We start from the raw sequence: 107,665 nt of genomic DNA on the forward strand, positions 1-107,665 counted from the left end.
CAACAGTTTAATTTCCCACTGAGCAAACAATTCCTGTATTTACAGAATTCTCATCAATGCATAATTATAATTATTATTATAATATATATATTTTTTGTGACTTGTCAATAAAACTCATCAACGCAAATGTTTATGTCAAATTGTTTTGTGTTCTACTTGTCGCCCTGGCTAAATATAGTTCATTCGAAAACTATTCGGACCCTTTGACATTTTATTACGTTACAGCCTTATTCTAAAATGGGCTAAATAAAAACTTTTCCCCATCAATCTACACACAATAGCTTTCTTCCAAACAGGCAGCAAAATGAATTCAGACCTGTTGACCTTTTCCACATTTTGTTTACAGCCTATTCTAAAAATGGATTAAAGAAAATGTACTCATGTGCATCCTGTTTCCATTGACCATCCTTGAGATGTTTCTACAACTTGACTGGACCTGTGGTAAATTCAATTGATTGGGCATGATTTGGAAAGGCACATACAATTGAAGTCGAAAGTTTACATACACCTTAGCCAAAAACATTTCAACTCAGTTTTTCACAATTCCTGACATTTAATCATAGTAAAGATTCCCTGTCTTAGGTCAGTTAGGATCACCACTTTATTTTAAGAATGTGAAATGTCAGAATAATAGTAGAGAAAATGATTTATTTCAGCTTTAATTTCTTTCATCACATTCCCAGTGGGTCAAATGTTTACATACACTCAATTAGTATTTGGTAGCATTGCCTTTAAATTGTTTAACTTCGGTCAAACGTTTCAGGCAGCCTTCCACAAGTTTCCCACAATAATTGATTGGGAGAAATTTGGCCCATTCCTCCTGACAGAGCTGCTGTAACTGAGTCAGGTTAGTAGGCCTCCTTGCTCGCACACGCTTTTTCTGTTCTGCCCACATATTTTCTATAGGATTAAGACAGAACGCGTCTCCTTCCTGAGTGGTAGGCCTTGAAATACATCCACAGGTACACCTCCAATTGACTCAAATTATGTCAATTAGCCTATCAGAATCTTCTAAAGCCATTACATAATTTCCTGGAATTTCCAAGCTGTTTAATAGCAGTCAACTTAGTGTATGTGAACTTCTGACCCACTGGAATTGTGATACAGTGAATTATAAGTGAAATAATCTGTCTGTAAACAATTGTTGGAAAAATTACTTGTGTCATGCACAAACTAGATGTCCTAACCGACTTGCCAAAACTATAGTTTGTTAACAAGAAAGTTGTGGAGTGGTTGAAAAACTAGTTTTAATGACTCCAACCTAAGTGTATGAAAATGTCCAACTTCAACTTGTACCTTTCTATATAAGGTCCCACAGTTGACAGTGCATGTCAGAATAAAAACCAAGACATGTGGTCGAAGGAATTGTTCATAGAGCTCTGAGACAGGATTGTGTTGAGGCACAGATGATGGCCTCCATCATTCTTAAATGGAAGAAGTTTGGAACCACCAAGACTCTTCCTAGAGCTGGCCATCGGGCCAAACTGAGCAATCGGGGGAGAAGGTGCCTTGGTCATGGAGGTGAACAAGAACCCATTGGTTACTCTGACAGAGCTCTAGAGTTCCTCTGTGGAGATGTGAGAACCTTCCAGAAGGACAACCATCTCTGCAGCACTCCACCAATTAATACTTTATGGTAGGGTGGCCAGATGGAAGACACTCGACAGCCCGCTTGGAATTTGCCAAAAGGCACCTAAAGGACTCTCAGACCATGTGAAACAAGATTCTCTGGTCTGATGAAACCAAGATTGAACTATTTGGCCTGAATGCCAAGCGTCATGTTTGGAGGAAACCTGGCACCATCCCTACGGTGAAGCATGGTGGCGGCAGCATGTGGGCATGTTTTTCAGTGAATGAGACTGGGAGACTAGTCAGGATCAAGGGAATGATAAGCAGAGCAAAGTACAAAGAGATCCTTAATGACACATGGTCCAGAGCGCTCAGGACCTCAGACTGGGGGCGAAGGTTCCTCTCCGAATAGGACAATGACCCTAAGCCCACAGCCAACAGAACGCAGGAGTGGCTTTGGGATAAGTCTCTGAATGTCCTTGAGTGGCCCAGCCAAAGCCCAGACATGAACCCTGTGCAGCAACGCTACCCATCCAACCTGACAGAGCTTGAGAGGATCTGCAGAGAAAAATGTGAGAAACTCCCCAAATACAGAAGTCCCGAGCGTGTAGCGTCATACCAAAGAAGACTCGAGGCTGTAATCGCAGCCAAAGGTGCGTCAACAAAGTACTGAGTAAAGGGTCTGAATACTTATGTAAATGTGATATTTGTTTTTAATTTTTAATACATTTGCAAATATGTCTAAAAACCTGTATTTGCTTTGTCATTATGGGGTATTGTGTGCAGGTTGATGAGGGGGAAAAAACTATTTAATACATTTTAGAATAAGGTTGTAACATAACAAAATGTGGAAAAAGTCAAGGGGTCTGAATACTTTCAGAATACACTGTATGTGGGCAGAGTAAGCAGATGAACGAAAGTAGTGCATTTAAACTTTTTCACTGTGGTATTTCCTGGGCTTGTTATTCACTTAATGAAAAGTCCATTTGGCTACATTCCCTGTTGTTGGGATATTTTGAATGCATAGATGTTGTAGGATATATTTGAGTAGCAAATTTACGTTTTATTTATGAAATAGCAACAGTAAAATTAATCTCATTAATCACAATACCCAGATATAGACCTAGCTAGGAAACAGTCCTTCTCGTTTGAACAGTACAATTAATTTAGTCAGCATAAGCCAAACGTAAATGGAGAATAAGATGAGGCCTACACACAAGTGGAATACAAGTGGAATACATAAAACTGATCCAGAATACATAAAACAAATCCAGAATTGAAGGAAAAACAAATTCATATGATTATTCCAATGTATCCTGAACCTTGTTTATTGTGGTTTTCTCCTCAGTTTATGCATTTTTATTTGATTTAACTAGGCAAGTCAGTTAAGAACAAATTCGTATTTATAATGACGAACTAGGAACAGTGGGTTGACTGCCTTATTCAGTGACAGAAGGACAGATATGTACCTTGTCAGCTCGACGAGGATCGATCTCGCAACTTTTCGGTAACTGGCCCCAACGCTCTAACCACTCGGCTACCTGCCTGTCGGGTAAGTAAAGTTCCATGGTAAAGAGAAGAGAAGAAATATTTTTTTTTTAAACGGTATAATAATGAAGATGTTAATGAGGGCAGATGCAGTTCATTTGACGGGTGCAGTGCAATGATTTAAATATACAGTGGTCTATATACGTAATTGGTGCAGTGAGAGCAGTAGGTTGTATCAATGATAACCCGACTGGCTTAGGGGCCTGGGAGGCTCCCATGATGTCCTGCGGCTGGGGCTTTGTCGCTTAGCAACATTATCAAACTTTCTCCAGCTGAGCTTCCAGCAAAAACAAACGTGGTCTTCCAAGCCATGTAGCTAGCTAACACTGTCACTTATTTCAGCTAATAGTTAAGGTGAGCCAACGTCCACGACAGAGCCGGAATGTCAAAAGCTCCACCAAAGAAAAAGGAGTTGTCCTCCAGCCGAGTCACTTCATCACAAGGACAGACACCAAATAAAGAGTAAGATTGGTTTGATGGTCAAGCTGGTTTGATGGCCAAGCTTGCTCTAGTATCTATGCCCTACTATTCCTTATTTATCATGTCAAGCAACACTGAAATACTCTGATTTCAAATTATATTTGCTATGTTGTTACATGTTATGTGTTGTTATCACTGTCATAGGTAGCTATTCAAGCTAATTGCAAAGTACACAGCAACGTTAGCTAGCTAATGTGTGAACTTGTTGGTAAGGTATGACAGGTGTCAATCAATCATACTACCCCCCCATTATTTTTTGCTGGGGCTTTCTATAGTATATTTAAGCTGTAAGGCCTGAGGGGGTGTGTTATATGGTCATTATACCACGGCTAAGGGCTGTTCTTATGCACTACGCAACACGGAGTGCCTGGCAATAGCCCCTAGCCGTGGTAAATTGGCCATATACCACCAACCCCCGATGTGCCTTATTGCTATTATTAACTGGTTACCAACGTAATTAGAGCAGTAAAAATACTTGATTTGTCATACCCTGGTTATATACGGTCTGATATATCATGGCTGTCAGCCAAACAGCATTCAGGGCTCGACCACCCAGTTTATAATTTAGCAATAAGGACCGGGGAGGTGTTAGTATATGGCCAATATACCACGGCTAAGGGCTGTTCTTAGGCACTATGCTATATTACGTATTTTAATGGGCTTCTTCAAACCATATTTTCTTCAGATTGAAATACTGTCAAAAATACTGTCAGACTGATTTGTAATAGACTGTCATAGCCCCAATTAAATATATATATATGTTGGGGTCGTGCAAAGAAATTGATATCAAAATGGGGTCGCATCTTAAGGAAATGACCTCGACAACAGCATTTTATTTTCGGCAGTTAAATGCAACAACAAAACAGTATTTATTAAAATTGCAATCTATTAATATGTTTTTTTTAGCACTATAATTTATTTGCAAGCCTAATAGCTTTATCTTTAGTTTAGGGTTGACTCCGCTCGTTGGCACTTAGCCAAGTTCAAAGCATACGATTTAATCAACTGGTATTTACCACCTTCCCACTTGGTTTTGAACAAAGTATTATGTCTTCTGACAGGGGCTAGGCAGCCGACTGCGTTACGTGATTTGTCACGTCTGTCTACTATGATTGAGCCCACGAAATTTGAACCTCAGCCAGAAAAAAAGTAGCTAAGGTCTCCTAATTTTAAACACTTCAGGATTTAAACGCCCATTTTCACCATCCTACTCGCTAGCTAGTTATATGAGCCCTGCTTCTTGTTATTGTGGGCGTTTCTGTAGCTAGCCTACACGCGGGCATTAATTATCTATAGCTTCAGGGCTCTTGTTCTGCTCTCGCTTTACAAAAGCGCACAACCACTGTGTTTCACGAACAAGCTGTACACGGGGCAACTTGCCAGGGTTCCAGCTTTGAAATCCTTGGCCCGCGGCTCTCCCAATCCAAGTTACTGACAGTATGAGGAAGGGAGTCAGTACATGATTGTATCGGTAGTAATAATACTGTATAGCCTAAACAGTGCTGTGACTAGAGGTCTATGCCCTGCTGCTACAAATCACTTTAGCGACGAGAGGAGTTACTTGAACAGGATTGATACATTTGGACATCAATTTTATATCATCTTGGGTTTATGGATACCACAGCACCTGTTTATTGGTGTCAAACCTGAATCATGCTTGTTTGTGGTTACACCCCAGAGCATCGTCCCTGGTGGCTAGTGCCTCAGAGGGCCCAGGAGAGCTGAGGAGATGCCGCTACCCCATCTGGCCGGAGTGGAGTGAGGCAGAGGTCAACACAGAGAAATGGGATGGGGCCAAGGGCGCTAAGGATGGAAAGATGGGGAAGAGTCCATTTTTGGTGAGTATTGATGGATTGGGCCTAGTGAAATTCCTACAGGATCAAGGCTATCCATCTATGGATTGATTTCATAGATACTGTAGCCTGCAGTGCCTCATGTTTCTTTGGCAGGTTAGCATTTTTTTTGGCATGAATCTTGTTCTGGAGGCAGCTCTGCAGATTGGGTACAAGCTGGTACAGCCTCAAAGTCATAAAATCAGATTTAAAACCTTAACCGTTAACCACGCTGCTTACCCTAATGCCTAACCCTAACCTTAAATTAAGACCAACAAGCTCATTTTTGTTTGAGTTTTTACAATATAGCCAATGTTGACTTTGCAGCTGGCCTATCTAAGAAAAATCGCTCCAGGACAAGACTCATGATAATAAACATCAACCTGAGTTTCTTTGGCTCTTTTTCTTTTTGGGGGTAACTGCATATAAATTGTAGCTTTCATCAATGTACATTTCTGAATTTCCAATACCCCATATTTTTTGGGGTAAATATAATACACATACACAGTACATTCAGAAAGTATTCAGACCCCTTGACTTTTTCCACATTGTTACATTACAGCCGTATTCTAAAATGTATTAAATAGTTTTTCCCCTCATCAATCTACATACAATACCCCATAATGACATAGCAAAAACAGGTTTTTAGAAATGTTTGCAAATGTATTAAAAGTTAACAGAAATATCACATTTATGCAAGTATTTAGACCCTTTAATCAGTACTTTGTTGAAGCACCTTTGGCAGCGATTACAGCCTAGAGTCTTCTTGGGTATAACGCTACAAGCTTGGCACACCTGTATTTGGGGAGTTTCTCACATTCTTCTCTGCAGATCCTCTCAAGGTCTGTCAGGTTGGATGGAGAGCGTTGCTGCACAGCTATTTTCAGGTCTCTCCAGAGATGTTCGACCGGGTTCCTGTCTGGGCCCTGGATGTGCAACTCAAGGAAATTCAGAGACTTGTCCTGAGGCCACTCCTGCGTTGTCTTGGCTGTGTGCTTAGTGTCATTGTCCTGTTGGTAGGTGAACCTTCGCCCCAGTCTGAGGTAGTGAGTGCTCTGGAGAAAGTTTTCATCAAGGATCTCTGTACTTTGCTCCATTCATCCTTGCCTCGATAATGACTAGTATCCCAGTCCCTGCCGCTGAAAAACATCCCCACAGCATGATGCTGCCACCACCATGCTTCACCGTAGGGGTGGTGGCAGGTTTCCTCCAGACGTGACACTTGACATTGAGGCCAAATAGTTCAATCTTGGTTTCATCAGACCAGAGAATGTTGTCTCCCATGGTCTAATAGTCTTTAGGTACTTTTTGGCAAACTGCAAGCGGGCTGTCATGTGCCTTTTACTGAGGAGTGGCTTCCGTCTGGCCACTACCATAAAGGCCAGATTGGTGGAGTGATACAGAGATGGCTGTACTTCTGGAAGGTTCTCCCATATCCTTCTCCAGATCTGTGCCTCGACAAAATCCTGTCTTGGCGCTCTACGGGCAATTCCTTCGACATCAGGGCTTGGTTTTTGCTCTGACATGCACTGTTAACTGTGGGACCTTATATAGACAGTTATGTGCCTTTCCATGTCATGTCCAATCAGTAGAATTTACCACAGGTGGACTCCAATCAAGTTGTAGTTTTCTTCAATTTTAGAATAAGGCGTTAACGTAACAAAATGTGGAAAAATTCAAGGGGTCTGAATACTTTCCGAAGGCACTGTATATACAGTACCAGTCAAAAGTTTAGACACACCTACTCATTCAAGGGTTTTTCTTTATTTTTACTACATTGTAGAATAATATTGAAGACATTAAGACTATGAAGTAACACATGGAATCATAGGCTGTGCAAAGCTATCATCAGGGAAAAGGGTGGCTATTTGAAGAATCTCAAATACAGAATATATTTTGATTTGTTTACCACTTTTTTTTCGGTTACTACATGATTCCATATGTATTATTTCATAGTTTTGATGTCTTCACTGTTATTCAAAAAATGTATACAATAGTAAAAATAAAGAAAAACCCTTGAATGAGTAGGTGTTCCTAAACTTTTGACCGGTAGTGTACAGTTGAAGTAGGAAGTTTACATACACTTAGGTTGGAGTCATAAAAACTCCTTTTTCAACCACTCAACAAATGTCTTGTTAACAAGTCGGTTAGGACATCTACTTTGTGCATGAAACAAGTAATTTTTCCAACAATTGTTTACAGACAGATTATTTCACTTATAATTCACTGTATCACAATTCCAGTGGGTTCCAGTTTACATACACTAAGTTGACTGTGCTTGGAAAATTCCCGAAAATGATATCATGGCTTTAGAAACATCTGATAGGCTAATTGACATAATTTGAGTTAGTTGGAGGTGTACTTGTGGATGTATTTCAAGGCCTACCTTCAAACTCAGTGCCTCTTTGCTTGACATCATGGGAAAATCAAAAGAAATCAGCCAAGGGGAGCAATTTCCAAACGTCTGAAGGTACCATGTTCATCTGTGCAAACAATAGTAGACAATATGAACATCATGGGACCACACAGCCGTCATACCGCTCAGGAAGGAAACACGTTCTGTCTCCTAGAGATGAATGTACTTTGGTGCGAAAAGTGCAAATCAACCCCAGAACAACAGCAATGGAACTTGTGACGATGCTGGAGGAAACAGGTACAAAAATATCTATATCCACAGTAAAATTAGTCCTATAGCGACATAACCTGACAGGCCGCTCAGCAAGGAAGAAGCAACTGCTCCAAAACCATCATTAAAATGCCAGACTACGGTTTGCAACTGCACATGGGGACAAAGATCGTAGTTTTTGGAGAAATGTCCTCTGGTCTGATGAAACAAAAATAGAACTGTTTGGCCATAATGACCATCGTTATGTTTGGAAGAAAAATGGGGATGCTTGCAAGCCGAAGAACACTATCCCAACCGTGAAGCAGGGGGGTGGCAGCATCATGTTGTGGGGGTGCTTTGCTGCAGGAGAGACTGGTGCACTTCACAAAATAGATGGCATCATGAGGAGTACAATTATGTGGAGATATTGAAGCAACATCTCAAGACATCAGTCAGGAAGTTAAAGCTTGGTCGCAAATGGGTCTTCCAAATGGACAATGACCCCAAGCATACTTCCAAAGTTATGGCAAAATGGCTTAAGGACAACAAAGTCAAGGTATTGAAGTGGCCATCACAAATCCCTGACCTCAATCCAATAGAAGATTTGTGGGCAGAACTGAAAAAGCGTGTGTGAGCAAGGAGGCCTACAAACCTGACTCAGTTACACCAACTCTGTCAGGAGGAATGTGCCAAAATTCACCAAACTTATTGTGGGAAGCTTGTGGAAGGTTACCCGTAACGTTGACCCAAGTTAAACAATTTAAAAGCAATGCTACCAAATACTAATTGAGTGTATGTAAACTTCTGACCCACTGGAAATGTGGTGAAATAAATCAAATCTGAAATAAATAATTCATTCTACTATTATTCTGACGTTTCACATTCTTAAAATAAAGTGGTTATCCTAACTGACCTAAAACAGGGCATTTTTACTTGGAATAAATGTCAGGAATTGTGAAAAACTGAGTTTAATTGTATTTGGCTAAGGTGTATTTAAACTTCCGACTTCAACTCTACATAACATTATATTGGTTGCAAGAATTTTGTATAGTAACGTTTTGAATCCGACGTTTAGCGTATCAGTTAATAAACAATGTGCCATGGTATCGGTACATCGCAAAATCTCTTCCCAACTATTTCGGAGTCTATAGGCACAGTTGTCAGTTTTTTGGTCCTTCAATGAAACTGGTATACTTTTTTATTTATCACTCTTTGTCCACAGCCATTCTTTGAGGATCCAGAGGGAAAGGTCGAGCTGCCTCTGTTGCTGAAAGTGCACTCATGGAAGCGCCCTTCAGAGCACATACTCACCAAGGTAAGGGTACTTCTTCAGGACATGGTCTTGGATGGTGTGTCACACAGTCTGCATCCAACATAGAGGACACAGAGGATGCACAGTACTAGATATACTCAGGGCCAGTGGTGTAAAGTACTTCAGTAAAAATACTTTAAAGTACCTCTTAAGTAGTTTTTTGGGGTATGTGTACTTTACTATTTATATTTTTGACAACTGTTATATTTATTCCACTACATTCCTAAATACAATAATGTACATTTTACTTCATACATTTTCTGTGACACGCAAAAGTTCTCGTTACATTTTGAGTGCTTCGCACAGTTATCAAGAGAAATCCCTGGTCATCCGTACTGCCTCTGATCTGGCCGACTCACTGAACACAAATTCTTTGTTTGTAAATGATTGTCAAATGATTGCAGTGTGTCCTTGGCAATACATACATTTAGAAAAAATAATTGACGCCTGGTTTGCTTGATTTAAGCTATAAGAAGTTATTTATACTTAAGTATATTTTAGGAATTACATTTACTATTGATACTTAAGTATATTTAAAACCAAATACTTAGACTTTCACTCAAGTAGCATTTTATTGGGTGTCTTTTACTTGAGTCATTTTCTATGAAGGTATCTTTACTTTTACTTAAGTATGACAGTTGGGTACTTTTTTCCACCACTGCTCAGGGCCTTCAGTATATCCTTTTCATCATACAGACTTCCGCCTTAAAGTCGACACTGCAAAGAGACTGCACAAGAACAGAATGTTCCACTATACTAAGCTACATGTACAGTGTATGACAAATTTCAGCCGAGTGCCATATATAGCCAGACCACTCAGGGCCATCTTATCAGGTAGTGTGCCGAAATGTATGGCTGTTAACAAAAAGTAACTCTGTTTGTCTGTGCAACACTGAGTAATTAAGCTTGCTGTGTCTTCTGCTCAACAATGTGAAGAACGTTTCATTCATTCTGTATAAAAGGAAACACACAGGAATACCCAATTAAGCACAGCTGTTCTGTTTCTTCCTTCCACTCTCCACCATCCTATTCTAGAACCCCCTAATTGACGGAAAAAGTTGAGGTGTGGGTTGTTATGTACGGTTTCCATGACAATGGAAGGGCTCTCCATGGATGGAGGGAGAGAGTGAGAGAGAAGAAAAAAATACAATCTCCCTTGAAGGCTCTCTCTTCACGATCGGTGGTCTTTTAATTCGTATTTGATTAGTGTTCTGTTGGAGTCTCTTATCTTTACTCCCTAATCCAATATTCATTGCAAACATGTCCTCTTGGGGAATCCTGGATAAACTATGGTGGAGTCTTTTTGCAAAGCATATTTGAAAAGTAAAATGATTGAGTTTCATGAATATTTAAATTTAACGTGGGTAACCTGCTTTTCAGAGGGTAATCTAGTAAACTTCCCAACGCCGCTTTACAAAATGTGTCTGTGTAATGTTTAATTTTGCAGTTCAGTAACTTTCAGAACATTGTTGACTGCACAGAGCCCAGGCGTCCATCACTTTAGAAGTGGGAAAAGTGGATGTTTGATGCATCATAGATATGCACTGTTTCCATTGTTTTGTTCCCATGTTAAAAACATCTCATGCATTTAAACTAGCCTCCGGTAATAGTGGAGAACGAATCATCATTTGACCTGACCGCAGCCAATGAACATCTGCTCTGCAGTGAGGTAAGCGCTCTCCCACACACTTTACTTTACTTACCTTTTCATAAAGGCTTATCATACTGTTGTCATCTAACAGTGATTTCTGATGGACAGTAATGGAGGGACCCTAGATTATGTGATTGATTTGGTTAATTTAAAGTCACTTAGTCATTGATCAATTGATTGTTTTGTTTTTTCCATCATGTCCCTCTTCCCAGCTCTTCAGGTGGATAGTGAGTGAAATCTACATAGTGTGGAAGATCTATAATGGGACGTCAGTAGAGCAGGGGTCTGACGTCTGGAAGCCTTGGGAACACATCTACTCCCTGTGTAAGGTGGTCAAGGGCCACATGCCTCTCTATAACGTCTATGGGAAGTACGTGGTCAAACTCTACTGGATGGTGAGTGATAGGGGTATTCAAAACAGATTATAGGCATAGTTTCTCCGACCCAGTTTACCCCTGCAGTACCCCTGGACTCAGTCTTCATTGAGGGCACTTTTTAGTCCAGGCTTAATCTGGGTCCGTTAATCTGGGACTGTGAAACTGCTCCTGTGAACCTGCTCCGTCCTATAGGGTATCGAGTTATTAGCATGGAATGTTTTCCACTTTGCGAGATACAGTAAATTCGACTCTTTGTAGCTTCCAAATGTTTTCATTCACCTTCATGTTCTTACCATGTTAAATCATGTCTGAACGTCTCTCATACCCTGAGGTTGCTCAGACACAAACATTGTCAGCTCATTTCCACCGGTGCACCTAGGAGATAAAGACAATCCATAATTCATTTCAGAGGGCTGCACAGAGAATGGAGGACACAGAAGCAGTCCAGCCACATCCACTCAGGCAGGAATCAATCAGTCTCGCTGCTGTGTTAATATGAGGAGGCTTTGCAAATCGTCCGATGAATTGATAAGGTTTAACAGGAGTCATCTGCCTCAGGATATCATTGTGGGATACCTTTATGACAGCAAGGCGGTGGCACTCAGTCATGATATGGGTCTTGCTGTATGGTGGGGTAATTCCAAAGCAATGTCAGTCGTCGGTATGAAGTATGATGATACATAGATTGCAGTGGAGGCTGGTGGGAGGAGCTATAGGAGGATTGTAGTGGCTGGAATGGAAGAACGGAACAGAGTCAAAGATGTGGTTTCCATATGTTTGATGTGTTTGATACCGTTGAATTGATTCCATTCCAGCCATTACAATTAGACCATCCTCCTATAGCTCCTCCCACTAGCCTCCACTGATACAGTGCCCGCAGAAAGTATTCAAACTCCTTGACTCTTTCCACATTTTGTTGTGTTACAGCTTGAATTTTAAAGGGATTAAATCGCAAATTTTTTGGTCATTCGCCTACACACAATACCCCATAATGTCAAAGTATTATTATTATTATTTTTATTTATTTTTTACAAATTAATAAAAAATGAAAATATGAAATGTCTTGAGTCAATAATAAATCCTTTTTTATGGCAAGCATAAATAAGTTCAGGACTAACAATGTTCACAACAGGTCCCATAATAAGTTGGACTCACTCTGTGTGCAATAATGACTACATCATCTCTCATCTCATCTGTACCCCACATATACAGTGCAATGATCTGTAAGGTCCCTCAGACGAGCAGTGAATTTCAAACACAGATTCAACCACGAAGACCAGGGAAGTTTTCCAATGCCTTGCAAATTTGGGCACCTATTGGTAGATGGGTAAAAAAAAAAAGCAGACATCGAATATCCCTTTGAGCGTGGGGAAGTTATTAATTACACTTTGGATGGTATATCAATTACACCCAGTCACTACAAAGATGCAGGCGTCTTCCCTAACTCAGTTACCGGAGAGGAACGAAACAGGTTAGGGATTTCACATTGAGGCCAATGGTGACATTAAAACTGTTTGAGTTTAATGGCTGTTATAGGAGAGAACTGAGGATGGATCAACAACATTTTGTACCTAGTCCACAATACTAACCTAAATGACAGTGAAAAGAAGGAAGCCTGTACAGAATAAAAGGCACTAAAGCAGGGGTGGACAACTCTAGTCCTCGAGGGCCTGATTGGCGGCACACTTTTTCTCCATCCCTAGCAAACACAGCTGATTAATCACATTGAATTCTAAACTGAAGATCATGATTAGGTGATTATTGGAGTCAGGTGTGTTAGCTGGGGCTGGGGGAAAACTATTTCACCAATCAGGCCCTCGAGGACTGGAATTGCCCACCCCTGCACTAAAGTAATATTACAAGAAATGTGGCAAAGCAATTCACTTTTGTCCTGACTACAAAGTGTTATGTTTTGGGGCAAATCAAACACATTACTGAGTACCACTTTCCATATTTTTCAAGCACAGTGCAGTGGTGGTTGCATCATGTTATGGTTATGCTTGTAGTCATTGAGGGCTGGGGAGTTTTTCAGTATAAAAAAGAAACAGATCGGAGCTACTGTAAGCACAGGCAAAACCCTAGAGAAAAATTGGGTTCAGTGTGCTTTCCACCAGACACCTGGGAAATTAATTCACCTTTTAGCAGGGCAATAACCTAAAACACAAGGCCAAATCTAAACTGGAGTTGCTTACCAAGAAGACGGTGAATGTTCCTAAGTGGTCAAGTTACAGTTTTGACTTAACTTCTTGAAAAACTATTGCAATACCTGAAAATGGGTGTCTAGCAATGATCAATAACCAATTTGACAGAGCTTGAATAATTTAGAAAATAATAATTGGCAAATGTTGTACAATCCAGGTGTGCAAAGCTCTTGACACTTACTCAGAAATGTTCCTCTACAAAGTAATAACTCAGGGGTGTGTGAACTTATGTAAATGAGATATTTCTGTACTTCATTTTCAATACATTTGCAAAATGTTTTAAAAATATGTTTTCACTGTCTCGTTATGGGGCATTGTGTGTAGAATGTATCCATTTTGAATTCACAACAAAATGTGGAATAAGTCAAGGGATATGAATACTTTCTGAAGGCACTGTAAGTCTACCACACTTTGTTTTCTCCGTGTTAGCTCTGTGATGATGCTCACAGTTATGAGACTGTATTTGCAAATAGTCTTCAGGAGTATTTCCTCAACTTGTATTCTGTTTGTCTACAGTTCTCGGCTGGTGAAGATAGGCATATTCAATTTTTTTAAATCAAATCGTTTGATTTTCGATGTTCGAAAATAGATGTTTTGGAACATAAGCGTATCAATCACAACAATAACAAAGAGATTGTGAGGTAAAGAAGCATAGGAGGACGAGAGAATGTAACAGTTAAACTCACTGGGCAGGTTGACAAGATTGGAGGCAGCAGCTCCCATGCCAAAACTAGCATGCTAACAGATGGATAAGGAGACATTATACGCCATACCCTCTCTTTCGTTCTCTATTCCCGTCTCTTTCTCGCTCTCTCTTTCTCTTGTCCCCTCTCACTCTTTCGCTCTTCTCCCCTCTCTCTCCTTGTTTATCTCTGTCTTTTTCCCCCCTTTCTCCCGCCCTTTCTTTCACATACTCCTCTGCCCTCTCTCCCTCTCTCTTAATGAAGTTAGCTCCTTCACACCCTGTCCAGTCTCATCTGCAGAAAGGTTGAGCAGCTCCTGAGGGCGATGATTAGGATGGGGGGGGGGGGCAGTGAGACAGAGAGAGAGAGCGGCACAGCTGTGATCAGTCAGTCAGATTACACTGTGCGTCTAAAGACTGAAGCTGTCTGTCACTGTATAACACTGTGACTCCCACAGACAGCCAGTGGACATAGAGAACACTGAGGGGCTGCCTGTCTGCCACTGGGTTGAAGAGAGCATATGGATTCCTAGAAGGCGAGAGGCAGGGTAAATGGAATGGTGGGAATAGGAATGTCCATCTTCAATCGCTAAATAGGTTAGCTATATGAATGAAAAATTACATGGGGTTCCTAGGAAGATTTTCACTTGGCATTTATGCTGAGTGAGTCCCAGCTCACCACTTTTTCATCTCTTCCCGTCTGTATTTAATAACTGTTGTAATGCTCTCTGGTGTGTGTGAATCATACTCAAGGGTGCTACTATCAAATACAGTACCTACATGACAAATGGACAATAGATGCCTACAGCGCTAGTACAGACCAGTCGTTCTTGTTTTAAACAGCAAATCGATTGAAGTCAACACTCACATATTCTGCCGTTGTCTCAACATTGACTGCCTGGTCAGTGGAAATTAGATTATATCCAGCCTATTAATCAAATCTAAAGAATAAAGAACGATACACGGAAAGTATTGTTACTGTAATGGGCTGGTAAATTAAACTCACTGTGCTCTGTCAATTTCCAATTTCTGTCGCTCTCTCTTTCTTGCCTTCTTTCTCCCCTCCTCTCGCTCTATTGTTCCCTCATCTGTTCGCTTTTTTTTCCTTCCCCTTCTGTCAGGGTTGCTGGAGGAAGATCATGGTGGACGACGCGTTGCCGTTTGATGAGGACAACAACCTGCTGCTTCCTGCCACCACCAACCAATCAGAGCTGTGGCCCATGCTGCTGGCCAAGGCCATCATTAAACTGGCCAACACAGAGTGAGTTCAACCGTAGTTAAATCCTACTGAAACCTCTCAACCACCCTAGAGGGGACACAAACCAACAATCAACTTCAATACTGGGGGGGGGGGGCACAAACCAATGACTGTATATATGAATTGACAAAGCCATCGATCAAGTGACACCACCCATATGAGAAAATACTATAGTATACTCTGGTATAAATACTATAGTATTCACTTGTGTTTTTGCCGACTTTAATGTTGTATTGGCTGTAGTTTTGGCGGACCAAATTCTGCAGAAACACTACAGTAAATACTGTAGCATTTACTTTAGTAAACTGTAGAATATTGTAGTATTTACAGTTAAAGTTGCACTATGCAGAAATTGCTCCACCATTTCAGTTTATGTGATGAGAATCATTGTACTATCTAAACCACTGTGAAATATATTTTCCATAACCAAAAATATTGTTGCAGAGGCTTGAAGCTGGTGTACAAAACCGAAAGTAAAAGACACAAAAACAAAACTTAAGAATGGGAAGCATATAAATAGTGGACATAGAAAAGCGACGATATATCTATACTTCTATGTGAATTGGGTCTCACAAAAAGTCACATATTGCCACTAGCTATAATATGAATACTGTTGTAAAACAAACTGTAGTCCATATTATTGTAACTAATGTAGTATTTTTGCGGGTTGGAGTATTTATTGTAGTGTTTTTGTGGACTGTAATATACTGTTGTGTTTTTTTCAGATATTTCTGATATCACTGTAGTATTTACTATAGTGTATTTATTGTATTATCTTTGACATAGAAGTAGAAGCTTTCTTGTTGTGGAAACCACCTACTGGAGAAATGGGCAAATGAAATACTGTTGTATTTACCATAGTTAAAAAAGTGTTTTTTTGCAGAAATTACTGTAGTGTTTACTACAGTGTTTTTTTGTGGATTATACTGTCTATTACTATTCTACAGTATACTACAAAATGCTATAGTAAGTACTACATGTGATCGAAGGATACTAGAGTGTAGTATAGTATTCTACAGAATTCTATGGTAAGTACTGTAGTATTCTATAGTAAACTGTAGTATTTCTTTCATTCCTATGTGAAGACTCAATACCGCATTGAAGTCGGTTAAGACGGCGTCTCATGGAGACATAACATGCGCAGTTTGAGCTACTCCAGGAAGTGACGTTGCAGGCTCTCTGTTGCCCTCTCTCATTGAGTATCTCAAGTTGAAGGCCAAACTGGGTACAGCAGGCTGCCATCAGCAACTAAATTATCCTTAACTTCTTCTGTGTGCAATTTATTTTTTATTTTTTTTATCAATCAGTTCAAGGACATACATCTGGTGTATTAGAAGCAATTATTGGCACCATGATTGTGCCCCCCCCAAAAAATATGTACACAAAGATTGACCACAAAGATTACTATTTTTCCATCTTGAAACAATGTCTGCAGTACCAAAGTCGGCATTGAACTTCCGTAGCTTCAATGAGAGGTGGTAGCCGTTCTCCCCTGGCACACACCCTATTATCAGTCCATAGTACTACGACAGAGCTTAGAAAGCACAACTCACATTCATTTTTATTTTCATTTTTTTCCTTCTCTTTTAATTATTGGATAGGACAGAAGTAGAGTGGGAAGATGGAGAGTGTGCTGAATTTCCAGTAGTCCGGAATCGAACCCATGCTGCAGCTGCTGCTAAATCGTTGCAGACAAAATACTGTACTGCAGCGCCAGCTGTGCCACCAGAGACTCTGGGTTTGCGCCCAGGCTCTGTTGTAACCGGCCGCGACCGGGAGGTCCGTGGGGTGACGCACAGTTGGCCTAGCGTCGTCCGGGTTAGGGAGGGTTTGGCCGGTAGGGATATACTTGTCTCATCGCGCAGCAGCGACTCGCGTGGCGGGCCGGGTGCAGTGCTCGCTAACCAAGGTTGCCAGGTGCACGGTGTTTCCTCTGACACATTGGTGCGGCTTGTTTCCGAGTTGGATTCGTGCTGTGGGTTGGATGCAAGCAGTGCGGCTTGGTTGGGTTGTGTATCGGAGGACGCATGACTCTCAACCTTCGTCTCTCCCGAGCCCGTACGGGAGTTGTAGCGATGAGACACGATAGTAGCTACTAAACAATTGGATACCACCAAATTGGGGAGAAAAAGGGGTAAAATTCAACAAAAAAAACTAACAAAAAAAATTGAATTATTTTTATTTATTTCTATATATATTTATGCGATTGGCAATTAAGCACTTTTTCTAGTTACAGAGTCAAATGAACTCATGGATACCATTTTTATGTCTCTATGTGCAGTTTAAAGAAAGTTTCTAACTTGCGTTGGCGCAATTACGAACTAGCATTAGCACATTGATTAAAGTCTACACATTCCCATTGTCTTCCAGTCATTGTGCTAATGCTAGTTAGCAGTGTCTCGCAAAACTACCTTCAACTTCCTTCAAACTGCACACAGAGACATAAATCATGGTATCCATTAGTTAATCTGCCTGGGTAAGTAGAAAAATGGCTTAATTACCAAAATCTTGCACTAAACCATTTAAGATCAATGACAAGTTTTAACATGCAGTACCAGTGAAAAGTTTGGACACACCTACTCATTCAAGGGTTTTTCTTTATTTTTACTATTTTGTACATTGTAGAATAATAGTGAAGACATCAAAACTATGAAATAACACATGGAATAATGTAAACTCAGCAAAAAAAGAAACGTCCTCTCACTGTCAACTGTGTTTACTTTCAGCAAACTTGACGTGTAAATATTTGTATGAACATAACAATATTCAACAACTGAGACATAAACTGAACAAGTTCCACAGACATGTGACCAACAGAACTGGAATAATGTGTCCCTGAACAAAGCGGGGGTTAAAATCCAAAGTAACAGTCAGTATCTGGAGTGGCCACCAGCTGCATTAAATGCTGCAGTGCATCTCTTCCTCATGTACTGCACCAGATTTGACAGTTCTTGCTGTGAGATGTTACCCCACTCGTCAACCAAGGCACCTGCAAGTTCCTGGACATTTCTGGTGGGAATGGCCCTACCCCTCACCCTCCGATCCAACAGGTCCTAGACCTGCTCAATTGGATTGAGATCCGGACTCTTCGCTGGCCATGGCAGAACACTGACATTCATTTCTTGCAGGAAATCACGTACAGAACGAGCAGTATGGCTGTTGGCATTGTCATGCTGGAGGGTCATGTCAGGATGGGCCTGCAGGACGGGTACCTTATGAGGAAGGAGGATGTCTTCCCTGTAACGCACAGCGTTGAGATTGCCTGCAATGACGACAAGCTCAGTCCGATGATGCTGTGACACACCGCCCCAGACCATGACGGACACTCCACTTCCAAAGCGTTCCACCAGAGTACAGGCCTCGGTGGAACGCTGATTCCTTCGATAATAAACGTGAATCCGACCATCACCCCTGGTGATACAAAACCGCTACTCGTCAGTGAAGAGCACTTTTTGCCAGTCCTGTCTGACCAGCGACGGTGGGTTTGTGCCCATAGGCGACATTGTTGCTGGTGATGTCTGGTGAGGACCTGCCTTACAACAGGTCTACAAGCCCTCAGTCCAGCCTTTCTCAGCCTATTTCGGACAGTCTGAGCACTGATTGAGGGATTGTGCATTCCTGGTGTAACTCGGCAGTTGTTGTTGCCATCCTGTACCTGTCAACCAGCTGTGATGTTCGGATGTACCGATCCTGTGCAGGTGTTACATGTGGTCTGCCACTGCGAGGACAACCAACTGTCCGTCCTGTAGCTCTGTCTTAGGCGTCTCACAGTATGGACATTGCAATTTATTACCCTGGCAACATCTGCATGCCTCCTTGCAGAATGCCTAAGGCACATTCATGCAGATGAGCAGGGACCCTGGGCATCTTTCTTTTGGTGTTTTTCAGTCCGTAGAAAGGCCTCTTTAAGTGTCCTACGTTTTCATAACTGTGACCTTAATTGCCTACCGTCTGTCAGCTGTTAGTGTCTTAATGACCGTTCCACAGGTGCATGTTCATTATTTGTTTATGATTCATTGAAGAAGCATGGGAAATGGTGTTTAAACCCTTTACAATGAAGATTTGTGAAGTTATTTGGATTTTTACAAATTATCTTTGGAAGACAGGGTCCTGAAAAGGGGACGTTTCTTTTTTTGCTGAGTTTAGTAACCAAAAAAGTGTTAAACAAATCAAAATATATTTAAAATTTTTTTTTTTTAACTAGACAAGTCAGTTAAGAACACATTCTTATTTTCGATGATGGCCTAGGAACAGTGGGTTAACTGCGTTGTTCAGGGGGAGAACGGCAGATTTGACCTTGTCAGCTCGGGGATTCGATCTTGCAACCTTTCGGTTACAAGTCCAACGCTCTCACCACTAGGCTACCACCCTTTGCCTTGATGACAGCTTTGCTCACTCTTGGCAGTCTCTCAACCAGCTTCAGGAGGTAGTCACTACAAATGCATTTCAGGTGTGCCTTGTTAAAAGTTCATTTGCAGAATTTCTTTCCTCTATGTGTTAGAAGATAGCCCTAATTGGTAAAATACCAAGTCCATATTATGGCAAGAACAGCTTAAATAAGCAAAGAGAAATGACAGTCCATTACTTTAAGACATGAAGGTCAGTCAATGCGGAACATTTCAAGAAGTTTGAACGTTTCTTCAAATGCAGTCGCAAAAACCATCAAGCGCTATGATGAAACTGAGGACCGCCACAGGAAAGGAAGACCCAAAGTTACCTCTGCTGCAGAGGATAAGTTTATTAGAGTTACCAGAGTTCAAGTAACAGACACATCTCAACGTCAACTGTTCAGAGACTGCGTGAATCAGGCCTTCATGGTCGAATTGCTGCAAAGAAACCACTACTAAAGGATAACAATAATAAGAAGAGACTTGCTTGAGCAAAGAAACACGAGCAATAGACATTAGACCGGTGGAAATCTGTCCTTTGGTCTGATGAGTCCAACTGCCTAGGATGATCTCTGCATGTGTGAAGCTTTGAGGAGAAGGTGTGATGGTGTTAGGGTGCTTTACATTCCCCAGGAAGCTGATTGAGAGAATGCCAAGAGTGTGCAAAGCTGTCATCAAGGCAAAGGGTGGCCATTTGAAGAATCTCAAATATAAAATATATTTTGATTTGTTTAACACTTTTTTGGTTTCTACATGATACCATATGTGTTATTTCATAGTTTTGATGTCTTCACTATTATTCTACATAATACAAATAAATAAAAACCCTTGAATGAGTAGGTGTGTTCAAACTTTTGACTGGTACTGTTTATTTGTGGAAAAAACGAATGAGCAGTGGCGGAAAATGAGAGCCACGAGCACACAACCAACACTTGCCCCTCACCTCCCTACAAGGCAGGTGGTCTCATCTTTTGCAGTATTTTTCTGATGGTGTCAACATAATGACATTTTCATGCATTTTGGAGTAGATTGTCCTATTAAAAAGTCACCGGAAGTGACCTTCATACAGTCGTTCTAACCCCAACAAATATTACCTTTGCCACCGCTTCTGAAGAAACATGCTTGGGGAAACACTGGCACCAGGGGAGGTGGCTTAGACTGCTAGATCACCTTAGGCCATTCATTTCAGCCCCAGTACACCTCCCCATATGTTTACAGAGGACTTTATTACTGTACATGATGGGGAAGGGAAGGTAAGTAAACAAAGCACTACAGCTGCACACACAAACACACACACACACACACACTGCTGGGCTATTTTGTTGGCATTGTAGAAACCGACACAGTGGGTCAATTCCCTGGTCTGTCACTCTACAATTTGGTGGCTTGTGCGTGCATGTAATTGTCAGATTTACTGTATGTTGTAGTTTTATGGTTGTCAAAGGTTGGGACATAAATGTTTCATCTCATCCAGGAAATCGGGTTTCTCTCTGCTTGTGAATCTTTTATAACCCCCAGTGAAAGTTCAAAGAAGATAAAGCTCTGAAAAAACGTTTACCATGTGTCTGTCATAAAAAGCGTAGTCTTAATCGTGAATCTTCCATATCCATTTTTGTTGGTGTGCTTTTTATAGAAAGCACAGTATGGAGCTCAGTAACAATTTTAGGATGGTTTATAGTTTTTCAGTGTCAGATAGTGAGTAAGGCCAAACAGTAAACATTGATCAACTTTCATTTTGCTATTCATTACTGTCTACTGAACAGGTTGGGCACAGTGTCCCATGAGGTGCAATTAGACACACAAACATCTGTTTCAGTTCAAAAACACTAGCAGGACACCTGTACGCCCACACACACACACACACACCCCAACAATCAGACACACACACACACACACACAGATCATATAATGGAATTCCCAGGGTTTCTCTGAAATCAACTTCTGTGTTTGTGTATTTCATAAACAATCAAGCATGAAATTACTTTTCCTCTGTAAGCCTGAGAAGCCACTGTCTGTCTCTGACTATCCCATCCAATTGCTGCTAGGTCAAATCTCCCTACTGTGAATATCTGTGTGTGTGTGTGTGTGTGTGTGTGTGTGTTAGCCGGAACTATAGTAGTCAATTTAGCAGTGGTTTCCTAATGTGTGTTTTGTACATTGTGGTGGAATGTGTATGTACAGTATATGTGTGTTTGTGTTGCAGTGTGGTGTCGGGACAGAGGAAGGAGCTGGGAGAGTTCACTGTCATCCATGCTCTGACCGGATGGATCCCTGAACTCATCCCTCTACAGTAGGGTCATCATCCACTTATCTCTTCTCTTCTCATCTATTCTTCCTGTTCTCTTTCTGTTAATTGAAGTAGGGTTATCCTCATCTTGTAGCTTTAGTTTTTCACATCCACACTTTATTAGACCATTGATTTATACAATAGAATATTCTCTGATGTTGTTAAAAACCAAGCAGTCCATTTTGACCTATAATGCCTGGTACCTGCAGCCTAAAGTGGATGCAGTGAGGGACTGCAGTGCAGGGTCTTGCCTCCTCTTGATTAAACTGTGTACAGGGAAGCAGGAGAGTGTTGTTCTCTCCACCTCAGCAGGTTAGCTGTTGTTAGTGGACCCCCTGGGAAACCTATCAGCCAACACAGTCAGGGTGCTGAGGCACACACAGACATACAGACACCCACCAGGCTAGTGTTAGTGTGACTGTTCTACAGGGGTCGAGGGGCTGTGGGAGGTCCCATTGTAATTTTCTCCATATTAAACCTGGATGGGGCTGGGAACACACATCCAATATGCTATGAAGGAGGACACATTTTGTTTTTTCAATTACAGCATATTGGATGACTGTTATTCATATTCAATTCCCCCAGCTCAATGTAACATTGATAGGTTTAGGCTATTACATGATACTCTAATTTCCCCTATACCCATAATGAGGTTGTTACAACCTAGCCTACAAATTAAAGTTTTTAATGTAGGTGCACAGGTCAAGAGACAAATTGGAGTAATCAAGGTGACAGACTGCGACACATTCAATACCGCCTTGCACACTCTTGCCTGCATCTAGCTGATCTTGGGTGTCATTAGTCTAAACAGTTCCAAAACATTGTGTTTTGTGACTTTATGAGTTTCTCTTGGACAAATTCAGGTAGGTCCATCCCTGTTTCATTCCATTTGCTTCAGTTTAAAAAAGTTTTGCAACAGAATCGGCGGAATGAATACACCCCTGATCACCTGCACACACAGTTCACTTACATAGCAGCCATGTACAGAATCATCACTTTGCTCGTTGTATAATTACATTTTGCATCCAAGCGCTCTCCTCTCACCTTTTTCCTTCGGTAGTGGACTTCAGTACACAACACAACAGCTGTCTGTGACCAGGTTTAAAAACCTCTCCAAGCTAAAGCTAAATACAATTAACACATTTTTGTCACCATATTAGCTAACGTGTTAGTAAACCCACAATCCAATCCATGTGTACAATCACACAGTATAGTGTACAGTCGTGGCCAAAAGTTATGAGAATGACAGAAGTATTAATTCTGCTGCCTCAGTTTGTATGATGGCAATTTGCATATACTCCAGAGTGTTACGATGAGTGATCAGATGAATTGCAATTAATTGCAAAGTCTCTCTTTGCCATGCAAATGAACTGTATCCCCAAAAAACATTTCCACTGCATTTCAGCCCTGCCACAATGACAAGCTGACATCATGTCAGTGATTCTCTCATTAACAAAGGTGTGAGTGTTGACAAGGACAAGGCTGGAGATCACTCTGTCATGCTGATTGAGTTCAAATAACAGGGTGGTGCTTGGAATCATTGTTCTTCCTCTGTCAACCATGGTTACCTGGAAGGAAACGCGTGCCGTCATCATTGCTTTGCACAAAAAAGGCTTCACAGGCAAGGATATTGCTGCCAGTAAGATTGCACCTAAGTCAACCATTTATCGGATGATAAAGAATTTCAAGAAGAGCGGTTCAATTGTTGTGAAGAAGGCTTCAGGGTGCCCAAGAAAGTCCAGCGAGCGCCAGGACCGTCTCCTAAAGTTGATTCAGATGCGAGATCGGGGCACCACCAGTACTGAGCTTACTCAGGAATGGCAGCAGGCAGGTGTGAGTGCATCTGCACGCACAGTGAGGCGAGGACTTTTGGAGGATGGCCTGGTTTCAAGAAGGGCAGCAAAAAAGCCACTTCTCTCCAGGAAAAACATCAGGGACAGACTGATATTCTGCAAAAGGTACAGGGATTGGACTGCTCAGGACTGGGGTAAAGTCATTTTCTCTGATGAATCCCCTTTCCGATTGTTTGGGGCATCCAGAAAAAGCTTGTCCGGAGAAGACAAGGTGAGCGCTACCATCAGTCCTGTGTCATGCCGACAGTAAAGCATCCTGAGACCATTCATGTGTGGGGTTGCTTCTCAGCCAAGGGAGTGGGCTCACTCACAATATTTCCTAAGAACACAGCGATGAATAAAAAATGGTACCAACACATCCTCCGAGAGCAACTTCTCCCAACCATCCAGGAACAGTTTGGTGATGAACAATGCCTTTTCCAGCATGATGGAGCACCTTGCCATAAGGCAAGTGGCTCGGGGAACAAAACATCGATATTTTTGGTCCATGGCCAGGAATCTCCCCAGACCTTAATCCTATTGAGAACTTGTGGTCAATCCTCAAGAGGTGGGTGGACAAACAAAACCCCACAAATTCTGACAAACTCCAAGCATGAATTATGCAAGAATGGGCTGCCATCAGTCAGGCCCAGAAGTTAATTGACAGCATGCCAGGGCGGATTGCAGAGGTCTTAAAAAGAAGGGTCAACACTGCAAATATTGACTCTTTGCATCAACTTCATGTAATTGTCAATAAGACTTTGACACTTGTGAAATGCTTGTAATCATACTTCAGTATTCCATAGTAACATCTGACAAAAATACCTAAAGACACTGAAACTGCAAACTTTGTGAAAATGAATATGTGTGTCATTCTCAAAACTTTTGGCCACGACTGAACAGCTAGCAGTTACACTGGCGGGCCCGGTGACAACACATTAATGAATCCGAAAGCTTATCTTGACATGGAAGAGATGCAGTGTTGGATAGCCTCAGCCTGCTAGTTATCATGAATAACTTCCTCTCTGTTTGAGTCAGGTTGCTGAGTAGGCTAAATTACCTGCATTAGCTAAGTAATTGAAAGGTAAACTGAGAAGAAAAATAAATAAATGAAAGCTAGCACTCTCTTTCTTTCTCTCTGCTGCTTCTCCATAATTTTTGAAGAAATTCATTTGTTCAAAACTGTTCAACTATTGTGTCTCTCTCTTTGAGTCAACTTCTTAGCACACTTTATTCACTGCAGTGGTAGCTAGTTGTAGCTTATGTTTTCAGTGCTTGATTCATTCTCTGATACTTTGATTTGATGGACAAAATGTTAGTTCATACTGCAAGAGCTCTGATAAGTTGGAGGATGTCCTCTGGAGGTTGACATAATTATTGTCAGTGGAAGGAGGTGAGAACCATCAGCCTCCTAGGTTTTGTATTGAATTAAAACCATTTTTATTTATGAACCCCTTTTTACATCAGCAGATGTCACAAAGTGCTATACAGAAACCCAGCCTAAAACCCCAAACAGCAAGAAATGTAGATGAAGAAGCACGGTAGTTAGGAAAAACTCCTTAGAAAGGTAGGAACCTAGGAAGAATTGAGTGGTGGCCAGTCCTCTTCTGACTGTGCCGGATGGAGATTATAAGAGTACATGGCCATTAAGGCCAGATTGTTCTTTAAGACGTTCATAGATAACCAGCAGGGTTTAATAATAATCACATTGGTTGTATGGGGTGCAACAGATTAGTACCTCAGGAGTAAAAGTCAGTTGGCTTTTCATAACCAAGCATTCAGAGGTCGAGACAGCATGTGCGGTAGAAAGAGAGTCGAAAACAGCAGGTCTGGGACAAGGTAACACGTCCGGTGAACAGGTCAGAGTTCCATAGCTATAGGCAGAACAGTTTAAACTGGAGCAACAAACGACCAGGTGGACTGGGGAAAGCCAGGAATCATCAGGCCAGGTAGTCCTGAGGCATGGTCCTAGGGCTCATGTCCTCTGGGAGGAGGGAGAGGGAGAGAGAGAGAATTAGAGGGAGCATACTTAACTGTACACAGGACACCAGATAAGACCAGAGAATTACACCAGATATAACAGACTGACCCTAGCCCCCCGGCACAAAAACTATTGCATCATAGATACTGGATGCTGAGACGGGGGGGGGGGGTCATTGGACACTGTGGCCTCGCCCGACAATACCCCGGGACAGTGCCAACCAGGCAGGATATAACCCCACCCACTTTGCCAAAGCACAGCCCCCATACCACTAGAGGGGTATTAACATACCACCAACTTACTACCCTGAGACAAGGCTGAGTGTAGCCCACAAAGGTCTCCTCCACTGCATGAGGGGGCGCAAAACCGGACAGGAAGATCATGTCCGGTCATGTTGGGGCGGCAGTGTAGCCTAGTGGTTAGAGCATTGGACTAGTAAGCGGAAGGTTGCGAGTTCAAACCCCCAAGCTGACAAGGTACAAATCTGTCGTTCTGCCCCTGAACAGTTAACCCACTGTTCCCAGGCCGTCATTGAAAATAAGAATGTGTTCTTAACTGACTTGCCTGGTTAAATAAAGGTAAAATTAAATTTAAACCCACTAAAGTGACAGCATGGAAGAGCAGTAGTAAAGGCAGATAAAGCCAGTGACTCAGCCCCCGCAATAGAATCAGAGGCAGATAATCTCAGTGGAGAGAGGGGAGCCCATCAGACAGCATCGGCGGTTCATCCCTTCCAGTGCATTACCGTTCACCTTGGCACCCCAGGTTCAGACCGCACTCAATCATATTACCTACTGAAGAGATAAGTCTTCAGTAAAGACTTAAAGGTTGAGACCGAGTCTGCATAACTCATTCCATAAAAATGTAGCTCTATAGGAGAAACCACTGCTTCCAGCTGTTTGCTTAGAATTTCTAATGACGACAAGTAGGCCAGTGTCTTGTGACTGTAGCTTATGTGTAGGTATGGACTGCAGGACCAAATTGTAGAGATAGGTAGGAGCAAGCCCATGTAATGCTTTATAGGGCAGCAGTAAAACTTTAATCAGCCCTAGCCTTAAACCCTCTTGAAACTAAGTAAACCGCCTATTTCTCAGGACCTGATACTAGAATATGCATATAATTGACAGCGTAGCATAGAAAACACTCTAAAGTTTCCAAAACTGTAAAAAATATAGTCTGTGAGTATAACAGAACTGATATTGCAGGCGAAATCCTGAGAAAAATCCAATCGGGAAGTGACTCTTATTTTGAAACCCCTGTCTTTCTATGCATCCCTATTGCCCATTGAAAGGAATATAAACCAGATTCCTTTTTCTGTGGCTTCCCTAAGGTGTCTACAGCCTTTAGATGTAGTTTCAGGCCTTTATTTTGAAGAATGAGCGTAAACGACTACATTTCGTCAGTGGCTAGCTGAGGGCTCTGAGTGATTCTTGCGTAAAAGACAGAGGTAGTCATTTTTCCTCTCGCTCCTACTGAAAAGCCAATTGTCCCAGTTGATATATTATCTAATAGATATTTGAAAAACACCTTGAGGATTGATTATAAAAAACGTTTGCCATGTTTCTGTCGATTATTATGGACATCATTTGGAATTTTTTCAGCGTTGTCGTGACTGATTTCTCAACACAACGTGACCAACAAAAGGAGGTATTTTGAGTATAAAAATAACCTTTATGGAACAAAAGGAACATTTGCTGTCTAACTGGGAGTCTCGTCAGTGAAAACATCCGAAGATCATCAAAGGTAAACGGTTAATTTGATTGCTTTTCTGATTTTTGTGACCAAGTTTCCTGCTGCTAGCTGGACATAATGCTATGCTAGCGATAAACTTACACAAACGCTTGTCTTGCTTTGGCTGTAAAGCATAATTTCAAAATCTGAGATGACAGGGTGATTAACAAAAGGCTAAGCTGTGTTTCACTATATTTCACTTGTGATTTCATGAATATAAATATTTTCTAGGGATATTTTTTGACCGCTATTTTTTTATGCTAATTAGTGTATTTGATGACAATTCTCGTGGATCCGGGATGGGTAGTTCCAAGTTAAAAGAAGGCAAGCACTTGAGTAATATGATCAGAAAGTAAAATTGATGACCTACTATGAAGATTATCCTACCAACAGGAAATGAAAAACTGTAACATCTTCTGTTTCACCGAGACGTGGCTGAACGAAGATCGGACAATATATGGGGATGTGTGTCTTTTTGTCAATAACAGCTGGTGCGCAATGTCTAATATAAAAGTAGTCTCGAGGTATTGCTCGCCTGAGGTGTAGAGTACCTTATGCTAAGCTGTAGACCACACTATCTACAAAGAGAGTTCTCATCTGTATTATTCCGTCTATTTACCACCACAAAGCAAAGCTGGCACTAGGACTGCTCTCAACCAACTCTATAAGGCCTTAAGCAAAGATGCCCACCCAGAAGCGGCGCTCCTGGTGGCCGGGGATTTTAATGCAGGCAAACTTGAATCAATTTTACCATATTTTTACCAGCATGTCACATGTGCAACCTTGGAAAAAAAAAATCCTACACCACCTTTACTCCACACACAGAGATGCATACAAAGCTCTCCCCCGCCCTCCATTTGTCAGATCTGACTATAGATCTGTCCTCCTGATTCCTGCTTACAAGCAAAAACTAAAGCAGGAAGTACCAGTGACTCGCTCAATACAGAAGTGGTCCGATGACGCGGATGCGACACTACAGGACTGTTTTGCTAGCACAGACTGGAATATGTTCCGAGATTCATCCAATGACATTGAGGAATACACCACCTCAGTCATCGGCTTCATCAATAAGTGTAATGATGACGTCGTCCCCACAGTGACTGTACGTACATATCCCAACCAGAAGCCATGGATTACAGGCAACATCCACATCGAGCTAAAGGCTAGAGCTGCCGCTTTCAAGGAGCGGGAGACTAATACGGATGCTTATAATAAATCCCGCTATGCCCTCAGACGAACCATCAAACAAGCAAAGAGTCAATACAGGATTAATATTGAATCTTACTACACTGGCTCTGATGCTCATAGGATGTGGCAAGGCTTGAAAACTATTCCGGACTACAAAGGGAAACCCAGACACGAGCTGCCCAGTGAAGCGAGCCTACCAGACGAGCTAAATGCCTTTTATGCTCGCTTCGAGGTAAGTAACACTGAAGCATGCACGAGACAACCAGCTGTTCTGGATGACTGTGTGATAACGCTCTCTGTAGCTGATGTGAACAAAACCTTTAAACAGGTCAACATTCACAAAGCTGCTGGGCCAGATGGATTACCAGGACATGTACTCAAAGCATGCGCGGACCAACTGTCAAGTGTCTGAAATTACATTTTTAACCTCTCCCTGACTGAGTCTGTAATACCTACATGTTTCAAGCAGACCACCATAGTCCCTGTGCCCAAGGAAGCGAAGGTAGCCTGCCTAAATGATTACCACCCCATGGCACTCATGTCAGTAGCCATGAAGTGCTTTGACAGGCTGGTCATGGCTCACATCAACAGTATCCTTCCCGGACACCCTAGACCCACTCCAATTCGCATACCGCCCCAACAGATCCACAGATGACGCAATCTCAATCGCGCTTCACACTGCCTTTTCTCACCTAGACAAAAGGAACACCTACGTATGTGAGAATGCTGTTCATTGACTACAGCTCAGCGTTCAACACCATAGTGCCCATGAAGCTCATCACTAAGCAAAGGACTCTGGGACTAAACACCTCCCTCTGCAACTGGATCCTAGACTTCCTTACGGGGCGCCCCCAGGTGGTAAGAGTAGGCAACAACACATCTGCAACGCTGATCTTTAACACTGGGGCCCCTCAGGGGTGTGTGCTTAGTCATCTCCTGTATTCCCTGTTCACCCACAACTGCGTGGTTAAACACAACTCCAACACCATCATTAAGTTTGCTGACAACACAACAGTGTTCATCGACAACAATGAGGCGGCCTATAGGGAGGAGGTCAGAGAACTGGCAGTGTGGTGCCAGGACAACAACCTCTCCCTCAATGTGAGCAAGACAAAGGAGCTGATCGTGGACTACAGGAAAGGGTGGGCCGAACAGGCCCCCATTTACATTGACGTTGCTGTAGTGGAGCGGGTTGAGAGTTTCAAGTTCCTTCGTGTCCAAATCACCAACAAACTATCATGGTTCATACATACCAAGACAGTCGTGAAGAGGGCACGACAAAACCTTTTCCCTCTCAGGAGACTGAAAGGATTCAGCATGGGTCCCCAGATCCTCAAAAGGTTCTACAGCTGCACCATCAAGCGTATCCTGACCGGTTGCATCACCGCCTGGTATGGTAACTGCTCGGCATCTGACCGTAAGGCGCTGCAGAGGGTAGTGTGAATGGCCCAGTACATCACTGGGGCCAAACTTCCTGCCATCCAGGACCTATGTAATTTTTGGTGTCAGAGGAAAGCCCATAAAATTGTCAGAAACTCCAGTCATCCAAGTTATAGACTGTTTTCTCTGCTTCCGCACGGCAAGCCTAGGACCAAAAGTCTCCTCAACAGCTTCTACCCTCAAGCCATACGACTGCTGAAGAATTCATGAAATCGCCACCGGACAATTTACATTGACCTCCCTTTTGTACACTGCTGCTACTTGCTGTTTTGTTTGTTACCTGTGCATAGTCACTTCGCCCCCCCCCCACGTACATGTACAGATTACCTCAACTAGCCTTTACCCCCTCACACTGAGGGGTGTGCCCTGTTTACCGGTGCCCTGTTTATAGCCTCGTTATTGTAATTCTTATTGTGTTACTTTTTATTATAACTTTATTTTAGTATACTTGGTAAATATGTTCTTCTTGAACTGCACTGTTGGTTAAGGGCTTGTAAATAAGCGTTTCATGGTAAAGTCTACACCTGTTGTATTCGGCGCATGTGACAAATAAAGTTTGATTTGATCACATTATGGGATTCTAGCAAAGACTCTAGCAGCCGTGTTTAGCACTAACTGAAGTTTATTTAGTCCTTTCCGGGTAGCCGGAGAGTAGAGCATTGTAGTAGTCTAATTTAGAAGTGACAAAATCATGGATTAGCTTTTCTGTATCAATTTTGGACAAAATATATCTGATTTTTGCAATGTTACGAAGATGGAAAAATCCTGTTCTTGAAATATTCTTGATATGTTCATCATAGAAATCAAGGTCCAGAGTAACGCCGAGGTCCCTCAGTTTTATTTGAGACGACTGTTCAACCATCAAGATTAATTGTCATATCGCTTTGTTTCTTGGGGCCTAAAACTAGCATCTCTGTTTAGTCAGAGTTTAAAAGTAAAACATTTGCTGCCATGCACTTCCTTATGTCTGAAACACAGGCTTCCAGGGTAGGCAATTTTGGGTCATCATGTTTCATCGCAATATACAGCTGTGTCGTCCGCATAGCAGTGAAAGTTGACATAGTGTTTTTGAATGATATCACCAAGCTGTAGAATACATAGTGAAAACAATACGGGTCCTAAAATTGAACCTTGAAGAACACCGAAACTTACACTTGATTTGTCAGAGGACAAACCATCGACAGAGATGATATCTTTCAGACAGATAAGATCTAAACCAGGCAAGAACATGTCAGTGTAGACCAATTAGGGGTTTCAATCTCACCAAATGAATGTGGTGATCGATGGTGTCAAAAGCAGCAGTTAAGGTCTCGGAGCATGAGGACAGATACAGAACCTTGGTCTGACGCCTTGAAAAGGTAATTTACCACCTTCACAAGTGCAGTCTCCGTGCTATGAAAACCAGACTGGTTTCATATACATTTATTTGTCTTCAGGAAGGCCGTGAGTTGCTGCGCAACAACTTTTTCAAAAATGTTTAGAAGAATGGGATATTCGATATACAGTACCGGTTAACAGTTTGGACACACCTACTCATTCGTGTTTTTCTATTACTGTTTTCTACATTGTAGACATCAAAACTATGAAATAACATATGGAATAGTAACCAAATAAGTTTTAAACAAATATATATTTCAAAATATATAGTAGCCATCCTTTGCCTTGATGGCAGCTTTGCACACTCTTCGCTTTCTCTCAAACAACTTAATGAGGTAGTCTCCTGGAATGCATTTCAATTAACAGGTGTGTGGAATTTCTTTCCTTAATGCGTTTGAGCCAGTTGTGTTGTGACAAGGTAGGGGTGGAATACAGAAGATAGCCCTATTTGGTAAAATACCAAGTCCATATTATGGCAAGAGCAGCTCAAATCTGCAAAGAGAAATGACAGTCCATCATTACTTTAAGACATGAAGGTCAGTCAATGTGGAAAATGTCATGAACTTTGAAGTTTCTTCAAGTGCCTTTGCAAAAACCATCAAGCGCTATGATGAAACTGGCTGACGGTCTCATGAGGACCATCACAGGAAAGGAAGAGTTACCTCTGCTGCAGAGGACAAGATCATTAGAGTTACCAGCCTCAGAAATTGAAGCCCAAATAAATGCTTCACAGAGTTCAAGTAACACACACATCTCAACATCAACTGTTCAGAGAAGAATATGTGAATTAGGCCTTCATGGGCGAGTTGCTGCAAAGAAACCACCTCTAAAGGACACCAATAAGAAGAGAAGACTCGCTTGAGTCAAGAAACACGAGCAATGGACATTAGACCGGTGTAAATCTGTCCTTTGGTCTGATAAGTCCAAATGTAAGATTTTTGGTTCCAACCGCCATGTCTTTGTGAGATGCAGAGTAGGTGAAAGGATGATCTCCACGTGTGGTGCCCACTGTGAAGCATGGAGGTGTGATGGTGCTGGGGTGCTTTGCTGGTGACACTTTATGTGATTTATTTCAAATTCAAGGCACATTTAACCAGCATGGCTACCACAGCATTCTGCAGCGATATGCCATCCCATCTGGTTTTTCAACAATACAATGACCGAACACACCTCCAGGCTGTGTAACGGCTGTTTGACCAAGTAGAAGAGTGATTGAGTGCTGAATCAGATGACCAGGCCTCCACAATCACCCGACCTCAACCCAATTGAGATGGTTTGGGATGAGTTGGACCGCAGAGTGAAGGAAACGCAGCCAACAAGTGATCAGCATATGTGGGAACTCCATCAAGACTGTTGGAAAAGCATTCCAGGTTGAGAGAATGCCAAGAGTGCAAAGTTGTCATCAAGGCGAAGGGTGGCTACTTTGAAGAATATAAAATACAATATATTTTGATTTGTTTAATACCTTTTTGGTTACTACATGATTCAATATTTGTTTTTTCATAGTTTTGATGTCTTCACTATTATTCTGCAATGTAGAAAAGAGTGCAATTAATGAAAAACCCTTGAATGAGTAGGTGTGTCCAAACTTTTGACTGGTACTGTAGGCCGATAGTTTATTAAAAACATTTTCAGGGTCAAGGTTTGGCTTTTTCGATCGGCTTTATTATTGCCACTTTTAGTGAGTTTTTATACATATCCAGAGGATAGGGAGCCATTTGTTATTCTCAACATTGGTGGGCCAAGCACAGGAAGTCGTTTTTTCAGTAGTTGGAATAGGGTCCAGTAATGCAGCTTGAAGGTATAGAGGCCATGATTATTTTCATGAATGTGTCTAAAACTTTCAGTGTCTCCATTTATCCTAGAGATTTGGAGAAATACGCAGATTTCTGCAGTCTGTATTTTGCTTTCTGGTGATCATGATCTTTTCGTCAAAGAAGTTCATGAATTCATCACTGCTGAAGTGAAAGCCATCCTCTCTTGGGGAATGCTGCTTTTTAGTTAGCTTTGCGGCAGTATCAAGAATACATTAGGATTGTTCTCATTCCCCTCAATTAGGTTGGAAAAATAGGATGATCGTACAGCAGTGAGGGCTCAGCCCCATCTTGTCGGTGCAGCGCATATCCTGCTAGCTGAATATCCATGTCATCATTCAGCCACGATTCGATGAAACATAAGATATTACAGTTTTTGGTGTCCCATTGGTAGGATGTTTGTGATCGTACCTCGTCTAATTTATTGTCCAATGATTGCACGTTGGCGAGTAATATTGATCCTGCAGATCCTTACGTAATATTGATCCTGCAAATCCTTGCGAGGCACCCCGCTCTGTGTCCTCTGTTCCTCTTGCAATAACTAGGATGTTGGCCTTGTCGGGTGTTTGGAGTATGTCCTGTTGAAGACAAATCTTTGTCTGATCCGAGGTGAGTGATCGCTGTCCTGATATCAAATCAAATCAAATATCCAGAAGGTATTTTTTGCCGTAAGATAATCAGTTATTTGGTTTAATAAAAAATTTGCTATTTGTATTTTTCTGAAATTCACTGAGTCGGATGGTCCACCCCCTCCTCCTTTAAGGAGCCTCCACTGACACACACACACACTGCCAGCAGCTAACATGACTATTTAAACTCCAGCCACAACTTCACAGGCACTCCAGAGCAGGCAGCTGTCAATGAGTCATCGTAAGAATAAGCATAATGACAACCCTCTACAAACATTTCGCTACACCCGCAATAACATCTGCTAAACGTGTGTGTGTGTCAAATCAAATTTGATTTGATCGTTCAGTTATCCTTGTTTTGGAATCACTGGCAGGAAATCTTTCAATAAAGCCTGAAATGAATGGATATGGAACATGCCCGGAGCTAAATGAACGCCACTCATAACAACACTCATCTGTTTTGACATATATTATGTATCATGGTGGCCAATCGACAGGACTGAAATCAGATACCAGACACAAATAACATTTTAAATAGTTAAGTGCTTTATTTAGAGCACCAACCTTCCAGTTTTATTTTTTTGCCCAGCACTAACACATCTCATTCTACTTGGTTAGTTGTTAGTAAGTTATGTAACCATTACATATCCAGTCATGTGGGATCATTGATAAACAACTGGGTAGATAGTTTTACAGTGTGATGTGTCCAATCTCTCAGGTTCCGGTACCTGGGCAAGGTTTGGGACTTCCTGAAGGACACCGTTCCCAAATTCCAGTATGTGGAGGAGAGCTCGGAGGAGAAGCCCCTGACCACGGAAACCTCCGGAGTGAGGGAGTCCAGACTCAACGAGTGCAAGGGCGAGTCTCCCACAGCAACCAGAACCCCGGAGAAAAGCAAAGGTGCTGCTCTGTCTGTCTCTCTCTCCCTCTGTCTGTCTGTCTGTCTCACTAAACCTGACACGGGTAGCAATTTACACACGCGCTGATTAAACTGCTTTAATTAAGAGAGTCAATTAAATCATTGATTAGATTAGGATCACGTGTGTGTGGGCTGTTTTATCTAATCGAGTGTTTGAGTTAATCAACGGATTGACTGAACTGTCTGTGGGAGAAAGTATACCACTGCCTTTTCCGTCTTCTTACTCACTCCTGTATTTGTTTTCCTACTGACTTGTTATGTTGCTGTCAGATTCAGCCAAGAAGAAAGGGAAAGATGTGGATAAAGACAGAAAGTCATCTCAGCCCACTGCTGTCCAGCCCAACACTACCAATCAGCCCACTACAGACAGTAAGTTACACACAGATCAAATTTTTTTTAAATATTTTTTTTCTTCTGCTTATCACATCCTTCTTTCGATGCCAAACCCACCACTGGTGTGCATGGCCAAAGAGCTCTATTTTAATGTCATCCAACAAATGTAAACACCTGAAGTATGATTAACGGCATTTGCACTTGGATTTGAACTGGTGCTGTGGTCAGATGACATGAAAATAGAAACAGTGGTGAGTTTGGCGTCGAAGGAAGGATAGGAAACGGTAAAGAACTCCATACCTACTTTAAAATATGGTGGTGAATATTTGATGTTTTGGGTCTATCTTGTTTCCACTGTTCCTGGGGCCCTTGTTAAGGTCATCGGCATTATGAACTTTACCCAGACATTTTAGCCAAAAACCTGTTTTGCCAACGTGGCCACAACTGGTTATTCCAGCAAGATGATAGACAAGGACAGTAAACACACATTTAAAATAAAATGATATACAAACAATACAACAACAAAATATGTGTGTTAGTGTACTTGTTTGTGTACCCTCACAGTTGTTGGGTTGTTGTTGAATCTGTTTTTTAAAGGTGATTTTGTTGTTTGCTTGAGTAATTGGAGATGGGATTTCCATGTGATCATGGCTTTGTATAGAATTGTGCGTTGCTGTAAATTTGTTTTGGACTTGGGGACAGTAAAGAGACTCCTGGTATGTCTTGTGGGGTATGTATGGGTGTCTGAGCTGAATGCTATTTGATTATGCAGACAATCTGGAATTTTCTTAACAGCAATATTGTGTGTATTTAAAACACTGCTGTACTGAGTGATTTTGTTTAAACTGTTCTTTCTGCACGGGTTCTCTTTAGCTCATGCCCCCTCCCTCTTTCTCTGTCTGTCTTGGGGTGCGTTCGTAAATTGCCTCCAGTCTGTCAGAGTGCGCTCTGGGCCTTTCATAAATGTTGTTGTCCGTTCGTAAATTCTGATCGTTTCGCTCTCGTAGTGTGGCTGAGGAGTAGGGTTGATCCGAGCGTTCTGACCTCACAAGCATTTCGCTACACCCGCAATAACACCTGCTAAACACGTGTATGTGTCCAATAAAATTGTATTTGTCAATGGCAGTCAAGCTCCAAACTAACTGGCTAAAGTTGGCTAGCTTGCTAGCTACTTCCAGACACAAATGAGAGAACACCCCACTCTGACCAATTTACTCACCCTAGCAGAGCTAGTTAGGCTGTTTTCATATTAGCTAGTGTTAGTGACTAACTTTTTTGCCAACCTTTACTGTCACCTGTAATTTCTAATGGGTGTTGCGCATTCGTAAATTCATCAACTATTCTGCGTTGTGGCACACTCAAACAAGTGCTCTGTAGATAGCCAAAATGAATATATAAATGCACCCTTATTTTCTCATCCATTCTCGCTAGAGGTTGACTGATTATGATTTTTCAACGCCGATACCAATTATTGGAGGACCAAAAAAGCCGATACCGATTAATCGGCCGATTTGTATTTATTTATTTGTAATAATGACAATTACAACAATACTGAATGAAAACTTATTTTAACTTAATATAATACATTAATAAAATCAATTTAGCCTCAAGTAAATAATGAAACATGTTCAATTTGGTTTTAAATAATGCAAAAACAAAGTGTTGGAGAAGAAAGTAAAAGTGCAATATGTGCTATGTAAGAAAGCTAACGTTTAAGTTCCTTGCTCAGAACTTGGTTCCTTTTAACATGAGTCTTCGATATTCCCAGGTAAGAAGTTTTAGGTTGTAGTTATTATAGGAATTATAGGACTTTTTCCCTCTATACCATTTGTATTTCATTAACCTTTGACTATTGGATGTTCTTATAGGCACTTTAGTATTGCCAGTGTCACAGTATAGCTTCCGTCCCTCTCCTCGCTCCTCCCTGGACTCGAACCAGGAACACAACGACAACAGCCACCCTCGAAGCAGCGTTACTCATGCAGAGCAAGGGAAACAACCACTGTTAGCGCGCTAACTAGCTAGCCATTTCACTTCGGTTACACCAGCCTCATCTCGGGAGTTGATAAGCTTGAAGTCATAAACAGCGCAATGCTTGACGCACAACGTGCGTTTTGCCAGCAGCTCTTCGAAAGTGCTGTTTGAATGAATGTTTACGCGCCTGCTTCTTCTGCCTACCACCACTCAGTCAGATACTTAGATACTTGTATGCTTGTATGCTCAGTCAGATTATATGCAAAGCAGGACACGCTAGATAATATCTAGTAATATCATCAACCATGTGTAGTTAACTAGTGATTATGATTTATAGTTTTTTATAAGATAAGTTTCGCATAACATTCGCGTAACAGGCAGTCTCCTTGTGGAGTGCAACGAGAGAGAGAGGCCGGTTGTTATTGCGTTGGACTAGTTAACTGTAAGGTTGCAAGAATGGATCCCCGAGATGACAAGGTGAAAATCTGTCGTTCTGCCACTGAACGAGGCAGTTAACCCACCGTCATTGGAAATAAGAATGTGTCCTTAACTGACTTGCCTAGTTAAATAAAGGTATACAAATAAATAAATAAAATAAAATAAAAATTGGCAAATCGGTGCCCAAAAATACAGATTTCCGATTGTTATTGAAAACTTGATATCGACCCTAATTAATCGGCCATTCCGATTAATCGGTCGACCTCTAATTCTCGTGCACGCATACACACACTTTTTCAAACTCCCTCTTTAAAAAATGTATCTCTCTCCCATTCCCTCTCTCTCTCAATGATAATTAACATGTGGGAGATTAACATGCAGTGATTTGGCACCAATCCCTAAATCTTTTGTGCCTGAGGTACACACACCACACACACTAAACATTGTATTTATATCATAGATAAGTTTGCCTTGCATTTTCATTTAGATTCGCTTGTATTATTAACCTTGCATAGATTCAGCACAACTAATTCCTTCTCCATGAATGCAGCTTCTATATCATTCCCTCACAGATCCAGTAATTACTCAAATAGATTTTCCATGTCTCCTGGCCTACACGCTCATGTGATGCATAGTGAGATTGTCAGTGGAAGGGTCAAAAATGGTGCCTCAGATAGCAAAGCATCTCCTTTCTCTGCACCACACAATGACTTCTGTCTCCAAGACCTCCGATGGGGGTTAACGCCCCATAATCTCTGTGAAAGTGACTTTGAATTCAAGAATCTCTGTCAAGATTCTCAGTATCTTTTTACTTGTTTAAACTCTCTGCGACGCCTCATTATAGGAGCCATGTCCTCAGCTGACCCATGAAATGTGAAATGTCATGAAGCTAATTGTACATGCCATTTCACAATTTCTCTCTCTCTCTCTCTACACAGTATATATCTCTCTCTCTCGCAAGCTCCCTCTCACACTCTCTGTCTCTCACTCCCACTTTCCCCCCTCCCATTGTTGGTGTCATGCCCCTCTATTAGACCTGTTAATGAAAAGCATGGCCCCTGAGCACTGTGTGTGTGTGTGTGTGTGTGTGTGTGTCCTGCCCTGGTCAGGTATTTCACCCCCTCCTGCTCCAGAGATGGTGGTGTGTGCCAGCTACCAGCCACTACACCTCCTGGAGAAGAAGACCTCTGTATTGGGACAGATGGTACGGTCCAACATTCTTCATAGAAATACCATAAGCACCACCAACTATCCAGCTGTGGTGATAAGTACATTTCTCGTTGTAAATTAGCCTAGGTCAGTTTAAATATTCTACACTTTAAAGCAAATCCAGGCACTGACTACATCTGAAACAAGCTTAACGCTTATTTACAAAATGTGCACTGAAACTGATCTCTTTCCATGTAACTTACAACCTGTAATAGCCTATACGAATGTGCCCAGGCCTCAGAACCAGCGGGGGGACGGAGGAGATGAAACGTGCCAATGGAGTCTTCAGTTCTGAGGCCATGTTCTGCCCAATATGGATCGTTAGACTTACCACTCGTCTTCCATAATTCATACACCATTATAATTCCAAGATTCATCCCTGGTTTCTTAACTCTATATACTGTAGAACCCCCCCCCCCCCCCTAAACCACAGACCCATCCTCAATCCTAACGTTAGCCATTAGGACCATGAAGAAGATCTGACACTGTATCAGTGCTTGGCAGCTACAGTCTTTCTATCTCCTGTGGTGTTCCAGGCGGATTCGTCGGAGCGGCTGAGGCACTACGGTCTGTCTCGCCTCTACAGCCACCCAGTCCTGGTGACCCGTACCCGCGCCTGCCCTCTGGTGGCGCCCCCTAAACCACCCGCCGTGCCCCGCTGGAAACTCATCCGACCCCGAAAGGAGACCACAATTACAGACGAGCCCCGGGGTGAGAGAGAGAGAGAGAGAGGGAGGGGTGAAATTTGGTTAGGATGGAGGATAAGGGGGTGACACAGGGGAGGGGGGGAGGAAGTGCTGCGCAACGGTGGGGTGAGGGGGTGAGATGGGGCTGAGGGTGGACATGTTGGGAGAGGAGGAAAGGATGGTGAGAGGGAAGAAGGAGATTTAGTTGAGGTTGTGGGGGGCCTTTGACATCAGTACACTGTGATGAAAATAATTTAAATCTTAGAAAACTATAAACGGCAGTAGAAAAATAAAAAGTTGTACATCACAACACGCGTCGTTTCTCTGCACAGAGCCTGCGGTGGTGAAACCAGAGCAGTTCATCGAGATATCCAGCCCCTTCCTCAACTACAGGCTGTTGACCATGCCTGCTGAGATGTATGTACTCTACCATACACATTGGATTTATTCTGAATGGACAAATTGAAGCAGTCAGTGGAGTCTAACCAGACCAGTGTGCATGTGTGTGTGCAGCATAACCCATAGAGTGAGAGCATCTTGGCTCGGCTCTTTAGCAATGTGGGATGCCTCAGGCACAGACAGTTGCTGGACATAGTTATCTGTATGTCTCAGATATAGTGCCTTTTAAAAAGTATTCACACCCCTTGACTTTTTCCACATGTTGTTGTGTTAAAGCTTGAGATTGTGTGTCACTGGCCTACACACAATACCCCCATAATGTCAAAGTGGAATTATGTTTTAAAAGTATTCAACCTCTTTGTTATGGCAAGCCTAAATAAGTTCAGGAGTAAAAATGTGCTTAATAAGTCATATAATAAGTGGCATAGAATCTGTGTCCAATAATAATGTTTAACATGATTTTTGAATGACTGTCTAACCTCATCATGAAAATAATTTTGCCGCAACCAGGAAATTGGATTCATTATTTGGATTATAATGAAGTGAAAATTACTAACTTTAGAAGCATTTCAGTTTCAAAATAATATGTTTATTTTAAAACTAATAATAATACGTTTTAAAATAATCCTGCAACAGGGTGATCAAATTATGATTCTACGCCTGTATGCTAAATGTTGTGCTGGTTTGTAACAGGTTCATTGACCTATCACTGTGGTTACAGTGCCATATAATGTAGTCTGTCATTGTATGTTTTGACAGTGTGAATAACTGTGTTATACATGGTGCGTGATGTGTATAGATCTACGATGCGTGTATTTGATATGACCTGTGTCTGTCTGTGTGTGTGAGTCATGTAGGTGATATGATATATGCGTGATGTTCCCATATGTGAATGATGTGTGTGTATATGATGCTTGAACATGATATGATGTGTATGACATGTGTTCCAAGGGAGGCCCATCAGAGCAGTCACAGGAAGCGTGTATGCAGCGCCACGCTGGCGTCCTTCGCCGAGACAGAGGAGAGCGAGAGCCGAGGGGCCCCGGAGCCCAGTACTGCACAACACAGCATCAACTCACTGTACGAAGTGGACACAGCTGAGGTAGAATGGACACCACAGCCACAGAGCCACACCTGACCTGGTCCATGAGAGGGGGTCTAGAACATATATTTTCCCCTAAACACCATCAGAGATGTGTACAGTACTAGACTTCCTGCTAGATCTCTTGCTGTTAGTAAACACAAACTCATACACTGACCAAAAACATTAAGCCTTTAGTGGGTCATAGATCTCTCTCTGCTCTAGTCTCTCCCTCCCTCCCTCCCTCCCTCCCTCCCTCCCTCCCTCCCTCCCTCCCTCCCTCCCTCCCTCCCTCCCTCCCTCCCTCCCTCCCTCCCTCCCTCCCTCCCTCCCTCCCTCCCTCCCTCCCTCCCTCCATCCATCCATCCATCCATCCATCCATCCATCCCTCTCTCCCTCTCTCTCTATCATTCTGCTAGTCTGTTTAGGGTTCATCAGGGCAACTTCAGTTTCAGCGACAACGCGATACTCACGTGCCCCCGTCCCAATGTCACTTCTGCTGTCTCCCAGGCGACCGGTGACCAGGGGGAGATCTGTACTAAAGACGGAAAAAACAGATAGAGAGAAAGTCATATAAAGGGAGAGGTCGTATGTTCTGGCGATAAAAACGCAGCTCAATTAGATGGTAAGCCATCAGTGTCTATGTCTCCTAGGGGGTTCATTACACTTCACTCCTAGCTGCTGCCTGCTGCCACCACAAAAAATGCATTAATAATAAATCGCCCTCTTGCATAACGATAGCCAGTTATAGAGGGGTTAGCACTGTTTCGGCAGGGTCATTTGGTGCGTGTGTGTGCGTCTGTGTGCTCAGGGCCATATGTATTGTGAGGGTGTATTTCTATAATAAACCACCCAGCTTATCCTTAGTCCAACAGGCTGAAGTGAACCTTTGTATCTCCCAAAGGTGACAATAACATGATCTCCCTCATAAGATGATCTCCATAATGCTCTGGACTACTGGGCACTCTCAGCTATTTTAAAGGAGAGCTGAAGTAGACTTTCCTATCAAAGAGCTGTTTTTACCCCAGGAATGCTAAGAATGTGGTTCACCACCTAAGCCCACTACAGTGACACAGCTTCAGCTTTACTACATGTCCACATATCCCAGAATGCAACAGGCCCCATAATGCTGCAGTTTCGTCCATGTCACTGACCCCATTGAGCTATGAGCAATTCATGAATAAACTACTACAATGAACTTCTACATTTCACACAGTTCAGCTAGAGTTGTCTTGAATTTTCCATGTCTTTCATTGCCGACACTTAGGGTAGGAAGTAGCTTAATAAAGGTTGAAAAGTGTGTCTTAAGACAACAGGCCAACTCTGGCTGACACTTGCTGCTGACAATTAAAGTCACTTCACGGTTGGATTGGAGTCGGCCCCATGAAGGATGTGATTGAAAGACCATACCCGTGCAGGGTTCTCTGAAATCTAGAGCAAAAAAAATACCCTGGCCTTAAATTATAAAATTGTTGTATTTATTACATAGTGGCGCAGCCAGTGGACAACGTGGCGCAGTGCCACTCTTACATTCTTTGGGGAGAACTGTACCATGCCAACTGTAGGCCTACAGCTGGAGGGAAATAACATACTGTAGTTGCGTCTGTTCACGGTACCAAGGTTAATGTCATTTTGTGATTATTGTATATTCGTTTCTATTTTTATTTTTTTAAGTTTAGTTTCAGTTATTTTTCAGATCTGATTTACTGGTTTTTATTTACTAAAGAATAAACGTTATTTCGTATTATATTTAGTTTCAATTAGAATTTTAGTGTTAGGGGCAGGAAGTAGCATATGCATGGGAGGTTGGGGGGCATTTATGTGTTTCATAGTTTGTGCTTTTTGGGGATGTCAGTTTTTTCCACTGTGGAGCAGTAATGCATAAGGTGACGGTCCGGGCATAGGTTAGGTTAGGTTTAAAGGTAGAATCAGTGAGATAACAGTGCCTTCAGAAAGTATTCAGAATCATTCAATTTTATCACATTTTGTTATTTTACAGCTGTTGTTCTAAAATGGATTTAAATAAAACAAATCCTCAGCTATCTACACACAGTACCCCATCATGAAAAAGTGAAACACATGTTTTTTATACATTTGCAAACATTTATAAAAATAAGTATTCAGACCCTTTTCTATGAGACTCGAAATTGAATTTGGGTACATCCTGTTTCCATTGATCATCCTTGAGATGTTTCTACAACTTGATTGGAGTCCACCTGTGGTAAATTGTATTGATTAGACATGATTTGTCTGAATCCTGGATTAGGAAGGCCACCAAAAATTCAGACATTTCCATCCCCAACTACAACACTTTCCACCAAGATCGAACTGCCAACGGGGGTGGAGTTAGCCTGCAGAGTTCTGTCATGCTATCCAGGTCTGAACCCAAATAGTTTGAGCTTCTACTTTTAAAATTTCACCTTTCCAGATATGTCTCTCACTGTTGCCGCTTGTTATAAACCCCCCTCAGCCCCCAGCTGTGAATTAATTGTCCCCCATTTATCTTCAGAGTTTGTACTGTTAGGTGACCTAAACCGGCCGTCCTGAAATCTAAACTAGATGCCCTCAATCTCACATTAATGATCAGGTACAACCCTAAATCCATAAACACAGGCACCCTCATAGATATCATCCTGACCAACCTGCCCTATAAATACACCTCTGCTTTTTCAACCAGGATCTCAGCGATCACTGCCTCATTATCTGCATCCGTAATGGGTCCGCCGTCAAACGACCACCCCTCATCACTGTCAAACGCTCCCTAAAACACTTCAGCAGCCAGGCCTTTCTAATCAACCTGACCCGGGTATCCTGGAAGAGTATTGACCTCATTCCGTCAGTAGAGGATGCCTGGTTATTCTTTAAAAGTGCTTTCCACACCATCTTAAATAAGCATGCCCCATTCAAAAAAAAAATAACTAAAGACAGACATAGCCCTTGGTTCAGTCCAGACCTGACTGCTCTTGACCAGCACAAAACATCCTGTGGCGTACTGTATTAGCATGGAATAGCCCCTGCGATATGCAACTTTTCAGGGAAGTTAGGAACCAATCAACACAGGCAGTTGGGAAAGCAAAGGCTAGCTTTCTCAAACAGAAATTTGCATCCTGTAGCACAAACTCCAAACAGTTCTGGGACACTAATGTCCATGGAGAATAAGAGCAGCTGCCCACTGCACTGCGGCTAGGAAACACTGTCACCACCGATAAAAAATCTGGACCCCTACAAATAGCTGGGCTAGACAATCTGGACCCTCTTTCTAAAATGATCCGCCGCAATTGTTGCAACCCCTATTGCTAGCCTGTTCAACCTCTCTTTCGCATCGTCTGAGATCCCTAAAGATTGGAAAGCTGCCGCGGTCATCCCCCTCTTCAAAAGGTGTGACACTCTAGACCCAAACTGTTAGAGACCTATATCTATCCTACCCTGCCTTTCTAAAGTCTTTGAAAGCCAAGTTAACAAACAGATCAACGACCATTTCGAATCCCACCGTACCTTTTCCGCTATGCAATCTGGTTTCCGAGCTGGTTTCCAAGCTGGTTTCCAAGCTGGTGCACCTCAGCCACACTCAAGGTCCTAAACGATATCATAACCACCATCGATAAAAGACAATACTGTGCAGCCGTCTTCATCGACCTGGCCAAGGCTTTCGACTCCGTCAATCACCGGATTTTTATCGCCATACTCAACAGCCTTGGTTCCTCTAATGACTGCCTCGCCTGGTTCACCAACTACTTCTCAGATAGAGTTCAGTGTGTCAAATTGGAGGGCCTGTTGTCCGGACCTCTGGCAGTCTCTATGGGGGTGCCACAGGGTTCAATTATCGGGCCGATTATTTTCTCTGTACACATCAATGATGTCGCTCTTGCTGCTGGTGATTCTGTGATCCACCTCTACGCAGATGACACCATTCTCTATACTTCTGGCCCTTCTTTGGACACTGTGTTAACAAACCTCCAGACAAGCTTCAATGCCATACAACACTCCTTCCGGGGTTTCCAACTGCTCTTAAGTGCAAGCAAGACGAAATGCATGCTCTTCAACCGATTGCTGCCCACACCTGCCCGCCCGTCTGCTATCACTACTCTGGACGGTTCTGACTTAGGTATTTGTAGTTGTCCACATATTCTATGTGTCTGGTTAGACTGTAAACTCTCCTTTCAGACTCGCATTAACTTCTTATGGCTGCAGGGGCAGTATTGAGTAGCTTGGATGAAAGGTGCCCAGAGTAAACGGCCTGCTCCTCAGTCTCAGTTGCTAATATATGCATATTATTATAACTATTGGATAGAAAACACTCTGACGTTTCTAAAACTGTTTGAACGATGTCTGTGAGTATAACAGAACTCATATGGCAGGCAAAAACTTGAGAAGAAATCCAAACAGGAAGTGAGAAATCTGAGGTTGGTCGTTTTTAAACCCAGGCCTTATTTAATCCACAGTGGGATATGGATGAAGTTGCACTTCCTAGGGCTTCCACTAGATGTCAACCGTCTTTAGAAACTTGAATGAGGCTTCTACTGTGTTGTGGGCCTGAATAAGAGCTGAATGAGTCAGGTTACTGGCAGAGAGCCATTTCCTGGTCACGCGCATTCCACATGATATCGACCTGCGTTCCATTGCTTCTCTAGACACAAAGGAATTCTCCTGTTGGAACTTTATTGAAGATTTATGATAACAACACCCTAAAGATTGATTCTATACTTAGTTTGAAATGTTTCTTCGACCTGTAATATAACTTTCGTCCGAAGTTATGCGGGGCCTGCACGAGCGTTTGGATATGCGTACCTAACGCGCTAACAAATGTAGCTACTTGGACATAAATAATGGCCATTATCGAAAAAATCAAGCATTTATTGTGGAACTAGGATTCCTGGGAGTGCATTATGATGAAGATCATCAAAGGTAAGGGAATATTTATATATTTATAATGTGGTTTCTGTTGACTACAACATGGCGGAAACTTTTATTATTATCATTATTATTATTATTATGTTTCAAGCAATGGTTGCATGTCACGTCATTGACTGTGCAGTCAGCACCAGACTGCTATATCGTGATGTGGTTAGATGATACATGTAATACCTATATAGACGTTGTTTTGGAGTCAAAGATGCAATTATTTTGAGAAACTAAAACTATTAATGGAAAAACAATTTAGTAAACTGAAATAAAATTGTTTTGAGAAACAAATTATATTTCAGTTTACTAAATCGTTTTTTCATGAATAGTTTTAGTTTCAGTTTACTGTAATAACCTCGCTGACCACTACTAGCAAATAGTCACTGGTATGGACCCTGTGGTCAGTGAGTGGATGGAGTTTTCTACTCTGTTGAAGAGGATATGCTAAGTGTGACTTGTTACATGGCTGCTATCAGTCGGAGGAGGAAAGGAGGTGGTCAAATGTGTCTCCCCCATCACAAAACCAAGTTCTTCATCTTGTTCCCTCGCATGCGCACGTGGACACACACACACCTCTGTGACTCATAGCAGGCCATGGTCTGAAGTCGCATCAAAAGACCCCAAATTGTCATTTACGCATATACTGTATGTCAGTCAGACATTTTAAGCAATAAGTCATGAAAACCCAGGGATTGTCGTGTGATAACTCCCGACTAAGGGCTGTTCTTAGGCCCGAGGCGAAGCCGAAATATGTTGGCAACCTTTGTTTTGCATACTTGAAATATTTACCTGAATTCCTTACCCACCCTACTAAATGTTTCACGACTGAAACATCGTGAACAAGTCAAAGTAAAGGGAGGTTCATGCACAGTACTGATCCATTTGATTAACCTTGTATTTGCATACCAAATTAACAAAATATTAAGAAAACAATCCTGATTTTTTTTCAGAACTGTAAAATGCTCAATGTTGATTGTATGAATCTGAAATGTGTTAATTGATTGAATTACTTATGCATCTTACTCATTTGTGTTAGATGTTTAAATAATCACTTTACCTTTCTGTATTTTGGCAAAATAACAGGCGTTTTGGTGTCAAGTGCCAGCCTTGATGCATATAACTTGTTTTAGGATAGACATTGTCATTGAAAGCTTCCACCATTTAATAAAAGTAGCGAACCTTGGTGGGGATTCCTGTGGGTTGGGAGGGATCAGTACAATGATTAGAGAGCGTTGTCTCCTTCAAATTGGGTTGCCTATGGTTTGTAAACCAAAGACTAAGGTAGTATCCAGGAGCCCATACCAAGCTTTATACTAGGACATTGGTCCCAAGATCCAGACCAAGACCCAGTGAGTTGAGAACATGACAAGCTAAAGACTGAATTAATGTGGTCTTGAGTGGTCTCAAGATCAAGAGTCCATGGGCCCTTTCTTCAAGTAGAGTAAACTTGAGTACAGTTCGGTTATGAACGTTTCCGTTTGGACAATCTTGTCTTATTTTGGACTTGAAAGTATCCCCATAGCTAACATATGGCTGGTTATCATTCATTTGGACAGCAAACACATATTTTAGTCCCAAAATCGTACTTCACATATTTATTGAAATATTAGATGTTTGGTAGAGACACTTCTGGGGAAAAAAAGAAGAAAAAAAATACATGAAGATTTACTGACTTTCTCACAAATTTTCTCCAAAATGTAAGCAGACAGGTAACTCACCATGTGGCCATGCTGGAGAAGTGTGCATTCCCCATCACCTGGTGATATGTGCAGGGGTGTGGCTTATATCACATTCATTCTACAGTATTTTAATGTATCTGTTTCAGTAGTGAGATCAATATCTTCCAAGGTAATAATAGAACAACTCACAATGTTCTATTGAAATAATTGTATAAAATAAAATAAAATGAATTGCTTTATTTTTAGGAGTCAGTATTTGGGACAGGTACCTCTCAATAGAAATAGGTTTATAAACAATGACTTAGTACAATATTTCATTTAACAAATGATTTGTTATTGCTTTAGATTGAATTAGAACGTATCATGATGTAAATAAATATCCTTAGTTTGGAGACTTAACAGTTTTTTTTAAATAGCTTTTTTGGGGTGGGACTTTAAATTTGCACCACTTCTATAGAATCATCCAGTGCCCTATCGGCCCTGGTCAAAGGTAGTGCTCTATGTAGTGAATAGGGTGCCATTTCTGATTCAGCCCCTCTACAGTATGTCTTAATTAGCTTGTTGAGAGGAACACGACATGTAAGTGTTTTCATAATCCCTGGAACAGTTTCATAATCCCTGGAACTGAGAAACATGCTCTGGTACACAACACAATGCCTGCCCTCTACATCTGTTAACAAGCTAAGTAACATGATTACAGTCCACATGCAGTGTTCATCTAGCTGGGGATGAAGGAGTCCCCTTGCCTTGTCACATTAAGGTATGTCTGCCTGGTGTTCCAGTGCCAGCTAGCTCTCTGTCTCTCACGCTCTCTCTCTCACGCACTCTCTCTCTCTGTCTGCAGTTCAGTTGGGATAGGAGGATTACTACAGGCATCTACTATATAGACCCTCTGCTGCTCAACTGTGACATGCCTTTCTGCTTCTCTCTGTTTCTCTCGCTCTCTCTCTCCCTCTCCCTCTCCTTGCCTCTTACTCTCCCCCAATGTTTAACTGGTTCTTTCTCCCCGCATCTCTCTATCCCTTTAGGTTATAGCAGATGACAAGAAGAAGGATGACAATACAACCACTGGTAAAGGCTATCTCAATTTCTACCCAACCACACCACACAGTACATACATCACATAATACTACAGTGCTATACACTGACCAATCGGATTCATTGCTATCACTGAAAGTGACAATAACATATTGTGAAAACCAACCTATATTTCATTAATGGTACTGTAAGAAGTGCATCCATTTATTTGATTGTGGTTTGTCACTATTAGTGTAATGTACAGATGTGTTTAGGAGCCGTGTCCCCCCCTTCCTCTCCTCCTTCCCTCCCATCCTCTTCCCCCCTTTACCCTCCCTCCTTGGCTGAGACTCTTTGAAGATGCTTCTGGAGTTATGCTTTATCACAACCGTCCAATTATCCAGCCTCCCTCTTCCCCTCTTTTCGTTGCTTGGTAACATCTGCCATTGGAGTAACAGGATGACCATTGCTCAGTACGGCGCTTTGCCTATATTCCTATGTAGCACCACAGGGATCATCTTCTCTTTGAGTGGAACTTCACTGATATATGATCACTGATATGTATGTTTACATGGAAGCATTATGTGGGAGTGAGCAGTGTTGATCTGAGTCTCCTGAATATATGTTAATGTATGGGCCCCAGATGCCACATGGCCTACTGTAGATCAGCACAGACCGATTTCCCTATGAGTCACTAGAAAAACACTGCTATTTATATTTAATAGCAACACTTTATCTCTAAGCCATAAAATGTGTAATAAAAAATTTCAGCTGATACTTATTAATTTCCTTAGTTGTGGGGTTTAATTTGTAAAGGCTTCAAATGTTGCTATAGGCATTGATTATGTTTGATCTACTGTATAGTTCATGAATAACTCTTATAGGCATTGATTATGTTTGATGTACTGTACAGTTCATGATTAGTTATCATGCACTTTGATTGTTGGATCTACTGTACAGTTCATGAATAGCTTGCATGTACATTGATTATGTTTGATATACTGTACAGTTCATGAATAGCTCTCATGCACTTTGATTGTTTGATCTACTGTACAGTTCATGAATAGCTCGCATTTGCTTTGATTACAGTTGAAGTCGGAAGTTTACATACACCTTAGCCAAATACATTTAAACTCAGTTTTTCATCATTCCTGACATTTAATCCTAGTAAAAATTCCCTGTCTTAGGTTAGTTGGGATCACCACTTTATTTTAAGAATGTGAAATGTCAGAATAATAGTAGAGAATGATTTAGTTCATCTTTTATTTATTTCATCACATTCCCAATAGGTCAGAAGTTTACATATACTCAATTAGTATTTGGTAGCATTGCCTTTAAATTGTTTAACTTGGGTCAAAGGCTTCGGGTATCCTTCCACAAGCTTCCCACAATATGTCGGGTGAATTTTGGCCCATTCCTCCTGACAGAGCCGGTGTAACTGAGTCAGGTTTGTAGGCCTCCTTGCTCGCACACGCTTTTTCATTTCTGTCCACAAATTGTCTCTAGGATTGAGGTCAGGGCTTTGTGATGGCCACTCCAATACCTTGACTTTGTTGTCCTTAAGCCATTTTGCCACAGCTTTGGAAGTATGCTCAGGTCATTGTCCATTTGGAAGACCCATTTGTGACCAAGCTTTAACTTTCTGACTGATGTCTTGAGATGTTGCTTCAATATATCCACATAATTTTCTTCCTCAAGATGTCATCTATTTTGTGAAGTGCACTAGTCCTTCCTGCAGCAAAGCACCACCACAACATGATGCTGTCACCCCAGTGCTTCATGTTTGGGATGGTGTTCTTCAGCTTGCAAGCCTCCCCCTTTTTCCCTCCAAACATAACGATGGTTATTATGGCCAAACAGTTCTATTTTTGTTTCATCAGACCAGAGGACATTTCTCAAAACTACGATCTTTGTCCCCATGTGCAGTTGCAAACCGTAGTCTGGATTTTTTATGGCGGTTTTGGAGCAGTGACTTCTTCCTTGCTGAACGGCCTTTCAGGTTATGTCGATATAGGACTCATTTTCCTGTGGATATAGATAATTGTGTACCTGTTTACTCCAGCATCTTCACAAGGTCCTTTGCTGTTGTTCTGGGATTGATTTGCACTTTTTGCACAAAAGTATGTTCATCTCTAGGAGACAGAGCGCGTCTCCTTTCTGAGCGGTATGATGGCTGCGTGGTCCCATGGTGTTTATACTTGCGTACTGTTGTTTGTACAGATGAACGTGGTACCTTCAGGCATTTGGAAATTGCCCCCAAGGATGAACCAGTCTTGTGGAGGTCTCCAATTTTTTTTTCAGTGGTCTTGGCTGATTTCTTTTGATTTTCCCATGATGTCAAGCAAAGAGCCACTGAGTTTGAAGGTAGGCCTTGAAATACATCCATAGGTACACCCCCAATTGACTCAAATGGTGTCAATTAGCCTATTTGTGTCATGCACAAAGTAGATGTCCTAATCGACTTGCCAAAACTATAGTTTGTTAACAAGAAATTTGTGGTGTGGTTGAAAAACAAGTTTAAATGACTCCAACCTAAGTGTATGTAAACTTCCGAATTCAACTGTATGTTTGATCTACTGTACAGTTCATGAATAACTCTCATATACTTTGATCATGTTTGCTCTACTGTATAGTTCATGAATAACTCTCATACTTTGTAGCTCACAATAATATAGATCAAAAGCAGCTAACCAATCAATTCTATAGCTTTTACACAAAGCTTTCTCATCATGATCTGTGTCAGTTTGAGATGCTCTCTAACATTTCAGCGATAGTCACTTTGTGACCTGTCCTCTCTGCAGATCAGGAGCTGTGTGAGACTGTCCCAGCCACAGAGCGGTCCAAACAGGCTAAGGAGCCCAACCCGGCGCTGCTGAAGTCTCAGGATTTGTTCGTTTCTGAGAAGCCGATGTTACAGGAGTCCTGGGTAGACCTGGATGACTTCTCCAAGTGCTTCCAGTAAGACCCATTGGTTTATAGCTATGTAGTACTGTATTTCTATGGCTCTGAAGACCACTGCTCTTTGTCTTACAGTCCAAGGGGTTTATTCAAAATACTGGTTTGTTTTTTCAGGACACTTGTGGTTTTCCACAAGCCAAACACGTATCCAAACCATTTCCAGAAATCCCATTTCAAGGTAAATGTATTCCTAAGTAAGGTCTAAGCTTTTTTTCAATGATATCAACTAACCTAACATATGGAATTGTTTTAGGATATTAATAAAATAGATGTTGTATTTTAGGACCCCTGTAGGTGTACAAAATATTTATACAACAGGTGGGTCTATTCCTGAATGCTGATTGGTTAAAACCGCATTCCAGCCAGTGTCTATTCCACAAGTTGCCACCGGCAAAATCTATGGCGTTAAAATGCCTATTTACTCTGTTCCATCTGACTGCGCAATCCACTGTCTCATCAGCCCAACCAGGCAATTTATAAACTTGACCTCCACTATAAAAAGCATCTAGACGTTATCTCACATTTCTTTTAGACTAACATTTCGTTTTCCACAGCGGAAATTTATATAAACCTTGCTGTCTGTCTCTCTGACATTTGCAACATTGTTTCAATATTGAAATTCGATCTCCTGCTATCCCATAGTAATGAACGTGTTGGGACGAGGCAGGCAGGCTGTGTTTCTCAACCAGTCATGAATCATGAAATCATGAATCAAGCTGACATTTATTTTTATGGATATATATATTTTTTTAAGTAAAAATATATATATTTAAATGAAACGCACTCTTTCCAGCCTTCCAGTTTGATGTGATTGTGTTACTGTAGCTGTGTTGTTGGCTAGTTCCTCTGAACAACAGTGTTCTGACGAGTGAGCACATTTTCTATGCCAAGTGAAATCGCGCCTCATGTCACTAGAAAACAGCTTAAACAAATGCAAATGCTGTTACTGTTGTTATTCTGGCTGCACTTTTTGATGTGACTGTAAATTAGCTGTAGCTGGTTAACTAGCAAGCAAGGGATGAGAACGTTGACGGCCAGTATAGTAATGGCACATTTAGGACGAGTTACTGGGTCGCTCGCGTCCATAGATACAGAACAAAAAAGACTGAACAACTGGGTCACGTCTCTAGAAACCCTAGATTTGTGTCGGGACATCTTGTGGAAGGATGAAATAGTATGAATAAATTAATCAAAATAACGTTTTTAAATGTCAATTATTTTATTCAACATAACACGTTGTATAAAAGTGATAATGCCCTCGAAGCCGGTGTTTGGAGGATATATTGGCACGGTTTGCCTGCCCTCGACGAACACCTGTGCCAAACACCGGCTTCTCGGGCATTATCACTTAAGTGGAAACATTATTTTATGAAACATTGAATTCGCCTTAACTGCTATGAGCCCATAGAAACAGATTGAATAACACAGAAATACATGGCAAAAAAGAAGGTTTGACGGAAAAAATCTATAAATGTGTATTATATTCTATGTAGAAAAATAACATTCACTTCCAGTCATTTTTACTGCACAGTCATTTTGTAGGGTGTTGGGACGGTGGCTTCTTTGCTTCCCATGCGGCTTCTGAACGTCGTAAAACAGACAGCGCGTACATGTTCGTGACAGCCTAAGCTTTTCAGAATGGGATCGTAATAGTTCGCAGCTCAAACCGTTCAAAGTTTACAGACTTTTGTTTTCCTGAGCGAAAGCATTCTGAAGATCCTCTCTCGTCTCACAAAAACCGCTCTACCGCTGCTCCCAGCCATCCCACAGGCTAATGGCTGACATCGGCGGGCTCAGTTGATTGAGAGACACACCCAATGCAAAAAATGCCCAAAATTATTATTATCTCTTATTGGTAAGAGATTTAAGGGCATCCATACAATACATGGAGTGAAAACGGTGTGATAGTGTTGAGAAATGGAATGACCTCCCTGATTTTGTCATCAGAGCACCATCTCCTCCAAAGTGTCATCCGTGGCTCTGAACTGCCCTGTAGGCTCCACCCACTCTGCTGCTACACCTGTACGCCACCCGGGCTCCTCTGCTGCTGCACATATTCAGGTACAATACAAGCCTGTACAGCTACACCTGTACAGCTACACCTGTACAGCTACACCTGTACAACTACACCTGTACAGCTACACCTGTACAGCTACACCTGTACAGCTACACCTGTACAGCTACACCTGTACGCCACCCAGGCTCCTCTGCTGCTGCACATATTCAGGTACAATACAAGCCTGTACAGCTACACCTGTACAGCTACACCTGTACGCCACCCAGGCTCCTCTGCTGCTGCACACATTAGGGTACAATACAAGCCTGTACAGCTACACCTTACTGTAACATCCATTCTATTCAGGCACAATAACCATCCATGCCCCTTTAACTTCACTGTGTCTGCCGCGCTAAATACTAAATACAGGGGGCAAAAATACCATGCTGCATCCTGTATCCAGTAATATCTTATTTCTACCTCTATCATTGGCATGTGTACTGTGTCAAACTCAAAGCTTCTTTAAATTGTACGGAGCTATCTCTCCTTCCACTATACATGCATGCTTTGACACACTCCCGCCTGCCCAATCTGCCTTCCCTGTCGCACAGCCACACCTCACAGCGCCCTCTGCTGTTGTGCTTCCACAGGTACACCTTCTCTACTGATGGACTCTACTGTCCAGCGCACTGCACTGCATCTGAGATTTCTATCAGCCCACAGTGTTAGGACTGCAGCCACCCTCTCTGGTGGCCTGTGTGTGTGTGCATGTGGGATTGAGAAGGAGTGTTTGACTCCTTTCATCCCAGGCACATCTGTATCGCTCACTCTTTATCTGTCTCTAGCTCTGTGGCTCTCTGTCCTTTCTTATTCCTTATGTTGCCGCCTTGCATGCTTTCTCTCTCTCTCTCTCTCTCTCTCTCTCTCTCTCTCTCTCTCTCTCTCTCTCTCTCTCTCTTATATTTATATATATATATACTGCTCAAAAATAAATAAAGGGAACACTAAAATAACACATCCTAGATCTGAATGAATGAAATATTCTTAATAAATAATTTTTTCTTTACATAGTTGAATGTGCTGACAACAAAATCACACAAAAATTATCATTGGAAATCAAATTTATCAACCCATGGAGGTCTAGATTCAGGTCTGGGGAATGGGCGGGCCAGTCCCTAGCATCAATGCCTTCCTCTTGCAGGAACTGCTGACACACTCCAGCCACATGAGGTCTAGCATTGTCTTGCATTAGGAGGAACCCAGGGCCAACCACACCAGCATGTGGTCTCACAAGGGGTCTGAGTATCTCATCTCGGTACCTAATGGCAGTCAGGCTATCTCTGGCGAGCACATGGAGGGCTGTGCGGCCCCCCAAAGAAATGCCACCCCACACCATGACTGACCCACCGCCAAACCGGTCATGCTGGAGGATGTTGCAGGCAGCCGAACGTTCTCCACGGCGTCTCCAGACTGTCACGTCTGTCACGTGCTCAGTGTGAACCTGCTTTCATCTGTGAAGAGCACAGAACGCCAGTGGCGAATTTGCCAAACTTGGTGTTCTCTGGCAAATTGTGTTGTTTAAGTGTTCCCTTTATTTTTTCTCTCTCTCCTCCTCTTTTCCTTCTCCTCCCCTCCATACTGATGAGTGTAGCTTGGTGCTGTCTATCTGTGTGTTTCTCCAGTCTCCAGATGAGAAGGGCTCTCACTACCTGTTGGTGGACAGCTTGCAGCCTTCCAACATCCTCATCAGCTTCTCTGCTTTGGTACACTGGGGAGAGACAGCCGATGAGAGTAAGGGCATAACATACAAAAACACCCACATGCATGGGCGTACACACACACTCACCATATGCTCATGCGCGCACACACATGTATGCAGCATACACACACACACACACACACTGGGACATGCATACACCATGTGCATACCACAGACACATGTTTATATCTCACTCAAACATCATGTACAGACAAACCACTTACAAACACGCACATGGTGTGCACGTTTCATAATACAATGAACACCGCACCCATCTACACACACTCATACTTATCCACTCAATTACACACACACAGTGGGACAAAAAAGTATTTAGTCAGCCACTAATTGTGCAAGTTCTCCCACTTAAAAAGATGAGAGAGGCCTGTAATTGTCATCATAGGTACACTTCAACTATGACAGACAAAATGAGAGAAAAAATCCAGAAAATCACATTGTAGGATTTTTAATGAATGTATTTGCAAATTATGGTGGAAAATACGTATTTGGTCACCTACAAACAAGCAAGATTTCTGGCTCTCGCAGACCTGTAACTTCTTCTTTAAGAGGCTCCTCTGTCCTCCACTCGTTACCTGTATTAATGGCACCAGTTTGAACTTGTTATCAGTATAAAAGACACCTGTCTACAACCTCAAACAGTCACACTCCAAACTCCACTATGGCCAAGACCAAAGAGCTGTCAAAGGACACCAGAAACAAAATTGTAGACCTGCACCGGGCAGGGAAGACTGAATCTGCAATAGGTAAGCGGCTTGGTTTGAAGAAATCAACTGTGGGAGCAATTATTAGGAAGTGGAAGACCTACAAGACCACTGATAATCTCCCTCGATCTGGGGCTCCACGCAAGATCTCACCCCGTGGGGTCAAAATGATGACAAGAACGCTGAGCAAAAATCCCAGAACCACACGGGGGGACCTAGTGAATGACCTGCAGAGAGCTGAGACCAAAGTAACAAAGCCTACCATCAGTAACACACTATGCCGCCAGGGACTCAAATCCTGCAGTGCCAGACGTGTCCCTCTGCTTAAGCAAGTACATGTCCAGGCCCGTCTGAAGTTTGCTAGAGACCATTTGGATGATCCAGAAGAAGATTGGGAGAATGTCATATGGTCAGATGAAACCAAAATATAACTTTTTGGTAAAAACCCAACTCGTCGTGCTTGGAGGACAAAGAATGCTGAGTTGCATCCAAAGAACACCATACCTACTGTGAAGCATGGGGGTGGAAACATCATGCTTTGGGGCTGTTTTTCTGCAAAGGGACCAGGACGACTGATCCGTGTAAAGAAGAATGAAAGAATGAATGGGGCCATGTATCGTGAGATTTTGAGTGAAAACCTCCTTCCATCAACAAGGGCATTGAAGATGAAACGTGGCTGGGTCTTTCAGCATGACAATGATCCCAAACACACCGCCCGGGCAACGAAGGTGTGGCTTCGTAAGAAGCATTTCAAGGTCCTGGAGTGGCCTAGCCAGTCTCCAGATCTCAACCCCATAGAAAATCTTTGGAGGGAGTTGAAAGTCCGTGTTGCCCAGCAACAGCCCCAAAACATCACTGCTCTAGAGGAGATCTGCATGGAGGAATGGGCCAAAATACCAGCAACAGTGTGTGAAAACCTTGTGAAGACTTACAGAAAACGTTTTGTGAAGACTTACAGAAAATGTTTGACCTCTGTCATTGCCAACAAAGGGTATATAACAAAGTATTGAGAAACTTGTTATTGACCAAATACTTATTTTCCACGAAAATTTGCTAATTAAATTAATAAAAAATCCTACAATGTGATTTTCTGTATTTTTTTTCTCATTTTGTCTGTCATAGTTTAAGTGTACCAATGATGAAGATTACAGGCTTCTCTCATCTTTTTAAGTGGGAGAACTTGCACAATTGGTGGCTGACGAAATACTTTTTTGCCATCAGGAGATGTGGAGATGTGTGTTTATATATATATATATATATATATACTGCTCAAAAAAATAAAGGGAACACTAAAATAACACATCTTAAGTAAGTGTAAGTATATTGATGAGGAAACAACAAATTTAATCCATTTTGGAATAAGGCTGTTACGTAACAAAATAAATGTCAAGGGGTCTGAATGCAATGTGTGTATATATACACTGCTCAAAAAAATAAAGGGAACACTAAAATAACACATCCTAGATCTGAATGAATGAAATATTCTTATTAAATACTTTTTTCTTTACATAGTTGAATGTGCTGACAACAAAATCACACAAAAATTATCAATGGAAATCAAATTTATCAACCCATGGAGGTCTGGATTTGGAGTCACACTCAAAATTAGTGGAAAACCACACTACAGGCTGATCCAACGTTGATGTAATGTCCTTAAAACAAGTCAAAATGAGGCTCAGTAGTGTGTGTGGCCTCCACGTGCCTGTATGACCTCCCTACAACGCCTGGTCATGCTACTGATGAGGTGGCAGATGGTCTCCTGAGGGATCTCCTCTCAGACCTGGACTAAAGCATCCGCCAACTCCTGGACAGTCTGTGGTGCAACGTGGCATTGGTGGATGGAGCGAGATATGATGTCCCAGATGTGCTCAATTGGATTCAGGACTGGGGAACGGGTGGGCCAGTCCCTAGTATCAATGCCTTCCTCTTGCAGGAACTGCTGACACACTCCAGCCACATGAGGTCTAGCATTGTCTTGCATTAGGAGGAACCCAGGGCCAACCGCACCAGCATATGGTCTCACAAGGGGTCTGAGTATCTCATCTCGGTACCTAATGGCAGTCTGGCTATCTCTGGCGAGCACATGGAGGGCTGTGCGGCCCCCCAAAGAAATGCCACCCCACACCATGACTGACCCACCGCCAAACCGGTCATGCTGGAGGATGTTGCAGGCAGCAGAACTTTCTCCACGGCGTCTCCAGACTCTGTCACGTCTGTCACATGTGTTCAGTGTGAATCTGCTTTCATCTGTGAAGAGCACAGGGCGTCAGTGGCGAATTTGCCAATCTTGGTGTTCTCTGGCAAATGCCAAATGTCCTGCACGGTGTTGGGCTGTAAGCACAACACCCACCTGTGGACGTCGGGCTCTCATACCACCCTCATGGAGTCTGTTTCTGACCGTTTGAGCAGACACATGCACATTTGTGGCCTGCTGGAGATCATTTTGCAGGGCTCTGGCAGTGCTCCTCCTGCTCCTCCTTGCACAAAGGCGGAGGTAGTGGTCCTGCTGCTGGGTTGTTGCCCTCCTACGGCCTCCTCCACGTCTCCTGATGTACTGGCCTGTCTCCTGGTAGCGCTTCCATGCTCTGGACAAACCTTCTTGCCACAGCTCGCATTGATGTGCCCTCCTGGATGAGCTGCACTACCTGAGCCACTTGTGTGGGTTGTAGACTCCGTCTCATGCTACCACTAGAGTGAAAGCACCGCCAACATTCAAAAGTGACCAAAACATCAGCCAGGTAGCATAGGAACTGAGAAGTGGTCTGTGGTCACCACCTTCAGAACCCCTTTTTTTATTGGGGGTGTCTTGCTAATTGCTATAATTTCCACCTGTTGTCTATTCCATTTGCACAACAGCATGTGAAATTTATTGTCAATCAGTGTTGCTTCCTAAGTGGACAGTTTGATTTCACAGAAGTGTGATTGACTTGGAGTTACATTGTGTTAAGTGTTCCCTTTATTTTTTTGAGCAGTGTGTATACACAAAAGTATGTAGACACCCTTTCAAATGAGTGGATTCAGCTTTTTCAGCAACACCCATTGCTGACAGGTGTATAAAATTGAACACACAGCCATGCAATCTCCATAGACAAACATTGGCAGTAAAAATGGCCTTGCTGAAGAGCTCAATTACTTTTAACGTGGCACTGTCATACGATGCCACCTTTCCAAGGTCAGTTTGTCAAATTTCAGTTTGACCCAGTTCCAGTCAACTGTAAGTGCTGTTATTGTGAAGTGGAAATGTCTAGGAGCAACAACGGCTGAACCTCGAAGTGGTAGGCCACACAAGCTCACAGAATGGGACCGCCAAGAGCTGTAGTGCGTAGCTCTTAATAATCTTCTGTCCTCAGTTCTAACACTCACTACCGAGTTCCAAACTGCCTCTGGAAGAAACATCAGCACAGGAACTGTTCTTCGGGAGCCTAAGATCACCATGCGCAATGCCAAGCGTCGGCTGGAGTGGTGTAAAGCTCGCCGAGCAGTGGAAACGGTTTTTCTGGCGTGATGAATCACACTTCACCCTGTAGCAGTCCGACGGACTAATCTGGGTTTGGCGGATGCAATGAGAACACTACAATGCCTGCCCAAATGTATAGTGCCAACTGTAACGTTTGGTGGTGGAGGAATAATGTTCTGGGGCTGTTTTTCATGTTTTGGCCTAGGCCCCGTTGTTCCAGTAAAGGGAAATCTAGACGATTTTTGTGCTTCTAACTTTGTGGCAACAGTGTGGGGAATGCCCGTTCCTGTTTCAGCATGAGAATGCCCCTGTGCACAAAGCGAGGTCCATACAGAAATGGCTTTTTGAGATCGGAGAGAAAGAACTTGACTGGCCTTCACAGAGCCCTGACCTCAACCCCATCAAACACCTTTGGGATGAATTGGAACACAGACTGCGAGACAGGCCCAACATCGGTGCCCGACCTCCCTAATGCTCTTGTGGAAGGAAGTCCCCGCAGCAATGTTCCAATGGGTAGTGGAAAGCCTTCCCAGAAGAGTGGAGGCTGTTATAGCAGCAAAGGGGGGGGGGGGGGGGGGGGGGCAACTACATTTTAATGCCCATGATTTTGGAATGAGATGTTCGACGAGCAGGTGTCCACATAATTTTGGTCATGTAGTGTACCATTATAACCCATCAACAGCACTTGTGTGCCTTTGTGTTCGGTCATCTGTTTATATCTTCTGTCTTCTTGTAGAGAAGGAGAGTCCTGTGGGCAGGTCTGGAGTTCTCATAGCAGAGCCCTACTCCTGGAAGAGTCTGCTGCGTCAGCTCCCTGTCCTCCACATCCAGACCACTTCCTGCAAGGCTGCCCTGCTAGTCCTCCCCCCTGGGTAAGACCTGGCTCAACCTGGCCTGACCACCCTCACCACCAGCCATACATATACAAGCTGTTGTTGGCACCAGACATTTCATGACACTGAAGCAGTACCATGGTGCCCATGTTCCAAAGTTGGCCATCATCAGGGTGCATAAAAGCCTCAGCACACCCTCCTGATGTTGAACTTTTGCCCTTATGAGACCAGTATTTTACATGGTTTTATTGATGAAAATAACCCAACGTAACCTTTACACTATTAACTTCACTGCTGATTTTCAAAGCTACAGCTGAAACCTCACACCATCGATATATCTTTTACAGTTAGATATGACGCTCTGAGAAAAAAACTTGCCCTAGTCTCTATTAATGGCTTCTGGTTGGCCTAGAAGCAGGGGGCCTAGTTTCTGGGGTCAGGCGGAGGGACGCGGAGCTACAATTACCACTGTGCCGTGGTGTAAACGTAACACTTAGCACACCACTCGTCCCTGAGTGTTTGAAGTGGGGGGGCTGTTTCCGCCAAATGATAATGAACTCAATCTCAACCTCTCACTCTTCTTTGCGCTCTCTCTTTTCAATCCTTTTCTATCTCTCAATCTGTCCCTCGGTCTCTGTTTCACATATGCAATCAATTTACAGTATCTCTCTCTCTTTTATATTTCTCTCACTTCATTTTCTCTCTCAACCACTTCCCTCTCCTCCCTCTATCCATTATTCTATTATCTTGAACCCAACACCAATCAGGTCTATTGTCATTGATCATGTTTGGCTGTGATGGCTGTATTATGCCAAGCTTATGGGATGGAGGAGTCTGTCAGGCTGGCAGTGTTCTAGTAGGGCTGTGAGCTGCTGTGGGCTCACGGTGCATTAGCACGTCTGCTCTATGAGTGGACCACACTTGACCCAGGCAGCCAGGAAGACATTACTGCCGGACAGAGATATGGCTTTGTAATTTGGTCTGAGGGGAAGGGATTATTAACCTACTGTATATGGAAATGAGTCTGGTACTATCATTGGGTTTTTATCAATCCAGTTTCATGGTTTGTTATTTGGTGAGGGGTTGGTTTCACATAATTTTAGGGATAATCTGATCCCTCTCTCTTTCCTCTCACTCACCCCCTCTCTATCCCTCCATTCTCTACTCTCGCCCTCACCCCCTCTCCTCCCCTGCCCTAGGCGTCATGTCCTGTGCATCCACACGAGGGCGCCTCTGGGCTACCACGTCCACCTGTACAGCATGGCACCCTTCGTTTTCGGAGACGAGGAGACCGTCATGCCTCACCTTGACAAGGTAAGGTGGAGGACACCACCATCACCATGGAAACGCCAGCAGACAGCCATTCCGTAATAGCCGCTTGGTTTCTCCTCACCTTCTGTTTATATGCCCATTCAGGCATGGGGATACCTCCTCATCCTCCTCTTATTACCTCTCCTCTCACTCTCGGATGCGCGTCTGATGTTAAGGATAATATCCCTTCTGCACTCAGGCCACAATGGGTCAGAGGTCTCTCTCTGTCTCTCTCTGTCTCTTTCTGTCTCTCTCTGTCTCTGTCTGTCTGTCTGTGCCTATCACGGAAAGCTGATGCTGGTCATAATACACCAACAGCTGGAGGAGGAGGTGAAGAGAAGAGGGGAGGAGAGGCAGGCAGTGTACTGTGGCTGCTCAGGCTACAGGGACTTTCTCTTATAAAGCCAAGACTGTGAACATGTTGGCTTATTCATGCCATATGCAGACTCAAGCAGCTGGAAAATGACTAGTCAGGCAGTATTTGCACAAGAAGTGTGTTTGATAACTCTTTTCTCCATGGTGAATAAGCAGACGGAATGGACAGAAACAAGGAGCATTTTCTCTGACAGTTCACTTTCACCTCCCGTGTCCTTACCCCCACCCCCTCGTCTCCTCTCCTCCCCACCTCCAGGAGAGTGTGCGTTTTTGTGAGCAGGCCCTGTCTATTCTGAGGCCACTGGGCAGAGTGGTCAGCTCCTTCTCAGATGAGCTAGAGCTCCCAGCAGCCACCAGGGCTCTGGGGGACGCCCACAGTCCCGCTCAGCTCAGCACTGTCGGAGGGCTCCGAGACCACCAGAGGGTAGGACACACACACACACACACACACACACACACACTGACACTGACAGTGGACACACACTGACACACTCGACACTAACACTGGACCACACACACACTGACACTGGACACACACTGACACTAACGCTGGACACACACACACACACACACGCACTGTATACACACACACACAGGGCCGGACTACCACATTTGGGGCCCCGGGCACCTGCCTCCAAAGGGGGTTTTAGGTAAATAGCTACCTTCCTGCAGTTTTTACAGATTTTGCCATGGGGCAGAGAAAAATGTGCAGTTTTATAATGCTTTTCTACACATTTTATCATGAGAGAGACATTTTCTATTTTAAAGTTAAAGCTATTCAACACATTTTGCCTGGCAACACCACGGTTGTAGGCCTGATAACCAAAAACAACAAGTCAGCCTATAGGGGGGAGGTAAGTGAACTTGCATTGTGCCAGGATAACAACGTCTTCCTCAACATCAGCAAAACAAAGGAGTTGATTGTTGACTTCAGGAAGCAGAGGAGTTAACATGCCCCGATCCACATCAACGGGACTGCAGTAGAGCGAGTCAGCAGTTTTAAGTTCCTCCGCGTCTAACAAAAACAACACCACCACTCTTGACGAGGGCACAAGAGTGTCTATACTTCCTGAGACGGGTGAAACAATTCTGCATACCGCCCCAGGTCCTCTCCAAATACTACCACTACACCATCGAGAGAGTCCTAACCAGTTACATCACATCCTGTTACGGGAATTGCTCCGTCCACAACCGCAAAGCCCTCCAGCGGATGGTGAAGATGGCCCAGTACATCACTGGGACTGTGCTCCCACCCATCCAGGTCATCTACTCGAAACGGTGCCTGCAGCATCATCAAGGACCCCACATTTATTTTTTTATTTTTTTATTTTACCTTTATTTAAGTCAGTTAAGAACAAATTCTTATTTTCAATAACGGCCTAGGAACAGTGGGTTAACTGCGTGTTCAGGGGCAGAACAACAGATTTGTACCTTGTCAGCTCGGGGATTCGAACTTGCAACCTTTCGGTTACTAGTCCAACACTCTAACCACTAGGCTACCCTGCCGCCACATAACCCAGGCATGAGCTGTTCACTCTGTTACGGTCGGGCAGACGATATCGGAGCATGATGTCTGACACCAACAGGCTCAGAAATTGTTTCTGAACACTTGAACTGGACTGACCACCTGCTCTGATTTTCCGCACCTTACCCACACAGACACACAATATATTGAGCCATTGACTTTGTTCGTATTATTATCTGAGAAGAAACCTACGAGTAAGTATTTCATTGGAAGGTGTATACCATCTGTATCCTGAAAATACGACCAATATAACTTATTTATGTTTTTACATTTTATTTCACCTTTATTTAAACCAGGTAGGTAACTGCGACCTAGCCAAGATAAAGCAAAGCAGTGCGACACAAACAACAACACAGAGTTACACATGGAATAAACAAATGTATAGTCAGTAACACAATAGAAAAAGTCTATATACAGTGTGTGCAAATGGCGTAAGGAGGTAAGGCAATAAATAGGCCATAGTAATAAAGTAATTACAATTTAGCAAATTAACACTGGAGTGATAGATGTGCAGATGATGATGTGAAAATAGAAATACTGGTGTGCAAAAGTGCAAAAAAAAAGTCAATAAAAACAATATGGGGATGAGGTAGGTAGTTGGATGGGCTATATACAGATGGGCTGTGTACAGCTGCAGTGATCAGTAAGCTGCTCAGATAGCTGATGCCTAAAGTTAGTGAGGGAGATATAAGTCTCCAACTTCAGCGATTTTTGCAATTTGTTCCAGTCATTGGCAGCAGAGAACTGGAAGGAGAGGCGGCCAAAGGAGGTGTTGGCTCTTGGGATGATCAGTGAGATGTACCTGCTGGAGCGCGTGCTACGGGTGGGTGTTGTTATGGTGACCAGTGAGCTGAGATAAGGCAGAGCTTTACCTAGCAAAGACTTATAGATGACCTGGAGCCAGTAGGTCTGGCGACGAATATGTAGCGAGGGCCAGCCGACAAGAGCATACAGGTCACAGTGGTGGGTAGTATATGGGGCTTTGGTGACAAAACGGATGGCACTGTGATAGACTACATCCAGTTTGCTGAATGGAGTGTTGGAGGCTTTTTTTGTAAATTACATCGCCAAAGTCGAGGATCGGTAGGATAGTCAGTTATACGAGTGTATGTTTGGCAGAGTGAGTGAAGGAGGCTTTGTTGCGAAATAGGAAGCCGATTCTAGGTTTAATTTTGGATTGGAGATGCTTGATGTGCGTCTGGAAGGAGAGTTTACATTCTAACCAGACACCTAGGTATTTGTAGTTGTCCACATATTCTAGGTCAGAACCGTCCAGAGTAGTGATGCTAGTCGTGCGGGCGGGAGCGGGCAGCGATTGGTTGAAGAGCATGCATTTCGTTTTACTAGAATTTAAGAGCAGTTGGAGGTCACGGAAGGAGTGTTGTATTGCATTGAAGCTCGTTTGGAGGTTTGTTAACACAGTGTCCAAAGAATGGCCAGATGTATAGAGAATGGCGTCGTCTGCATCGAGGTGGATCAAGAAATCACCAGCAGCAAGAGCGACATCGTTGATATATACAGAGAAAAGAGTCTGCCCGATAATTTAACCCTAGAGACTGCCCGAGGTCTGGACAACAGGCCCTTCGATTTGACACACTGAACTCTATCTGAGAAGTAGTTGGTGAACCAGGCGAGGCAGTCATTTGAGAAACCAAGGCTGTTGAGTCTGCCGATAAGAATACAGTGATTGACGGAGTTGAAAGCCTTGACCAGGTCGATGAAGACTGCTGCACAGTACTGTCTTTTATTGATGGTGGTTATGATATCGTTTAGGACCTTGAGCGTGGCTGAGGTGCACCTGTGACCAACTCTGTAACCAGATTGCACAGCGGAGAAGGTACGGTGGGATTCAAAATGGTCAGTGATCTGTTTGTTATCTTGGCTTTCAAAGTTATTTGCTGGATGGATATAGGTCTGTAATAGTTTGGGTCTCGAGTGTCACCCCCTTTGAAGAGGGGGATGACGGCGGCAGTTTTCCAATATTTAGGAATCTCGGACGATACGAAAGAGAAATTGAAACTTCATATGCTCTCTGGGGTCGGGGACCCTGGGGGAATGTGCCCTGAGTGTTCGGTCAGTAAGCCGGCCCTACACACAACCACGCACACACACATGCACTCTCTCTCTCTATCTCTATCTCTATCTCTCTCTTGGTGCACGCACTGACCTCCCCACTCCTGTCTGTGCAGGTGTTTAATGAAGCAGTGTATCACATGATCTGCGTTGCTCTGGACAGGAAGCTGTCAGCAGAGGAGCTGTTTGCTGTCCAGGCCCTTACCAACGACCCCTCGCTCTCCACCAGCGAGACAAGGGGACCGTCCCTCACAGGTTCAGGTGTGTGTGTGTGGAGTGTTTTTTTTCTCTGCAAGAATGTAAGTGTATGTGTAACTATTGTGTGTATCATTGTGTGTTGTACAGATTGTGAGGCACCAGAGGGTTGGGGCAGCAGGAAGCCCACCGAGCAGGAAATCCAGGCAGTCAGGATCCTCCAGGCCGGCTTCAAGGGACATCTAGTCCGCGAGATCCTCAATTCTACTAAACCAGGTAATAATGGGTTAATGGTGTCCTCATCCTCAATTCTACTAAACCAGGTAATAATCGGTTAATGCTGTCCTCATCCTCAACGCTACTAAACCAGGTAATAATGGGTTAATGGTGTCCTCATCCTCAATTCTACTAAACCAGGTAATAATCGGTTAATGCTGTCAAGATGTTCAAATGTTCATAAATGACCAGCATGGTCAAATAATAATAATCACAGTAGTTGTCTAGGGTGTAAATGTCAGTTGGCTTTTCATAGCCTCATCCTCATCCTCAATGCTAGTAAACCAGGTAATAATGGGTTAATACTAACCTCATCCTCAGCGCTACTGCACCAGGTAATAATGGGTTAATACTGTCCTCACCCTCAATGTTGCTAAACCAGGTAATAATGGGTTAATACTGTCCTCACCCTCAATGTTGCTAAACCAGGTAATAATGGGTTAATACGGCCTCACACTCACAATCAAACTTCTCAATGTTATTCAATTAAATTTTCCAATGACCTCAGGGACAATTTTACAAGGTACAATCAGAGCACAATTAGATACATTCTTTGCTATAGATAGATCTGCTCATTGAGTTGAAGAGAGGAAGAATGGATTCTCATTTAGAAAGAGAGGGATGTTATCCAGACCTTTTAATTGGTTTGTAACAGTTTGACTGTTGCTTGTCTAATGACTGAAAGATTAATTAAAGGCATGTGATTGTTGGTAAGAGCGATGTTGATCTGGCAGTTTGTATCTTTGCCAGATAAACATCTCTACCCTCATTGCTCTCTCTCTCCCTCTCTCTCCCCCTCTCTCTTTTTCTCCCTCTCTCTCTTTTTCTGGCTGTTCCAGCTCACTCCCTCTGCTTCTGGCCGATCACCCCTCCCTCCTCTCCTGGCAGCCCTGCCCACTCCATCACTGCCACAGGGCTCAGGCTGGCATTGCCTTTCTCCCTCTCTCTCCCATCCTCTTATTTTATTTTTCTCTGTTTCTCCGTATCTGTCAAAAAAATTAAAACATTATTTGTCACATGCACCGAATATAACAGGAGTAGACTTTACCGTGAGGTGCTTTCTTAAGAGCCCTTTCTCAACAATGTAGTTAGAAATTAAGAAAATTAGCCAATAAAAATAGTAACAATAAATACCAATAACGAGTCTATATACAAGGAGTTCCGGTGCCGAGTCAGTGTGCTGGGGGGTACGAGGTATCTGAGGTAATATGTACATGTAGGTAGGAGTAAAACTGACAGCAATCAGTATAGATAATAAACAGACTAGCAGCAGGTTCTGTTGAGAGTGTGAAAGTGTGTGTGTGTGACGTCAATATGTGTGTGTGTTTTGTGTGTGTGTGTGAGCGTATATGTAGTGTGTGTGTGTTGGAGTGTAAGTGAGTGTGTGTGTGTGTGTGTGTGTGTGAGTCAAATAAATGTGCATAGAGTCAGTGTAAGAGAGTCAGTGGAAAAGAGGGTAAAGTTAATAGTCTGGGTAGCTATTTGATTAACTGTTCAGTAATCATATGGCTTGGGGGTATGAAGTTGTTCAGGTGCCTTTTGGCCCCAGGTTGGCGCTCCGGTACCACTTGCCGTGCCGTAGCAGAGTGAACAGTCTATAGCTTTGGTGGCTAGGGTCTTTGACAATTTACAGGCCCTTCCTCTAACACCGCCTGGTATAGAGGACCTGGATGGCAGGGAGCTCGGCTCCAGTGATGTACTGTGTCATCTCCACCGCCCTCTGTAGCGCCTTGGGATCAAGGGCGGTGCAGTTGCCATACCAAACAGTGATGCAGCCAGTCAAGATGCTCTCAATGGTGCAGCTGTATAACTTTTTCAGTGCCATTCCAAATCTTGTCAGCCTCCTTCACAACTGTGCTGGTGTGAGAGAAACATATTAAGTCAAGGAACTTGAAGCTGTCAACCCGCTCCACTATATCCTTGTCAATGTGGATGGGGTATCCTCGCTCCTCTGTTTCCTGTAGTCCACGATCAGCTCCTTTGTCTTGCTGACTTTGAGGCAGAGGTTGTTGTCCTGGCACTGCACTGCCAGGTCTCTGACCTCATCCCTGTAGGCTCTCTCATCGTCGTCGGTGATCAGGCCTACCACCACTGTGTAGTCGGCAAACTAGATGAATGTGTTAAAGTGATGCATAGCCATACAGTCTTGGGTGAACAGGGAGTACAGAAGGGGACTAAACACACACCCCTGAGGGGCCGCAGTGTTGAGGGTCAGCGTGGCAGATATGTTGTTACCTACCCTTATCACCAGGGTCCCGAGCTTGGTGATGAGCTTTGAGGCTGAGCTGTAGTCAATGCACAGCATTCTCACATAGGTATTTCTCCAGGTGGGAGAGAGCAGTGTGGAGTGCTATAGAAATTGCATCATCTGTGGATCTGTTGGGGCGGTATGAGAATTCAAATCAAAGTTTATTTGTCACGTGTGCCAAATACAACAGGTGTAGAACCTTACAGTGAAATGCTTACTTACAGGCTCTAACCAACAGTGCAAAAAAAGTATTAGGTGAACAATAGGTATGTAAATAAATTAAAACAACCAGTAAAAAGACAGTGAAAAATAACAGTAGCAAAATTGGAGTGGTGTCTGGGATGATGGTGTTGATGTTACAGCATTTCTTGGTTACAGATGTGAGTGCTACGGGGACGATAGTCGTTTAGGCTGGTTACCTTCTAGTTCTTAGGAACAGACACATTGGTGGTCTGCTTGAAACATGTTGGGATTACAGACTGGGACAATGAGATGTTGGAAAGTATGTGAAGATACTTGACAGCTGGCCTGAGCATACTCAGTCTGGCACAGTGGCCTTGCGAGTGTTAACTTCTTTGGGAACCGGAGGCAGTATTGAGTAGCTTGGATGAATAAGGTGCCCAGAGTAAACTGCCTGTTACTCAGGCCCAGAAGCTAGGATATGCATATAATTAGTAGATTTGGATGGAACACTCTGAAGTTTCTAAAACTGTTAAAATAATGTCTGTGAGTAACAACTCATATGGCAGGCAAAAATGTGCGAAACGTGGGAAATCTGAGGTTTGTAGTTTTTTTAAAGTGATTGCCTATCCAATATCCTGTCTCTGTGGGGTCAGATTGCACTTCCTAAGGCTTCCAGTAGATGTCAACAGTCTTTAGAAGTTGTTTCAGGCTTCTATTGTGAAAGGGGAGAGAATAAGAGCTGTTTCAATAAGTGGCCAGGCTGAAAGCCTTTAGTCTTAGCGTGGCCGTGAGTGCGACGCTCATTCCCTTTCTAACGGAATTGTCCGGTTGGAATATTATTGAAGATTTATGATAAAAACATGCTAAAGATTGATTATATACATCGTTTGACATGTTTCTACAAACTTTAATGGAACTTTTTTGACTTTTCGTCTGGACTTCGTGCTATTGGATTACTGGATTACATGCAAACAAAAATTAGGTATTTGGACATAAAGATGAACTTTATCGAACAAAACAAACATTTATTGTCTAACATGGAGACCTGGGAGTGCCATCAGATGAAGATCATCAAAGGTAAGTGATTGATTTTAATGCTATTTCTGACTTTTGTGACACCTCTCCTTGGTTGGAAAATGGCTGTATGGTTTTCTGTGGCTAGGCGCTGACCTAACATAATCGCATGGTGTACTTTCGCCGTAAAGCCTTTTTGAAATCAGACACTGTGGCTGGATTAACAAGAAGTTTATCTTTAAAATGGTGTATAATACTTGTATGTTTGAGGAATTTTAATTATGAGATTTCTGTTGTGTGAATTTGGTGCCGTGCAATTTCACTGGCTGTTGGCGAGGTGGCCACATATATATCCCAGAGAGGTTTTAACCTGTTTAAAAGTCTTACTCACATCGGCCATGGAGAGCAAGATCACACAGTTGTCCGGGACAGCAGGGGCTCTCATGTCTGGCTCAGTGTTTGCCTCGGTCTGGGAGATTTTCATCACTGGACAACTCACGGCTGGGCTTTCCTTTGTAATTTGTAATAGTCTGCAAACCTTACCGCATTGGAACCGGTGTAGTAAGATTCCTATATTGACATTTTCCATGTTTGATGGTTCGTCGGGGTCGTAAGCAGGCTTTCTTGTAATCATCCATGTCCGTGTCCCGTTCATTGAAAGCGGTAATCTATTGCTTTTTGTTAGGGTACATATGTACCGTATGGTCACTGTGGGGCTGACTTCATCAAGTGCATTGATGAAACCCATGACTGATGTGGTAAACTCCTCAATGTTATCTGATGAATCCCTGAACATACTCTGCTCTGTGCTAGCGAAGCAGCCTTGTAGCTTAGCGTCCGCTTCATCAGACCACTTCCGTACTGAGCACGTCTCTGGTACGTCCTGTTTGAGTTTTTGCTTGTTAACAGGAAGCAGGAGGATGGAGTCATGATCTGATTTGCAGAAGGGAGGGCGAGGGAAGGACTTAATTAAAAGTGATTCAGAGCCTCTTGGTAAAAGTGGGATAAACAGAATTTCAGGAGTTAAAGTCCTAGAAACAGCCAATAGAAACACTTCCTCTGGGTGAGCGTTTTCTTGTTTGTTTATGGCCTTGTACAGCTCGTTGAGTGCATGCTTGGTTCCATTCTCGTTTTGTAGTAGGATGTAGACAGCAATAATCATCACAGATAAAAACGTCTGCAATTTCCCATGAGTTATTCTAGTTCAGGAGCAAAAGCTTGAGACTTCCTTCACACTTGAAGCAGCGCAGCAGTTGTTGTTTACAAAGAGGCACACATCCCCCTTTTGGTCCCCTTTCCGGTCGTGACAAAGCATGGAGAAACCCTTGAGTATTATGTCCATATCGCCCGTTAGCCAAGTTTCAGAAAAGCATAGAATATTACAGTTTTTCACATCCCGTTGGTAGGAATTTCTCAAACAGAGCTCATCCATCTTGTTCTCAAGTGGCTGGACATTGGCCAGTAAAATGGAGGGGAGTGCCGATTTTGATTTTCTCTGCGTCTTAGTCCAACAAATACTCCAGCACTACTCCCTTGTCTTCGCTTGCACTGAAATTGAGGTTAAAGTTAGTAGCTGTCGATTTATAATTCAAATGTACTTGGTTGTGATAATGGTGTGAGCTTTCTGTACAAACAAATTAAGGATAAACACAGAAAAAGTCACAAAATAGCAAAGTCGGGTTGGACTTTCTCCATCGGTGTCATCTTATTCTCTCTCTCTCTTTCCTCTCTCTTCTCTCTCCTCTCTTTCCGCTCTTCTCTCTCTCCTCTCTCGCTTCTCTCGCTTCTCTCTCGCTCTCTCTCTGCTAAGAGTTAGCCCTGTGCCCTATCTTTGGGACTCTGGGCTGAAATAGAGACTTATCGATGAGTCTGCCACTCTCACTAATACACCCTGACAGGTAAGGTGGTGGGGGGGACAGGACAACACACACATTCATGCACACACACATCGACCCACCCACCTGCACCCCCTCGAACATCAAAACAGCTCCGTTGTGACATGTTTACGAGTTGAGGGAGAGCAGCGAGGGGGGGAGAGAGGAGGATGGAGAGCTAGAGAGAGGGAAAGAGAAAGAGGAGGGAGGGTGTTTTTTAGGTGAGGGACATGAACAGACTCTATTTATTGCCAGGGCTTGAGGGTTACTCTGTCCTGTCCAGCCTGTCAGAACACAACACTAAGGCCTGGAGCAGAGACATGAGACATGAGATTCCAGTACTCGCCTAACTCCCCTCCTTGTTCCACTACACTCACAGACTTGTCATTTAGGAAGACACACACAGATTCCATCACTGGTACACCACACTGGTTGTTCAAGAAACACATTTGTTTCTACCTAGATACCATATTTATCATGACGACTATTCCAGTCTCTTTTTTTTCCAAGCCTTACATTTTAAACCCACTGCATGCCTCAAAGCACTTTAGGAACACATGACAAATAATGACATCAACAACTGATGTCTCAGGTTCAGTACAGGCCACTCTGTCAGTGTTTTATCATTAACTACCTCGGATGCCCTGTCTGTCACAAACACAAACATCTCTCTACAAGACTACTTTTTCATCTTCCAAACCAGAGCCCAGCCCATAATGGCTCTTGATTTGGAGAAGATGAGAAACGCCTGTCGTTGACTTTCTCACGCACACGTGCAGGCTTGCACGGCTGTGCACACACACCTCAGTAGCATAGCCAGGGAGATACAGAATGAAGAATTACATATTTTATGAATTGATCCAGTACATGGCTCGTGTAACAGGGTTGGAGATGAGTGTCACAGTGAATTTGATTTTTGAATGTGTTTTTTTCTCTTTCGTCACAAAAACAATGCATCTGGCACTCTCCCTCATCTTTTTTACCTTCCATTAAGTCAAGTATTATAGCAATGTGTTCATGTCTTTGGCTTCAAGGTGAATGTCTTTCATCTTTTATGTATGTCTGCTGCTTCTTAACTGAGCGTGGTGTGTGTGTGTGTGTGTGTGTTATATGTATTATCTAGGCACAAAGGAGAATCTCAGTGCCTCAAAGACACTTCAGGAGATGTGGGCTAGTGTGGAATCGGATGCAGAGAAACACGCAGTGTCTTTATTGAGGTAAATTATTAATCAGCTAGCTCAACATCGCACACAGTCACAGCTGAGCACACAACACTAAAACCCAATCTCACACAGCACACGCAAACATGACACATCTAATTTAGCCAACACACTGCATACTTGTGTTTTCTTCCCAACACTGTAAAGGGGTTACTGTGAATTTCACAGTAGCTTACAGGTAGCTCGGGGGCAATATGTTTCATATTTCAGTACACCTTCTGTGATATAAATACGGTATCGAAGCAGGTACTGACATACAGTACAATACCGTAAAATGTACTGTATTATACTGTAATAAAGTATGCTGCCATAATTGAAATGAATTAATGGGTGAAGGCATTAAATGAATTGAGGGGAGAGGTTTGTATTTCAAAATATTTACTGTAATTACAAGCGATTGGTTCGAACAGGTTTGCTGAAGTGTTTACACATTACAGTATATTAGTGAATAGTTTCTGTTTTATATCACTTGCACTTCTAGAGGCCTTGACAAAGGCATCCAAACTGGCAGCAACTACAGGGCAAAAGAGACTTCAAATTGCTCCAAACATCACTTTTCTAAGTGTTTTTGTTGCTCCTACTGCTCTATATCATTCCATTTCTCCAATTTCTAATTTCTAGTGTTAGTGCAATGATTGCAAGTACCCATAGACTTGCAGTCCTTAGCGTTACTCATAGACTTGCAGTCATTAGCGTTACTCATAGACTTGCAGTCATTAGCGTTACTCATAGACTTGCAGTCATTAGCGTTACTCATAGACTTGCAGTCATTAGCGTTACTCATAGACATGCAGTCATTGCACTAACGCTGGTTAGCAATTGCTCTAGCGCTAGTTAGCAACTTCCTTCAAACTACACGCAGAGACATAAAAATGGTATCCCATTAAGGTATGGATTAAGGTTTTGGATAGGTTTAAAACATTATGTTTAGGCACTCATTCCAAATGGTTAAGGTAAGCATTAAGGTTTGGGATAAGGTTAAAACTCCCACCCAAAATAGTGTCAACACGCAACCTTCTGATCCCTTACTCATGCTTACATGATGGTAATGTTGCCCCTAGTGGCCGGGTTCGGAAGAATTTTTCGACATCAATCTTGAACGATCTGTCTGCCAAATGGACATGGGGCACTATATCCAGATAGATAAATTGGTGCAGTATTCTCACTCACGAGTGCAACAATAAAGGCTCTTACAAGACACGCCTCAAAATATGTTAATTTGCCAGAAACAGCAATACCATGCACCCACTAGTGGTCACGGTACTGTATTCTGTTGCGTGTAATTTAAAGTACCATTCGAAATGCAGAAATTCTTTCCCCACCCATAACAATTTCCCACAGTGCACCATAATTTACGGTATGCTGCAGTAAACGTTTCAGAGTATTTTACTGTTGATAACACCCAAAATGATTGTATAATTTACCATTTTTCATTACAGTGCATTGTTAGGTACGTACAGCAATATGGCTTGGCACACTGTTACGACACTGTGCCAGCTAGGTGCATTAAGGCAATTCATTTAGCCTCTTTCCATGCGTGCCCAGAGTCTGTCCCTATCCTCCTCAGTGAGTCCTATAGCCATGGCTCAGCCTCACGGTAGAGGGGGAGGTGAGTAGTTTTCCACATTGTGTTCCATCGTCTCCTGGTGGTACCATCTGCTGTTTATCCTCTCTCTGCTCCATTCGGCTCTTTGAGTCTTCTGAATGATCCGTCGCCTGAGGGTGAGGGGTGTGTGTGTGCGCGCATGCGTGTCCGTGCGTGTGTGCCACATGCCTCTGTTTGTGTGTAAGTCAGATCTCACTGATCAATGGAAGCCCCCAGTACAGAGTCAGAGCTGTGAAGTGTTTTCACTCTCCTTAGCCTTGTAACCCAAAGAGAAGCTCCCCATAGTATACTGCGCTTAAATAAAATGTCCACGGTGGTGTGGTGTGATGAAGAAATATTACAATGATAATACATAATTGTAACTAATATTTGTAACTGTATTCTTCTGGAGAGCTCATAAGAGACAGATTTTGCACATGTCCTGTTTCACACATTGATCATGTCTGTTCGTTCAGTATCATATCTGAGAGAATTCTGGCCAAATGTATCTGCCTCATATTCTGTTTAACCCCTCATTCTCTGTTTGTGTGACCCTCTCTCTGTGATCCCCCCCCCCCCCCCCCCCAGTCTGTTGAGCCCAGTGACAGGCTCCAGATAGGGAATGTACAGTCTGAAGGCACTGGGTCACCCTGGTACAAACCAAGAAAAATCCTCCACTTCTAACATGTGTCCATCTCTGCACCTTGTAACTCTTACTCATTTATAACCTCTTGGGTGCTTGTCTCACCAAACACAGACAAACCCTGTCTTTGTCAACTCTAGACTCTTTGAGTGAAGTTGACAAAGTGAGGTTACACTGTCATATAGTAACTCTCAGCCCTCTATATAAAAGTTATCCCCCCCCCCCCCCAGAGTTTTAGGGACGCATGTATCAAGTGTCTCAGAGTAGGACTGGTGATTTTAGGATCAGTTTGACTTTTTAGATCACACTGAATAAGATAACATGGACCTGATCCTAGATCAGCACTCCTACTCTCATACATCGGGCCCCTGATCTGCCCTACCAAGCAAAAAGGCAGTAACTGCTCATTTGGTTGAAAATGAGTTAATGTCATTTTTGATACATGAAATACATGCTTAATCATGTGGACAAGTATCCTGCCTCTATTGTATTGTGTTCAGGAGAAAATGGGGGTCATGTTAAAAGTAACTGCATAAAGTTACTGTGAAACCAAGGTAAATAAAAGCCATTTTTCTCAGTTCCACGCTAAGAACAGTTTCTGTTTATGCAGTATTGGAGTGGACTTAGCCCCCATATGCAGCACCTCTTTCCCTGATAGCCATGGTTGTTGTGTCTTTATTGTCTTTATTTATTTATCTGGGACACTGTAAAGTCCATGGAGAATAAGAACACCTCCTCCCAGCTGCCCACTGCACTGAAGATAGGAAACACTGTCACCACTGATAAATCCACCATAATTGAGAATTTCAATAAGCATTTTTCTACGGCTGGCCATGCTTTCCACCTGGCTACTCCTACCCCGGACAACAGCACTGCACCCCCAACAGCAACTCGCCCAAGCCTTCCCCATTTCTCCTTCTCCCAAATCCATTCAGCTGATGTTCTGAAAGAGCTGCAAAATCTGGACCCCTACAAATCAGCCAGGCTAGACAATCTGGACCCTTTCTTTCTAAAATTATCTGCCGAAATTGTTGCCACCCCTATTACTAGCCTGTTCAACCTCTCTTTCGTGTCGTCTGAGATTCCCAAAGATTGGAAAGCAGCTGCGGTCATCCCCCTCTTCAAAGGGGGGGACACTCTTGACCCAAACTGCTACAGACCTATATCTATCCTACCGTGCCTTTCTAAGGTCTTCGAAAGCCAAGTCAACAAACAGATTACCGACCATTTCGAATCTCACCATACCTTCTCTGCTATGCAATCCGGTTTCAGAGCTGGTCATGGGTGCACCTCAGCCACGCTCAAGGTCCTAAACGATATCTTAACCGCCATCGATAAGAAACATTACTGTGCAGCCGTATTCATTGATCTGGCCAAGGCTTTCGACTCTGTCAATCACCATATCCTCATCGGCAGACTCGACAGCCTTGGTTTCTCAAATGATTGCCTCGCCTGGTTCACCAACTACTTCTCTGATAGAGTTCAGTGTGTCAAATCGGAGGGTCTGCTGTCCGGACCTCTGGCAGTCTCTATGGGGGTGCCACAGGGTTCAATTCTTGGACCGACTCTCTTCTCTGTATACATCAATGAGGTCGCTCTTGCTGCTGGTGAGTCCCTGATCCACCTCTACGCAGACGACACCATTCTGTATACTTCCGGCCCTTCTTTGGACACTGTGTTAACAACCCTCCAGGCAAGCTTCAATGCCATACAACTCTCCTTCCGTGGCCTCCAATTGCTCTTAAATACAAGTAAAACTAAATGCATGCTCTTCAACCGATCGCTACCTGCACCTACCCGCCTGTCCAACATCACTACTCTGGACGGCTCTGACTTAGAATACGTGGACAACTACAAATACTTAGGTGTCTGGTTAGACTGTAAACTCTCCTTCCAGACCCATATCAAACATCTCCAATCCAAAGTTAAATCTAGAATTGGCTTCCTATTTCGCAACAAAGCATCCTTCACTCATGCTGCCAAACATACCCTTGTAAAACTGACCATCCTACCAATCCTCGACTTTGGCGATGTCATTTACAAAATAGCCTCCAATACCTTACTCAACAAATTGGATGCAGTCTATCACAGTGCAATCCGTTTTATCACCAAAGCCCCATATACTACCCACCATTGCGACCTGTACGCTCTCGTTGGCTGGCCCTCGCTTCATACTCGTCGCCAAACCCACTGGCTCCATGTCATCTACAAGACCCTGCTAGGTAAAGTCCCCCCTTATCTCAGCTCGCTGGTCACCATAGCATCTCCCACCTGTAGCACACGCTCCAGCAGGTATATCTCTCTAGTCACCCCCAAAACCAATTCTTTCTTTGGCCGCCTCTCCTTCCAGTTCTCTGCTGCCAATGACTGGAACGAACTACAAAAATCTCTGAAACTGGAAACACTTATCTCCCTCACTAGCTTTAAGCACCAACTGTCAGAGCAGCTCACAGATTACTGCACCTGTACATAGCCCACCTATAATTTAGCCCAAACAACTACCTCTTTCCCAACTGTATTTAATTTTAATTTATTTATTTATTTTGCTCCTTTGCACCCCATTATTTTTTATTTCTACTTTGCACATTCTTCCATTGCAAAACTACCATTCCAGTATTTTACTTGCTATATTGTATTTACTTTGCCATCATGGCCTTTTTTGCCTTTACCTCCCTTCTCACCTCATTTGCTCACATTGTATATAGACTTGTTTATACTGCATTATTGACTGTATGTTTGTTTTTACTCCATGTGTAACTCTGTGTCGTTTTATCTGTCGAACTGCTTTGCTTTATCTTGGCCAGGTCGCAATTGTAAATGAGAACTTGTTCTCAACTTGCCTACCTGGTTAAATAAAGGTAAAATTAAAAAAATAAAAAAATAAAATTGTCCAGGTACATCTTCAGTAACGATGAGAGGACAGCTGAACTGTACCCCTGTCAGGAGGATGAGTGGACCAGAATCACGTTCACCGACTACTCTGTCCCTCTGCCTGAACTGGCCAACTCCTGGCTACTGGTCTTCAGGTAGAAGACACACACACACATACTCACACAACACACGGATAAAGCACCGACTCATATTATATATGAATGTAAAATGTTTCGCTAACACCCCCATGATCCTCCGTTGTTAGTGTTTTGTTTTATGTGGTAGTAAAACGTCATTGTGAATGCTATGTGTTGCGTGTGTTCCAGAGAGGTGTTCTTGGTGCCTAAAGAAATGCTGCTCGTGGCTAAGGTCTACTCCCCAGTCTCCTCCTGTCTGCTCCACATCATAGACAACAACACGGGAGAGGAGCTACCCAGAGTCTTCCAGAGAGTAGAGCCCCACGTCTACAAACACAACCAGGTCTCAACATTAAACAAACTACTGTACATTCAACCTCTCACAAACACAAACTGTATGTTATACTGTACGTGGAAACGCATATGTATGTGTATATAAAAAAACAAATCGTGTTTTTGTGCTTTACAGTGTAGGAATGTGGCACTATGAGTGCGTTATTGTGTGAGTGCGGCACTATGATAGTGTTGTATATGCAGTATATGTGTGTGGGTGTGCCATGTACTTTTGTGTGTGGGTGTGCCATGTACTTTTGTGTGTGTGAGAAACTAAACCTCGTGCCTCATACCCACCTCCCTGTAGCGTGGATACACCTTTGTGGCGGAGGCCCACACCCCTGACACACCCCTCGTGGGGGCCAAGTGGAGGATGCGTCTGATTGGCTCATGTGATCTTCCTGACCTGGCACGAGAGGCTCCACTCAACAACTTCTCTGTGAAGGAATTCAGGGATTACTACATTCCCAATGACAGGAACGTCATCTGCAGGTAGCATAACGGAATAATGACAGAGTAAAACATACGTACTTAGGTTGGAAGGTGCCTAATTTAATTGTAATCAGTTATATGATTCACCGGGAATTCATAATTGCCTGTTGTCTATGTTTTGTGCTAATCACATATTGATTGAGGGCATAGTTTTTCCTGGTCAGATCACATTGTCAGGAAAACCTTCTGGCCCTACCAATAATAAACTCTGTATATTACGACAGGTATTCTGTGAAGGTGACCGCGGACCACGCCGGTACGGTCCAGTTCCAGACGTCCAAACCGGATGTTCACATCCGCCTCTCCGTTCTGGACCATGAGGAAGTGGTGGCTAGTAACACTGGGAAAGGCCACGTGGTCATCCCGGTATACCACTTCCATCCTAGCAATCGTGAGTAACATTGTTTTAAGGTCAGATGGAAGACAAAAAGTGCTTCTTAGAGGAGTCATTGTATTTTCATATATTGTCACTTGCAATCATGATTGACAGGGTAGATATTAGCTCAGTATGTTGTAGAACATGTCAAGCTATTCATTCTGTTCACAAAGTACTGTATTTAAATTACTGTGTCTGGTACAGTCATTTACTGTACACATGTTTTTTTTTTTCTATAAATAAATGGGCCACTGTGTGACATTAGATAAACATTTAAATATGGTTTGAAACTAAAATATGCAGTTCCACATGGTTAGAAATAAATGTTCAAATATGCAAATTGGCGCATAACTCCACCTATACAACATCATAGGCGAATGATATTGGCACCGGATGGGATGGCTGCGGTTTTACGGGTTCCTGCTGTGCTATTTTGTTCGTTTTTTCGTGTTGTTTGCAACTTAGTTTTTAGCTTTTTAGATTTTAAGGCCATAAGCAAACAAGAAAATTCTCATCTACAAACGGAGCTCCTAGTGGTCGGGGACTTTAATGCAGGCAAACTTAAATCCATTGGACCTCATTTCTACCAGCATGTCACATGTGCAACCAGAGGGAAAAAAATCTAGACCACCTTTACTCCACACACAGAGGAAGCATACAAAGCTCTCCCTCGCCCTCCATTTGACAAATCTGACCATAATTATATCCTTCTGATTCCTGCTTACAAGCAAAAAACTAAAGCAGGAAGTACCAGTGACTCGTTCAATACGGAATTGATATTTACTTAAAAATTCTAAAAAAAACAAATGATACTACAATCAAATGATGGTAAATCAGCTTTTTTAGTACTTACGTGGATTGTACTAAAATCTGTGCTTTATTGAAGGGTCACATTTATATTGGAAGTTTTACAGAATATGCAAATTAGCTGTACTTTTGCTAAAATACCAGGCTGTTTTTGTCATTTTTATTTCAGAAAACATTATTTATATGTCTTATGATGTTTTGATAAGAATTAAGGTGATATTGGGCTATGATTGTTGGTTTTCCAATAGTTTCTTCTTGGGGTCAAAATGACCTCAGTTGGTGATCCATGTATGAAAAATATGTTGATAGGATGAGGGTTAAAGTATTCAAATGTGTTTAGTATTTGGTCCCATATTCCTTGCACACAAATGACTACATCAAGCTTGTGATTCTACAAACTTGTTGGAGACAGTTACAGCTTGTGTTGGTTGTGTTTCGGCAGGGTAGCCTAGTGGTTAGAGTGTTGGATTAGTAACCGAAAGGTTGCATGTTCAAATCCCTGAGCTGACAAGGTACAAATCTGTTGTTCTGCCCCTGAACAGGCAGTTAACCCACTGTTCCTAGGTCGTCATTGAAAATAAGAATTTGTTCTTAACTGACTTGCCTAGTTAAATAAAGGTCAAATAAAGTGAATTGTGAATAATGTATTGTGGAGTCACTTGGAGTCACTTTTATTGTAATTAGGAATAGAAAATGTTAGAACATTTCCACATGATACTACCATGATTATGGATAATCATGAATGAATCGTGAATAATGATGGGTGAGAAAGTTACAGAGGGACAAAGATCAAAATGCTTATCTCCCCCATTATTGGTAATGGTAAGAGGTTAGCATGCTTTGTTGTAGCCTCTAACATTCAGAAACATCTCATCTACTCACTTAGAAAGTAATTTCCTCCAGTCATCAACCCAAAACACAACCAAAACAAATGCATCTAATGAGTTTGTAGAGTCACAAGCTTGATGTAGTCATTGGGGGTGGCAGGTAGCCTAGTGGTTAGAGCGTTGGGCCAGTAACCGAAAGGCTGGTAAAAACCTGTCGTTCTGCACCTGAACAAGGAAGTTAACCCACTGTTCCCCGGTAGGCTGTCATTGTAAATAATAATTTGTTCTTAAATGAGTTGCCTAGTTAAATAAAAAAATGCGTGCTGGGAATATAGGACCAACTACTTTCACTTTTGACTACTTTGGTACACTATAAGTGAAATTTGTCCAAATACTTTGGACATCTTATGATATCTTCAAATAGTAAATCAGATATTAATGGAAATAACCTCAAATAAAAGGTGACATTCTGCACTGTCACTGCAAATTAAACAATTGATCTTGAATCCAAAATGCTGGAGTATAGATTTTAGCATTGCTGTCCAAATACATACGTAGGGGAGGGTAGGGTATTCTGTTTATGTGAGTGTATGATACTACCCATTTGTTGTCAGTGTAATGGTGACTGCATTTCCTGCTCAGATTCTGCAGTGCCAGCCTTTCTCTCTCTCGGCCACACTGCGAACATCGCAGCGGCATCACTTCATGGTGATGTCTGTCTGTTTGTCAGCCTTTAAAAATGCCCTGGCTCTCTCGGGATATACGGTCTTTGTCCATACAGCCAGCAGGGTTCTCAGTATATCGCGCAGACAGGAATAACCCCTCCGGGAAGAAGAAAGGCGTGGGTGTATGTTTCATGATTAACCACTCATGGTGTGATTGTGTTAACATACAGAAACTCAAGTCATTTTGTTCACCTGACCTAGAATACCTCACAATCAAGTGACGACCGTATTTCCTCCCAAGAGAATTCTCTTCGGTTATAGTCACAGCCGTGGATTTTCACTCTCAAGCCCTCAAAGAACTTCACTGGACTTCAAGCAAACTGGAAACCACATATCCTGGGGCTGCATTTATTGTAGCTGGGGATTTTAACAAAGTCAATTTCTTACCAACACATTGAATATAGCACTCGCTCCGAGAAAACATTGGACCACTGTTACTCAGCTTTTCAAAATGTCTACAAAGCCCTCCTCCGCCCTCCCTTCAGTAAATCTGATCACAACTCCTTTTTGCTCCTCCCTTCCAAAAGACAGAAACTCAAACAGAATCTACCCATGCTAAGGACTATTCAACACTGGTCTGTCCTACCGGAATCCACGCTTCAAGATTGTTTTGATCACGCAGACTGGGATATGTTCCAGGTAGCCTCTAAGAATAACATCGACAAATACATGGATACAGGGTCTGAGTTTATCAGGAAGTTTATAGGAGATGGTGTACCCACTGTGACTATTAAAACCTACCCTAACCAGAAACCGTGGATAAATGCCAGCATTTGCACAAAACTGAACGCGCAAAACATGGCAAGGTGACTGGGAATATGGCTGAATACAAACCGTGTAGTTATTCCCTCCGTACGGCAATCAAAACAGGCAAAACGTCAGTATATAGACAACGTGAAGTCGTAATTCAAAGGCTCAGACATGAGACGTACAGTACCAGTCAAAAGTTTCGACACATCTAATCATTCAAGTGTTTTTCTTTTTTTTAAACTATTTTCTACATTGTAGAATAATGGTGAAGACATCAAAATTATAAAATAACACATCATGTAGTAACCGAAAAAGTGTATATTTTAGATTCTTCAAAGTAGCCACCCTTTGCCTCTGACAGCTTTTCACACTCTTGGCATTCTCTCAACCAGCTTCACCTGGAATGCTTTTCCAACGGTCTTGAAGGGGTTCCCACATATGCTGAGCACTTGTTGGTTGCTTTTCCTTCACTCGGCTGGCCAACTCATCCCAAATCATCTCATTTGGGTTGAGTTCGAGTGATTGTGGAGGCCAGGTCATCTGATGCAGCACTCCATCACTCTCCTTCTTGGTCAAATAGCCCTTAGACAGCCTGGAGGTGTGTTGGGTCATTGTCCTGTTGAAAAACAAATTATAGTCCCACTAAGCGCAAACCAGATGGGATGGCGTATCACTGCAGAATTCTGTGGTAGCCATGCTGGTTAAGTATGCCTTGAATTATAAGTAAATCACAGACAGTGTCACCAGGAAAGTACCCACACACCATCACACCTCTTCCTACATTCTTTATAGTGGGAACCAATGAGAGATCATCCGTTCACCAACTCTGCGTCTCACAAAGACACAGCGGTTGTAACCAAAAATCTCAAATTTGGACTCATCAGACCAAAGGACAGATTTCCACCGTCTAATGTCCATTGTCCGTGTTTTTTGGCCCAAGCAAGTCCTTTCTTCTTTTTGGTCTCCTTTAGTTGTGGTTTCTTTGCAGCAATTTAACCATGAAGGCCTGATTCACGCAGTCTCCTCTAAACAGTTGATGTTGAGATGTGTCTGTTACTTGAACTCTGTAAAGCATTCATTTGGGCTGCAATTTCTGAGGCAGAATCTTGTCCTCTACAGCAGAGTTTACTCTGGGACTTCCTTTCATCATAGAGCTTGATGGTTTTTGCGACTGAACTTGAATAAACTTTCATGGACTGTAATTTCTCTTTGCTTATTTGAGCTGTTCTTGACATAATATGGACTTGGTCTTTTACCAAATAGGGACATCTTCTGTATACCCACCCCTACCTTGTCACAACACGACTTATTGGCTCAAACTCATTAAGGAAAGAAATTCCACAAATTAACAAGGCACACCTGTTAATTGAAGGGCATACCAGGTGACTACCTCATGAAGCTGGTTGAGAGAATGCCAAGAGTGTGCAAAGCTGTCATCAAGGCAGAGGGTGGCTACTTTGAATAATCTCAATTATAAAATACAGTGGCAAGAAAAAGTATGTGAACCCTTTGGAATGACCTGGATTTCTGCATAAATTGGTCATCAAATTCTATCTGATCTTCATCTAAGTCACAACAATAGAAGCACAGTGTGCTTAAACTAATAACACACAAATTATTGTATTTTTGTAGTCTATATTGAATACGTCATTTAAACATTCACAGTGTAGGTATGAAAAAGTATGTGCACCCCAAGGCTAATGACCTCTCCAAAAGCTCATTGGAGTCAGGAGTCCTATTAGTTAGGAGTCCAATCAGTGAGATGAGATTGGAGATGTTGGTTGGAGCTGCCTTGCCCTATAAAAAAACACTCACAAAATTTGAGTTTGCTGTTCACAAGAAGCATTGCCTGAAACCCGTAACAAAAGAGATCTCAGAAGACCTAAAATTAAGAAGTGTTGACTTCCAGCATAAAGCTGGAAAGGGTTACAAAAGTATTTCTAAGAGTCCATGGTAAAACAAATTGTCTATAAATTGAGAAAGTTCAGCACTGTTGCTACTCTCAATATGAGTGGCCGTTCTGCAAAGATGACTGCAAGACCACAGCGCAGAATGCTCAATGAGGTTAAGACGAATCCTAGAGTGTCAGCTAAAGACTTACAGAAATCTCTGGAACAGGCTAACATCCCTGTTGACGAGACTACGATTGGCAAAACACTAAACAAGAATGGTGTTCATGGGAGGACACCATGGAAGAAGCCACTGCTGTCCCCAAAAGATTGCTGAAGTTTTCAAAAGTGCACCTGGATGTTCCACAGTGCTACAGGCAAAATATTCTGTGGACAGATGAAACTACAGTTGAGTAGTTTGGATGGCGCACACAACACTACGTGTGGAGGAAAAAAAGGTACAGCACACCAACATCAAAACCTCATCCCAACTGTAAAGTATGGTGGAGGGAGCATCATGGTTTGGGGCTGCTTTGCTGCCTCAGGGCCTGGAAGGCTTGCTATCATCGACGGAAAAATGAATTGCCAAGTTTATCAAGACATTTTGCAGTAGATTGTTAGGCTCTCTGTCTGCCAAGTGAAGCTCAACAGGACAACGACCCAAACCACAGAAATAAATCAACAACAGACTGGCTTCAACAGAAGAAAATACGCCTTCTGGAGTGGCCCAGTCAGAGTTCTGACCTCAAGTCGATTGAGATGCTGTGGCATGACCTCTAGCAGTTCACACCTGTCATCTCAAGAATATTGCTGAACTTGAACAGTTTTGTAAAGAGGAATGGTCCAAAATTCCTCCTAACCGTTGTGCAGGTCTGAATCGCAACTACAGAAAACGCTTGGTTGAGGTTATTGCTGCCAAAGGAAGGTCAGTTATTAAATCCAAGGGTTCCCATACTTTTCCCACATTGCACTGTGAATGTTTACAGTGTGTTCAATAAAGACATGAAAACGTGTAATTGTTTGTGTGTTATTAGTTTTAAGCAGACTGTGTTTGTCTATTGTTGTGACCTAGATGAACATTTTATGATCGATTTATTCAGAAGTCCAGGTATTTCCAAAGGGCTCACACACCCATTTTTCTTTTGATTTGTTCAACACTTTTTCGGTTACTAAATTTTATGTTATTGTGTGTTATTTCATAGTTTTATTGTCTTCACTATTGTTCTACAATGTAGAAAATAGCACATATAAAGAAAAACCCTGGAATGAGTAGGTGTGTCCAAACTTTTGACTGGTACTGTATGTGGCAGGGTTTACAGACTATCACAAACTACAAATGGAAAACTAGCCACTTCGGACACCGACAGCTAAACACCTTCTTCGCCCAACACAGTACCACCGACATGGCCTGCTACCAAGGACTGTGGGCTCTCCTTCTCTGTGGCCGACGTGAGTAAGACATTTAAGGGTGTTAACCTTCGCAATGCTGCCAGCCCAGACGGAATCCCTAGCTGCGTCCTCAGAGCATGCGCAGACCAGCTGGCTGGAGTGTTTACGGACGTATTCAATCTCTCCCTATCCCAGTCTACTGTCCCCATTTGCTTCAAGATGTCCACCATTGTTCTTGTCCCCAAGAAGGCAAAGGTAACTGAACTAAAATGACTATGATGACAGAAGTAGCACTCACTTCTGTCATCATGAAGTGCTTTGAGAGGCTAGTTAAGGATCATATCACCTCTACCTTACCGGCCACCCTAGATCCACTTCAGGTTACATACAGTCCTAACAGGTTCACAGAAGATGCAATCGCCATCTCACTGCATGCACACTGCCCTATCCCATCTGGACAGGAGAAATACCTATTTAAGAATGCTGTCCAGCTCAGCATTCAACACCATAGCTCATCATTAAGCTCGGTGCCCTGGGTTCTGAACACTGCCCTGTGCGACTGGGTCATTGACTTCCTGCCAGGCCGCCCCCAGGTGGTGAATGTAGAAAACAACATCTACACTTTGCTTATCCTTAACACCGGGGCCCCACAAGGGTGTGTGCTCAGCCCCCTCCTGTATTCCCTGTTCACCCATGACTGCGTGGCCATGCACACTTCCATTTCAATCATCAAGTTTGCAGATGACACAACAATAGTAGAACTGATTACCAACAATGACGAGACAGCCTACAGAGAGGAGGTGAGGTCCCTTGGAGTGTGGTGCCAGGAAAATAACCTTTCACTCAATGTCGACTTCAGGAAACAGCAGAGGGAGCACTCCCCTATCCACATCAACGGGACCGCAGTGGAGCAGGTGGAAAGCTTCAATTCTTCGGCGTACACATCACTAACGTTCTGAAATGGTCCACCCACACAAACAGTGTGGTGAAGAAGGTGCAACAGTGCTTCTTCAACCTCAGGAAGCTGAAGAAATTTGGCTCGGCACCTAAAACCCTTAAAAAACGCACAATTGAGAGCATCCTGTCGGGCTGTATCACCGCCTGGTATGGCAACTGCACCGGCCGCAACCACAGCGCTCTCCAGAGGGTGGTACGGTCTGCCCAACGCATCATCGGGGGCAAACTACCTGCCCTCCAGACACCTACAGCACCCGATGTCATATGAAGGCCAAAAGGAACATCAAGGACAACAACCACCCGAGCCACTGTCTGTTTACCCCACTATCATCTTGAAGGCAAGGTCAGTATAGGTGCATCAAAGTTGGGGCGGAGAGACTGAAAAACAGCTTCTATCTCAAGGCCATCAGACTTTTAAATAGCCATCACTAAGTGGCTTCCAAGTGGTTACGTAACCTTGCATCTTAGAGGCTGCTGTCCCATATACATAGACTTGAAATCACTGGCCACTTTTAATAATTGAACGCTAGTCACTTTAATAATGTTTACATATTTTTGCTTTAATCATCTCATGTATATACTGTATTCTATTCTACTGTATTTTAGTCAATGCCACTCCGACATTGCTCAAACTGATATTTATATATTCCTTAATTCCATTCTTTAACTTTTAGGTTGTGTGTATTGTTATGAATTGTTAGATATTACTGCACTGTTGGAGCTAGAAACACAAGCATTTCGCTACACCCGCAATAATATCTGTTAAACATGTGTATGTGACAAATATAATTTGATTTGAATCAATGAATTGTCTATCAGCCAGGCCTGCAGTCAACCTGTCAATCACTATCAGTTTCAGTCCGGAAGGCACAACATTAATCAACAATGCTGTTTTCTGATACTTAAACTTTACTGATGGCAGAGTAAACAACAATTGAGGGTGAATGTTCCCTGTAGGGTTGGGCAAGGGGATAAGAGTCTCTCAGAGTTGTGTAATTAGTGAGTTGGTCAGGGGACAAATTATAGAAAAGGACTGAATATTCAATCTAACCTGCATATTAACATTTTAGTATGTACACTGTAAAGGGGTTGCTGTGAATTTGACAGTAACAGGCATGCTCAGTGGAAAGTACAATTATGTACGTCTACTGTATTATAAATACGGTATCAAAGCAAGTACTGTGTTATGACAAACAGTACAATAGCGTAAAATAATTGGAATGAATGGAGGTATTTTGTATTTTACTGTAATTACAAGGGATTGGTACAAGCAGTTTTGATGCTAGGTATAGTGTTTGCACATTACAGCATGAACATTTGGTGTTGTATATGACTTGCACTTCTAGAGGCCTTAACAAAGGCATCCAAACTGGCGGTGACTACGGGGCAAAATGCTCAACCATTTAACGTTTAAGACAGGCAGCCACTCCAATCTGTCCCCTTTACATGTTAAATTCTAATTAAAATTCTTACAGCAACCTCACTCATGTGTATAACTAATATAGCCTATTATAAGGCACGTCTTCACATATGTTAATGAGCCAGAAACAACAATACCATGCACCTACGAATGGTCAAAAGGTTTTTGGAGCTCCAAAGATACAGCACAGTATTGTTTTCATTATGGTGGTATTACAGTACCATTTGAAATGCAGCAATTCTTTCCCTGCCCATTACATTTTCCCACAATGCACCATAATTTACAGTATACTGCAGTAAACCATTTCAGAGTACAATTTTTACTCTTAATAATACCCTAAATTACCATATAAATGACAGTTTTCCATTAGTGTATAATACTGTGAAAGAACCAGGTCGACTCCCCTCAATGGTAGATGTGTCAATGAAAATCAATATTGTGTTTTGCGTGTCACAGCCGCCTCCTGTGGACCCCCCCAGGCGGATGGAAAGCAGAGCCAGGAAGAGGCCAGAGTGATAGGCTCTACCCAGGGAGGAGGGGGCCAGGAAGGCATGGCCATGGAGACTCCCCACCTGACCGACCAGACCCAGAACCAGCCTCACGCCCAGACCCAGCCGCCCATGGAGACTATGGTATCACCGCTGACAGCTCACCTTTCAACCATTGCCCATATGAAAGATTCTGCTGTAACACACACAGACCCACACTCTGGAGGAGGGGAAGTAGGAAGGAAAGGGTTGGATGTGGAGTGAAGATACAAAATAATTGGGAGTTGTTTTGTTATCGTATGCTCTCTTATCTCTCTACCTATCAGGCAGGCTCTGATTTTGACATGATTTATGAGTCGCTACTGAGTTTGCCGCCAGACCTCACACAGACGGTATCGGAAAGTTTGGTTCACACACACTCTCGGTTACTGTTTATCTGAGTCACTTTGTACCCTTCAATGGACTTCGCTGTCTTTGGGTGAAACCTCTCTTCAGAGGCAAATTATTGAGCATTCTCTCAGCTTTGTTACATCAAACAACAGCAAAAACAACCCTGTAGCATCAATATTAATGAGCTACTAGCGAACCTCTTTTTCAAAAATTATTATTTAACCTTTATTTAACTAGGCAAGTCAGTTAATAACAAATTCTTATTTACAATGACGGCCTACTCCGGCCAAACCCGGACAACGTTGGGCCAATTGTGCGCCGCCCTATGGGACTCCCAATTACGACCGGCTGTGATACAGCCTGGAATCGAACCAGGGTCTGTAATGACGCCCCTAGCACTGAGATGCAGTGCCTCAGACCGGTGCGCCACTCGAGAGCCCAACCTCTGATCAGATGGAGTGATGTTCAGGTACGACAGATCAGAATGAAGAGGTATTGATCAGGATTAGCCCCAGTCAATGATCAAGATGCTGGTGGCCCCTACACTAACATGTTGATGCTCACTTGCAAACTGATTTTACACCATTCTTAACAGCATACTGTTAGAACTATGTTATACATGTATCTAAATCATCACAAAGGGAAAAACGAACTAAATGTGATATTTACTGTGTCTCTATCTCTGTGACTCAGTACATACTGTATCACTGACAGTGGCTTTAGGGTGCTGCTGATGTTTATCTGTGGCGGTTGTGTTATGATGTTTTTCTCTTTCTCTCTCGTCTCAGACCGAAATGCTATAACTGCTATAGCTAGAATTGTTGACTCTGTTCCCTGAATTTGAAGGTCGTGTGCATAGTGCAGGGCAGGTAGAGGTGTACTTGTTTGTGTGTGTTGTTGTTGTGGATGACTGTCTCGTTCTCTCAGGGCCATAAGTACATAGTGGTGGCGGAGGTGTTGCATAAGAGCTGGGCTCTCGACAACTCTCAGATGGCCTTCGTCCATACGCTCAGGGACCTGGAGAGGAACGAGATGAAAGGTACTCACACCAACCACTCATAGATGCACAATCCCCTTCAGCAGGCCCCATAGAGAACACACCAGAAAATCACAAATGCAACAATACCCACAATCCTGCCACAGAGAGAGCCCAGCAGCCAATGAGAGGCTCGGAATTATAATATTCTCTTCTGCACAGACATTAAGAAAGGCCATCCAAGTCCCACCGACAAGTTTGTTTGTAATCTGCGGGAGTGAATGACATGAAGGGGGATATGACCTGAACTGAGTTCTTGAATTTTGTCCCAGACAAAAAAAAGAGTTTGAATCTTCTCTTCTGGCTCGGACAGTTTGTCCACTCTGGTCACCTCACTTCACCCCATCTGTGGTCAGGTACACTACTCTGCTGTCTGAAGCAATAGGCTAATATCCCAATGAGATATTGGGGTTATTTTTGGTCAGGTTTCAACTTTACTTTAAAATATACTGACTATTTGGGTTGGAATCATATTATTCATTCACATTGCAATTCAGATAATGCCCCCAATATGCACGAGGATAGTAATTACATTTCCATATTACATATTGCATTTCAGAAGCCCCCAATGTTTTCCTCTGAATTCTGATCGGATGTCGCTTCCCTGTGTTTGTTTTCCGAGCGTATTATTTTGCATGTTGCATCTGAAATGTGCCAGATATGCAGCAGGCAGGCAGGTCTGTCTGTTCTCCCTGTGACTAGCCATGGGGCTTTAATCAAATCCCTAATGAAAGGCAGATGAATATAGCTGTGATTATTATTATTATTTAATCCTGCTGGTCATCTATGAACATTTGAACATCTTGGCCATGTTCTGTTATAATCACCACATGCCACAGTCAGAAGAGGACTGGCCACCCTCATAACCTGGTTCCTCTCTAGGTTTCTTCCTAGGTTCTGGCCTTTCTAGGGAGTTTTTCCTAGGGAGGTGAGTGCAGTCAGATTTGCATGATTGCCTGAAGATAATTGTTTGCCTAATAATATTAGAATTCCTTCTGTCTTCTCAATCTTGCAATCTGGAAAGTAACTCCTGTACCCATTCAGTTTGCACAGCAGAAAATCAGGTTCTCTATGTATGCATGTGCGTGTGTGTCAGTGTCCATTGAGGCAGTCTTGAATTATCATGCCTACTGGTATGTGTGTATTGATTCTAAAGGAGAAGAGAGTCCTATTTGTCTAATAGATCTGACATAATGGTTTAAAGTGCTGGTCGTTAGTGTAAAAAACATGACTGGGTTACTGAGTTTTCCGTGTGAGCGTGTGTGCAGGGGGTGTGTGTGTGCCCCCCCTTAGTTTTCCAATAAGCCAGTGAAACTGGGTCATGAAGTCAAATTAAGTTGGCTTCTTGCCCCCTGGTACCCTGGGAAATATCTTGGCAGCAGGAAAGTGAATTAATTTTGCCCAGTTTAACTCTGTGTCTCAGCGGTGTGGGAACAGCTCATGGTTACATCACGCTCTCTTTGTAGCTGCTACTGGGCGTTGAAGCCCCTCAGCCAACACCTCAATACACTGAGAATGATAGCAGGTTCTTCATTGACTTGGTCCTGGTTAAATGACTAGGAAATGGTCTGCTTGATGCATGTGATTGAAACATGACTGCTTGTTTACTTAAAGGATTTTCTATTTTCTCTTTAGGATACAGGTTGGATATAAGTGTACATAACGATGACAAATAAATCTTCCACACTGTATATACAGTGCATTAAGAAAGTGTTCAGACCCCTTTTTCCACATTTAGTTACGTTACAGCCTTATTCTAAAATTGATGAAAGAAGATGTTTTACTCATCAATCTACACACAATAACCCATAATGAAAATGCAAAAATCAGGTTTTTAGAATGTTTTGCAAATGTATTAAAAACAAATACCTTATTTACACAAGTATTCAGACCCTTTGCAATGAGATTCGAAATTGAGCTTGAGTGCATCCTGTTTTCATTGATCATCCTTGAGATGTTTCTACGACTTGTTTAGAGTCCACCTGTGGTAAATTCAGTTGATTGGACATGATTTGGGAAGGCACATATTGGTCTATATAAGGTCCTACAGTTGACAGTGCATGTCAGAGCTAAAACCAAGCAATGGAAGGAAGAGCTCTGAGACAGGATTGTGTCAAGGCACAGATCTGGGGAAGGGTACCAAAAAAGTAATGCAGAATTGAAGGTCACCAATAATACCGTGGCCTCCATTCTTAAATGGAAGAAGTTTGAAACCACCAAGACTCTTCCTAGAGCTGGCTGCCTGGCCAAACTGAGCAATCGGGGGAGAAGGGCCTTAGTCAGGGAGGTGACCAAGGACCCGATGGTCACTCTGACAGAAATCCAGAGTTTCTCTGTGGAAATGGGAGAACCTTCCAGAAGGACAACCCTCTCTGCAGCACTCCACCTATCAAGCCTTTATGGTAGTTGCCAGACGGAAGCCACTCCTCAGTAAAAGGCACATGACAGCCGCTTGGAGTTTGCCAAAGGCACCTAAAGGACTCTCAGACCATGAGAAACGTGGTCTGATGAAACCAAGATTCTCTTTAGCCTGAATGCCAAGTGTCTTGTCTGGATGGAATCCCTATGGTGAAGCACGGTGGTGGCAGCATCATGCTGTGGTCATGTTTTTCAGCGGCATGGACTGGGAGACTAGTCAGGATCGAGGGAAAGATGAACAGAGCAAAGTACAGAGAGGTTCTTGATGAAACCCTGCTCCAAGAGCGCTCAGGACATCAGACTGGGGTGAAATGTTCACCTTCCAACAGGACAACGACCCTAAGCACACAGCCAAGACAACGCAGGAGTGGCTTCAGGACAAGTCTCTGAATGCCCTTGAGTGGCCTAGCCAGAGCCCAGACTTGAACCCAATCGAACATCTCTAGAAAGACCTGAAAATGGCTTTGCAGTGACGCTCCCCATCCAACCTGACAGAGCTTGAGAGGATCTGCAGAGAAGAATGGGAGAAACCCCTCAAATACAGGCACAACTTGTATTTTTATTTCATTTTTTATTTAACCTTAATTTAACTAGGAAAGTCAGTTAAGAACAAATCATTTTTTACAATGACGGTAGCGTCATACCCAAGAAGACTCACGGCTGTAATCGCTGCCAAAGGTGCTTCAACAAGGTACTGAATATTCATGTTTTACACGTGTTATACATTTCTAAAACATTTTTTTTTGCTTTGTCATTATGGGGTATTATGGGTAGATTGATAAGGGGGGGGGGGACAATTTAATCCATTTAAAAATAAGGCTGTAGAGTAACAAAATGGTAAACAAGTCCAGGGTTCTGAAGACTTTCCGAATGCACTGTAGTACAGGGCGATTTCCAAGCTAGGTCTGTGGCGCAGCACTGCTAGCCATTGCCATGGTTTCACTTCCTTGATATTATTGTCTGTGATATGGACAAAACAGAGGGACTTCTATTAAATGTGAAAACAGCGGGGTTATTTTTACTGGATAGGGATGTTATTGGTAGTGTTGAGTAGGGATCACAATGACTGGGTGTGGTGAGCATCATGCTCTGTAGTTATCAACCCCTTCAGTACATGTGACAGGTTGTCAATTAAAATGAGTGAATATCAATCATTTCTATTGGAAAAGGGGGACTTGGAGAATAGCAGCAGTAGCGTTGCATCGATTTGCAGTAGTAGTAGCCAACACTGTGCAACAGTGCCATCTAGCACGCTCACTGTCTCCAACACACACTGACGTTGTGGTTGTACACTTAATCTTTACTCAATAGAGTGTGAACGGACTAATGCAAATGACTAAATTGGTCATAATACTTTTGGATTAAAAACACAATTTTGCGTAATTTTAATAGCTGGATAATTGCTTTTCATTTAATGCCCTGTCAAGCAGAATTGGAAATGCACGTTGGTTGTTTTTCAAAGCAATTATGGTATCGCACAAATGGCGTTCCCTTGTGGAAATGTTGTTTGGAATGGCTTGATCGTTACCATTCCACTGTGTAAACAGCAGGAAGGCATCAGACCTTGACAGGAATATCAGTCAGATACAAGTCAGATACACAATGCACAGATTACTCTCACAGAATAATTCACAGAATAATGCACAGAATACTCTCACATAATCTCTAATCAAGACTAAGAAGTTATTAAAATACCAATGTATCTATCAGGCTTGGATTGCTAAGTGCTTTTTTTGACATACTGTACAGTGCCTTGCAAAAGTATTCATCCCCATGGCATTTTTCCTATTTTGTTGCATTACAACCTGTAATTTAAATTGATTTTATTTGGATTTCATGTAATGGACATAAACAAAATAGTCCAAATTGTTGAAGTGAAATGACAAATATAACTTGTTTCAAAAAATACAAATAAATAAAAACCTGAAAGTGGTGCGGGCATATATATTCAGCCCCTTTGCTATGACGCCCCTAAATAAGATCTGGTGCAACCAATTGCCTTCAGAAGTCACATTATTAGTTGAATAAAGTCCACATGTGTGCCATCTAAGTGTCACATGATCTCAGTATATATACACCTGTTCTGAAAGGCCCCAGAGTCTGCAACACCACTAAGCAAGCGGCACCATGAAGACCAATGAGCTCTCCAAACAAGTCAGGGACAAAGTTGTGGAGAAGTACAGATCAGGGTTGGGTTATAAAGAATATCAGAAACTTTGAACATCCCACAGAGCACCATTAAATCCATTATTAAAAAATGGAAAGAATATGGCACCACAACAAACCTGCCAAGATGGGGCCGCCCACCAAAACTCACGGACCAGGCAAGGAGGGCATTAATGAGAGAGGCAACAAAGAGACCAAAGATAACCCTGAAGGAGCTGCAAAGCTCCACAGCGGAGATTGGAGTATCTGTCCAAAGGACCACTTTAGGCCGTACACTCCACAGAGCTGCGAAAGGTGGATCTACAAAGGATCGACTTTGGGGGGTGAATAGTTATGCACTCTCAAGTTTCATTTTTTTTGGGTCTTATTTCTTGTATGTTTCAACATTTTTTGCATCTTCAAAGTTGTAGGCATGTTTTGTAAATCAAATGATACAAACCCCCCAAAAATCTATTTTAATTCCAGGTTGTAAGGCAATAAAATGGGAAAAATGCCAAGGGAGGGTGAATACTTTCGCAAGCCACTATGTATTTTTAATAAGAGCTATACAAATACATTTGATTGATTTCCTTTGATTGATAGGTTCAGTGCGTGTATCTGTCCTGCTACTGACCATCTGATCGTTGACTTCTTTTCTCATTGGTCCTTGGTCATAGTGCACGGGGAGAAGCATGAGGACCCGGCAACTCCGGTCAGTGGTGAAGCCCAGAGCAGCGAAGGCCAGAAGTCATCCACCCCCAAGGGCAGTCGCAAGGGCAAAGGTGACAAGGACAAGGACAAACCCCCAGCCAAGCCTGGCTCCAGGATGGAAACGGTAGGTAACACTACAAACTGACAGCTGACCACCGCTGATTATTATACCCTACGCTGTTTACATAGACATTAGAAAGCGAAATATGGGCATTACTTGATAATAACCTAGTTGTTCCTTTGTTTATTTAGGATTCAAAGTATTAGTTGTGCATCTACTAAATGGTTGTGTTACCTGTAACTTTGGATAAAAGCCTTCTGACTAACCTAATAAGTGTATTCTATTATCTCAATCCCTGTATTGGGTATACAGTACCAGTCAAAAGTTTGGACACACCTACTTATTCCAGGGTTTTTCTTTATTTTTACTATTTTCTACATTGTAGAATAATAGTGAAGATGCCCAAACTATGAAATAACATGGAATTGCGGAGTTACTAAAAAAGTGTTAAACAAATCAAAATATATTTGAGATTCTTCAAAGTAGCCACCCTTTGGCTTGATGAAAGCTTTGTACACTCTTGGCATTCTCTCAACCAGCATCATGAGGTAGTCACCTGCAATGCATTTCAATTAACAGGTGTGCCTTAAGTTAATTTGTGGAATTTCTTTCCGTAATGCATTTGAGCCAATCAGTTGTGTTGTGACAAGGAAGGGTTGGTATACAGAACATAGCCTTATGTGGTAAAAGACCAAGTCCATATTATGGCAAGAACAGCTCAAATAAGCAAAGAGAAACGACAGTCCATCATCACTTTAAGACATGAATGTCAGTCAATGCTGAACTTTTCTAGAACTCTGAAGGCTAGTTGAGAACAAGTTCCTCGGCATACACATCACAGACAAACTGAATTGGTCCACTCACACAGACAGCATCGTGAGGAAGGCGCAGCAGCGCCTCTTCAACCTCAGGAGGCTGAAGAAATTCGGCTTGTCACCAAAAGCACTCACAAACTTCTACAGATGCACAATCGAGAGCATCCTGGCGGGCTGTATCACCGCCTGGTATGGCAACTGCACCGCCCTCAACCGTAAGGCTCTCCAGAGGGTAGTGAGGACATCAACCACCCGAGCCACTGCCTGTTCACCCCGCTGTCATCCAGAAGGCGAGGTCAGTACAGGTGCATCAAAGCTGGGACCGAGAGACTGAAAAACAGCTTCTATCTCAAGGCCATCAGACTGTTAAACAGCCACCACTAACATTGAGTGGCTACTGCCAACACACTGTCAATGCCACTGACTCTACTCCAGCCACTTTAATCATGGGAATTGATGGGAAATGATGTAAATATATCACTAGCCACTTTAAACAATGCTACCTTATATAATGTTACTTACCCTACATTATTCATCTCATATGCATACGTAGATACTGTACTCTATATCATCGACTGCATCCTTATGTAATATATGTATCACTAGCCACTTTAACTATGCCACTTGGTTTACATACTCATCTCATATGTATATACTGTACTCGATATCATCTACTGTATCTTGCCTATGCTGCTCTGTACCATCACTCATTCATATATCTTTATGTACATATTCTTTATCCCCTTACACTGTGTATAAGACAGTAGTTTTTTTTGGAATTGTTAGTTAGATCACTTGTTCGTTATTACTGCATTGTCGGAACTAGAAGCACAAGCATTTCGCTACACTCGCATTAACATCTGCTAACCATGTGTATGTGACAAATAAATTTGATTTGATTTATAACTGCGACCTGGGCAAGATAAAGCAAAGCAGTGCGACACAAACAACAACACAGAGTTACACATGGAATAAACAAACATACAGTCAATAACACAATCGCAAAAGTATACATACAGTGTGTGCAAATGAGGTAAGATAAGGGAGGTAAGGCAATAAATAGGCCACAGTGGCGAAATAATAATTACAATGTAGCAATTAAACACTGGAGTGATAGATGTGCAGAAGATGAATGTGCAAGTAGAGATACCGGAGTGAAAAGATCAAAAATAAATGATGAAACTGGCTCTCCTGAGTACCGCCACAGGAAAGGAGGACCCAGAGTTACCTCTACTGCAGAGGATAAATTCATTAGATTTACCATCCTCAGAAATTGCAGCCCAAATAAAGGCTTCACAGAGTTCAAGTAACAGACACATCTCAACATCAACTGTTTAGAAGAGACTGGGTGAATCAGGCAATCATGGTCGAATTGCAGCGATGAAACAACTGCTAAAGGACACCAATAAGAGGAAGGGACTTGCTTGGGCCAAGAAACACCGGTAGACCAGTAGAGATCTGTCCGTTGGTCTGATGAGTCCAAATGTTTTATTTTTGGTTCCAACCTGTGTCTTTGTGAGATGCAGAGTAGGTGAACAGATGATCTCTGCATGTGTGGTTCCCACTGTGAAGCATAGAGGAGGAGGCGGTGTGATGGTGTGGGGTGCTTTGCTGGTGACACTGTCTGTGATTTATTTAGAATTCAAGCCACACTTAACCAGCATGGCTACCACAGCATTCAACAGCGATACGCCATCCTATCTGGTTTGCGCTTAGTGGGACTATGATTTGTATTTAACATGACAATGACCCAAAACACACCTCCAGGCTGTGTAAGGGCTATTTGACCAAGAAGGATAGTGATGGAGTGCTGCATCAGATGACCTGGCCTCCACAATCACCCGACCTCAACCCATTGAGATGGTTTGGGATGAGTTGGACCGCATAGTGAAGGAAAATCAGCCAACAAGTGCTCAGCATGTGTGGGAACTCCTTCAAGACTGTTGGAAAAGCATTCCAGGTGAAGCTGGTTGAGAGAATGCCAAGAGTGTGCAAAGCTATCATCGAGGCAAATGGTGGCTACTTTGAAGAATCTCATCTATTTTGATTTAACACTTTTTTTGGTTACTACTGTCGTGACGTTGTATTAGTTAATGTGATGTCTGTTGTTCATCGAATGATTAAAAGTTTCTAATTGCGTGATTAACTGAATCAAGCAATTATTAACTCATTAACCTGGGGCACCATGGGAAAACTAGTTTTTATTGAGTTTCTATTTCCCAAATTAACTCAAAGAATATCGATTTTTACAACAGCCGCTAATTAACCAGTTTCCTCTTACAATCTCGTTCTGAACGTCATTTAGCCCGTGAATCTGCACGGACCCGGGTCTCACCAATGAGTTCGTACCACACCAATCTTTGTTGAATATTTATTTACTAAAAAGCTAAAATGATGATAAAAGATACACATAGACAAAACACATTATAGGCTATTGATTAGAACTTAGTATAACGGGCCAACACACTATGGCGCGTGTTACCCAAAATGGGGATTTCAAAGAGAGAGAGGAAAAAGAAAGTACACGAGAGAAATATACATTTGGGTGAATTTGTCAGCTATGCTATTCTAACCCTAGCCTTGCCCCAAACTGCTGCTCTTATGGGTCAGAATATAATGATGTAATTACGTGGGGTAGATCTCCGAGGATTCTCTGCGCAGAGCGTTCAGGGGACCGTTCAGGCTGCTCGATGACGCACTACTCCAGCGCACCTCTCTGATCGTCCTCCCGATGTCAGTGTCCTTTTGGCTTAGGAGTCTGTTCCCTCACCCTTGCTCTGGAAGGGGTCTTCTGAGGACAGACAACTCTGTAGCTCAGAGCTCACAGAAACAGTGTAGCTGCCACGATTCGATGGGAGATGGAGGCTAGGTGGTTCGACTTGAATTCACCCGCATAGACAAAGCTACTCATCCATAGCTTGGGTAGAAAAGGATTTCTTTGTCTTCAAACTTGTGTTGCGTTCTGGGTTCGTTTACTTTTTAGACCTTGGCTGCAGCTTGGGTCACGTAGTCTTCCTGTAAATTCTCTACTCACAGGTTTTATACCCTTGGGTCAAAAGTGGGCGTAACCGCCTTTAGGGCAATTCTCTGGGCGTACCAAGTTAATGAGGCAAGGTCTAGATTTTACTCAAACCCAATTTTAGACAACTAACTTCACATTTCATCTTCCCCAAAACATTCCCTTTGATTTGGACATTTTCCACACAACGTACAATGTATAAACATCAAACATATACTTGGAAAACTCTTCACGTTACAATGTTTTCGTAATAACGTCATCTATTAACCTTTAATAACAAAACCAAAATAACATACATTTTCATATTCCATCTATCGTCATGACCACCATTGTGGCTGACGGAAACCATTGTTCCAAAGTCCCTTTATTTAATGTTTAATGTTCTGAGGCTGGTTCTCCATAGTAACAGGACAAAGGAATTTGTCTGTGGCCTGAGATTTACCAGGGGCGTGAGGGGTCATAAAACCCCCACATCTTCAGGCCCCTAGATCTCTCCTCCTCTGTTGGGGTTGAGAGATAATCTGTAGGGTTGTGGTCTCCTGTAACCTGACCTGGTCAGGACAGGCATGACAACACCATCCCCACAGTGAAGCAATCACTGTATAACATAGTTAAAATAAAGAAAAACCCTTGAATGAGTAGGTGTGTCCAAACTTTTGTCTGGTACTCTAAATATATATATATATTACTTTTTACCAGTTTTTCTTCTCAATTTTCGTGAAATCCAATTGGTAGTTAGTCTTGTCCCATTGCTGCAACTCCTGTACGGACTCGGGAGAGCCGAAGGTCGAGAGCCTTGCGACACACGACCCCGCCAAGCCGCAATGCTTCTTGACACAACGCTTGCTTAACCCGGAAGCCAGCCACACCAATGTGTCGGAGGAAACACCATACAACTGGCGACCGAATTCAGCGTGCATGCACCTTGCCCGCCACAAGGAGTCGCTAAAGCGCGATTGGATAATGACTTGCCGGCCAAACCGTTCCCTAACCCGGACGACGTAGGGCCAATTGTGCACCGCCTCATGGGTCTCCCGGTTGTAGCCGGCTGCAACACAGCCTGGGAACCCAGGTCTGTAGTGAGGCCCCTTGCACTGCGGTGCAGTGCCTTCGACCGCTGCGCCACTCAGGAGGAAACCCTGTATTGTTTTAATAGACCTAACTAAAGCTGTAGCTCTGACCGTAATTGCTTTTCTCCACTGCCTATTTGTCACAACCACTAAAGACAATGCCATTTGAAAGGCAGATTTCACTAAAAGCGCTCTCCTTGACTAAATTTCAATTTTGACGTAGCCGTTGTTTTTGCTGCACCGTTGATGCAGCACGAGCTGAACGAGGGAGAGCGGATATGATTTGTGAATAGATGAGCTGAGAAATGATCCTCCGTCATGTGCACGGATGAGATAGACAGGTGAGTACATCATGACTTGGAGCTGTGTCTCTTCTCTCTTTATGCAAGACTGGCTGGCTATAGCGCCATAAGAAAGAGATATTGGGAGATATCTGTAACATCCCTCTGAAGCTTATGAAGGCTATTTGTGTATGTGTGTGTTTGTAGAGCCTGGATCAGTCGAAGCCTTACTGGACGCTGCGTGTGGTGAGTGACCAGTGTGATGCGGAGGTAATCGAGGTGAGGAAGGACACAGAGAGACTGGATGAAATCAGAGCTATGAAACAAGCCTGGGAGACCGCTGAGCCTGGCAGGTGTATCAAGGTAGAACAAACTCTATAGTGTATCTCTCCTTTTTTGTTTCTCTCTCTCATGACATGGTGATTGAGTAATAATCAATATTAATAGATATGTAACAGTATTGAGGATGTTGTAATGTGTTTCAGGCCCTCCAGTCCAGACTACAGTTCATTAACAAACTCCTAAGTGGGGCCAATGCAGACACACCCACTGATGGAACAGAGAGTGGAGAGCCAGGTACCACACTCTGCAAACTCACCTACACATCTCTGAGTATTTCATTTGATACAGTATTTTGTAGAACAGTTGATGAAAGCAATGGTCACCTGTTATGAACAGTAGGTTTAGTGATGTATTTTTCTGGTTTTCCTGCAGCTATCCACTCCCAGTCTCCTGATGCTCATATGAGTCCGTCCAATCAGGAGCTGGCTCTCCTCAGCCAACCAGATTCCTCCCAGCACCACTTACCTATGGACTACACCCCCTTCATCAGGTCTCTCACTCTCTCAGTATAATTCACTCTACACTCTCTCTCTCTCTCTCTCTCTCTCTCTCTCTCTCTCTCTCTCTCTCTCTCTCTCTCTCTCTCTCTCTCTCTCTCTCTCTCTCTCTCTCTCTTTCTTTCTTTCTCTCTCTCTCTCTTTTTCTTTCTTTCTTTCTTTCTCTCTTTCTCTTTCTCTCTCTTTCTTTCTCTCTCTCTCTCTCTCTTTCTTTCTCTCTCTCTCTCTCTCTCTTTTTTCACTTCTCTGCATTACTGCTTTTGGTGATATGTTTTTCCAGTTTGGTAAGAGGGAAAGGGTCTCCCTGACCCATAGAGTACAATCCACTGAAGCCATTTAACCTGCTGTCTTGCCCTCTTCTCCCCTTCATCTCCAGTCCCCTCTGTGACCCTAGTTTCCTCTCTCGGTAACCCACGGTAATGTGATGTCCCCTCACCACCCCAGACTAGCCCAGTATATCAGTCCCTCTTTGCAGGGTCTGGAGGTGATACACAGGCCTGGCTCATTTCCTGCTGTCACTGGACAAGCTGTTTTCATCTGCACCATGGCTCTCTGTCGTGCGCGCGATCAGTGTCTAATGCACCCTCACGTTTTATCCTTCCTTCGTCATAGATAGTGGGTTATAATCAATGGAGTTTTAATGCAGCTGTTCTGTGGACATTTTATTGACCCAGAATCACAGGGGTAGAAGAATTTCTCTGCTTAAGGCAATAGTGGATAGACTGTCTTCTGTCTACTAGCTCTCCTTCCTTCAGAGAGTGAGTGAGAGTGAGTGAGTGAGAGTGAGTGAGTGAGTGAGAGTGAGTGAGTGAGAGTGAGTGAGAGTGAGTGAGTGAGAGTGAGTGAGAGTGAGTGAGAGAGAGTGAGAGAGAGTGAGAGAGAGTGAGAGTGAGTGAGTGAGTGAGTGAGAGTGAGTGAGAGTGAGTGAGAGTTTGCCTACTCAGCAGCCATCCCAGACTCCATACATCAGCAGGTTTAACCTCGCTAGCTTTTCTTTCTGGTCCTCTCTGGGGTTGCAACCCCAGCTTCCATTGGAGCTTTAAACAACAGCATGACAAGATCACACGCCTCTATTGAAGTGATAATGCCGTTGTTTGGAGGATATATTGGTACTTATGAACACAGTGCATTCGGGAAGCTTTTAGACCCCTTGACTTTTTCCACATTTTGTTTTGTTGCAGCTTTATTCTAAAATGGATCAAGTAAATGTTTTCCCTCATCAGTCTACACACAATACCACATAATGACAAAGCGAGAACAGTTTTTAGAATTTTTGGCAAATGTATTCAAAATAAAAAACAAATACCTTATTTACATAAGTATTCAGACCGTTTGCTGTGAGACTTGAAATTGAGCTCAGGTGCAGCCTGTTTTCATTGATCATCCTTGAGATGTTTCTACAACTTGATTGGATTCCACCTGTGCTAAATTCAATTGATTGGACATGATTTGGAGAGGCACACACCTGTCTATATAAGGTCCCACAGTTGACAGTGCATTTCAGAGCTAAAACCAAGCCATGAGGTTGTGGGAATTGTCCGTAGAGCTCCGAGACAGGATTATGTCGAGGCACAAATTTGGGGAAGGATACCCAAACATTTTGGCAGAATTGAAGGTCCCCAAGAATACAGTGGCCTCCATCATTCTTAAATGGAAGAAGTTTGAAACCACCAAGACTCTTCCTAGAGCTGGCTGACCGGCCAAACAGCAATTGGGGGAGAAGGGCCTTGGTCAGGGAGGTGACCAAAAACTCGATGGTCACTCTGAAAGAGTTCCTCTGTGGAAATGGGAGAACCTTCCAGAATGACAACCATCTCTGCAGCACTCAACCAATCAGGCTTTTATGGTAGAGTGGCCAGATGGAAGCCACTCCTCAGTACAAGGCAAATGACAGACCACTTGGAGTTTGCCAAAAGGCACCTAAAGGACTCTCAGACCATGAGAAACAAGATTCTCTGGTCTGATGAAACCAAGATTGAACTCTTTGGCCTGAAATCCCCAAATACAGGTGTGTCAAGCTCGTAGCTTCATACCCAAGGAGACTCGAGGCTGTAATCACTGCCGAAGGTGCTTCAACAAAGTACTGAGTAAAGAGTCTGAATACTTATGTAAATGTGATATTTCCAGCTTTTTATTTGTAATACATTTGCAAAAATATCTAAAAACCTGTTTTTGCTTTGTCATTGTGAGGTATTGTGTGTAGATTTATGAGCAAAAATAAATAAATTTTTAAACATAGCTGTAACGTAACAAAATGTGGAAAAACTCAAGGGGTCTGAATACTTTCCGAATGCACAGGCTTTGAGGGGATTATCACTTTTATACAACTGGTTACCAACATATTTAAATAACGCTTGACAATTTTTATTAAAAACTTTTTTTTGATTATTTGATTAATTTCATCCTTCCACGAGATGTAGTCCCAATACAAATCTAGGGTTGCTAAAACCAAGCCGACTGGTCGTCCGTTCTATCGGTTCGGTTGTCAGAGACGCAACCCAGTTGTTCAGTCTTTTTGTTCTGTATCTATGGACGTGATCCAGTAGTTTGTTCTAAAAGTTCCATTGCCATACTGACTGACAATGTTCTTATCCTTTGCCTGCTAGCTAGTCAACTACGGCTAACTTAGTCACGTCAAAAAGTGCAGCCAGACTAACAGCAATGTAGCTGCATTTGTATTTGTTTAAGCTGTTTTCTAGTGACATTTATTTGGATACATCCATAAAAATTAACTAAGAGGTGCAAATTCACCTGGCATAGAAAATGTGCTCACTCTGCCTGCCTGTCGGTCTCATCCCAACACGTTCATCACTATGGGACAGCTGGAGATCGAATTTGAATATTGAAACAATGTTGCAAATGTAGGAGAGACAGACCGCAAGGTTTATACATATCTCCGCTCTCCTCTAACCTCTCCTGTCTCTCCCATTCTCCTCTCTACTCTGCTGGTTCTACATGACAAATGGGATGATATTTGGGTTTATTAATTAAGGAGCTATTTTGGGGTTCCAATAAGCCCGCCACTCCTGTGAGACGTGCCCCTCTCTTCACCCCTCCCCAGCTCACCCCCTTTGTCCCAGTGTGTGTGTGCTGCCGTCTGCTCCTCTGGTTAATGGCTGAAGACACCCGCCCTGATTCACACACACACACCTGCAAACACACAATTGCAGACACACACACACACACACACACACACACACACACACACACACACACACACACTCAATTCTAGACACAGACACACACACTCTTCCAGACACACAGGCACACTCGGAGGGCGGAGAGGGTGATGTTCATTAACCATCCTAAGTCCATTAGCTCCCATCACCTCCCGCCCCCCCTTGGGAAATAGACAGCCATATTTAGCCTTTTCTAATCTACCTTTAAATACCTCACCCACCTCACCTCTCTTCCCCGGGCCCCAGGAGACATACTACACTCAGTCATACCTGGCCCTGACCAGAGACGCCTCGACTCTGCAGCCCAATCCTACAGTCTATTTTTGACATTTCATCATACACCAGCCTAGTGCATCATCTTTCCTTCCATACAGTATGAAGATAGATGGGCATCTCCGAGGGAGGGAGGGACAGAGTGTGTGTGTTGGGAGGGGGTGTAGGATCTGGGATAGGAGACAAGGAAAGGTCAATGATATGCAGTTTATGAGATGGAGGGGAGGGGAATGTGTCCTTGGATGATCATTTTGATCATTCTTGTACTCCCTCGCCTCATCCTTGTATTCCCATTTCTACTTGTCCTCCCCACTGTCTCTTTGGCCCTCTTGCTCCCTCTACTTTTGACTATTTTTATAGTATTCAAATTCAAATTGTATCATAGTCTTACTTCAGATAAATGCTTATGATAAGGAATTGTTCTCTGTTTCAATGTCTTTCATATATGTCTGTTTCATATAGACCGCTGTATGTACCAGTCTCAGAATAGGAGTGCTGATCTAGGATCAGGGACCGGATTCACAAAACCTTCTTAAGAAGATATTTCTTCTTAACTGACATGTTTTCTTTAACTATAGACTTAAGAAGAAAGTTGAGCAAAGTTGCTATTCCTCAATAAAGTAATTGGAAATGTTCTTAAGGTTTTTCCTAAGTTTCTTCCTAAGAAAAAAGTTAAGAAGAAATGGGATTCTTGAAAATAATGCTTTAAGATTTCTTCTTTTGAAATGTGCTTAACTTTAGGACAGCTAAACACTTTTGCAACCATGAACATTTTCTTGCGCTACAGACACAGTTGGCTACCGGATATTTAAATACAGCAATAATACAAATGAACCACCTAGTTAGTAATTAACAATATATTACAATATTCTAGAAGGGTTAAATTGCTAGCGCTATCTTGTCAATTTGCAAAGAAGAACATGGCTAGCTTAGCTAATGTTAATGTCGTTAGCTATGTTGGCTATAATGTCTTTACACGTTAGCTAGCTAACATCGCTAACTAACTTACCGGTCGCACAGTCCCTCTACCACCATCTCTATGATGGGCGACACCTTCTCCTCCAGCTTGTCCACATGAATGGTTTCTCATCTCCCTTCTTCTTAGCAGCCTACTTGATGTCGGACCACTTCTTTTTTTACGGCGTCACTGTCCCTTGCCATACCCTCGACGGCAGAGACCGACTCGGCCACTCTCGCCCGTCCTTTCTTTTTGGTTATCAAGTTATCAAGTCTCCCCAACAGCATCTTTTTCCTGGCTGCTATTTCCTCCACCTTCACTTCAATCTCTTTTCTTGGTTGACCATTTTTTATTTTGATATAGCTAGTGTGATGGCTATATGATGTTTGAAAAATAACGAAATAACTCAATCCGATCATCCCTGTCACATAGGCTTATTTATTGGTTTCAAGCACGTTACTAATGTCATTTATGAAGTTCCTTAAGGAAACAACGAATTCCTCAGAACATTTTGAGGAATTGCATTTACGAACTATCTTATGAACTTCCCATTTTGTTCCTTAAACTTCTCAACTTTTTTGCATAAGTAATATTTTGTGAATCCAGCCCCAGGTCCCCTCTGTCCATGTAATCTTTTTCGTGATGATCTAAAAGGCAAAACTGAGGCTCAATCAGCACTCCTCCTCTGAGACGCTTGACACATATGGCCCCAGATATTCTACCTAACTAAGCATGTTGCCCTGTATGCTGTGCTCTACTGTGTAGGAGGCAGCAGGAGGTTCCTGTTCTGAAGGACCAGGTGATGGAGGAGGCCCAGCAGAGGGAGCGCTTAGAGCAGATCCAGGGCTTCAGGTTGGTCAGAGACACTGTGCTGGAGCACCGCAGGCAGGAGCAGGCTAACAGGAAGGAGCTCAAGAGACGCCAGCTGGAGATGTACGACGGCCTACAGGTCAGCACAGGGTTAACAGGGTTGTACATATAACGCACAGGTACGTGCACACACACATACACACAACACAGAGAACAGAACAACTCTGCACAAACGGTATAAAACTATGATTCATACTGTTATGACTTTGAGAGGAAAAGGGACAGGACAGGATAGGATATCAGTAGCCTTCCGAGCCGCTTGATCGCGCGAGCTTACATGAATGGTTCGCCATTTGTGGGAACTCGCGAGATCAGGCAGCTCGTGAGGCTAGGATATCAGTTGACCGTCTCTCGTACCGCCTTCTTTGTCCCCTTCCCCCTCTCTCTGTCCAGGTGGCGCTGGGAGTGCAGCGTCAGAAGGTGCTGGCGGCCCGGGAGGGGTTCCGAAACCGGCTACTGGAGGCGGAGCTTCGTCGTCAGGAGGAGGAAGAGGTGGCTCTGGAGGCCGCAAGGCAGGTGGAGCTTGAGAAGAACGCCGCCCAGCAACCCAGCAAGCAGGCCAAAAGTGCCAGCAAGAAGAAGTGATCCCATTGGGTACGCCTTCACTGTCCCCAACCCCTCCTCCTTGATTGTCAGCCAATCTGAGTCAGTCGTTACGATATAGAGCAATATTTATAGAGAGCAATATTCACCTAAAGTGTTTTTACTTGTTTAGAAAATATAATTTTATTGCAAATAGTGCTTCATTAAATACTATTCACATGTATTTGTTATTCCAGTCTGATTCTGATAGTGCTGCAATGTTGTCTGTTCTTTCTGTCTGTCATTAAAACACTGTGTCAGCTATCTGGAGGACTCAAACCTCAGGTTGAGTAACTTGTAACTTCTATACAGTGAAACATCTTGCCCATTGCAAGAAAACATATTGCAGACATCAAAATGACAGAAATAGAAAATGCACAGAACCCAGTTGTCAGTCATTTCCTCAATTATTGATCACTTCCCTCTAAAGAACGCCAGGGACATCTTTAATACCTACGCATGATTGATTTTACCTTTATATTCATCTGCAG

General features: G+C 42.8%; 1 protein-coding gene across 1 annotated transcript; it reads left to right on the forward strand.

The window, feature by feature from the left end:
- Nucleotides 1-3,284: 3,284 nt before the first annotated feature.
- adgb (androglobin) lies at nucleotides 3,285-107,458 on the forward strand. The gene is made up of 36 exons (XM_020496955.2): nucleotides 3,285-3,579; nucleotides 5,276-5,435; nucleotides 9,257-9,349; nucleotides 10,944-11,015; nucleotides 11,210-11,392; nucleotides 15,379-15,518; nucleotides 22,107-22,193; nucleotides 34,901-35,082; nucleotides 35,372-35,470; nucleotides 38,956-39,050; nucleotides 39,592-39,766; nucleotides 40,074-40,158; nucleotides 41,092-41,242; nucleotides 48,831-48,873; nucleotides 51,621-51,777; nucleotides 51,892-51,955; nucleotides 53,725-53,838; nucleotides 55,456-55,564; nucleotides 60,448-60,583; nucleotides 61,744-61,858; nucleotides 62,487-62,654; nucleotides 65,945-66,089; nucleotides 66,174-66,299; nucleotides 72,742-72,835; nucleotides 77,961-78,092; nucleotides 78,264-78,417; nucleotides 78,715-78,899; nucleotides 79,124-79,290; nucleotides 88,496-88,671; nucleotides 89,845-89,956; nucleotides 95,194-95,351; nucleotides 100,681-100,836; nucleotides 100,959-101,049; nucleotides 101,188-101,305; nucleotides 106,488-106,671; nucleotides 106,986-107,458. The coding sequence occupies exons 1-36, from the start codon at nucleotides 3,500-3,502 to the stop codon at nucleotides 107,175-107,177; spliced, it is 4,698 nt and encodes a 1,565-aa protein (XP_020352544.1). The 5' UTR covers nucleotides 3,285-3,499; the 3' UTR covers nucleotides 107,178-107,458.
- Nucleotides 107,459-107,665: the final 207 nt, after the last annotated feature.

The sequence above is a fragment of the Oncorhynchus kisutch genome, linkage group LG12, assembly GCF_002021735.2.
Source record: "Oncorhynchus kisutch isolate 150728-3 linkage group LG12, Okis_V2, whole genome shotgun sequence".
NCBI lineage: Eukaryota > Metazoa > Chordata > Actinopteri > Salmoniformes > Salmonidae > Oncorhynchus > Oncorhynchus kisutch.

Bases quoted from the DNA above. Each gene is read 5' to 3' on its own strand.
- adgb (XM_020496955.2), top strand. From the start codon at position 3,500: ATGTCAAAAGCTCCACCAAAGAAAAAGGAGTTGTCCTCCAGCCGAGTC. The intron at 88,672-89,844 runs GTATCACCGCTG...TCGTTCTCTCAG, and splicing joins AGCCGCCCATGGAGACTATG to GGCCATAAGTACATAGTGGT. The intron at 89,957-95,193 runs GTACTCACACCA...CCTTGGTCATAG, and splicing joins GGAGAGGAACGAGATGAAAG to TGCACGGGGAGAAGCATGAG.